Here is a 119,528-nt window from a genome sequence, read left to right on the forward strand (position 1 = left end):
AGGAGATTCTGAATGTATGCATTTTGGATGTTATCAGATTTTTGCTAGGTAGAACTTACCAATATATCAGTAATTAGTTAATATGGCAAAAAAAGCCATCTGAATTATGGAGCATAAATGCATTATTGCAAATTTCATTTACATTTATTAGATTTATATAAAGGAATAATCTTATATTGGACAATTTAATTAATTAAACTTATGCATGTAAAATTTTAGATGTCTTACATTTATTTATAAAACAACTAAAAATTATCAAAAATAATGACTTTAGTGTTATGCAAAGGAAAGAAAGATATAATATATAGGATTATTTTTATTCTTGAAAGAGTTTCCAGGGCAAGTAATATGCCATGCACCGGCAACTCAGAAATATGTTTTTAGTATCACAATTATCATACCAAAATAAAGGGTGAAAATGCATATCATATATTATATATATGTTACATAAAACACAAAATCTCTCAATTTAACATCTATCTAAAATAATTTAAAACATCATAAACTAAACTTATTATTATTCTGGATTTGAAATCCAAAAGATGCCTTTATATATTGTACCATCTTTAAACATAAGTTGTTGGCCCTAAAATATTCAGTCAAAAAGAGGTCTTATGTGCATATGAACATGAACACTCTTGTTCATGCTTGGTCTCATCACAAGATTTTCAGTCATGCATCTCTCATTGTGCCATGTCAGCCTACTTCTGAATTATTATTATTATTATTATTAGGGAAAATTACTGTTTAATCCTCGATAATTTCAAAACTTCCCAAACAGCCCCTGTGAGTTTTGCATACCTTAGACAATCCTTTCTTTATTGTTTCACTTCCTTTTTAGCCCCTGCATTATGAAATTCCATCATTGCCCTTAAACCTTTTTGCATCATTTTTCATTCTTTTTTCATTCTTTTGCATGCTCATTTCTTAAACAGAGCTCATTTTTTAAACAGAGAACTCATTTCTTAAACAGAGAGTTCATTTCTTAAACGTAAAACCCTCATTTTTTTAAACAAAAAAACTCATTTCTTAAACAGAAAACTCATTTCTTAAACAGAAACCTTATTTTTTTAAACATAAAACTCATTTTTAAACAAAAACATTAATATTTAAACAGAAAAACAAATATTTACGTGATAAATTAATCCTGGATATAAAAACCAATTAATCTTGACCACTCGTACATATTTAAATAGAAACAACGATATTTAAGCACTTTTTTAAACGTAAACGCAATATATTAAACAGAAACATCGATAGTTAAACAAAGACAAACAAGCATATAAACAGAGAACTCATTTCTTAAACAGAGAGCTTATTTTTTAAACAAAGACCTCATTTTTTTAAACAGAAACTTCATTGAGTAGGGACATTGAGTATCTCATCGTCGCTGATCTCGCTCGAACGCTTGAGTGTTGAGCTCCAGATCTGGTGAGCGATCTCGAAGGTGGCATGCTCGTGTGGGGTCTTAAAGGAGAAATCTTTATTGGCGTTGGCGATCCGGTTGGCGAGGTTCCTCGGCGGTCGGAGTGGTGAGGTCTTCGGTGGCGACGTTGGATAAGACGAAATCTGAACTCGAACGGAACCATTCTCGATCGCGGAGACCGCAACATGGATAGCAATAGGGTTAGGGTTAGGGATCATTCCGGGTTTGGATCCATGGTGCCTAAGTCGCTGACGGGAACGTAGGGAGGAAGCGGGCTCGATGAGGGTTCGATCTCGCCTGCCTTCGCCTTCATCGCCTTCCCCGTCGTCGACCCTCATCTCTTTCATCTTCTTCGTCGTCGACCTAGGGGAAGACCCATGCTCCTCGTCGTCGAGCGAAGGCATCGAAAGGTTGCACTCGTACATATTTAAATAGAAACAACGATATTTAAGCACTTTTTTAAACGTAAACGCAATATATTAAACGTAAACATCGATAGTTAAACAAAGACAAACAAGCATATAAACAGAGAACTCATTTCTTAAACGGAGAACTCATTTCTTAAACAGAGAGCTTTATTTTTTTAAACAGAGACCCTCATTGAGTAGGGACATTGAGTATCTCATCGTCGCCGATCTCGCGAACACTTGAGTGCCGAGCTCCGGATCCGGCGAGCGATCTCGAGGTGGCCTCGCTCGTGTGGGGTCTTAAAGGGAAATCTTTATCTGGCGTTGGCGATCCGGTTGGCGACGCTCCTCGGCGGTCGGAGTGGTAAGGTCTTCGATGGCGACGTCGGATAAGACGGGCTGAACTCGAACGGAACCATTCTCGATCGCGGAGACCGCAACATGGATAGCAATAGGGTTAGGGTTAGGGATCATTCCGGGTTTCGATCCATGGCGCCTAAGTCGGTGACGAGGAACGGAGGGAGGGAAGCGCGCCGACTGAGGGTTCGATCTCGCCGCCTTCGCCTTCGCCTTCATCGCCTTCCCCTGCCGTCGACCTCATCTCTTTCATCTTCTTCGTCGTCGACCCTAGGGGAAGACCCATGCTCCCTCGTCGTCGAGCGAAGGCATCGAAAGGTTGCACCTTTTTCTCTCGAACTTGAAATCCCATTTTTTTCATGCAACGTGATCGTGATTGTGAGCCGCATGCTTTGTCTCACTCGCCCAAATTTCAACTCGATAAAAGAGATTTTTGGGGGTGATAAATACACCACAAAAACTCATTTCTTAAACAGAGACCCTCATTTTTTTAAACAAAAACCTATTTCTTAAACAGAAAACTCATTTCTTAAACAGAGACCTCATTTTTTTAAACAGAAACCTCATTTCTTAAACAGAAAACTCATTCCTTAAACAGAAAACTCATTTTTTTAAACAAAAAAACTCATTTTTTTAAATAGAAAAACTCATTTTTTTAAACAGGAAACTCATTTTTTTAAATGTAACCTCATACCTCATATTTTAAATAGAGCTTTCATTTTTAAATAGAAACTCATCAGCACCCAAGGGCATTATAGTCAAACCCTATCACACTTGCCACAACTTCCCACGCAAGGGACAATTTCATCCAAAAAATTCCAAATTAACTCTATCAATCACTATTAGATGTTTGGGGGGTTTAAAAAATCATTGTATTCAAAAGGAAGGGGTTTTTGAGGAGTGCAAAACTAACGGGGTGTTTTTGGCAATATTGCAAATTTATAAGGTGTTTTTGGCAATTTCCACTTATTATTATTATTATTATTATTATTTATTTATTTATTTATTTTTTTTGACAATGTGAATATGCAATGAATAAACTCCCCAAATATATGAAAAACTCCAAAATCAACAAGATCTATCAACAAATCACCACCATCAAAGAGCTCACAGCTCAGTAATTCATTTAATCAACTTCAAATCAACATAGTTTTCATTAGAAAATTAACTAGATCTAGCATCAGTGCATTTAAACAACCAAGCAATCAAATAGCAGTAAAGTCTCAGCATGAATGCAAGAAAAATAGAGTTCATATCTCAAGAATTATTTAGGAATTGAAAGTAAAATAACAAGAGAAATCCCCTCTAGACTTTTCGGTCCTCATCCCTCTTTCCGGTAGGGCCTCAATTCTTTACTAACTTCTTCAATGATCTAGAACCACCCCTTTTATATCCTTCTTCCTCTCTGATAGCCAATATCCTTCAAGATGCAAGCTCAACCTCCTCTCCCTTGCTAAGCCTCCCAAGCGATTATCAGCCGTTGATTCCGTAACCACCTTCTCCATCCGGCCGTCCACGTGTCGCCTCACTGTTGTTTTCTCCTTTTCAAAAGCCCTAGCCTTGCCAGTTGGCCCTCTTCAAGATCCTCGTACGTGATTTGAAACTAGCCGTTCTTGTGCCTCCACGCTGCCCTTCCAATTTAAATACTTTTGCTTGGCATTGACTCCCTTCAGTTGTTCTTCATCCTGAGATTTAAATTCAATTACATGAGGAAATATTACATTACCTTCCTTATCAATTGAGATCTTGTCCTCAAGGTTGAGCTCTGGATATTGGTGTTGTAATAAACCCAAATCCTCCCATGAATTCTCTGATTTAGGTAGCCCATTCCATTAAACCAATACCTGTTTAACTGGTTTTTGGTTTCTCAAAATGGTACGACCTTGTAATAGCATTGCTGGTTGAATGAGAGGCCCCAAACTATTAGTCATAACAGGCAATAGACTGCTGTCTTTCGAAAGATTCCCAGTAAATTGTTTGAGTACCAAAATGTGATATACTGGGTGTATCTTTGCCCCCTCTGGCAAAGCTAATTTATAAGCAACCTGTCCCACTTTTTGTAAAACTTGGAATAGCGTAAAATACTTCTTACTTAACTTGTGATTTTTGCGCAAGAAGACGGAGTGTTGCCTATAGGGTTGGAGCTTCACCAACACCCAATCACCCACTTGAAAAGATATCTCCTTGCGTTTTAAATCTGCATATTTCTTCATCTTGTCCTGTGCCTTGGACAAATTGCTGTAGAATCTTATCTCTATTGGAGAACCATTCAGTAATTGGGATTAAATCTAATTTAGTGTAAGCATAAGGTAGTAAATGAGGCGGTTCCAAGCCATAGACTACCTGAAATGGGGTCATCCCTATGCATGTATGAAAAGTAGTATTATAGGAGTATTCTGCCCAAGGTAGCAAGTCCACCCATGACTTTGGATTATCAGCAATAAAACACCTGAGATAATTTTCAATGCCTTTATTTATAACTTTTGTCTGGCCATCAATTTCTGGGTGATAGGTTGATGACATAGATAGAGAAGTCCCCATTTTTCCAAATATAAGTCACCAAAATTTACTAGTGAATGTCCTATCCTGGTTAGAAACAATCGATCTAGGAATTCCATGTAACTTGACCACATGAGCAACATAGGTATCAACCACTGTGTGGCTATTAAAATCAGATCGCAGGGTCATAAAATGTCCATATTTGGACAATCTGTCAATGACGACAAAGATTACTGACAATGCTTTTGAAATTGGTAATCCCACAATAAAATCCATCGATATATCTTGCCATATGTGTTATAAATTGAAAAGGGTTGCAATAAACCAGGTGGGTGTGTGTTTAAGCTCTTGGCTCTCTAACAAATGGAGCAGGCTTTTATAAAACTCTTCATTGGCCTAAGTGTCCCTCTAATTTGGATGCATGGAATTCATGCAAAAGTATCTGTTTAATATCCGGAACATTAGGAATTACAATTTTCTCATATCTCCATAACAAGTTATGTTTCTAGGTATCCTCAGCATAGCCATCATCAGAATTCTGCAGGTGAGTAATAATATCAGCCAGGAATGGATCACTCACTTGAGCTTGTTGAAACTGTTGAAGTAATTGACATTCTTGATTGGAACTGGTCAATTGAAAACAACGGGATAAGGCATCAGCCACTTTATTTTCCACACCAGGTCTGTATTCAATTGTAAAATTAAATCCTAAGAGTTTTGGTAAACACATTTGTTGCTCAGGAGTCTGAATGGTTTGAATGCACAAATGTCGCAATGCCTACTGATCGGTCTTGATGATGAATTTCTACCCAATAAAATAATGATTGAATTTAGCAACTGCTTCGGTGATTGCAAATAATTCCCTTATGTAAGCAGACTGTTTTTGCATGGATGGAGACATTTTTTTTTGGAAAAGAATGCAATCGGGTGCTTATTTTGACTCAAAACAACACCAACTCTAACACCTGATGCATCAATTTCAAGAGTGAAAGACTTGGCAAAATTAGGTAACGCTAACATCGGGGCTGATGTAATTGCCAACTGCAATGCCTTGAAGGAGCCAACAGTTTCCTGGTTCCAATGGAAATTGTCCTTCTTAAACAACTTAGGCAAATGTTTGGCCAATTGTGCATAACTCTTTATGAACCATCGATAATAACCTGTTAAACCCAAGTAACCTCTCAATTGTTTCAAGTTAGCTGGAACTGGCCACTAAAGAATAGCTTGAATTTTGGCACCATCCATTTCCACTCCTTGACCAGATACCACATGGCCGAGTTACTCCACCCATTGGATGCCAAACTGATATTTAGATAATTTTGCATATAACTGATGCTGCATTAAGGCTGCTAGTACTTGCTCTACATGCCATAAATGAGAAATCCAATCCTTACGATAAACCAATATGTCATCAAAAAAGACCAAGACAAATTTTCTTAATGCAACTTGGAAAACTTGGTTCATAAGAGCTTGAAATGTCGTCGGGGCATTAGGTAGTTCAAATGGCATGACCAACCATTGAAAGTGACCATTGTGAGTCCTAAAAGCCAATTTGTATATGTTCCTTCATGCAACAAGATTTGATGATAACTTGATCGAAGATCTAGTTTAGAAAAATAAGAAGCACCCCACAACTCATCGAGCAATTCATCAATTGTAGGAATGGGAAAAGAGTCTTTAATGGTGATAGCATTAAGAGCTCGATAATCCATACAGAATCTCCATGAAACATCTTTCTTTTTAACTAATAAAATTGGGGAAGAGAAGGGATTGTTGCGTAGTTCAATTAGACCTTCAGACAGCATTTATGCAATCATATTTTCAATTTCAGATTTATGAGCATGCGTATACTGATAAGGTCTCACCTTAACTAGATTGGAATTGGGTAATATATGTATGCGATAATCACAATATCTAGATGGTGGTAGCCCATGAGGCATAGAAAAATGTGTAGAAAATTTCTTGAGTAATTGTTGCATATTGTCTAATAAGTTAGGTGGCAACACAAATTCAACCTCAGACATTGGATCTTCTACTGAGAATTTCTGCAAAGAAGTATCCCTTAATTCTGAAGCCTGAGACACAATCAAAGTGTAACAAGAAGCAATAGCATTGGTGGAACACAGTCGATGCAATTGTGGAATATAAACGTTGAAAAGTTTTAGGTGTCTCTTACCCTTTAGTATGATAAAAACTTGGTTGTAGAAAAATTCTAGTGTCATGTGTTGGTAATCAGTGATATGGGGACCCAAGGTTGCTAGCCAATTAGCACCAAGAATGACATCTTCACCCACAATAGGTAGTAGATATATAGAAAATGTGAAATGGTGATGTTGTATTTGTACCTGTAGGTCTTTAATCATGCCTTCTACAAATAAGGCACTGCCATCCCCAACCAAAACTTTCAATTGTTTAGTTGGCAGAATGGGTAGATGTAAAAATTTGGCTAGGCTTGATCCGATGAAACTGTCGTCACTACCCACCATCAAGTTGTATTTGGACCGCATGACCACCAATTACTCTAGTGAACCTCATTGTGCTCGACACCCAACTGCCATCAAGAGCATGAAAAGAAACACTTTGCAATTCTTCAGATAATTGTTCCTCAACTTGAGAATTTTCCCCATTAGCTTCTGAAGACTCTGAAAGGTCCTCGTCCCATTGGAGTAAGAGTAATTGCCGATTAGCACATTTATGCATTGGTGAAAATCTTTCATCATAGTTATAACACAACCCTTGTGTTCTCCTCTACTACATCTCCCTGAATGACATTTTTTGAAAATGTGAAGGTGTTGTAGAAGTGGCTTGTGCTACTGGAATTTTGGCAGCAACCTAAGAAGGACTTGGCAATGCTAATGGCGGTGGACCGATTGGTGGTAATGAAGCCAATTTGGATGATTCCGAATAAGATTTTGTAGGTATTGTTGATTTTCTGGGCAAACTGGAAAGCTATGTAATAATGGGAGACTTGAATTTCTTCATTCTATCAGCAAACATGGGTTTCTCCTCATACAATCGTGCCAAGGTGACTGCCTTAGTAATGGAGGCTTGTTGCCAGGGTATAATGTCACGTTGAATCTCTGGTTTTAACCCATTGAGGAAACAATCCAGAAGAGCATCAGTTGACAAACCCTTCACTCTATTAGCCAGCTCTATGAAAGCATCATAATACTCCATCACTGAACCCTCCTAAAACAATTTAAAAAGAGAAGAATGAGGTTCATCGAAAACCGAAAGACCATATGTCTGTTCAATTGCTTTGGCCAAACTTTTCCATGACACAATAATGCCTAATTTCTGGAGCATCTGGAACCAGGAAACTACTGGTCCATTGAAATGGACTGAAGCGATCTTAAGACGGTAGAAATCAGAAGTTTCATAGAAATCTATGAATTGCTCTGCATGATAAAGCCATTGTAATGCATGTGAACCATGAAAACGAGGCAAATACATCTTAATCGATCGCAATGAAGGATTAATAATAGATCTGGAATTAGAAGTAGAAGTTTCCTGCAATATAGCCGATGATGAAGACATCTAATTCACTCTAGCTTGCTGCTGTAGAGATTCCATACATTTAACCAGAGAAGATACAAATTGTTCGATCATAGAAAGCCGATCATCCTTCAATTTATCTTTCTCCTCTTTATCACCCAACACAGCTAGCACTGTCTCCTTCTTTGCCAAAAGGTCCTTCAATCTAGTATTCTCAGCCATGATAATAGAGAAGAACAACGAAAGCACCAATTCTAATGAATAAACTCCCCAAATATATGAAAACTCAAAAAATCAACAAGATCTATCAACAAATCACCACCATCAAAGAGCTCACAGCTCGTAATTCATTAAATCAACTTCAGATCAACATAATTTTCATTAGAAAATTAACTAGATCTAGCATCAGTGCATCAGAACAACCAAGCAATCAAATAGCAGTAAAGTCTCTCAGCATGAATGCAAGAAAAACAGAGTTCATATCTCAGGAATTATTTAGGAACTGAAAGTAAAATAACCAGAGAGATTCACTCTAGACTTCTCGATTTCTTCATCTCTCCTTTTGGCAGGGCCTCAATTCTCTACTAACTTCTTCGATGATCCAGAACCTCGTCTTCCTTCCCTTTTTATATCCTTCTTCCTCTCTGATAGCCAATATCCTTCAAGACACGAGCTCAACCTTCTCTCCCTTACTTAACCTCCCACCCGATTATCAATCGTTGATTCCGTAACCACATTCTCCATCCGCCTGTCCACGTGTCGCCTCACTATTGCTTTCTCCTTTTCAAAAGCCCTTGCCTTCCCAGCTGGCCCTCTTCGAGATCCTCATATATAATTTGAATCTAGTCGTTCTTGTGCCTCCACGTGACCTTTTCAATTTAAATCATTTTGCTTGGCATTCACTCTCTCTAGTTGTTCTTCGTCCCGAGGTTTAAATTCAATTACATGAGGTGTAGAATATACCCCACACTCACTCATTTTACTTATGTTTTAATTATATATTGAGATAGAGTTAAACTTTTGACTTTCAAATGAGAAAGAAATAACTCAACCACTAAACAATATAGATGATGGCTACATATTAATTGTTAGATTTATTTATTTATTTATATTATCTTAATTCATTCAAAAACTATGAAATGGATTTATAAAACAAATAAAAAAATATGAAAAAAATAAATACATATAAAATATATATATATAAAAAATAAAAAGCTTACAGAAAAACATAGGAAAGGGAGGAACTGGAGGGGGATAAGTGTAAACAAAAAAACGAATATATATATATATATATAAAAGCATATGAAACAAAATAAACAACAATAAAAAAAAAATACTTAACAGAAAAACAAAGGAAAAGGAAGGAACTGGAGGAGGATAAGATGAAACAAGAAAACAAAATAAAATATGAACAGCAAAGGTACACTCACTGTTAATTATTATAAATGACAGCCAAGACTTCAAAACAGTATGTACATAAATGCAAGGATTAAACATATATATATATATATATATATTATTTTCTTTTAAAAAACAGATCTCATCTGCATCTCATCCTCAGCAGTGTCCAATCAATCAAAATATATATATATATATATATATGTACATATTTACACCAACATCTAAACATGATATGATACACTAGAGCTCAAACCTATCAAAGAAAGCTAAGCAAACACCTGTCAATACTTAATATATATCATATCAAATCATAAAATCATAAAATATCAGATTTGTTGATTAATATGCCTATCATTTCAGACATGACTTCCACTTCACCCACTTACCAACTTCTCCATCTTTCTTTCCCCTTCTCTGTTTTTTTCCCCCCTCTTCATCTCATTCTCATCAGTTCTTTCTCCATACCAAAAATGGAAGATGTTTGGAAAGACATGACTAATCTCATTACAAACATAACAACCAACCGTCAAGGTCCACTCCTTCAAGACTTCCTTCCTGGTGGGGTATTTTACAAGGGAAGTCCACTTCCGGACATGATCAACTGTGATTCCTCACAGAACTCAAGTGGTGGTGATGTTAATTGTAACAATGGGAACTTGGAAGTCATGTGTTCATTATCTGGTTCCCAAGTTTGTTTTGATAAGGTTGGTGTTGGTGTTGGTGTTGGTGTTGATGTTGGTGTTTTTGAGAGGAAGAAGATGGATCATGATCAAGATTTGAGCAACACTGGTAGCCGCGCCGCTCGCCGCCGGCGACGCTTGATCAATAACCGTGAATCCGCCGCACGGTCGCGTGCCAGAAAACAGGTTTATCTTGTTTGGGCATCTCTTTACATTAATGTTTCTTGTGTATGTGTATGATAGTAATAATTTTTTTAAATCAGTATTTATGTCAGTATTCACGTTATTTTTTTTAATTTAATTTAATTTATTTTAAAAAAGAATTATGTTTTTAGTTTTGAATTTTTAAAAGGATTAAGATTTGAATTTGTTGGTTTACTGTTTAGTTTAGAGGTTCTAGAGTTTTGAGTTTGAAAAATAATGAGAAAGAATGACTAGATGCTTATGTTGATGTCAATTTGGTAGCCACTTAATTTGATGATTATTGGAAAAAAATTAATTATTATATAAAAATATTAATATTTTTTAATTACATGTTTGATAGGGTGAAATTTATGTTTTGTGTTGTAGGTTTTATTATTAAATTATGTTTGATGTTTTTAGATGTATGATATTAGAATATCATACTTATTGGTGAAATATGATTTGTTGTTTTCATATATATATATATATATATATGGAAGTTTATAATGTGATACATTATTGTTCAGAGTAGAGCTAACGATCTCTTAGTTTATTAGTATCGGGTTTTTTGCGTAAGATGTTCATTTTAGAAAAAATTTGAAATCGAACCTCAAAGTTCACATAAAATAAAAGTGCAGACATGTTAAGATATTAATTTCATATTTGTGTATGTTTCTGATTTTTCTTAAGGGGATATTTACATAGGGTAAATGATCTGAAGTGAAGAAATAGAAGAAAGGAACATTTCTTTGAAGTGGTTGAAAGTTAGTATTATTTTTAAAAATTATGATGTTCATTTTAAAGATAGTGAAATAAATCCTGAAGTAAAGAAAAATGAAGGGGAGTGAGCTTATACAGTTTAATTTTCACTTTTGGTGAAAAAAATATTAAAGTTAACTTAGTTCAAAATTAAAGAAATGCTGAATTGGGGAAGTAATACTTCTCTCATTTCAGGGCAAATCAATAATTGAAGTAGAACAAAGTCAGTCCACTTTGGTAAGTTCTCCTTCACCTACCCAAATTAACGCGGAACGATGAATTCTTAAAAAAAAAAAAGATGCTTGTCGTCTATTTATATAAAAAAAAATTGTTAGAAAATGGAATGACATGTATTAGGAAGTTATTTATTTATACATTTAAATGTAGAGTTAGAACTTTATAATTTATAAATATGAATTTAAATAATATTTTGCCTAAATAAATTAAACGCAGGCTTACACTGAAGAGCTGGAGAAGGCAGTTACCCAACTGTTAGAAGAGAATGAACAACTCAAAAGAGAGCGTGAAGAGGTAATCCAACTAATTTTATCTGTTTATTTTTTTATTTATAATGTTTTATTGGTTTTGTTTTTTTAGATGAGGCTGGAAATGGGCACTCAACTTTCTACCAAGGCCATCAGCCTCCAAAGATCCTCAACCGCTCCATTTTGATTTAGAAAAATATATAAAGTATAGAAGTTAAAAGTTAAAAAGAAGAAGACAGGGATGTTTGAGTTGGCTCTCTATTTTATCTGTTTTTCATTATTTGTAAAAATAATATATGTGTGTGTGTATAATATATGGACATGTCTTTTTCCCGGTAACAGGTATTTTTTTGTTTAATTATATATATATATATAGTGTAATATTTGATGTTTGTTTATTATGGATATGTGCATATCTTAACGGTTGTCATTTTTTGTACCAAATTTTTTTTACATTAATATTTTACATTTTTGGTGCATGCGTGTATCTTATAATTTGCATTGTCCAATGCTCATGTGCCTGTAATTAAGGGCATGTTTGGATTCAAGGATTGATCCCCCTTGTGGCATGTGCATGCCCATGTTTGGGCATGCACCTAGGGATATGGGAAGGGATTGAGGGGGGATTGTATGCCCCTCATCCCCTTCATTTTTGGGGGGGATTGAACATGCCTTGATGATGTAATTACCTTTTTACCCTTTATAATATTATATTTATTTAAATGTTAATGATTTACATTGTATTTATACATTATATTTATATTGTATTTACATCGTATTGGATGAAAATTAAGAAATGACATGTTATACATTGTATTTATTTTTAAAATATTAAAATTATTTATATTTTAGTGATTTAAAAATAATTAAATTTAAACATTTATTTATTTTAAATAAAAATAATTAAATTGTATTCATCAATTAAAATGTATAAATTTAAAAATTTATTTAGAAAATGAATAACTCATTTATTTTTTTATATAAATTGGAGCTATTTAATAATAATTGTTTCTTTTACAAGATATATTATTTAATTAAAATATTAAAGGGTAAAAAAGTAATTTTACTAAAATTTTCTCTTATTCTCTATCCTATTCTTATTCCCATCCCCTCCAACCAAACATTGCCGTTTGGTTCGTGGTAATGACATATTACTACGTAACGAGATTACCATGGTAATATCAGTGGGAATCTTATATGGTTGGGAATATTGTGGTAATTTAATATAACCATGTTTGGTTGGAAACTCTTATTACCGGGAATAATTCATTATCGTGTTTGGTTGTCGTAGTAATCTATTTGTTAAAAATATACAAAGTTATAAGATTACCACGTGAATCCAAGATAGACACAAATTTGAGTGGTAATGGGATTACCACTTTCTTAGTAATATTTATAAATTGGTAATGTGATATTACCATCTAGATTACCACTATGTAATCGCCAAACGTGGTAATATTTTCGGATTACCACGTAACACGTGGTAATCTTTCTACATTACCGCGAACCAAACGACCCCTAAGTTCCCATCCCCAATCCCCTTTTCCTATTTATATTCCCATCCCCATCCCCTTCCCCTTCCCCATCCCCATCCCCATCCCCGTATTTCCATTCCCTCTAACCAAATGGACCCTAAGTTATATACTTATATTTAATTAAAATTTAATTTTCTAATAAGTAGGTCGAGTTAACCTTGTCTATATTTTGATCTATTTAACTCAATCAATGTAACCCATTAACCCATTTAAAACAATTTAACAAGCACAAAATTAATATTTATAAAATATTTGATGAGTTAATCCATCATATTGCTTTTATTTATTTATTTTGATAAAAATGAATTAACCTCATTCATTAAAGAAATTATTACTTTTATCAATAATGCACAATTTTTAAAAAAATTTAGAAAATATTTCACTAAATATTTCATTAATAAAATATTATAATCAAATCAATAATTATATATATATATATATATATATATATATATATATATATATATATATATATATATATGGATCATGTATTTTAGGGACTTGTACATTTTAAATCTATGTCCGTTCATAGGGTTGTTGGATGCAGATGCAATGACCCTTTTGTGCTCCACTTTCTCTTGTTATATTTTTGTTTTGTCTCCCCCGCTCTCACCACTGCCTTCTTGCTTATTGATATTTCTCCTTCCATTGGCTTTCTTTTATTTTTTTATAATAATAATAATAATAATAATAATAATAATTATTATTATTATTATTATTATTAGTTGACAATGTCGACATAGCATTTAACATATTTTTTTATTAATATATTTCAAACTTGTATTATAAAAGAGTCAAATTTTTAATTTTTTATATAAAAATTAAATATTTTATCACTTGACTATCACGGTTGAGTCATTGATCCATTCTGTTATTAAAATTAGGTATAATCGTCGAAAATAGTCACGTATCTTCTCTCTCTTTTTTGGTCCTCTTTCTCGGGATCGCTCATTGATCCTCTACTTTTAATTAAGTGGACGTATTTTTCAAAGTAGAGGGCTAGTCCGAGCATTTCACGATGAGAGAACTCAAAAGTATAGAGAGAAAAAAATAGAAGAACCCGACCCAGTGATTATCTTTAAAAATTAACTAATTATTATAAATATTATCACATTTGAACAAATCAGTAATGCCACGTGGTATTATGAAGATGCGGGTTTCACATGATGGTTACTTGCTTGATTTGATTCAAGTGAAATGCTAAACATGGAAACAAAAGAGATGAGAGTTGATAGCGAAAACAAAGACAATAACACCACCACCAACAACTACTCAGATCCTCTTCAAAACTCAGTAGTTCTTTTGGTGATGATAAGACAAAAGTTGTCATCAAAGGTGTTGTATCTAGGGAAAGACTTGTAGTCCTTTTTTAAGTTTTTAAGGGAGGATATGACAAAAGTTGCTTTACAGGTGTTGAGTCTAGGCTTTTAGGGTATGTAGGGGATGTAAGGATGGGGGATTGCCTTATAGTGGGAATTGATAATGACAACTGTGAGATGCTGAATGTCTCACTCTTTTGATTTATTTTGTTTATGTTTTTTTTTTTTAATTTTATTCAACGAAAAAAAACAGTAGACTTAAAAAAATTAAAAAATATTTGTAAATAAAAAAGATTATAATGTTAAAAAAATTTAAAAAATATATAACATATTGACTTTGTGAAAAATCAAAAATTCAACTTTAATTGAAGTTTAATAATAAAAATATGTATATGAAATGATTTATTTATATTATAATATGTATACTATTGTTTTTGGATCAAGCAATCAAACATGCACATTTTTTAATTAAAAAATTGAAATATATAATAAAAACACTTTTGCTTTTAACGCACTCATGTTTTTATGGGTTGATTGATTTTATTTCAAAATTGTAATTTTTAAATCTTATGATTGTATACATAAAAGTTCTAAAATTTGATTCAAGTGTTCATAAACATATGAACATGTATTTTTTTTTTTTCTAATAACCATTGAATATATATTTTTTTAAAATTTTATTTTTGTTTAAGTATGTAATGGTTTATATACCGACAAAAACATATAATTATTAATTAGTATAATTTATGATTTTTTTCATAACTTCTGTAATAGTAAAAACAAATGATTTTTTGGTTTATTGATAATGAATCTTTTATATAACGTGTTTATATTCTTGCCAATGAAACGAGTTTGAATCTCAGCTCACGCAGGGTGAAGCTACATGTAGATGAAGATCTTAGCTCTGCATTTAAGCACACCCCTAACATGACTTATTCATTTTAATAAATAAATAAATAAATATGCCAAAAAAAAAAAAAAACAACCCTAATACACCATCAACTAATCAAAAAATCAAAATGCAATTAAAATTTAGCTCATATATATAAATAAATAGTAAAATATATTTTAAAAACCATACTTTTCTGGTTTACCTTTAAAAAATATATATATTTGCCTGTTTTACCCTTAAAAAGAGACATAGTGACATATATTAGAACTAATTTTAATAAAGAGAAAACTTAGGTGAAGTGGTATAGGTATAGTTTGTGTAGTTTCACGTTGAATTTTTGACACTTGTCCTGAGATGAGTAATTTAATAAAAAAAATAAAAAAATTATAAAAAAATTATTATATTTAATATATTTTTATTATATATGTTAAAAATTCATTGTGCACTGTACGAACTATACCTAAGCCAATCTCTTTTAATAAAAGCTATTCAATGGTAGATTAGAGTTGATCCTTTTACAATTGTTCTCAAAAGTTATGATGGGGAGCAGTGATATAAGTGGCACACTTTATTATTGTCCTACATTATTCAAAGCTAAAAGAACCACATATTCTCTCACAAGTGAAAACAAAACTTATATGCTGTGAAATGAAATAATTTACAATTTAGTGCAAGGAAAAAATAAGTACTAATTTCGTTGATTTATATAGATAAGAATAAGTATGATGATAAGAATGAGACGTTGCAATCAATAGTACTATCAACTTGGGTATTGTACTTGAAAGGTTGGAGCATCAATAACCGAATATAACATGTTCTTTATATATATATATATATATTTACTATTATTATTATTATTATTATTATTATTATTATTATTATTATTATTTATGTGTTCATAATTGGATTTTTCTAGACTAAAATTGGTTATTTTATAAATTAAATATTATAAATTGATATTTTCATTTATGGATTTGCTTCAAGGATGACGTTAATACTTAATTGCTTAAAATTATTATCATTTTTTTAATTTTCTTTCTCTTTGACATATCATTTTTTTAGGCAAAATACATAGAGCTCTGCATGTGGGCAAACCATCCAAGGCTCTATTACTGAAATCAACCTTAACTAGTTATTACACACATTTTTTTTATTGATGATAATTTTTTTGTTAATTATTTTATTTTTTTTTAAATTAAATTATTTAATTATTCAAATAATTCAAGTTTATATATATATATACATATATAAATTAGTGCCCTTACCAAATAATCCAATCAAAGTAGATGATTACTTAAAAATGAATTATAAAAAAATTGAGTTGCACTAACAATTTTTTTTTTTTTTATTTCTCAAATAAATAAATAAATAAATAAAAATTAATGAAACTCTTAACTTTTGAGTTAAAAAAAATTTAAAAAAAAATATCAATTATTCTATTGCCGACACCGCACTGGCATCCTATTCCATATCATAAGAACCCATTACAAGACGAAGAAATTTGGTATTATTTCCGTCCCATAAAGAGCATGCAAATGTGGTTTCCACTCATCATTTGGAGGGAATCAGAGGACACTTAAAAAGTTAATTTATTTTTGGAATCAATTTGTGTGGAAGTGAATGGTCTTTGACAACCTATTATTTATGTGTTCATCAAATTCATGTCTATGTAATAACCAGCAAGGCAGTTAGTTGATCACTTAAAAGTTTAACTTGGAATATGATGGACAATTAAGTGAAATTCCAAATAATAGATTTAAAATATATACCTTAATAGAAAAATGAAAAAAATTATGATTTAACTTGGTAAGATTGGACAAACCTTTCATCAAAAGTTGTTGCTGAAATGGAGCCTGTGCTTGTGTAATTTGTACAAAAGCTATATATAATCAAATTCCTGCAAACCATTTCAAAGCATTCCATATATATATATATATATATATTTCTTTTTTACCGAATTCCAGAAGAAGGTATTTGGTTTCTTGGCTAGCATCTGTTATCATTTCTTCAACAAAATAACCAAAATTCATTGGAAGAACAAAAGAAGCCAAATGCAGGTATTATATCTGTCAGGATGATAAGAATCCATCAAAGAAAAACAGAATCTCAAATTGCACAACAGTAATATTAGCATGACAAATGTTCAAGAAACAAAGATCATTATGCCATGTAATATTAGTATGATCAAAACAGTTGAAATAAGAACAGACCTACAACTGCCAGCAATGATTTGTTCAAAATCAGTAGGCCTCACTCACTCTTCTATTAAAATTAAAATTATAAATATTTTTCAATTACTGAGTGTTATATAAGTCACTAAACTCGTATTGTAGGCCTCGGTGACACAAAAAATTCCTTAATAACCCAACCTTCTTGACAAGCAAAATGAGCTTTAACATAAATTTTTTTAAAAAATAAAAAATAAATAATTTTGTGATATATCAAATCTCCCTAAGACTATGATGTCAAAGAACCTAGTGACACCTACTAAACAAGATGTTATAAACACCCAATAAATTATCTCATAGCAGTCACTTCACAGCTAAAGTTTGTTTCATCCAAAACAGTAGCGCCAAGCATAACATGACAGGTGATCAATTCCATTTTTAATACACTTTCAATCCAAGCTAGGTGATAATTCCATGTTCTCATAATGAATATTCACATCAAAACCTTCATAACACTAGCTGCACATGAACATGACGTGCAAATAATCATTTGATTGATCTCTCAATCAAAATTACAATCAGAAAATTACATTGCAAATTAAAGAGTTTTGAAAACAAATTGGGTACAAACTTCAAAGAATAATTTATTACCTCAAAGACACTGATAAATGGGCATTTAACAGAGCTGATCATAATGAATAATTAAAAGCACACAGTAGCTCACAAAGACTCAATTATAATAGTCACTATAAAATTAAAATATATTCAGTTTACATAAATGAGGTCTTACTATTAACTTTCACATGTGTGACTGTGTACTGAAGCATAAGACAAGCTATTTATCAATCAGAGTTAATCAGTAATTGTTCGGAAGAATGAGTGTTACCATCATACAAAATTATCAGCCTTCCACCAAGTTAGGAATGTACGAGTGATATGACCCAATGAACCTAGAAATTAAATGTCAAATGTTAGATAAGTTTTGCAACTCTTCACATTGAATAAAAAAACAAAGGATGAACAACAGAAGAGCGTGGCAAGTCCATTTACAATGAACATAATTAACTAAAAGCATGCACTTCACATCAAAACCCAATTTTCGTCTGTTTAGTTATGACTATGGTATTTAGATGTGGAGATGAAGATGATTGCAATTCCTGAAACGGGTCTTTCATCTTTTAGTTTACCAAGAATTCATAGGATTTAAAGCTACAATGACTTGTGACTTCCATGATTCACATTGCAATAAAAGCATCAGTCCATGCAATGACAGTGGATGAACTCTTAATATTTATCTGAAATAAATGTATCAGAAATGTGTGAAAGTGAAACTCACAATGTTATTTTGGGGCTTTCTCCAGTAGAATCCTTGTATCACAATAATAGCTATGTTAGATGCAACAAGAACAAATATACTAAGAGAATGTCGCCCCATCCACTCCAAAATAAATGTGGGAGACCTATACCCGTAAACATCAACCTGGAATAACAAACAAATTAAAATGCAAGCAATCTCAAAATACAAAATTTATTAAAAAATGTATGTAAAAGAAAAGTTTATGGTAAATAACTTACTGAAATAAAAAAATCCAATGCTTCAATAACATTGTTATTGCAGTTTCATGCATGGTCAAGCATAAAAGAATGCACCTTAAATATGCTAGAGCTTCATTTTTAGTTTGTTAGCAGAAATACAACTTTTAAAGCAACATGAGGAGATATTAAAATTCAAAATATAAGATATTGAAGTCTTAAAACAAGAGGTAACTTCAAAATGAAAACTATCTGAGCATTTGATTTTTACGGTAATGGTGGTAAAATAACTTACAATCCCCAATTAATTTATTTGGTTGATATCTTGAAATTGATTTTATTTTTTTTCAAAGACAGTTTAAAAAGTTCCAAGCAAACTTCCTAATCATGGTTATTTATCTTCGATTTTATGATATAGTATTATATGCTTATGAACAACCACAAAATTAGATCATGAAATCCATAAAAACTACAAACAAGGAATTATTTGAATAAATACAGCTAAATATTTGTAAAAATACTTGAATTAAAGTGAATTGACATTTGAAAACTGAGGCGAAAGCAGCTAAATATTTGTAAAAGTACTTGCATTAGAATGAAACGCCATTTGAAGGCTAAGGCCAAAGCTTATAAAATGAAGATAAAATATAAAGTTAAGAACAAAATTTAAACAGATGGAAATTTAAATAATGAAGTTTTATTGAGCCAAATGAAAATGAAATGAAGGATGATCCCACATCATAGAAAAAATATCCCATGGTTTAAGATAATAAAACATTACTGCCATGGTATTGTCACACACAATCATAAGGAGATTTTTTAAGTCTTAATCTTACATGTGGATGCAAGTTAAACATTCTTGAGAAATTGATAATGTGCAACAAAGAAAGAAACTAGTGTTTAATGTAACTTTCTGGCTTTTATGCTGTTGAACATTGATTGAAAATTTTAGATCAAAATTATTGCATGCATATAAATGGTGTGCTGTTCATAATCAATAACTGACCATTCAACATTGGAAGGTTTGGAGCTTACCACCAAATACAACACACAAAATGTAAATCCTGCAGTGGCTGTTGTTAACAACATGTAACTTATGGTGTATAGGGATTTGTTCAGAGGAAAACCTGTAAGTAAGAAAAGGAAATTTCAAAATTAGGTGAGAAGATTCATCAACATTTTTCCATTCATTAATAAACAGAAATTTTAAAATTATTGATGTTGAACATACCTGCAAAAGTAAGACCTAATGCCAACGTAAAAATTGAAAGGGAAAATAATAACCAACGTGAAATGCGATCTTTATGATCCTGACAGAAAACAGGGAACTGATTGACATTTCTAACTTGATTAAAATATATTCTCAATAATGTACATATAATCTAGAGCTTCGGAAATTAATAATCAATGCGTACACTCGATAGAACCATAGAAGCTTAATCATATGATAACTGTCAAACAACAGCAGGCAAAAACATGAGTAGATAATATGCCGATATTGTAGACTTGACTAGTAATGGCTTTGGTTAAAAAATGTAATTGGTAGAGAATGATAACTTGTCACTATCTCTGGCATAACTAAATCAGTGTTTGAAGTAATTGGAGGGAAAGGAGTCTATAAAGATCATCCAGAGTTGAGGAAGCCAAGTTGGTTCTTCATAAGAATTATCAATAGGAAAGCAGTGAATAGTGTCTCAGAACACTGGCCACATACTCTATAGTACTATGTCCTTGCAGTCTTCATAGAATACTTGTTCACCATCACTAGATCTGAATTTATCCTCAACAATCATTCTTATAATATTCAAAGATTCCATATCCTCACAACAAAGTTAATATATAAACAAGACATCTGCTGAAGACTAGGACCTGCTTTTCAAGGTTCAATACATAAAAAGGGGTATTATTGTATTAAAATAACCCTCATACCTCTAGTTGAACCAGAATGTGACCGAAATGGAGACCGATAATGCAAGTGACAGCAGCTGTTAAGGAGCTACAGATAATTTTCATTAGTATATTGTATGCCATTTGAATTCATAAATCAATCATATAGCTGATATCCAATACACGATATAATTGCTACCCTATAGGTCATTCAAACAACTAGCCAAGAGATAAAAGATACACAAATCATGATAAAAAAAAAAATTAAACGAACAAGACTTGTCAAATGAATTTAAAATGCCAAGCAAGATTCCGCTGACATGGTATTCACTCTATCTCAGCAATACAACATGTCTATTGATATCCTAACTGACAAGGAACAACAGAAAAAAGGTAGATTGCCGAAACTAAAACTTGGGATGTTAAGTTGGTGTTGTATATAAAGTGATATTTTACCTGATGCAAACTTTGATCGTGAAAACAACTTAAACAAATGTCTTGTTTGTTTATGTGCAATCACCAAGTCACGGCAGAGATCACTGACATGGCATCCATGTCATTATAGACTTGCCACCATTGTTTTAAAAATTCAGTTTGTCTCAATAACTGACCAAATGGAAACTTTCAGCGCCTTTGATTAACTTCAGCAATTTGGTTCATGATTTCAATTTTGATTGTTTTCAGTAAAAATATTTTACAAATAAAACAACAAATTAAAAAAATTTTAAAAAAAAAGCATGCAACAATGTCTGTTTCTTCTTTTAAGCAAATTTTAGCAAAGGTGACAATCTGTAACAGCCTCAGGTTTGTGCGAGCTGATTTTGTTAGGTTCTGCCAAAACTCGAGGGGCACCACATTTGCCACATAAGTGAAATTTTTTGAGAAGTGAAACAAAAACCGAAACTTTGGACAGCAAGTCAATATTAGTTACAATTTATAAGACTTTAAAGTAATTTTTAGACTATACCTCAAGTTTGATATGTCTAAGATATGTAAAAGTTTAAATAAATTATTCACATTTCAAAACAAAAGAATACAGTATACGTATATCATATGATAGGACAATGAAATGAGAAAATTCATTTACCTTAAAATTCCTTCAGGTTCAGAGGGTGCCAGGCACCACGAAGGTGGCTCATTTGAAGCTTGACTATTCTTGTAACTCTTGCAAACCTATTCCTTGTAAACAATATCTTGATTTAACAATTACACGACTTAAGAAATAAGAAAAATTGTAAATATTCTCCCTCAACATACCTCTAAATTTCTATATACAGGTTTCTTATACAAGTGCTCAATACCAAGGACATATCGATCAATCATTCCAGCAGCATTACATGCAGGCCCAAGATCACCTCTTACACTGCACTTCACCTATATTTGTGGACATGAAGGGTTGTAATTAATCATGTAGTTGTAGCACAAGTTGGGTTGATAATGCAGAAGTGGTCGGGAGGATTACAAACACATTTCTCGGATATGTAGAAAAGGCAATAGTTGATAGTAGCTAAGAAAATCAACCACATGATTATTAAAATAGTATAATAGCAATCAATCATGAAAAAATAACTTGCATTTAATGACCATCCGCACCAGAGCTGGTGTCTTCATAATAGGTAAAATAGAACTCTGCATTAACATATCTCACAAATACAGTTCAGAATTAAGAATTAATACAAATTAAAACTCAAATGTCAACAAAAGTTGAAGATTAGTAACTTGCATTTTAAAGATGTAACACCCAAATAAGATGTTATCTATACAAACATATATATTTAATAAAACTGTAAAATTTATTAAATAAAGGGCAAAGATTACAGGCAAGCAAATGAAGATACAACATGCAAATAAAACTAAAAAAAAGATATGTGGCCTCAAATTCCACCGGTGGTGAAGGCAGGGCAAAACAAAGTAGACCTATGACAGGCAAAGATACTAGTGACACCAAAAAAACAAGTCATATCTTGATCATCTGTCATAGGTGGCACTTGGTGAAATAGGAAATAGTAGCGCCTTAATAGGTTCCAAAATAGGTTGTCGTCGTTATACTCGGATAAATAGCAACTGAACTGTTAGAGTATACATATAGCATATATGTATATATACTTTGTATATATCCTGTTCATACATACATCCCTATACTTGTATCTATTTATTGGGCTTCTGCCCTAATGAACAACACACTTCTCTCATTTTATCTAATATGGTATCAGACGCTAGGCGACCTTGAGAGGCTCAACGCTAAAGTAGTCCCGACCAAGCTTATGAGCAAAGACCACAGTGAATGGAGCAGCCGCGACACGTGATTCCCACTGAACTTCTGTCTAGATTACTGTCTCTTCTTTGTCGTTGGCGGACTGGCCAACACTTCTTCGCCGGTTCAAGCTCTGGCTTTTCTTTGCTTGTTCCGGATTTTGATTTCTAGTTTGCCGATCGCCAGATTTTAATTTCTTTGCTAATCTAGTTTGCCGATCGCCGAATTTTGATTTCTTTGCTTGTTCCAGACTCTTCTTTGCTGTTGCCGAGCTTGCCGGCTCTTCTTTAGTGGTCCAAGCCCCATCTCGTCGGCTTTGGCAGCTTGCCGCCACTGATCGCCCCATCACTGTCGATCTCGAATTATCTTCACGCGACCAGATCTAAACTCCACAGTCAGTGTAGTTCCACTCCACCGCTAGTGTGGTTCCACTTCATCACCAGGTGTAGCTCCACTTCACCGTCAATCGCCACTTCACCGTCAATCGCCACTTCACCGCCGGCTAGATCCAATCAGCCGACCAGAGTAAATAATCACCACTATATTAAATTCTCTCCACCCGACAAGATCACAAAATCCTCACCATATTGGATCATGAGGTTACATTTATCCTTATCATATTCTGTCACAGAGAGATTTTAAAAAAAAACCGACCAACATCCTAGTTCCAAGGCTTGCAAAAACCAACCAACATCCTTGTTCAAGTTAAAAGGCTGGCATTATTCCTTCTTTCCGGCACATGGGAAAAACATTAGCTGTTTGACACTTAATATCTATATATACACACCAATTGTCTTAATTTAAATATTTATATATATATAAACTTTATGGCCGCTTCTACTTCATCTTCCCCAAATTTTCTTGCTCCAGTGGACGTCAAACTCAATGGCTCCAATTACAAAGAATGGTTCACTACCGTTCGTATTATCTTACTTGGCTTGAAGCTGCTTGAACATGTTGACCGTACTTCTTCCCTGTCTTCTGAGCCTGAACCATCATGGACTCTCGCTGATCATCGTACCACGACACTTATTTGTCAGTCTTGTGAGGTCAATGGTCATATGGAGATTGGACATCTTCCACTACTCGAGCGATGTGGGAACGCTTGAGTCATATGTTTGAGCATTCAAGTTCTGCTCACCAGTATGTCATTTTGCAGGACATCACTCACATACAGCAACGTGAGCGCTCTGTCAGGGAGTATGTCACCGAGTTATGTTCTCTATGAAGGCAGATTGATTATTTGGAGACATCTACTTGTTTGACATGCAAGTGTTGCAAGAGTCGCACTCAGTCTCATCAAACACAGCGCACTATTGAGTTCTTGATGCGTCTTCGTCCTGACTTTGAGGCTATTCGCAGCCAATTGCTTAATCGGGACCCTTTTCCTTCATTTGGTGATATTCGCAGTATCATTACAAAGGAGACTTGGCTAAGCGAGCTCTCTCCCAGGCTTATCTCTACTAATACAGTCTTCATTGTGACGTCTCCACACTCTTCTTGGGTAGCTTCTAGCTTTTCTGTGCTACCAGCTTCTACTTCACCATCGTACCATGACACTTATTTGTCAGTCTTGTGAGGTCGATGTTCATATGGAGATTGAACATCTTCCCACTACTCGAGCGATGTGGGAACGCTTGAGTCATATGTTTGAGCATTCAAGTTCTGCTCGCCAGTATGTCATTTTGCAGGACATCACTCACGTATAGCAATGTGAGCGCTCTGTCAAGGAGTATCACACCGAGTTATGTTCTCTATGGAGGCAGATTGATTCTTTGGAGACATCTACTTGTTTGACATGCAAGTGTTGCAAGAGTCGCTCTCAGTCTCGTCAAACACAGTGCACTTTTGAGTTCTTGATGCGTCTTCGTCCTGACTTTAAGGCTATTTGCAGCCAATTGCTTAATCGGGACCCTCTTCCTTCATTTAGTGATGCTCGCAGTATCATTACAAAGGAGACTTGGCTAAGGGCGCTCTTTCCCAAGCTTATCACCTAGACCATCTACATCTTCCCGCTTTCAGTCTTTTGACATTGCTGCCTTTGTATGGTCTCTTGATCATTGGCACAGCCACCTCAGTCACTTGTCTAGTGCTCGCCTGAAACTCTTAACAAGTTCAGGTAGTCCTGGTTTTATTACTTTTACTTCTTTACATCCATGTATAGGTTGTAACCTAGCTAAACCCACCGCTCTTCCCTTTTCTTCATGTGAATCTCTTTCAAAATCTACCTTTGATCTTGTTCACTCCAATGTATATGGCCCTGCCCACTTTCATCTCTTGGCGGTTTCTTCTGCTATATCTGTTTTATTGATGATTTCTCGTGTTTTTCTTGGTTTTAACTAATGCGTTCTAGATTTGAGGTATTTGCCATTTATTCTCAATTTGAACAAATGGTATATACTCAATTCGGTAAACGCATTAAGGTATTTCGTTCTAACGATACACGTAAGTATTTCTCAACATCTTTTCAAACATTACTCTGTTCACGATACTCTCTTATAGCAATCCTATCCTTACACACATGCTCAGAATAGTGATGCTAAGCGCAAGCACTGTCACATCTTGGAAACTGCTCGTGCTCCTCTTTACCTCTTCTATTCCTTAATTTTTCTGGGCTGAGGCTATTCTTACCTCCGTTTATCTCATCAATAGAACTCCCTCCTCCACATTTTCTAGCATCACACCTTATGAGCGTCTTTATTCCCATTCTCTCTTACAGTCATCTACGCACTTTCGATTGTACTTGTTTCGCCCTTTTGCCCACTGTTGAGCGAACCAAGCTTTCTCCTCATTCCACTGTGCATTTTTCTTGGCTATAGTTGTGAAAACAAGGGTTATCGCTGCTATGATCCTTCCTCTCACCGTCTTCGTATTTCCCGTCAGGTTACCTTTCTTGAACACACCTTATTTTTCTCCCCTTTCTCCAAATCTTTCCTTTCTTAAGTCTTCTTCTAGTGTGTTATCTCCTTTTGCTTCAGTAGTTCTTTCGTGTCACCATCACTGACAACATTATGCCTCCTCCTGATGTCTTTTCAGATACCTCATTTGTTCGCCCTTCTATCTCCTCTGAGTGCATAATGGTTTTGGTGATTTGCTTCCTCTCTCTGTCGGCTCGTCCTCTCCTGAAGATGCTCTTGCAGACTCTCGTCGTTACCCAGACCGCACTCGCCGTCCTCCTGCCTGGTATGCATTTTCTGTTTCCTCTACCTGCTCCCCTTATTTACAGGCCTTCCTAGCTACTATTCACTCTCATTCCGAGCCACAATCTTATCGTGAGGCTGTGAGGCATCCCCAGTGGCAGCATGCTAGCTTGTTCCTCTTCCTATAGATGTTACTCCTATCAACTGTCGGTGGATCTATCGGGTTAAGACCTGAGCTAATGGAAGCATTGAGCGTCATAAGGAACGTCATGTTGCTTATGGCTTTACTCAGAACTATGGCATTGACTATAAGGAGCGTCAACTGTGACCAAGTTGACAACTATTCTTCTCTTTGCTATTGCAGCTGCTCGTCATTGGTCACTTCATCAATTAGATTTGACTAATGCTTTCTTACATGGGAATCTTTCTGAGGATGTTTACATGACCCCACTCCTAGTCTTTCTCATCCACCTCGGCATGGCTGTCATCTTCGTCAAGCTATTTATGGGCTCAAACAAGCTATTCGCACCTGGGTTTGAGCGCTTTCGCACTATGATTCTTGCTCTTGATTTTACTGAGAGTTCTCATGATTACGCCTTGTTCACTCGCCAAACTCCTCATTGCTTACTATTCTTCTTCTTTATGTTGACGATATGGTTATTTCTGGTGATGATCCTTTTACAATAGCCTTGTTGACACACAAAAGCAAGGGTAATTTAGTCTTTTGCAAAGAAAAATTACATATTTCAAGAGAAATTATTTTAATCTGTCTCAGCTTGTTCATCAAGGTCCATTTCATTAAACAAATCTACAAGTTGACTGTAGGTTCCAAATCCTTCTGTTGTTCTTCCCGTAATTGGTCCACTGCTTCTATATCTGACTACCACACCATTAGGACTCATACTCTTGTTGTAAGAGTCTATCCTAGAAGTTCCCAATCATTTAATGGCCCTTTGAAATTAACAGAGTGATTAGTATATGTATGTTGTTCATTAAGGTCTTTTAGATCAAAAGGCCCATTGGTATAGCCATGCCAATGTGGTCTGGATCTATTGAGTAGGATATCATGTGTCGCAGGTACTATTGATTTTCCTGAGCATCTTGGTATTTCAGAGATAATGTAAATTTCGCAAGATTCTCCTTTTGTATAAGGTCTAATTAAATTTGTTAATTTTGGTCCAAAGAATTCAGGAATTTCTTCACCTTGTGAGATACTTAGTAGTAACATCCCATGATAAAACAATTCTCCCACAAGTGGCTTTATCTGGAACTGTTCCAAATTAATTTTGGCAAGCAATATTCAGGAAGCATAAGGATTTTGTTTGTCAAGCCCGCAATATTGGACTATGTCCAACCCGAGTGTATCATTCTCATTTAAGTCTCCTATTATTTCTTGAGATACCATCAGATCCAAGTAAATGTCTTCTTTTACCTTGTTAATAATTATAATTTGTATCTCATTTGGTAGATTTGCCAGCCACTGTTGTCTATAAGAGTGTTTTAGATTCATTAGTGTAGCAAACCTTCTGTGTTGGGAGTATCGATCTCTTTCTGGAACTTCTATTCTGGTGACTAGAAAATTTTTGTTATAGGATTGGTGTTGATCCCTTAGGTTTTGAGTATTTCCTATATGCTGTTTCTACAGATTGTTGGATATAAAATCCTCTCCATCCTTGTGGAGTATTTCTTTTTCCCACTACTCTTTGTAAGTTTCCCCAAGTATGGTGGACTCCAGCCTTTTTGCCTTTAAAGATTACAAAGTATTCATAATCTTTTTTCATTTCTTTAGTAAAGTAATGTGGCATAGTGCATTTAATGCAGTAATTTTAGCTGTTGGAGTTGAAGCCTTCCATAAAGCATTTGTGATAATTTTTTGTTGGTCATCTATCTCAAGACCATAAGGATCAAGACCATAAGGAAATCTTGAAGTTTCCTTTAGCTCCTTCTATGTGTAGAAGTAATTCTTTACCTTTCAGCTGTTTGCTTAAAGATACCATTTATCTGTAAGGGCTGGTTGCTATTATCCTTAAAAGCCTATCAGCTCCTAGATTGTCTTTTCCTTTTATATGTTCTATCTCCAATCGAAGACCTGTTCAGGTTAGCTCTTTAATTTTATTTATCATCTTCTAGTCTTGTGGATTAAATTTCCTTTCTCCTTTCAGAGAGCATTTATTGTAGAAAATTCTAGTGTACTTGCTTAGGTTTGAAATATAATTCCTTGCATAATTTAAGATTCCTAGGAATCTTTGTAGACTTTTTATGCCTTCTAGCTGTTTGCTAGGATATTCCAAAATTATCTGTAATGATGTGTTGTTGTATTTTCCAATCTCCAATTTCTAGTCCTTGAAAATCAATTTGAGAAACTCCAATTTTCATCTTTGTTTTTGACAATAATAAGCCTTCAGACTTACATAAGTCAAAAAATTTTAGTAAATGTTGAACATGTTGGTTTATTTCTTCAGAGAATATTAAGATATCATCTATGTAAACACAGATGAAATCAGAATATTTGCCAAAGATGTAGTCCATCTTTCTTTGGAATATTGCAAAGGCATTTTTTAAACCAAAAGGCATAACTAACCATTCAAAATACCCTTGTGGACAAATAAAGGCTGTCCATTCAATGCTACTAGGTTCCATCATGATCTGATGAAATCCTGATTTTAAATCAAATTTACTGTAAACCTTTTTGTCTTTTATCTTAAGTAATAGATAATCAATTCCTGGAAGAAAGTACTGATCTTTGTATGTATTGCCATTTAATCTCTTGTAGTTGTAGACCATTCAACTCTTGCCTCTTATTTGTTCAGAATGCTTGTTAACTATAAATGTTGCAGTTCTATGTTGGCTATTAGATGGCCTTATGACTCCTAAGGTCATTAATTCTGAAATATGTTTTTTATACTCTTCTGTCATTTCTGGAGAAGATATTATTGGTTTATCCTGGATGGATATATCAGGATTTATAATGTCCAACTTACAGAAAATTTTATTTTTCTGCCAATGCTGTAGAGGATTGTTTCGAATGATTTGAGTTTCCTCTAACTTTTTGAATATAGGGATTATTTGTTGTTCAAAATCAGTAAAATTACCAATATTATAAAACAAATAATCTTGTACTTGAAATTCAGTAATTAGACTGATCATCATTTCTTCTTCCATAACCAAAGATTTGTTGACGATTGGTGATGTTTGAAGGATATCAACCTCTCTGTAGAAGGTCACTTAGCCGCCTTCTATTTTAACTCCTCCTTTGAATGAATGCACAAAATTCATTCCTACTACAAGTTGTAGTTCGCCTAATATTACTGGAGTCACATATGTGGAAGAGGATATTTTTCTTTGTTTAAGACAATATTTCCAGGTTTTACTCGTAATTTAGTTTCTTCAGTATTATTGAGGCCGTGTAAACTTGCAGGCCGTGAAAGTGGTTCATAGCAATGAGAGGGTAAGGCAGAATACTTAACACAGCAGCACAAGGCTCCTGTATCTAATATTGTTCTTAATGGATAATTTTTCTCATTAATTTCTACTATTGCTATGAAGTCAAGAAGATTATTCTAGATGGCTGCTAATGACTATATGATCCTCTTCTTCATCTATGGAGGCCATATGGACTGTTTCACTATCTACTCTTAGTTGTAATCTTGACAGTCATTCAGTTATAAGTTTTGCCTCTAAATTCCCTTTTTCTGTTTTAAGGAGACCTAATTCATGTTCCATTTCTATATTATGTTGTGCTTGTTCTAGGATAAGTTTTCTTTAGTCTACTTTTATGACCGGTAAAAGATCAGGTTCTAATGGAACTTCTATTTTAAGTTTCAATTCTGCACAGAATAAATATAGTAAAATCCAGCAATTAAGGCATATAGTTCGAGCACTCTTAGGAGGTTTTAACCTACAAAAGTAACTACTGTTGTTGATATAATCAACATCTAGATAATGGTTCCAAATATGTATGCATTGTTGTTGTCCGGGAAGCACGGATATGGCAAAACCGCCGACGTACCGGTGTCATGCCGGTATCCGACACAGATACGTTGTTGACAAGGTCGGACATCATATCCAACACCCTCTCATACGATTAGACACCTCTCGACATGCCTGGACACGGCCAAACTAGATTTTTGGTGGCTAAGCTTCGTCTAACCTTAGGTTGTAGAGGTTCGGGCCGAGATTTTCGCCGGCATAAGGCTTGTAAGAAGATGCAATTGAGGAGAAGGTCTGCGCGCGGAGGTGATGAGGGTTGGAGAGGTGGTTCGGTGGAGGAGAGGCGCCGGAAGGAAAAGTGACGAGGGTTAGAGAGAAGGAGAGGCGCGTCTGCTGATACAGTTCCAGGCCTTTTAAGATCTAGGGTTTCTCCACAAACATCAGTCCTAACCGTTGATTTATTATTATTATTATTATTATTATTATTATTATTATTATTATTTTAATTTAGTTTACACATTTGCAATTTACTCTTTATAAATATTTATTATAAGATATTATAAACTGAAATATCAAATTTAAATAACAAATTTAATAATATTATAGTTATATTATATTTTATATTATATTATATTATATCATTATTTATTTTAAAATTGAACATTAAGGAGATTTTTTTTATATTAGTGTATTTACTATTGTTATGTAAATGTTGAAGACTTTTTCTTTAGCATAATTGCAATAAATTTAATATAAAAGTTATTTATATTTAAACAATAAATATAATTATTTATATTTATAATGAGTATTTTACATCAAAATATATATATACATTTTTTTTTTTATTGTCGTGTCCCACCGTACCCGTGTTCTTAATTTTCAAAAATTACCATGTCACCATGTCCGTGTCGTGTCGTATCGTGTCCCCGTACCCGTGTCCATGCTTCATAGGTTGTTCTTCTGTGAGCTTTTTATTGGCCCTTTCTAGGTTCCACTCTGAAACCTGCTTAAATCATAAGTAAAGGTTCTGTGGATAATAGTCTTTCCTTTTGGTCTTCTTCATTATATGAGAAAGAACAAATACCAGAATCATTGAGATCTTCTCCGTCATTCAAACTCACAATATCCCATTGTGTATCTAGACCTGATTCTTCATAAATCATCATTCTTTGTCTATTGGCATTTCTATTTTAACATTCTTTTGCAAAATGGCCTAGATCCCCACAGATAAAACATCTGCATTTACTAGGTTTGCCAATCTATTTATCTGTTCTGAATTTTCTAACCTGATTAGTCCTAGCATTTTGTCCTTTATATCTGGCAGATCTTCTTGATGTTTTTCTAGGTTGTGTACTCCTTGAGTATTGTAAAAGAAAAGTCTTTTGCCTGCCCAAGTAATTTATTGGTATTACAAAGTTCTTGTAACACTTTGTAGGTAAAGTCAATTCGTGGAGCTACACCGACTGCCATGTTGGGAAATTTTTGATCCCATAATTCTTGTAATCTTGTGTTGGAAGGAGGTGGTAAATTTCTAAAATATTTGGCACTAATTTCTGGGCTTAAAAAGATCGAGCCTGTTTTTAAGGCTAATGCCAAAAATGTGGTAGAGTATACCTCTATATCTTTCATGTTACTAATTTGTAGTTGTTCTAGATCTAGGAGGGCTTGGTTTTGCATTTCTGTTTGTCCTCGATATTCATCATATCCTAAGATAATTTGTCGAATTTGGGACGTGATGTTTGAGGTATCTTCTACTCCTTCTATTAGGGCTTGGAATTCATTAAGGACTGTTGTTCTCTAATTTTGAAAATATAATTTCACTGTTTCTCCTAATAAATTCTTAATGTAAAATACTTTATCAGTATTATTTGCAAACTGTTTGGTGGCTACATGAGTAATAGTATTACTTTCCCACCTTCGTATTGTTTCTTCCTATTTTGCAACTTCTGGTAATAATAGCATGGATCCAGTATGAACATTTGCAGATGGGAAAGTATGTATTAAATCATACCTGTATGCTCTAGTTGTTGCTCTCGTATTTCCTGCTATCATTAGTATTTGAGCAATAGGCGTTGGCATAAGAACTACTTGTCCAAATGAAGGGATTCCTGAAACTCTTGTTTGTGGTACAGATGTTGCAGGTTGGTTTGAAGATTCTGCTTCATTCATTAAAACGTGCTCCTTCTGGTGGATGATTGGATACTCGAAATTTGGCTCTTAATCATTATTGTTTCGAAGCCGTTCAAGTAGAAGAGTTCCTTCTAAAAATTCTTCATCGTACAAAGGATCAATATATTGGATTTCATTTAGTTGGTTTGAGAATTTTGTTAAAACATTAAGAGGTACCCATATTTCAAACCCAAATTCTTGTTGGACTTCAAATATTTCTTCTTGTGTCCATTCATCATAGTCATCAGTAATAACTAGACATGTTTTTGTATCACTTAATTGTTCAATTTCAGCTTCTCTTCCTGATCTATAAGGGGAAAATTTAAAAGATGCTGTTGATGGATTATTGGATGAGGATGCCCAATAGTCCAATCTTGTTGGTATTTTCTATGAATTTCCCAAAGTTGTTTGCCATTCTTCATTATCATATTCTGTGGAAGAAAATTTCTTTCCTTCAATAGCCTTGATTCCATGTGTTTCAAGATGAACTAAGACATTTTCAATTTTTAGTTTATATGCTGTGGAAGAAGAAAAACCTAATCTTCCTACTAATGCTTTTGTAAAATACTTGCAAAAATCTGAGACAATCATGACCATATCTGGCGCTAAATAATAAATCTCATGATTATTGCTCATATCTATTTCCATAGATACAATCGTTGCCTTTCGGAATATGTTATCATAAGAGTCTACTAAAGTTATCAAAACCTTAGCTCCGTAATTTTTTGTGTAGGCCATGGATGCCTATCAAGACTAATCCAACATCAATAATTGGATATTTCCTTTTTAGAAGTTCATGTTTTGAGTCTTTTGAAAGAAAACTCAAATTTATTTGTTGTTTTGTATCACAACAAGATATAATTTCTTAACTATAATGTTGGTATACTTTGGAAGAATTTTCCCAAAAACCATGCTGATAAAGTGTCTCGGCTGGGATTAATTGTGCTTGTTTAGATCGGCTAAGATCTAATTGTTGCTCAGGATTTATTAATGTTTCCATGATCACCTTTTTGTTTTTAGCAGTTCAAGTTTTAAACCATTGTCTCCTATATGGCCTTATAACATCTTTTTTTGGTAAAGGAATTATTTCTTTACTATTTGTTGCCATGCTTTAGTCTATACTCTTCAATTTCAGCTTCTCTTCCTGATCTATAAGAGGAAAATTTAAAAGATGCTGTTGGTGGATTATTGGATGAGGATGCCCAATAGAAGATATCCAACAATTACTAACAGTAAAACAAAAACTTAAATCTGACACTGTGTTAGTGTTAAAAAATTTGGAAGACAAAGTTCATAGAAACTATTCTGAAAATTTGTAGCAAAACCTGATAAACTTTTTAAAAGATATAAGATGAGTTTGATGATCCTCAAGTCCTTGATCCATTTAATAAAGATGATGATAAGATTGTCTGCAAATTGAAAATAACACATTTTGCCCCAATGCCCTAGAGGTACCTCATGGAAGATGCCAGAGTTAATAGCACGAGTGAACATCGTGTTTAGGGAGCCAGCGGCGAGTATAAAAAAGAAAAAAGAGTGTCTTCTTGCCTTAGCCTACATTGGTAGTGAATGTGTCCACTTAAGATCTTCTTTACCAAAACCTTTGCTTTAGAAGTGTAAAGAATGAATTTGACTTAACCAATCCTATGGGGACCAAAGCTATAAGTATTAAGTCAATTAAGAAATTCCACTTATATCAAAAGCTTTGACAAAGTGGACTTTGATAATATTGCCAGGGATGTTACGATTCTAGAGACTAAATAGAATATGCTTAGAAACAGTAATATTGTCCGAAATGCACATGCCTTTGATGACCGCCAGTTAAGTAGGTTCCACCAAGGAATTCATCACCACACTCAGTTGGGATGTCAAGATCTTGGAGATGGTTTTGAGGGGTGAGTTAATAAAGTTGATTGGCAAAAAATCAAACATGTTGCTATAGGAATCCTTCTTAGGAATAATGGCAATGTTAATCCAATTGATTCGTTCCAAGTTAGTGAGTCCAATATAGAAGTTGGCATAGAGTTTGAAAAGATCATATTCTATAACAGTTCAGTTTTGTTGGAAAAAAAAAATGATTAGGAAGCCATCAGGGTCAAAGCTTTTGTTGCACCCAGCTTTAAAGTCCGTCTCCTAATTTCTTCAAGGGAAGAAGAGTAGTTCAATGGCAGAGAAATTAAGATGGGGTTTATGAAATGGTAGTGTAAACCAAACAATAGGTGTTGTTATGTAAGATGCAAGGGCTATAGTTATGGAAGCAATGGAAGTTGACTACTGAACGAAAAAACTTGGTATTAGAATCGCCTTCACAAAGCCAAGTGAGGCAGGGACATTGTTTTGAGTGAATTTATTCCTAATGTAGAATAAGATCAAAATCCAATCACAAAGTTAAATCTTTAGCCAGTTTGCTTGTCAAGAGGCACCTATTCTCTTAAGCAATGTCTACGTTATCCTAACCTAAGTTTTCTTTCTCAAAATAAAGAGCCAAACTTCTCTTTGGCCCATTTACACAAGGTGCTCCTAAGCTGCAATAATTTTTTTTGAGTCTTTTTTTTTTTTAAACATTGTACTTTAAAAATTATTTACCTAAATACGCAACATAGGCATTAATACCAATATGTGCATGGTCCCACAAAAAGTACTCACGAGTTATTTTTTATTTTAATATTTAGAATGAAAAATACCAATGGGACTCTTTTTGCACATGATAGAAATCATCTTTCTCATAATAGTTACATAGGACCCAATCTACCCATATGACTTGCTAGTTGTTACATGAATAAAAGCCCGGGAAACCTTACTTTTGCTCTCCAAATCTGTTTTATTTCTTTCTCCATCTAGTGATCAATTGAAAACAGCCATGCCTTTTTTCATTGTTCATTGAAGCCCTTTCAGGCATGATCATGACTGGTACCACAAGATCAAAGCTACGTCGAAGAATTATGATGTCCGCCTGCTTTACCCCCATAGCTCCCCGCCATTTTTTTATCTCACTCATTATTCACTTCAACTTTGCCACTCAAATGATCCACTAGTTTAGAAACTACCCCTTATTTTCCTATGTTCTTAAACCACCAATTGAATCAAAGCAATTCAAGTTTGATATTAGGTTATTCAATGAGCCGTTCTCTGCGATGTGGGTCATCACCTCCGTATTGATGAACACCTCAACCAGAGCAACATTGTCTACAGAAAGGCTTTGCTGGTTGGCCTCCCACATCTCTCATTTTATCATGGCATTTATCGGAGATGGTAGACAATGTGTTGCTTTTAATGAGATCCTCATCAACATGGATGTAGTGGATCAAAAAATTAGATACATGAATCTGTAGGATGAGCATTTGAATCAGGTTCTCCAGGAATTGATTGAAGACACAGAGTTGAATGCTTATCCAGCATCCAGGAATTTTTAAAAGTATTGATATTAAAAAATAAAAAAGGTTTTTTTTTTTAGGTGTAGGCACTATACCCAATCGAGTTGGAGCAACCTAGCACTTCCTTATAAGATCCCTAAAGCCCTTAGCCAAGGACCACGATATCTTGTGTTTGAAAAGGCGGGGACAAAAGTTATGTTTGTCAAACTCTAGGCAAATGGAAATATGATTAGATCTAAACCTGAGTAGGCTAGATTGATGAACTCTTGGGGAAAAGGAGTACCAGTCCAAGGTCACAAAGAAGCAATCCAACTTGAATTAGGCTAGGTCAACTTACCTATTAGTCCACATGAAACTACAACCACACTTGAGAATTCATTCAAGCTATAGTCTTGAACTAGCCAATGGGCACAAGTGTTGTCATCCATGTTAAGAGTTTCTTTATTGTCCATTATTAATGCGGATCTTATTTCATAACTTGGCCTTGAGATAGCGAGAGTTTAACCCATATAGGTACACAAACAACGGCGTTGTCCAACATATTATTAAATTCTACAATTAGACAAAAAGATCCAACGTGGACCCGCTGCCTTTTTTGCAATCGTGTTGTTCCAATCTACGGTAACTTCCCCAGAGGAACCCTTAGCTAGGATATGGAGAAAATGATCAAGGTGACGGATTCGATAGTCTTCCATGTGGACTAGTTGAACTCTAAAAGTTTACTCTTAGATACAGCAAATGTCCACATGAAAGTTTGCCAAGTGATTCTTGATTAAGAATCACTTGGTATGCTAGCATAGGCTTCCAACATTCCAAGATAGAATTCTCACAGGTAATAAAAAGGGACGAACTAATAGACCTCTGAAAAGGTCTCTGCATTACCTAGCAAAGGGCCACCCCCTCATATTGAAGCAAGCTAATAGTGTTAAAGCATTTGTTTTAATATTTCTGATGTTTTGTAGATCAATACCACACGATAAGCACTATACTTCAAACTTAATATTAGTTCAAGAAATTATACATTCATCAAGTAATTATACATTTAAAAGATTAGTTAGGGTTTCCTTTCTTCTTAATTAAATGAGACAGTTAGGCAAGAAACTAACATCTTCGTTCCAGTGGATAACAGTTACTTAAGACTATCACTGTGCTAGGGAAACCTAGATGGCACCGGTTGGCGACAACAACCTTGGAATAGTTGTTCGGTCCTTTGATTGGAAAGGCTATAGCAACAATTCGACTTCGAGATCACAACTATGAAGAAGTCCTTAAATAAATTCCTAAGGATTTCTTGGCTTCATCGATATCGAGAACTTGACAAGGGCCCTATTTAGCATATCCTCATTGAAAGATTCAGTCCCTATCTTCCTAACTGCCATCTTCTCCCAAGAGATCATTGTGGGAAGCATCAACATGACAGTTAAAATAGAAATCTAATTTGGTCGAGCTACTCCTTGGTACTAGAGATCAAGCACACATAACCCGTAATTAGGAGGAATACTTGAGGAAAGCGGGCACATAAATGACTATGGGTTCATGTGAATGAAAAATACTTGACTCGAGAGATAAATTGGGCTTCAAATTTTGGTCTAAATTTAGGTCTACCTTAGGCCGAGTAACAAGAATAGATGAGTCCACATTGATCATAGTGTTATGAGGGGGTATTCTATCATAGGGGTTGCCAACCAGTGCAAATCTCAGGTTTGGTTTTTGAGTTGGGGCTAATACCAAGCAACCACCTAGTCCCACCTTATACAAATCTCGCAATAAACTCAGTCAAAAGGAAGTTAGGCAAGGCTTTTTAACCCGTAGATGTGTGTTAAGGATGCATTTGTTAGCAAGGCTCATTCAAAGAAAACAGGTGGCACAGTTAACTGATAGAGCGATTACTAACAACACAACTAATATCTAAGCTCGATTCTACAATATGTGATTGAGTATTTTCAAACCTTCATAATATTATATTTCCTACACAAGTTATGATTTTGTTTTAGAATATTATGCAATTAGTACTCCAAATTAGGGTTAGTGTTCGTTATTTTGAACCCTATTTAAAAACAAACATAATTTTATCACAAATATTAGTGATATGTCTGAAACTCTAGCGAGGATGAGTCTCACCCTAGGTTGCTAACATAAGTTTTTCAGGAAGAAAGAACATGGCTAAAGGAAAAGAAGTAGGCTTCCCCATGTCTCAATCGATAACTAGATTCTATGCTCAGGTTCTTAAAAATGTGCTTTGCATGGGAGTGGGTGATGCGTGTGAACATGGTTGTGGGTGACTTGGTTTAGTTGCTTGAATAAGATTTGTTGATGTGGCAGTAAGCTTAACGAAAAAGTGATCGACAGCAACATTCCAATTCCAGGTAGGCGTTGCCACACCACCTACCTTAGACGTATTGCTAGTCAAAGATCCGGCTTCGGCTGTTGATATTTTGTCTGTTCTGTTCACAATCGAAGATCCAGCCTCGCGCTGTTGATTTCTATTATTAGTAAGGGAGATGTACACGTCTGTTTTCGCGGATTTTTGCATTTCTGAATCTGATTCTTTTTGTATTCTGAGCATTTTCTGTATATTTGTCCGGATTATAATTATTCTGCACTATTTGTATTATTTGTTATTTCTGCGATCCTACTGGGCCCTTGTGGCTCATGCACTCTGTGATTTCCTCTATCGCAGGAGAAATTAAGCCTAGGATCGGGGGTTTACCTTGGAGTCGTCTTCCTGTCTGGTTGTAATCCTTATAGTGGACTTTTCTGGGTGAGTAAGACTTGTATCATGTCTGTATTTTGGTTCATAAACTGTATGTGTGGCACTGTTTTCTGTAGGGCTGCTAAAGCCCATATTTGTATTAACTATGTTACTGTTGTTCTATTTGTAGTTCTGTATTATTGTTTCTTGTTCTGCTTGTTAGGGTTGACTCTGACCAGGTCAAATTTGAGTCCTTGCACCCAGTGGGGCCCAAGCTAGTTGGATGCGTCTGATCTGTTAGCGGGCCCAGCTGTGGGGCTGGGCGTGACAGATTAAAGTGGTATCAGAGCTTGCAGTCAGACGTCACCCTTTTGATTTAAAATTCTTTCAATCTTCGAAAGTTCTTTCTGAGAGTGGGTCTGGGTAGTGTAACTTGTTCTAATATTCTGTCTGTCTCCAGTCTCTGCATAAGTCTTCAAACCTTCTACAAAGCGACGGGACCAGCTGCTTTCAACTGACACTAAGGATGAAGCAAACTACGATAATCTGTCAAACTCTGCCTCGTACTCTTCCACACTCATCGATCCATGCTTTAGACTAAGAAACTGTCTCTCCATCTGGGCTCAACAACTCAAAGGAAAATAATTGGCGTAAAAAGCTTCTTTAAATTGCTTCCAAGTCTGGAAAGAATTTTCACTTTAAGGCATAGTTCGTTATCAAACCACTGAGCTGCATTGTCCCGCAGTATGAACGTGGCCAACATGACCTTGTGTTTATCAGGGCTCTGCATGGCCCAAAAAGTCCTCCAGCTGACTGATCCAGTATCCGGCTAATGTCGGATCGGTGGTCCATGCGAACGGTGGTGGTGCGTGTCATCCGAACTCAGTCAATAAATCTCAACCACCTGCAGAAGTATGCTGATGACGCTGAGCACGCAACATCAACATCATTTCCCTCATGATGTCGGTTAAAGAAGAGGGATCTGGTTGCTCTTCCTGTTGTACTTCCTCAACTGACTGATCAGAAGCCTCCTGCTCCTGTTACATGGGCTCTGGGATGGTCTTGCAGGCCTTCTGCTAGGTCGCCCTCTACCTCTTGGCATGATTTTGCAGTTTAGAAGACAGAGACAATTTTGGAACAAGTTATACTACCTAAACCCACTCTCAGAAAGAACTTTCGAAGATTGAAAGAATTTTAAATCAGAAGGGTGACGTCTGACTGCAGGCTCTGATACCACTTTAATCTGTCACGCCCCATCCCCACAATCGGGCCCGCTGACCGATCGGACACATCCAACGGGGCTGGGCTCCACTGGGTGCAAGGCCTCAAATTTAACCTGGTCAAAGTTATCCCTAACAAGCAGAACAAGAAACAATAATACAGAACTACAAATAGAACAACAGTAACAGAGTTAATACAAATATGGGCTTTAGCAACCCTACAGAAAACAGTGTCACACATACAGTTTACTAACCAAAATACAGACAAGATACACATCTTACTCACACAAGAAAGTCCACTATAAGGACTACAACCAAAGACAAGAAGACTCCAAGGTAAACCCCCGATCCTAGGCATAATCTTCTCCTGCGATAGAGGAAATCACAAAGTGCATGGGCCATAAGGGCCCAGTAGGATAGCAAAATTAACAGTACAGATATTGCAGAATAATTACAATCCAGACAAAAATACAGAAAATGCTCAGAATACAGAAAGAATCAGATTCAGAAATACAAAAATCCGCGAAAACAGACATGTACATCTCCCTGACTAATAACAGAAATCAACAGCGCGAGGTTGGATCTTCGACTGTGAACAAAACAGACAGAATATCAACAGTCGAAACCAGATCTTCGACCGCAGTAGGATGGTAGCACTACTACAGAAAACATGTGCACATGGCTAGGACTTACTCCTCCTAGCTGGGCGAGCCGGGAATGGAGATGTACTAAAAATTGCAGAAATACAGAGTACATACAGAGAAGATACCAAATAAGTAATGCAAAAACAAAATACATAAATAATAAAGTAAATAAATAAATCAATCAAATTACTAAAATAATTCAATAATTAACCACACACCAATAAGTGCAAAATTAAACGGGTGCGAGAGCCTACCTGGCTCCGGACTATAAGATCAGGTTCACCAAATCCCGCGAACTAAGGCTCGCTATAATAATCTAACCCAACAAAATAAACTACACTTACAAAAATTCTTGGGGCGGGTCTAACTTACAACTATAGCTCAAGCTTTACACAACAAGAATTCAGACAACAAACTTTCTAACTACCAAGTGATAGATAATTTCAAGATTTCAAAGCTAAAAAAAAATAATAATCAGAACAACCCTGCACATTTATATATACACATATATAAATAACATTAACATGAATGATTTAAGAAATGCCATGCCCTTTTTTTTTTTTTTTAAATACTTGAACCATCAAGAATCAAACTAGGCTACAAATTTACTATTAGGATACATGCATGATCATAATTATAACAACAAATCAAAGATTTAGACAACTTAAACCAAAAAGGTTACTCACACTTAGTTGCCTATAACCAACAATTCAATATGTTGTACTCAACAAAGCTAACCCAAAACTTCAGAAAATAAGGTATTTAGATAAGACATGCTCACAAACATCAATATAAATAATTTAACTAAACTAAAGCATGTTTGTTGAAGCCATGTTTACACTTAAATAAACAAATATGCTTTGCCGGAAATCATGCTTACAACATCAAACTTTCTGATTTAAGTGTATCATAAACATATGAGTTCAATTAATATAGCGTGCTTACTCAGAACAACCAATAAGAATCTTCAAAAATTCACAGGAACATCTCCAAGAAAAACTCAAGCGAGTAAAGAAGCTATGGATAACATCACAATGCTAACAAGATGCAAACCTATATTTCAATACTTCAAAACAAGAAGACATGCTTTCCAGATCAAGCTTACAAAATAAAAGAAACATACAAGCAAACATCTCCAAGAACTACCCCAGGATTGAAGCTTAAGAGATTATCAAACCAGGATATTAACCTTGAACCTTGATGACGAGCTAATTGATAAGATTTCGTCCTCCCTCGCCGCCGGCGACGCCAAGGTGTTGTGGCCCAAAGACTTTCTTCACAGCTCTCTCTCCAGTCCGCAACTCCAAGGAATATTGTGTTGGTTTGAAGAAGAAGAAGAAGGAGAAGGTGATACTTTGAAGAAGAAATCAATCTTCACTTTGCATCCAGAAGTCTCCACCGAATAACCTTAATAATGCAACTCCAATAATGCACTTACAAGGCCGACCAGATCCACAAATCAAGGGAGAAAGCTGACAAGTGGGAACGACTTGGGATTCCTCAGTCAAACTTGGTCAAAGACTTCAAAGTTTCTCCAGTCAAGCTTGGTCAACGAAGATAGCATCTATTACACTATGGTTAAGATTCATTCTCCGAAATACACATTAAAGGACGTGGACTTCAAACATGTCCCATACGGTGAGATTTGTCAGGCTATATGCCATAACAATTCGTCCTTATCAACATTGAATCCTTTACGTCTATTGACTGGTGAGTCTTACAGGGATAGTGCATTTAGCTTATGTGGACCACTCGGGGATAATGATTTTCATGTGCTAAAGGATATGGAGGCTATTAGGCCATCTATTTCGGAGGTCGGGACAAGTACGTTATGTGAACCACGTACCAGTATAAGTATGGAATTAGCTCAGTTAGGGGTCCTTCATAGGGAAATCTATTTCTGAGGCATTACAGAAGTTACAAGACAATTCGCCAATTACTTTGTCATCTAAACCCATCTAGGATGTATGTAGTGTTGCGCGGCCATATTTAAATAATATATGTAAACAACAGGTGTCCTTGTGGTGTATTCATAAATTATTTTAATGATGTAATTACGAAGTCGATGTTTTTACTTTATGTATATGAGATATTTCTGTATTACATTTGTTTCTTCGCCAGCTATACTTATTTTAATATTTCCATACATTGAAGAATAATTGTGCATACATCGTTACATATATCCCATCCTTGTATTTATTCCGATCTGTACATATGTGGTTCCTGCACCATCCCAGGTACAATACAGGAGTAATGCATTTTTCAATGTGTTTTGAGCATTGTCCAATTTTTGCTTCCATCTCATCTCAGAAAACAGACCATACGGGATACCGTAATGGCATTTTGATATAACATCATAGGTCTTCAATATAGATTGCACCCGGTTCATTGACTATGACCTTCTTCTTACATATTATTGAGTACCTGGACCTAATTGTGGACTTGAGTAACGCGTGGCGCTTTGTAATTATCATTATCCTAGAATGTCTTCAAATTTTGGAAGCGTCGTTCCTTGGGGTCTTCTGTCTTTCACAACAAATACACCTACAACACCCTGAAGTACATATGTTGGCTTCAAATCCACAAGCATCATATCCTGCTCTGGCAATTTCAGCACTTTAACAATACTTGTTATATAAAGGGATTTTAACATAATGACAGACTTCTCCCTCTGATCTTCTTTCGTATCGAGTGACGGTAGACTTAGATGGTTTACTGATTTCTCACCACTTAAATGATATTTGCACCAAATTTAATTTGTTCTGTAACATACTTAATCTTCGAGCGTGGTTATTGTTTTTTCGTGATATACCTTGAATTCATACCTCGTGGGTCTTGAAGCATGTCATAGAAGGACTGTCTGTGTGCGTATCTCTTCCTGTTATACATTGTATTGTACCTGAAACTGGTGTTCGCAAATCTAGTGGTGTCAAACGGGCCGGCACGGCCCGGGCCCACAACGGCCCATGCACTATGCGTGCTCGGGCCGGCACAGCCCGTCTAGAAATCATGCCGGGCCGGCACGGCCCGCCAACCACCAAGGTCGGCCCAGCACGTGGCCCGCCCCAGTTATATTATATTTATATTTTTTATTTTAAACCCCAAGAATATAAAAAAAATACACTAAAATTGCTAAAAAATATAAAAATATATCCTAAAATTCAAAAATATAGAACTAAAAGCCTTATTGACTAAAAAAACAAAAAATATACCAAAAAAAAATTTTTTTTTTAAAAAAAAACTTACATTTAACGTGCCGGGCCATGTTGGCCCGAAGCGGGCCGCAAACCCCTAGCCCAGCACGGCCCGGGGTTTGGGTCGTGCCTGGCCCGAGCACGGTATTGTAGCACCGTGCTTGGGCCAAGCACGGCCCAACTCGTGCCGGGCCCGGGCCGGCACGGCCCGTTTGACACCCCTACGCAAATCTATTCCTGTAATACATGTACATATTAGGGAATGCCATTTTCGCTTCTTATATTGACCGTTGAGTAGCCATTTATATACATATAATTGTTCACTATTTCCTGGTGTGTATTATATGCTTCCGGCTACAGTATTTTTAAAGATGGTTACCTACTCACCTATACTACGTATTTTATGGTGGAACGCCTACTTACACTTATATTTTTTTCTCTCTCCAGTCATTCTACTGTTACCACGTGGGGGATGTACAGCTACAGGCGGCACTATGTCGGCTCTCCAGATATTTCCAAGAGAGGCACATGGTAGGACCCGGCTACTATTGCAACGCGGAATAACCGAAGACGGAAACTTTAATTCAAACGCACCAATCCTGCGGCACCACGTGGCTTTTACTTCAGCGCTCGTTTGGTTGGTTTCATTCAAAGCTAAAATTACTGAAGTCGGCTGACCTGACACCTCAACCTATTTGGTTCGCCTAAGTGGAGCTAGAAGTAGGGAAGTGCGATTTCCAGGAACCCCCAATTCGATCATTTGACTTCGGAAAAACATGGCCGAAATGGGACTTTGGCATCCCACTATACCATGTAGCCACGTGAGTGAGTTACCCACCCACTTGTTTTTAATCTTTTGTTGTTTATAACAAACATTTTTCTTTAAAAAATCTTTTTTTTATTTTAAGAAAAAACAAACAATTTTTATAAAATACGCTAACTTAAAGAAAAATTAACTTGTTAAATAATTATAAACCCAACCCAACAAATGCGAGGTATCCCTCATCATAAAGTGGTTAGTGGAACCTCACTTCCATCTTTTTCTAAATTTTCACTTCCACCAACCAAATAAAGGAAGTGATTAATGATTTGACACTTCCCCTTCAACCAAACACATGGAAGTAAAACTTCCAACTGAGATTTTCGCTTCAACCGAAGTGGCACTTCAAGACTTCCACAACTTTGGTGGACTACTTCTGAACCAAACACAACCTTAATAACTGAGACTTCCGCTTTTTCCATATAAGGTGGTACACCTCGAGGCACAAAAGGCATACACCCCAACTAGCTAGGTTATCAAATATGAATCAACTCGAATTTTTAAAAAACTAATATAGGTTTTAGGGTTTCTTTTGTTTCAAAACATTAAAATTATCAAAGAGAAAAAAAAAACAAAACAAAATATAAGAGTGGTATAAGAGTTGTCACCGACCGGAAAATGAGAAAAGAAAGAAAGGCTCGTCTTACCATGTATTTTTCTTTTTTTAACACCCGTCCTAATCGCTTCTGCACCCATTTTTATCATATTATAAAAGCGCCGATGCATGAAGATGAATCCGAATGGGAAGAGTGACGGTTGTGCTTATGATATATTTGTGGTGGTAACTACAAGGCAATTATTTAGAATGAAATAAGTAGAAATTAAAAACTATAAAAAATTAAGGACAACTAATCTTCTTATGAATTTAATGAGTGTTTAGCGACTTACACTTTTTCTTTTTTTCTTTTAGATATATATATATATATATATATTTTAATTTAAGGCTTATACCTCGGTCCGCCTTGAGGTTATACCTCGCCTCACAAAGGAAAAACACCTTAACTACACCCTTTTGCCTATTTAAACATTGCAGTGCTAACTAGGTTGAGGAAATCGGAAGTTTTCCGAGCACACTAGAAACCTTCTCATTCCAACATTAAGCTCGACATCGAGAAGGTAGACAATTGTCGAAGACACTAATGCGATGATCTCTAAGAATACCTCGCCTTTGTTTTTTAACTGAAACCAATACACCCACCAGCTTGACAACCCTCCCTGCAGTTTGCCTATTCAAACATGAGCTGGGCACCGATGAAGCAGAGGATACCATCCTGCCTAGAGGATGTTAGGGGCTTCTGCGGCGGTGATAAGCCATCCTCTGTTCCTAGTACATTAGGTCTAAGTCCATGGAAGCAGTAGACACTAAGGACCTTACTGCTTTCATGTATAAAGTGGATGGGCAAACAATGCCACTTCAAGGTAGTGCCTAGCTAGTGTCATTTCTTCCAACCGATCCATCATCGAATGCACCACGGAATGCATCATGTAAGGAAGACTTTGCCAACATGCACACGTGCACAATTTGTAGTTTTTTTAATAACAATTTCAAAATCTTTCAAATTGGTGTAAAGTAAACAAAACACAGAAATCATTTCTTCTCTATGGAATTTAATTTTAACCCATTCGACCTTATCCAAAATAATCATATAATAATTATTTGTTTGTGTCTTCATCTCATTTGATTATAAGTTTCTTGACGATAACACTTCTTTATTTCAACATAGTTCCCTCTCATTTTTGCATCCTTCAAATTTTATGTTTCATTCAAACAATTGAGCCAAATGTTTCCTCCTTCACAGTGCCATACACCATTCATAGGAAAGATCACCATATTTAGGTATTGAACCTAGCCCAGGTTGTAGACTCCCCCAAAATTTTACATTTGTAAGCCATTCACTATGACCTATGTATACAACCTTATATCACTTCTTACAAACAACGTGCCCTCCTTCCTACCAAGACTTTCCCATGAGATTGTAACAATTATTTCCATAAACTTGAGTGCAATTTTACAATTTATCTTTGTTAATACGGTATAAAAGGGCCAACCATATATTATATTTAGAGAAAACAAATCCCGCAAAATATCTTGTAGTTTCAGTAGATCACTAGAGCACTTTCAACAAACATGCCACAAATGGTCTATAAGACAAGGAATTAACATTTGTCACATTCGATAATTTATGCCCCCAAAAACATGGCCCGAAGTACATCAATCAATATTTGATATAAAAAGGTGTCTCAGAATACCGAGTCTAAATAAGGGATTATATATATATATACACCCTTGTAAAAAATCCTAGATTAGCCCTACACCCTTGTAAAGTTCCCTTTCATATATCCTCTTACAAAGTTGAGGTTCTTTCGCATATTCCCCTAATGATTATTAATACGTTATTAGATACAATCCTTTAACCAACTTAGTGAAAAGACCTTTATGCCTTTTAATAAGAAACCAAATCCTACACTTTGAATTTTTATTATCTCAAACAACTTAATTCAGGGCAAAAAGCAATATACACAGGTAATTATATTTCAAAAATATAAATTTAATTTAAAACTTAAAATGCCATAAATCATGTATTAAAAATATTACCTATAGAGGTATATGTGGTTTTTTAACAGTCTAAAGGTACACATTACAGAGGCTTAAGGCTTGAAAAGATATTCACCTGATTTCCATCTAATTTAATGCTAAATGAATCATTCACTTGACCCAAGCCTATGTGGGTATAAATATCAACTTTGCATCAGCATATACAAAAGGAGAAACTTTACAAGAGTGTATAAGTAATTTTGGTGTTTTACAAGGTTATGTATGTAAAAAAACATAAATATTTCATAACAGCTGAAGAACATGCAAAATAAATTCCAGAAAGACAAGGAAAATATACACTTCCTGTGCATAGTTAAGTATATCTTACTGTTTGAAAACTGCAATCGTCAGAGTGACAAACCAAAGAAGTCTGCTGCAATTTAAATTGCCAGTCTGGAACATATAAACCATATGACAACCCGACATATATGCCAGATAGAGAAAAGATGACAACCCTGTGACAAAAGAACAAGAAACCAAAATGAGGGGAAAATGGTTTTGCTTCTAATGTTTTTCCACTTAATATTATTAAGATGAGAAAGCATTAAAAAGTTACAGAAAAAGCCCTGGTAGCATATCAAGCACTAGAATAAAAACAATGATATTAACAGATGTGAACTCGAGAAAGAGCAAGATATTTGATATAGAGAAGAATATCCATGAACATAGATTAGATATGCAGCATGATCTGAGCCATTAGATCTAAATATAAATAATTGAACATCCAACAACAAAAACAAATATCGAAGGCTAGTGGTCTGAGTTAGACATTATAGAGTTCCCCCAAACTCAAGCACTTGGAGTGACCATGTTATTGTTTTTTATTCATCAACAAGAATGATGACTAAAAGAATCATGACAAGGAAAACCCTCGCTAGAAGGAGACAAAAAGGATGACTAAGAAAGAGAGAACAATCTAATCTCAATTTCCAAGAACGAAGGCATCAGAGTCATCATCATCTTCTTCATCATTTCATCTAACTTGTTAATCGGGATCTATCTTAATCCTAAGAGATGGACATATTTCTGCATCAACAGTTTGGCATCATCTGTAGGAAACATCACGAAATTTGATCATGGTAAGAAGCAAGCGTAACCGAAATCCATCTTAATCGGAAGAAAATTCATGGAGGTAACAATGCTTCGAATATGAAGAGAACAATCAGAACCAATTATCACTCCCAGCCTCCCACAACATGAAGATCAAGATCAAAGATACCGAGTTGGAAAAGAGATTGAGGTGTTCACTTAAGCTTTTCAAAAAAATGTGAAGCAGCACACGCACATTCCAAATTCCACAATTTTCTAAAAGAGAAAGATGAATTACCAAGAAATAGAATTACCTGAGCTGTTAGATCCAAATATAGATGATTAATCATCTAATGGTGGAAAACAACTGTGCAAGTTAACAGATCTTAATCTATAAGACCCGCAAGCTATAAAAGAGAATTTTCTTCACCAAGGTAACCAGAGATGTCCAATGGGTCATGCCAGGCCAGCAGCAAGCCAAACATGCACAGTTCTAACCGTGCCGAGCTTGCACAGCCCACAAACTCCCAGTGTTGGCCTCGCATGGTCCACAATTAATTTTTATAGTAAACAACCTAAATAGTCTCATCTATTTTCGCGCATTTCTATCACAATCACCTAACTTTAAACAGTTACGATTTGATCCCTTGCTTTTGTTAGGATAAAGTCACTCAAGCTTACAGTATTAATGGTGATCATATGTGGCTTGCCGTATTGTAAGCCACGTAAACCCTTAGAGGTGATTCTATTGTAAGCCATGTATGATTGTTGTTAACATCGTAAGCTCAGATGATCTTATGGAAATAAAAACTAAACATAGGAGACTAAATTGTAAATTTTTTAAGCTGGGTGACCGAAATAGAAAAATGCAAAAAAGGTAGAGGATTATTTAAGTTGTTTACCCTAATTTTTATTTTTTATTTAAATATGAAATCTCAAAATCTCAAAAAATCTAAAAAAAATTTAAAAAAATAAATAAAATTTGGAAGCATTTAGAAACGTTACCTTAAAAAAATCACACATAAAAACAAGAATCCATTAATAAGATATATATATATATATTAAGAAAAAAGGCAAAAGAGGGTTACAGGCCATGCTAGCTCACGAGTCATGATCCTTGGCCCAGCATGGTCCGAGAAATGTGCACCTGTGCCGTGTTTGGCTTGGGCACAGTAGTGCAGCACTATGATTAGGATTGGCACTGCCCATATCATTCTAGTGCTAGGCCTAGGTCAGGCCTAGCACCCAGTTGACATCTCTTAAGGTATCTATCGACCAGCTACTAAAGACCTCTTTTTCAAGTTCTTTCTCCTATTTCAATATCAATGGTCTAACTTATGTATTAAAGAGTTTTCCTTGAGCTCAAGCACTCGGAGTGACTCCATTGTTATTCTTCTTCATTTTTGTTAGAATGAACAATGACTAATAGTTTCATCCACAAGAAAGTCCCAACTGAAAGGAGACGAGAAAGATGACCAAAGAAGAGAGAGATCAATCCAACTTCATTTCCAAGAACAAAGGCATCGCCATCATTACCATCATATTCATTATTTCATCTGACCCATTAATTGGGATCTATCCAGATCCTAAAAGAGGGCAGATATTCTCGTCAACAATATTATTTGCTTAGAGGTGCAAAATAATATTCATTTGCAATTATCCAAACCAGCAATGATGTATAATCATGGCCAGTCAATTAACCTAATCCAAAAGCATTCATAATGTACCTAAGAGGTGTACATATGACAGATATGAAAATAATGTTAGCAAATGCAAGAGCAAATTACCTCCAGTATATGCCATCCCAACTAAAAATGAAGTTCACAATGTGAATTGCTTATAGGCATAGCAATGACTCAACCCCACTATCTTTCAATTTTGACCTACTTACGCACAAGCAACAAAAAAAGGATACCCATTCATTCTATGTTTGAAATTTCCTAACATGGCATTTCAATAACATCATCATGCAAATAACAACTCTAACAAATGTAACCAGCAAATACAAAAACCAGGACCAAAAATAAGAACTACAGATAACATTAAATTCAGCAGGTAAAAGCTAGTCATAAATAACTTTCCAATTTTATTCTACAAAATATACAAATTCCTACGCAACTTTAAGTCATAATATACTTCTTACCAATTAAGGAAATATTTCCAAAAAAAACCATTGCCTACATCCTTCCATATTAAGCTTGATGACCATATCTCACATAAGGCAGCAACAATGTATCCAATAGCAATCCTCTGCTCCTCATGACAAATAGCAGAATAAAAAGATTTATAAGTAATAGAAGAAAAGAATGACAATCAAAACCAAGCATGAGAAAATTCTTCTTAGCAGTTAAAGGACGAGAAAGTAATCATCTAATAATATTTATATTTAGTTCATCCAAAATCATTGAACCAGAGTACACTAGTTTCAGCATAAGGGATGGGGATACTACTTATTTTTAAATATATTAAGAGATCAACTTCTATAAGCATCATGATCCAATTTGGGACACATTATAAGTTTGCCTACTGAGAATATACCCATTTAGAAGCTTTATAGGAAAATTTTAAAACTTTATATTGATTACTTGGCAGTAATATATTTGGAAAAAAAAAACATGCATTAATCTAGAAGCCAATCTAAGCAGTAACCTGCAAGGACAAAATGAAAAGAACGCTCTAGAAAAGGAGAATTAAGAATAAACAATGGACCACAAGAATGAGAATAAGCTTTAGAATTTTGTGTTGCATCTTCAGTGTTAGGATGCTAAGAGACAATACTTTCCAAAACCATACAGTGGGAAGATGAAAGATAAAATAAAATAATAGAATGGTGAGCAATCTTGTTCAGTTTCCCTTACTCCTCCAATGAGCAAACATGTAAGACAATTCAAATGTATGTTTACAAAGAGTTTAAATAATAGTGCTCTATTATAGTTGCAATACCTTAGCAAAGCTCCACAACAAAATGAGATGACAATGATAAATGTTATATATTATTTTGGAACTCTCATGCCCTAAAGGAGAAAAATAAAGCTTAGTGTGTTTTCTTGGCCAACATAGTCCCATAGTCTGAAAGTTTTCAGTTTAGAGTCTCCAAACAAGAAATTAATTATTTTTTAACCTCCTAGATTTTAAAAGTGTTGGAAAGTATATTTAATGTTGAAAAATATTCTATGGAATCAGCATATTAGAAGAATATCTTATAGGCACTTATGTTGGGTTTCACTATCTCTTGTAAAAGGCATATGTACATACAGATGTAATTGTTTTTTTACGAATAGATAACACAAATCATTTCTGACATGGTATTAGAGCTACAGGAAAGCCTAATCAGCCTTCATTGTTGAAACAAGAAAGCGTTTCAGCAGGTCAGCCTTCAATGCCGATCACCACCATAAACTGCCATCGGCCTTCATTGCCGATAGCCACCATCACCTACTGCAGATCTACTCCAGATCTATGTTAGATCCACTCTAGATCTACTACAAATCTACTTTTTCACACTCAATCTGTAGCGGCCACCATCACTCATTCAGATCTATTGCAGATTTACTCCAGATTTGTGTTAGATCCACTCAAAATCTGCTACAGATCTGCTTCTTCACAACTACTACCAGCTGTGTCAACACCACTGCACCACCTCAAGCGACAGCCAAGGGCACTAGATCTGCTGCAGATCTAGTACCAAAATAGAGTAAATCAAGTAACTCCAGCTGTGCTACACCACAATATTCTCAAACTTGTCAAGTGGCCTTAATTGGCTAGAAAATTTCAAATCATGTCTGAAGCTATGTCTGGTGCGAACATGAATATGGCAAATGTACATCTTAATGGATTTTATCCATTTCAGGTTGCCTACCGGTTGAATGGAAAAAATTACCTGAATTGGTCACAACCAATTCGAACTATCTTGAAAGGAAAAGGGAAACTCAGCCACATTCTAGGTACCAAACCACAACCAGGAGATCCAAAATTTGATGCATGGGATGAAGAAAACTCGACGATAATGGCCTGGTTTGGAATTCTATGGCACTAGAAATAAGTAACACTTGCATGTTTTAACATACTGCAAAAGAAATTTGGGATGCAAACAAGGAAACATATTTCAAAGGAGGAGATGCAGCCGAAATTTATGATTTAATTATCAAAACATGGTTTAAGAAACAAGGGAGCCAATCAGTGACAGAATATGCTAGTCTACTGAAAAATTACTGCCAAGACCTAAATCAGTGCAGGTGCCTTATTATGGAGTGCAATGAAGATGCTGCAACACTAAAGAAAGTTCTAGAGAAAGAGAGCATATCAATTTATGACCGGTCTAAATGCAGAATTTGATCAAGTAAGGGTGCAAATTTTGGGTAAAAAAGGCATGTCTTCACTAAACAAAATGATATCTATTATAGTAGCAGAAGAAAGTAGGAGAAGAGTGATGTTAGAGCCTCGACCAAATGATAGCACAGCCATGATATCCAAGGGTTGTAAACCTCATCAATTGACAAGAGAACAATGTCCAAGTAACACAACTATAATACGAAAAGAGAGCAAGGATAATTTGTGGTGCACCTTTTGTAAAAAGCCAAGGCATACCAAAGATAAATGCTGGAAACTTCATGGAAAGCCCACTACTTCAACACAAAAGCCTTACAGGCAAGCCCATGTAATCATCCAACAAGAAGAACAAAAAGCCACTGATATTAGTTCCTTCAAAGCATAAATTGAACACCTAAGGAGCAAACTGAAAGTTCTGGAGAAATCTACAGGTGCAAGTTTGTTAGCCCATTCAGATATGTTTCCTTTCTCACATGATTTTAATGCCTCCGATAGACCATTTGAACAGTCACGGATTATAGACTCAGGAGCGACGACCATATGACCAACTCGTCAAAATTCTCACACATACTCCTTGTTCAAATAGTCAGAAAATCGTTATGGCCAATCGATCACTAAGCACTATAGCCGGAGAAGGTAGCATCGAGATTAATCCTAATTTGATTCTTGAAAGTGTGTAACATGTTCCTAAACTTCGTACTAGTCTTGTCTTAGTCTTCAAATTATCGAACGATTTGAATTACAGAGTAACCTTTTTCTTTCTCATTGTGAATTTTAAAACTAAAACTCGGGGAAGATGATTGAACATGCTAAAGCCATGAATGGATTGTACTACTTGGATGCACCTGGATCATGTCCCTATGCCTTAACCACAAATTTTGTTAATAAACTCTGGTTCTACCACAAACAACTTAATTAACCATCTTTTCCCATTTTGAAGGTTAAGTTTCCGCACTTATTTAAAGACATATAATAGCAACTTACATTGCGATGTTTGCAAATTAGCTAAGCATATAAGTGTAACATTTCCCACTAGCAATGCAAGAAGTATGATTTCTTTTTTATTAATTCCTAATGATGTTTGGGGACCATGTCACATTCCTAATATTTCTGGGGCTCGATGGTTTGTCATTCGTTGATGATTGTACAAGAGTCGCATGACTTTTCTTGCTCAAATCAAAATCTAATGTGAGTCACATAATACCTCAATTTTGCACCATGATAAAAAACCAATTTGGCACTCACAACAAAAAAATTTGCACTAACAATGCTAAAGATTATTTCAATAACCCCTTTTTCATCCTTTTTTTATCAAGAGGGGATTATTCATAAATCTTCATGTGCTCGCACTCCTTAGCAAAATGGAGTGGCTAAACATAAAAATAGTCACGTTCTTACCACCACTTGAGCATTCCTCTTCCAGAACAATGGCCCAAAACAATATTAGGGAGATGTCCTTACAACCACATACATTATTAACCGTATACCCTCAAGTGTTTTGCATTTTAAAAGCCCTATGGAAATCCTTTCCACATTTTACCCGGAAGTCAATGTAACAAACCATTTGGTCCCCAAAATAGTTGGGTGTGCCGCATTCGTTCATGTTCATTCTCATCAACAAAGGAAACTTAATCCGAGAGCCTTAAAATGCATCTTTGTGGGGTATTCTGCTTCTAAAAAAAGGCTATATATGTTATCATCCTCTACATAAACTTTGTATCTACAGATGTTACATTTGCAGAAACAAAACCTTATTTCTCTTTATCTTATCTTCAAAGGGAGCCTATATTGGAATATAAGGATATTGTGCCCTCAATTAACCTCAATTTCCCTTTCTTACCACCCAAATCGCCACAAGGAAATCCTCCATTCCAACTAGAAAAACAACAAAACCAACCTGCTTAGGAAAGCATACATGACCTGAGATTTACTCAAGTGTACTCGAGAGGGAAGAATCTAAATCCTGAGCCAAAGCAGGTTCAGGCATCAAAAACAAGTTTTAAGACTGAGTTAAGACTTGAAAATCATCCTATACAATCTGACATTGATATGCCTATTGCAGTCCGTAAAGGAGTCAAAGAATGTACCAAATACCCTTTTTATCCAATCTCACAATTTGTACCATATGATGGATGTTCACTATCTCACAAAAATTTCCTCAAGTCTAAATAGTGAATCTATCCCTAACACTTTATCTGAGTTTATCCTGTGAGAAATGGAAAAATGCCATGATTGTTGAAATGCAGGCATTGGAGAAATATCAAACATGGGAAGTAGTAGACCTGCCAAAATGGAAGAAGCCTATGCGATGCAAGTGGGTATTCACGATAAAATACCAAGCTGATGGAACAATAGAGAAGTACAAAGCAAGTTGGTAGCTAAGGGCTATACCCAAACCTATGGAATAGATTATCAAGAGATATTCACTATTGTTGCTAGGATGAATACAGTGCGAGTATTGTTATCTCTAGCTGCCCACTTCAATTGGTAACTACAATAATTTGATGTAAAAAATGCATTTCTACATGGAGACTTAAAAGAAGAGATTTATATGAAAATCCCACCGAGGTTCACAACAAGATCAAGTACAAACAAAGAATCCAAACTGAAGAAAGCACTCTACAAACTCAAACAATCACCTAGAGCGTGGTTTGGAAAATTTGTAGCAGTAATACAAGGCATGAATACAAGCAAAGCCAAGGAGACCATACTCGGACTTAAGGGAAATTACAGCCCTCTTAGTATATGTTGATGATATTATCATGACAGGTGATGATGACAAAGAAAAACCGATGTTGCAACAATGTCTACCTAAGGAATTTGAGATCAACAAATTAGGAAGATTGAAGTATCTTCTACGAATTAAAGTTGCCACTCAAAATCTGGAATCTTTATCTCACAACAAAAATATGTTAATGACATGCTAAAGGACACTAGTAAATTGGCATGTAAACCAGCTAGCACTCCAATTGACCCTAATCATAAATTAGGAACAGCATAACAAGATATAAAAGTAAACAAAGAAATGTATCAGAGATTAGTTGGGAGATTGATATACTTGTCACACACGGCCAAATATCGCCTATGCAGTGAGTGTGATAAGCTAGTTCATGCACAAACCTAAAGAGGTGCCCTTACAAGCAGCATATAAGGTGTAACACTACTTAAAAGGGACACCTGGAAAAGAAATCATGTTTAAAAGAAATGAAAAGTTACTTATACAAACTTATACTGATGCAGACAAGCGATAGACAGAAGATCTACAACATGATATTGTACTTTTCTTGGAGGTAATCTTGTCACATGGATAAGTAAAAACATAATGCGGTAGCAAGGCCAAGTGCAAAATCAGAATTCCAAGCCATGGCACAAGGAATATGTGAATTACTGAGGTTGAAAATTATCCTAGAAAATTTAAGGGCCAAATGGGATGGACCTATGCGTCTCTACTGTGATAATAAGTTGGTAATAAATATAGCACACAATCCAATGCAACATGATAAGACAAAACATATTGAAGTTGATAGGCATTTCATTAAAGAGAAGCTAGACAGTGGCTTGATATGTACACTAAATGTGCCTACTAGTTCACAACTCGCCGATGTGCTGACCAAAGGCTTAAATAATCCAGCCTTTAAGACTATCATTGCCAAGCTGGGAATGGATAATATCTATTCACCCACTTAAGGGGCAGTGTTGGAAAGTATATTTAATGTTGGAGAGTATTCTATGGAATCAACATATTAGAAGAATATCTTATAAACACTTATGTTGGGTTTCACTCTCTCTTGTAAAAGACACACACATATATATACATAGATGTAACTGTGTTTTTATACATATAACACAAATCATTTCTGACAAAAAGTACAAACTTTTTTTTTTTCTTTTGACAATGAGAAGAGCCAGAACAAAAGCTCAAATTAAAGAGGCAATGAAGAATTTCACCAGTAGGCTGCTGTATGTGGTCAATTCAAGTTGTGTTTAACAGTAAGGAGCATGTGATGCACAGGTATGTGATACAAGACATTGGCCAGTCTTATACAGGAATCAACATTAATCAGATTTAGATGTACAGTCATGTATTAAAGAAGATCTCCTAAGATATTTCCAAGTTCTTGTAACATGAGTGGTGTCTTGATCTAAAACTCTAAAATGGATTTAAAAGAGGAAAAGATGATTGCATCATTAGAGATATTGGAACTAAAAATAATAGATAAATATAAATAAATAAAAAAAACAAGAATTCATTTTGTACTGTATAATACCTGTAGAATACCAAGCCAGCGTACTTTATCAATGTCAACCCCAAAAGTTAAGGAATTTACTCCATGGAAGTAACCACCTAGAGCCAAGGAAAAAAAACTGAATATATAGACCAGGAAAAATCTTAGTGGATAGGGAAATAAAATACATGTTCGAAACCACACAAGCAAATAAACAAAATTAGCCTTAAATCCAAAAAAGGAAAAAAAAAGGAAACAGACACACAGAAATTTGTTAGTTGGATGACTGTAACAAGGTTCCACTAAAACAGCATGGTCATATAGTTAGACCAATCATGAGACAAAACACAAAAAATTAGTAAGTTGTTAAAGTCAAGCTTATTAGACCAAGGAATAGTCCCACATCGATTAAATTTATACAAGTCTAGGTTTCTCATCTTATAAACTTAAGGTTTAGAATTGGGCCCACATAATGCGTTTGGCTTGGATCTAACAAAGAGCATGGAAATGGCAGAAAAATAATCAATATTTGTCTTATAGCATTCTTATCATACAAATTACTCAAGTAGAAATGCAATATGATTAAGTTAAAAACTTCTGAATAGTTGATGAAGAATATGAGGGTTACTACTAAGGTTCTCATATAAGGCACTGCACAGGTTTCAAGGATCTAGAAGTTACAGTGGCATTCACCATTTAAGTTCTCTTTCCTTATATTTCCCTGAAAAAAAAGAGTTAAAGACAGAAAAAGGAATGGAGCACCTAATCTTTAAGGCTCAAAAGTGGTGTTTGATTGGGGAATAACTTGGATTCTCCCAACTTATTCCAACCTCATCAGCCAAACACCGCAAAGGGAATAACTTAAAAAGAAATAACTCTATTTATAAAATTTGATTATCTAAATAAATATAATCATTGATTAATACTAAATAGATTATTAGCTATTAATAAAATATCAAATCTTAATAAAAAAAACATATTTTAAATTAAAATTTTATTTAAATTAATATTAATTACACAAAGCTTGGGCAACTAGATTAAAAATTTTCCCTACAAAGTCCAAACCAAGTTCAAACTTCAAAACACCCCAAACTCAACTAATTCCAACTTACTTGTTCAACCCCAATCAAATACCATCAGAGTTATGTAATGAATCAAACCATGCAAAAAGCTATGCATAGAGTGAAAACTTGTGCCTTGTTTGACAATTGTATCGCTTGTTCAACAGTGAAAGCTCCTTTCCTAGGTCTAATGTATAAATCACTTAAATTCCTCCAGAAAAATACAAAACAAATCCATATATTTGTATTTTACAGCATTTCAATCCACCATAAATCATCTGATGGTGTCTATAAAGTATCATTTGATAGCTATGCATGCATAGAATGCAATAAACTTTAGATTGACAAGTATGCATATCATGTAATGAAAATGTTGATCCTTTATACATGTTGATAAGGTAATTTATTTATTTATTTATTAGACCAACTTAATGGCCAAACTCAAACAATTATCTTAAATGTTCACCTGGAATATGGAAATAGGCACATACAACCTAAGTTTGCTAAATAACAATAAACTGTGATAACAAAAAAACATAAAAAGGAGAAAATTTCCAGCTTTTGTTATACCTTGTAGAATAATACCAAGAAGAAAGAGCTTTATTGCCCTAAGACTTGCATTCCATGTTGCTTGGCCTTTGTTGGGTGTTATCTATGAGAATAAAAGAAAAGCTTGCTTCAATTACTAAGCTATTACAACTATAAAAAGGCAAAAAACAATTAGATAAAAGTGAAAAGAACGATTGATGGCAATCCTACAATACATAAAAACATGTAACAGATAATTGCTTATATAAATAACCCTGTACTCCATGGAAATATCCACCCAACAATTACAATGGAACAAAAAAAAGGGAAATCCCCACTATTTTTTCCTACGCTTGTAAGAATTGGTACATGAATGTAAGTGATAAAATTTCCACATCTAAAATTAAGTTTTGCATTTACATCCCTAAAAACTCATTGAGGGATTTCCAAATTTGTCAAAGCAAGAAGTGCTTTGATTATATGCTTTAATTATACAGGGGTATACCAAGTGTGATCTAGATTAGGTTACTATGGTGGCCGGTAGGCAAAACACATTAACTCAGGGCATACAATCACACAGGCAAATATGGATTTTTTTTAAAGGGTGGATCATAAGATACACTGATATGACTCCTCCATTACACACCTATTTTAGAAGGAAATCAAGAGAGTCACTAGGGGAGCACATGGAAATTGACCAAGTCAGCTTACATCAGTTTTTTCTCAGAACCATTTAGTCACTTTTTTATTTGTTTCTCTAAGTTTTAGGAGTTGGTTATTATCTTTGAGTTTAAATACTTATTTCTGGCCTTTTTTTTGGGAGGATTGAAGCCATTTGTTTTATTGTACTGGAGTCTTGTCCTCTCCAAACGGACAAAGTTGTTGAGTGTTTAAGATTCTTGCACTCAATTTGCAATAGAATTTCCTTTGCTCTCGATTTCCATCAGTAGCTCCCATCATACACTAAATATAAGAGTAATATATTTCATAATATATATGCGCATGACAGTTTTTCTGATTATATATCATATTAGTAATTCTGCAAACTTTAGATTATTCTTTTACAGTCTACTATTTACTTACAGTGGAACCATGAGGTTATGTGTTAATGATACAATTCCCTAGTTAACCATATGATAAACCCAGAACTTAATGGATTAAAGTCATTCACAAGAATCACAACCCCTAAATGACAACATGTTTGTTTAGGCCATACATCCAACATTGTTGTTTGTTGGTGTTGATGTAGCCATGAAGGAAAAGGTGGCATTAAGACTGTCACATCAATATTAAATTCTATCTTTTTAAAAACAAGAGTGCTGTATATATTTATTTAAAAATAATTAAAAAGTGTGTTGAAATGGGAAAATATACCACACCATTATATTTAAAAAATAATTAAAAGGATGTAGACATGGCAAATTGTGACGTGCCACATCAGCTGCCATGTGACTATATATATTTTTTTAAAATAATCACAAAGTTGCTGATAGGGCATATCATACTTCGCCACATTAGCACTTTCTTATAACAAAATAAAAAGTAGAATCTAATAATGATGTGGCAACTAATGTTGAACACTGCAACCAATGGTTACTGACATTAACTTCCACATTTGACATTAGCACACACAAATGGCAAGGTTAGACAGATGGATCAAAACAAATATTTCTCAAAATTCAGGAGACAATACAAACATTTTCATATTTTAAAGGCTGTTAGTGTCAATGCATCATAATAATCACATGGATTGGGAAGTTTGCCAGGGTACATTCTTACAATAGACTGATGCTTAACAACAAAATTCAGCGCACAACTAAAAAAAATAACTTCAAGAAGTGAGATTAAATACCTTGTAGACAAGCGAAAGAGATATCCCAGCTATAAAAAGAAAAAATGGCATCACAAAATCTGCTAAGTGTACCCCATTCCATGGCGAATGAGCAATGAATGGGAGAATAGAACCGCCATAATCAACAAATATCATGAGCTGTGATAAAGAATGTGAATAAATTGAATTCAGGAATCTAAAACTTCATTCAAAACATGACAGAATTTCAAGGTGTGATCACTTACCTACACATATAAGAGCTTTTTGGCCATGTAGTATGTGTGCCGAACTTGTAGCTTATAATACATATGTGGGTAAATCCGGCACTTGGGTCAGTTAAGTGGCCCACTTACATGCAAGGTATAAGTTTACAACCATGAATGTGGATTTGCACACGAATCTCAATCTAACATTCACACAAGCTTCTATCAACTAATGCAAAATACACTTCATAAATGCTAATTTTAGTACTCTTCAATCAAAAAGTATATGCGGGGTACAAAAGGTTGATTAACTAGTATTATTTGTTCACACAATCATACAGCAAAATAAACACTTTTCATGTAAAAAGATGTGAATCTACCTAAACAAAATTCAATTACATCAAGCCAAATAGGTCCTAAGAGAATCAAGCCTAAGTCTAAGGCAGGAGAAATGGGGACATCAGAATTACTAGAACTTTAAGTTCTATTTCTAGAGAATAAAAATCAGTTTGTTCTACTTAACTCATATTCAACCATTAATTTGTTCTCTAACCTTCCTATCATGCCAATTTAACCCACCAAGTCCCAAATTTTGTCCAATGTGCACCTCATATGGCAATGGGGTGGATTTAGCCGAGGGTGCCATTCCCAACCCCATTTCCAAATCCCATATCTATAACGGGGTGTGGATTCCCTGTCCCCGCTCATCTCCTCAGGGCTGAGGATGTGCTAGGATCCCGTTTCCATTTAACCATGTATTCAAATTTTTAGCATCAAGTACGTATATGCATATATACATATACATATAAATAAATAAATAAAAATAATTTAAAAATAAGCTTTAAATAGAGAATATATGAATTTTATAATTATGAAATTTAATTATAATAACATAAAATAAAATATCAGGACTAATTATAAGGTGGTTATAGGAAACAAGGTGGGGACAGAAATCAGGAAGGGTTTTTCTTCGACACTCCCGATCCTCAGTCCAAGCTAGACTGGGATCCCATCTACCACCCCAGGCCCAAAGAAACCCTAGAAATCGCGGCTGATTTCCATCCCTACATATCAAAACTTGTCTAAATTGGTGGTTAATAATACATTTTTACCAACCATGTGATGTGATGGCTAACAAGTGCAATAATTATCAATGTACAGGCAAAATTATAGGCATCTGATTTGAAACATAATTACTAAAGTCATAATCAGATGAATTTAGACGAGAAAAGGTTCAAAAAACCATTTTTCCAACACTAAAAATTAAATTTCCTGCAAATTAGTAAATCATGCAAGCTTAGGGGTCCACAATGGATCAATTCCCAAACTCAATCGTGTTCCAGCCATACCAAATCACATCTTCATGATAGCCAAAAAGGAAAAGAGCCCACAGGTTCTTGAAAACATCTCATTTCAACCCAGACCCCCCCTGAATCACAAGATGGACATGGAAAAACATGAAAAAAGAGAGACGAAAAGAGAAATTTACAGCGATTGAGAGACCGCGGAAAACATCGAGCGAAGCGAGCCTAGGGCGTCTCTGTTTCGTCTCTCTGGGACCTTGGCTTTCTCGGCTTTCTTGGCTTTCTTGGCTTTCTCCAGGCCCGCCGCTCAGAGGTACGAAATCCGCCATTGCGAGAGAGAGAGAGAGAGAGGATTGATTCTTAGGGCACGAAGGCGGAGAGGTCGGAGCAAGAAGATCGGTGATTTCCACGACTTTGTGCCGTTGTTTCGCCATTTTGATTCCATCGATTTGATTTGCCACGTGTCCGATACGAAGGATTGGGACCCACGACGGAGAACGTGGGCCCAGATATTTCGAATGATGTTGCGTGGCCGGTGGTTATTGGTTGGTATCTAAATTTTTTCAAGTTGGCGGTGAGAGTGATGGGTCTGTTGATTAGCGAATCAAGAGCTGACACCTGGCACAGATAGTAATTTGTTTGAAAAGGACACGAAACTAACTGGTTGTCAAGTGAAATCTCAATTTGTTCCTAAGTATAATCACCAATCCAATACTTCTCTATCTTTTCTTTTGGTCTCTTTACTCATAAATGCTCCCAACTAATTAAAAATATTTGGAATTGAAAAAATAGTTATAAGTTTCACTTCTCTATAGTGATTGAAAGTAAATCACTTTATGTGTTTTTGATATCTATTTTGGAAGTAAAAAAAAATTGATGAAAATGATGATTTTTTCACTTTTAATGTTTATTTCGCTTGATTAAAACCCCTTCGGTCCATAATTGTTTGGTGTGTAAGCAATGTATAGATGACATGACAATTCCAAATAAAAAACATGGGCACCTACCATTTCAAGGACTTTTATTGTTATTGAATTAATACCAGAGCTCTGATTATGTTTTAAGAATTTTTACATATCCAACTAGATCATGAACACTTGTGCGCAACAACAAAAAATTGGGGTTATCACTGCAATATGATGGATTTTTACTTGCCAACCCCTTACTAATACAGAAATCATGAGTCACTCTGATTTTTCCAAAAAGCAGAGGACTCATGAGTTCGGAGTATAATTGGACATGATTATCCAGTACTTTTTGGTTTATTTGTCCCTGACATTTTAATTCTTAAAAAAAAATTACAATTTTACTATTATTTTTTTTCTCTTCTTGTAAAGATAATTTCATCAAAGCTAGACGAGTTTGTCTCTTTTTTTTATGAACCACATACTAAGCACGCAAACCTTGTAAGAATTTTTCATGATAGTAGAGTCCGCAAGGTAAAACAAATGCCTTCAACTAGTGAGGATTTATTTATGGCATAAAGCGCTTGCTTAGTGCTGATAAGTTCATTTTTTCTTTGGAAGTTTGGGAGAAGATGAAAAAAATTAAGATAAATTAAAAAAAATTGATAAAATAATAATTTACAAAAAAAAAAAAAATCAAGGTGAGTAAGATATTATTTTAAAAACTCAAGGACTCATTAGGTAGGGGGAGCTTATAAAACATGAAGGCCTTAGGTAGAGGGAGCTTATAAAACATAAAGTCCTTTTTGAAATTTACAAAGAGGTTCTACATTTTTTTTTTTCTATTTTCCAATATTACTCATCATTTTTCCCTGATTTTCTAGAATATTTTTTTTATCTTTTTTATTTATATAAAGAATGTAATATATATTATTTAATATATAATTTCTAATTTCTAGCAAATAAATAATGTGATTTTTTATAAATAAAATAAATATCTCTGATGATGCTTTTTTTTTCTAAAAACTAAGGATGCATTATGTATATAAATAGTTAATTTAAATTAGAGCATGAAAAAAAATGTTTCAAATCAAATAAAACTAAAGCCTGAAGGAGAGGTAAAATATAATATTTGAAAAGTTGGGACGTGGCCAATAATTTCACTATTATTTAAGGATTGGCAAGCATCAATCTCTAAATTTGTCTTAATCAGGTCACATTCCCCAAATGCTCTTAGTTTTGATTTTTTAGCCAAAAAAAAAAAATCATTCTGATCACTCAGCTACATAAGAAATTTTTTTTATAATTATTTTTTATTAAAATTTTGGAAAAAAATGATTTAACAATGTGGACAACCCACGCATGTACACCTAAAATCCTCAATTATTTTTTTAAAAGAAAGTCGAACATTCGTTGTTGCCATGAGAGTAATTTGATTTTTTTATTATATGTATATATAGAAGATGTTTTCTTGACGTTCCATTGAAAGTTAACCAATCTAGCCAAGGCATACAATATAAAAACTATAAAAAATATAAAAAAAAAAATACAAAACAAAGCTCTCTTGTAAGTTGTTTCAGAATAAGAGATTAGTGACCAAAAAAATACTCACTCAAAAAATTAATTAAAAACAAAACTCAAAAGCCAGCCACATGAAAAGAAGAAAACCAAATGACTAACTCTTCAGTGAGCTCTTCTCTCTTTGAACCCTGCCCATCTACACACACCCTGCAAAGAGGGCAAGTTCTTTGGCACAATGCAAGCCATCTGTTAACACATTCCCGGTGAAACAAATGCCGGCATGGCAACTTCCTTGTCGCCGCTCCTCCGGCCAAGCTTGACAAACAAACACAGCAATCTTCGTCCTCATCGAAGGCTTTGTTCGGCTTTTGGACGACGACTTTCTCTGTAAAAACACTCCCCCTCAATCTCAGGGTCTTCATAACAAATGATATAATGTTGCTCATAAGAACTTCCACTTGTGCATGTATAGAGCTAGCAATGTGTTTTGTGTGTGTATGTGTGTGAATGTTTGATATATTGTATTTAAAAAGAGTGATTTTTTGAGGGAGTTAAGGTGTCTCTGTGGTTGATGCATTTGCTTGATTTATAAGGGTAGGTGAAACTGAATGACATGTTTGGATATTTCAAAGAATGGTGGTTACACCTAAATCAAAAGTTCATTACTTTGAAACTAAGATTTGTGAGAGTTTTGTTTAGTATAATGTTGATTTTGTTTTTTTGTAAAACAAGCTATTGCTAGATAGTAGATTAATATTATCAACTCTTTCTCTACTATTTAAAAATAAAAACAATTAACAAAAACAAAACAATGACTCAAAACAATTCACCAGCAGTGGAATAAGAATACAACCAAATAAGATAAAAAAAAACTATTATGCTTGTCCAAAAAAGGCCTATGTTAGCAAGATAATATTAACTGATATAAAAAGTGGCCTCAAGATCAGATTTGTAATGGGGCTAATTTTCAGGGCTAATAGCTAATAGTCACGGACTATGCTTGATTCTCAGCACCAATTCTTTCGCTTTTGGTTTTCAAAGTAAATTTTTCTTGATTGTCAACTCTATTGTTTAACATGAAGTAGTCATCAATGTTGGAATTCATGGATTATCAATAGATTGTGAATTGTTCAATTTGGATGTGTTTGTGTGCTGGGGAGAAGTAGATGAGTTCAATGCTTCAAGTTTGATAAATAAGCTTCTAAAGCTCATTTTTAAAAACATTTTAAATCTTTCATAACAAATTTAATCAAAAAATAATTAATAAATTTCAACAACCAAAGTTGTGAATTCGATTTCATTTCCACCACTTTCATGGGTACCCTTTTGCAAACAAATTAACATACTACCTCTAGCCCTCTCCATAGGGTCAATTTATATATTTTTTCAACCTTTTATCTTGGCTTATATTTGAAATTCTTCATAAATAATAGTGTAATTTTTTTTCTCAAATATTTCACATTGAATACAATAATGAATTTATTAAAAGTTTTACCATTAATAATTGACTTAAATAGAGGTGATGAACTATAGCTAAATGGTCTTGTTTCTATAGAATAAATATCTTTAACCGGCTTGTTCAAGATGATAAGATCTCGACTTTAGTCAATCTAGCAAAATGAGGTTGTAATAGATTGCTAATAACTACATGTCTACTTTGCCACGTTGCACAGAAAATTACCAACTATCTTTTCCTCAAATACCCATTGACCTTCATTTAAGTCAATTTTTTTTTATCTATCTTGATAGATTAGCACCCCAAGCAAGGTATAGTCCTCTCGGAGGATTAACATCAAGAAACACCTTAAGGATCGGTATTTGGGAACTCTTTTTTTTTTATTATTAAAAAAAGCTAAAAGCTAAAAACAAAACTCAAAACAAAAAAAAAAACAAAACAAAACAAAAACAAAAATAAAAAACAAAACAAAACAAAAAAACAAAAGAACAAATTAAAACGAAATGTTTCTCAAGGAGGATAAGTCTTCAAGCCAGGCAGGCTGGTCTTTCCCTTGTAGGAAGAGGGAAAGTGTTGGATTGGATCTTCCAAAATTTGCAAGAGCATCAGCGATGTCACTATCTTCTCTAGGGATGGTTTCAATGCTAATATGAGAGAAGCCTTCCAGATTCTTTTTCAGCTTTGAAAACTTAGAGTTTGTATGGCAGGCAATACACGAGCTATAATTCTTCATGAGTTGAGTAATCTCTGGACAGTCACAACAAACTCGATCTGGACTCATCCCCTTGAGGCGCAAACTTTAAGGGCTAGATCGATTGCAGTAAGCTCCGCCATAATGGGTGTGTTAAAAGTAGCTCCCTCAGCCCCTACAATCAAAATAGTACTAAAATTAGTAATGATAATGAAATTCAGGCCAAAAGAAGAAGTTTTGGAGCTCCAAGAGGCATCTGTGTAGATAGAAATAAGAGAGGCATTGCGAGTAAGCTTAGGACACTCCCTGCAAGTATTGTTGGAGAATTTGATAAGATCTTTGCACTGCGACCAGGCTCTGTTTACAGTAGTCTTAACATTTACTGGCAGATTTCGGAAGATTAAATCACATCGATGTTTCCAGATTAACCAAGCAACTGTGGCGATCAAAGCTTTGTTCAAGGACTTAGCATCAGGGGGAAGAGATCTCTCAACAAACCAAGCCCCAAAACTAAGATAATTTAAGTCAATGTTGAGTAATCCAACTATACAACAAAGCTCTTGCCAACAGGACTAGATTTTGGGGCACTTCCAAAGTAAATGCTATGCAGTATCCTCAATAAGTCCATAGAAATAACATGAAAAGATTGTGCCAATGTTAAGCTGATAAAGGTAATCGCCAGTGGGAAGCTGGCCATGAGCTAGCTTCTAAATAAAGATCTTAACACGAGGCAAAACAGGAAGCCTCCAAATATCTTGCCAACCTTTCTACACATCAGTAGTAGAAGTTAATTTATTAATATGATTATAAACTGCAGGAGCAATGGAAGCATTACAAGAAGGAGGGCTCTAGATCCAAAACTTTTTTTTCATCAGAAACAAATTTGATTTTAGCAACCCAATCCTAATCCAAGGAGGAGCCCACCAAATTTTCCAGGTTTTCAACACAAAAGCCATTTGAAGAGATGAAATCCAAAAAATGAAGATCTTCAAATAGTATGGACATATTCTAGAAAGTTGGCTTGTGGGAAATCTAGTCTGTAATAAGGCTTCAAAAAATCAGCAGAATTGCATATCGTCTTGTAGAACCAAGAAGAAAGAGCCACTTTGCCTGGGTTCCAAACATGCCAATCATTATTCTTATATTTTAAAATATCAATCCATATTTTGTTTTCAAAATTGAGAATGGAAAAAATATTTTTGGCTATAAGCGAGTGTTTGACCAGTCTTAGATTGCAAAGACCCAGCCCCTTCTCGGGTTTGCTAAGTGTAGCAACTGTCTAACCCACAAAGTGGAAGGCTATATTATTGCTTGTCCTACCCAGAGAAAATTCCAAGCAGTCTTGGAGATTTGGGCCAAAATAGTATTAGGCGGATGCATAACTGAATGGATGTAATTTGGAATGGCAAAGAGGCACTGTTCAGAAGAGTAACCCTGCCAGCAGTAGAAACAGAAGAATGATTCCAAGAGTGAATGACATTGCTAACTCTATGAGGAATATGCTGAAGCTGGCTTATCATAAGTCTTTTGTGAGAGATAGGAATACCCAAATAAGTAAAAGGAAAACTCCCTAAACTTATACCCAAGATCCTAGAAATAGAATTAGAGAGATTTTTGTTACACCATGATGGGATATAGATAGCTGACTTATGAAGGTTAGGGCGCTGAGCAGTAAGGTCCTGAAAGAGATTAAGATAAAGAAGACAATTTCTGGCGGAGACTCTAGAGGCCTCAGTGATTAAGATTAAGTCATCAGCGAACATTAAATGATTGAAGTTTCTAGAAAGATTTTTGCTGAAATCATGAACTAAATTTAAGGAAACAACTTTGTTAAGAATAAAAGAGAGATTTTGGGAAACTAAAAGGTACAAGAGAGGGGAGATAGGGTCACCTTGTCTAATACCTCTAGTACTTTTAATCCAATCAGAATGGCGACCATTGATAATAAAGAAAATGAGGCAGAAGAGAGATATGATTGAATCCAGGTAATCCAGGTATCAAGGAATTTCATTCTTCGAAGGGTAGCAATAATAGCCAACCATTCAACAGAATCAAAGACCTTTTCAATATCAATTTTGTAAATCATCCTAGGGGGACATTATTTTCAGTTTCCAGGCTATGGACAATCTTCTGGGCTGCGATTATATTGTCATAAGAGCTACGCTCGAGGAGAAAACCACTTTGTTCAGGCCCAATGAGATTGTTAATAACAAGACTAAGCCGATTTGAAAGAATTTTGGTAATAACTTTATAGCAAACATTACAAAGAGAAATTAGTCTGAAATCAGTGACAGAGACTAGGTTGGTTTTTTTGGAATTAAGATGATGAAAATTTTGCTCCAAGAAGGGGGAGAATACCATTGTTGAAAAAATTGGCAATAGCTTTAAAAAAATGATCTCCAATTTGATTCTAATAAAAGATATAGAATTCAGAATTAAAACCATCAGGACCAAGAGACTTACCATTAGGCATAGACTTAAGAGTTTTATAGACTCTCCTTTGGAAATAGGTCTAATTAAACTCTCAATGTCTAAGTCATTGAGTATAGGAGGAGATGGAGGACCAAAGATTCTAATAAAAATAAATAAAGCAATTTTCTATGTTAGTTTGATCGGTATAGATGTTACCCGAAATATCCTTGATTTCTCTAATTTTGTTTTTGTGTTGCTGAATTTTAACAAAATTGTGGAAGTATTTGGTGTTTCTGTCCCCCTTTGTCATCCATTGGATCTTGGCTCTTTGCCCCAGTAAATGTTCTGTTGCCTCAAGAAGGCATTGTGGTGGTTGCACAGAGCACGAAACCAAGTAGCATGCCAATCACAAGAGTGGGTAGCATCCTCCTGTTCGACCTTTCTAATCTTTTCCTGAATGTTGTCAAGCTCATTGTCCAAATGGCACAATCCAGACTTCTTCCACCTGCAAAGATTATATTTAGTACAAGAAATGTAATGCATGAAAGAATGCATAGGAGAGGAGGTGGAAGACACATTAGACCAGGCATTAAGGACACTGTTATGGCAACCTTCATAGTCAAGCCAGAAGTTATCAAAATGGAAAATGTTTTTAACAAAGGAGGTAGGGTTATGGACACTTAGCAGCATTGGAGAATGGTCTGAGTTAGTTCAGGAAGATGATGATTTGTGAAGTCTTGGTAGCGGAGGAGCCAGTTGGAGTTTGCGAGAAACCGGTCAAGACTTGCCCATCTACAAGCAAGACCATATTGGTTGTTACACCATGTGAAATGTGCGCCTGAAAAACCAAGATCATGAAGGTTATTGTTAATAATGAAATTAGAGAAATAAAAGGAATAAGAAGCATAATTTCTAAAACTTCCCCCTTAATTTGTGTTCATCAGAATAAAAAAAATGGCATTAAAAATCCCCACTAAGGAGCCAAGGAGAAAAAAGAAAAGAGATTTTTGAGAGAGAATTCCAAAGGCCTTTGTGTTAGGAGAGGGATTGAGAGTTGTAGACCGTAGTGACAATCCACATCTCATCGTTGGAGGAGATCACAAGATGCAGGGCTAATCTAGTCACTGAAATCGGAGTGACTCTTCCAATGCCTCTCTTCCATAACACAGTAATTCCTCCAAAAAACACATTAGAGGGGATGGCCGCCCATTCCCAACACATTTTGATTTTATCACATAAACGATGTACTCTGGGAATAGTTGCTTTCGTTTCAACCAAACAAAGGAAATCTGGCTTCTTGTTTGGGAACTCTTGAGAGGGCTATCTTTTGAAATACCTTGCTAGGAAGAAATAACCACATTTGTAATTAAGGGGGTGTTTGGTTAGATGTAATTCTAAATGCAGTGGATTTTCAATTACAATGTAACTAGAAATACTTGGATTTGAAAATCCAGTAATGTAGAATCTGGTGTTTGGTTGGATGTAATTGAAAACATTGTATTATAGAATTTGGTGTTTGTTTGGATGTAATTGAAAATATGGTATTACAAAATTATATTTTGTTTTTAAACATAATTATTAATAAACTATTTAATAAAAATTGTTATGATATTAATTACAATGTATTAGTATATTTTATTAAATAATTAGGTCAAATTATTATGATATTAAAATAACCAAATTATTAAGATAATAATTAACCAATTCTTAAGAATTTCCCGATTGCAACTCCTTCAAATGCCCTCCGTTCGTCCCTCATTTGCCTCCGCCTCCACCTCCACCGTCATCTCCGCCACCACCATCTCCATCACTCCCACCACCATCACCTCCGCCACCACCCCTACCACCTCCGTCATCTCTATCTCCACCACCACTGCCAACGCCGTCCCTGTCGCAACCATCGTCATCTCAATCCCCCCACCAATGCCGTCCCTTTTGTAGCCTCCCCGGTAATAAACTCGTAGTTCAAAAAATCCTTCGTTTGGTACACCAGCAAGATCCCTGAATGCCCCTTGTCCTCCTTCGTTCTGATCACGAACCGCCACGCCTCGGCCTCCTCGTCGTACCACGCCGTGGTCGGATCCCGAAAATCCTTCAGCCCCACGTCGGGCGGTGGGATGAGGACGGGCTTCGCTTCTAACTTGTATGGACGAGTTGGTAGATCGGCGGAGCATGATATGGTGCAGAGATGGTTGGAATTAATGGAAGGTGAGGGATTCTCAAATAAAGTATTTGGTTTTACGGCCAATTTGGCCGTAAAACCAAATCCTTTATCCGTACAATTAGAAGGTATTTGAAGTTGCATCAGGAAAAGAGAATTCATACAAACAAACAATGGATTTTGGCACTTAATGTATTTAGAGTTACATGTAACTCTAAATACATCAAAACAAACACCCCCTAAACATATTCCCAAGATCCCATATTCCTCTGTTAGAATCAAAATCAATCATATGTTTCTTTTTTATATATCTGCAGCCTCAAATACCCAATAAATAAGTAAAGTTAGAGTTGTTTGTGCTAATAATCAAATGAAGATTCGACTTCATAGGGGTCATTTACCTTAGCATCTAATGAACTGGGCCAACACTAGACTCAATAGTCCTTAAAAACTTTCTTTAGTGCCATATTTGATGGACAACCTATCCCAGCTATTCGTTTATTAAGTCTCACTGATATCTCCTATTAACTTGTTGATTCGCTTCTAATAGGCCCTACCTTACCTCTAAAAGATTAAGTGGCACAATTTTGTACTTTAGTTGTTTTATTTTTTTTTAAAAGCTTATTTTTGTAGTTGTCTTCTATTTTTTTTAATAAAGTTGTGATTCATCCACTCTCATTAATTAATTAATAAATAATAATAATAATAATAATAATTGTAAAATAATGTGAGAAGAAGCAATAATTCTCATTAGGACAACAACCCAATAAATAGATACATGAATATGTAAAAGTATGTATGAATAGGAAGATACAAGGTATATATACACATATGTTATACATATAGGTATGTTACTCTAACACGCCCCCTCAAACTCACAGTGGGTTGTAAACCGAGAGTTTGTCAACTAAAAGCTGAAATTGAGCGACAATATGTGCCTTAGTGAAAAAATTAACAAGCTGTTTTGTAGAGCCAACATACGGAAAAAGAATACTGTCAGTGATAAGTGTCTAAATGTACGTATTTTAGTGTATATATTTGATGTATTTAACATGTATTTCTATAAGAATTGATGCCCGTTTTGTGCTTAATCATGTGTTATTTGCTTTGCAGGGCACAAAAACGCCATGGAGGACATAAAGATACAATTTGGGCAAAAAAGAGAAGAAAACCAGGCCGAAGTACTATAGTGTATCCACTGTAGCAGATTAATGCAGGTGTAGTACTGTAGCAGCGGTACTGTAGCATCGACAGTGTAGCTACCACTGTAGCACCTAGAGAGTTTTTGAGTCAGGATTTGATCTAGGCCATACGGCCTCAATGCTGCCCTGGATTGACCCCGGGATGATCACTATAGCCAGAGAAGAGGATAGTGTGCTTGAAGGCATACTGGCTTAATGAAGTGCTCATTGATCCAGTATGGATACTATTATAAGTGTTAGAGTGCACTTTTGCCTACCCCAAACGGCCTCAATGAGGTCCTAATTAAGCCAGTATACCACTATTATGGAGGTCCTCATTGAGCCAGTATACCGCTAGTATGGAGGCCATTTTGGGGGATTATTGAGTCTATTTTGAGGGCATACGGGCTGCTTTGGAGGGGAGTATACTGGGGGTATATGAGGGCTTTTGGAGGCCATTCTTGGGGGACTTTTGGACTTTTGGGCAGCCAACACTTTGGGGAAAAGAAGAGGAGAAATGAAGACATCATCTTGGTAGAGTTTGGCTTGAGGCTTGGAAGGAATCAAAATCTTGAACTTCAAGGGGAGAGCTTCATCATCAAAGGAGGAGGAGCATTCGGCATTCCTTGGGCTAGAGGAAGCGTCATTTGGCCGGCATTGTTCTTCTTCATCATCATTCGGACTAGGGAGTGTCATTTATGCATTTATTTCTTGTTTTTGTTGAGTTTGTGACACTTGTTTGTATGATGGCACACTAGACGTACCCCCAAGGCCACCGGATGTAGGTGAACCTTGGGGGGTTCATCATGTATTGTGGATGCTAAACCTTCATTTGGAATATATTTTTGGGTTGATTTATATTTTGGCTCATTGTTCTTCATGTCTACAACTATAACATGGAGCGATCCTTAGTTCTTTATTGAGTTGTACATGTAGATGTGACCTACTCACATGTATTAGATCTTTAATGGCTAGAAGGAGTATTCTTGTATCAATATGCCGAGGGATTGGGTGTCGGTAACCTCTCTGAATCTTAAGGATACACTTAGGGTAAGTATGTCCTTATTGCGGGATTTCCCTACACTTAATGTGATCATAGGAATGTAATTAAGGAGAGATCCTTATTGACATTTGTATGGGATTAGGGTTTAATCGCCGAGAAATTGGGGTTGAACTATTCTTGGAATCCTTCGATTTAAATCACCCTTGCTTCACTATTATCATGCATCCATAAACCATGATGACCCCTCATGGGGATCCTCATCCCTAGGCCTATTTATCATAATCATTGCTCTTGTGATTTCTTGCTTGCCTTGGAATTGTTATACTTGTGATTTATTTGAATTATTGCATGTATTACAGTGAAATACCATGTTTAAGTTGTAAGGTTAGAAAGTTAAGTGATGGAGGAGTAATAGGAGCTCCTTAGGCCCGTGGAATACGATCCTTGAGCTTTTGCACAAGGTATTACTTGCGACCCCCGTACACTTGCGGGCACACAACTAGCCAACAAGATAATGATGATGAATAAAATGAAGAGAGACCTCAAGATGCTTCATGCGCTCATCAAACACAGGATTTGTAACAATTTTTATGGCACTCTTGTTATTACAATAGATAGGAGTGGGGGTAGATATGGAGACACCAAAGTTCATCAAAATATGACACAACCAAAGATTCTTCTTAGCAGTGCAGGACATAACACCATGGTTAGCTTCAGTAGTGAAAAGAGCAACAATAGATTATTTCTTGGTTTTCCAAGAAATAAGTGAATCTCTGAAAAAATGAAACCAATAGTAAATCTCTGATCAGTAGCATCACCTACCTAATCATCATCACAGTATAAGCGCAACTCAAGAGAGGGCATGGTAGAAAAAAATAGAGATCAAGTGATGGAGCCACAGAGGTACCGAAGAACCTGTAGAAGTGCAGCATAATGAGTAGATAGGAGAGCATTGACAAACTGGCTAAAGACGTGAACAACATATGTAATGTCAGGCTGAGTGATGGTCAAATAAACAAGAGCACCCACAAGTGCTCATTAATGGGTAGGATCAGTCAACAACTTACCATCAGAAGAGGAGAGATGATGATGCAACTCATTAAGAGTGGAGGCGGTACGAAGATCAGTGATACCAGCTCGTAAAAAAATATCAGAAATGTATTTCTGGTGAGACACCAAGTAAGCTCGATGAGAATAAACAACCTTAAGACCCAGAAAGTAATGAAGAGGTCCAAGGTCTTTCATTTGAAACTCAGTGTGTAACCGTTGTTTCAAAGAAAGAATAGTATCAGCATCATCACCAGAAATGACCATATCATCAGCATAAAGAAGAAGAATAATGAGGTCTCGAGATGTCTGGTAAGTGAAGAGGGCATAATCATGAGAACTCTCGATGAAACCAAGGGTAAGAACTATAATACGATAACGCTCAAACCAGGTGTGAGAAGCCTATTTAAGTCTATAATTAGCTCGACGAAGATGATAGACATCCTAAGGAGGATGAAAGAAATGAGGAGGAGGAGGAGTCATATAAACATACTCAGAAAGATCCCCATACAAAAAGGCATTGGTCACGTCTAACTGATGAAGTGGTCAGTTACGAGCAACTGCAATAGTGAAAAGAAGATGAACAGTAGTCAACTTGGTAATAGGAGTAAATATCTCCTCATAGTCAATGCCATACTTCTGAGTGAAACCACAAGTAACAAAATATGCCTTGTGGCGCTCAATACTACCATCAGCTCGGGTCTTAACCTGATAGACCCACCACCAGCTAATAAGAGTAACACCAGAAGGAAGTGGAACAAGCTCCCATGTATACATGAGCTGAAGGATATCGAGTTGCTCTGTTATAGCCTGCTATCAATGGGGATGATTCACAGCCTCACGATAAGACTGCAGCTCGAAATGAGAGTGAACAACAGCAAGGAAGGCCTGGAACTCTTGGGAGTAGGTAGAGGAAAGAGAAAGTGCATACTAGGCAGGAGGACAGCGAATGTCGCCTAGGTAACGACGGGAGGTATCAAAAACATCTTCAGGAGAGGGTGAGTCAGCGGAAAGAGGAGGCAAATCAAAAGTGTGAAGGTGACCATAAGAATAAGATTGAGAGTAAAGACGCTCATAAGGAATGATACCAGAAAGAGTGGTAGAAAGAGTTCTATTAATGAGATAGACGGAGGTAAGAATAGCCTCAGCCCAAAATGTTTGAGGGACAGTAGAGAAAATGAGAATGGCATGAGCAGTTTCCAAGATATGACGATACTTAAGCTCAGCAACACCATTTTGAGCAGGTGTGCGAGGGCATGATTGCTGAACTAGAGTGCCATAAGTAGAGAGTAATTCTCGAAAGGATGTAGAGAGATACTCACGTACTCCATCAAAACGAAAGACCTTAATACGTTTGCCGAACTGAGTATATTCCATTTATGCAAAATTGAGAATAAATGGCAAAGATCTTAGATCGAGAACACAGTAGGTAAAGCCAGGTATAACAGGAGAAATCATCAATAAAGCTGATATAGTAGGAGAAACCTCAAAGAGATGAAAATGGGGTTTGGCCCCGAACATCAAAGTGAACAAGGTTAAAAGGAGATTTTGAAAGAGATTCACATGATGAGAAGTGAAGAGCTGTGTGCTTAGCTAACTGACAACCCATACATGGATGTAAAGAAGTAGTAGAAATAGAACCAAGACTACCTGAAGTAGTTAAGAGGTTTAGGCGAGCACTAGACATGTGACCGAGATGGCAATGCTAACAATCGTGAGAACACACAAATGTAACAATGGCAGAAGGTTGAGGAACGGGAAGATGAGGATGGTTTAAGTGATTTAGTCTGCTAATCCTACGCTTGGTCCCAATCCTCTAGCCTGCAAGATGATCATGCACAAAATAAGCAGATGAAAAAAAATGTGATTATGAGACCATGATCAGTGAGTTGGCTAACTGAAATAAGGTTGAGAGCTAATCCAGGAACAAAATGGACATCGGGAATGTCAAATAAAGTGGACTGAAGACGATCACACTACATAACAGGGTGATGCTCCCATCAACAGTGCAAATACTGGAAAGTGGGGGGAGTAGAGATAGAAACTAAGCTAGAGACATCTGCAGTCATATGATGAGTGGCACCAGAGTCTAAAATCCATGAGGAGAAATGCATACTAAAGGCAACAAACATATTAGAGGAGGAATAGGATTGCATGGTATGCTGCATGGCATGTAGTTGCTATGTAAGCTGAGCCACCTGAGAAGCAAGGTCCACAAAAGAATCAGGAGCCAAAGTCTCAGAAGAAGAAACACCAGAAGATCGCTGAGGAGGACGATGTTGTGGATGCTACTATTGCCAATGCTGAAGCTTTGGACATTGAATCTTCACATGTCCTTGTCGTTGACAGTAACGACAAAAAGGTGAGGATGTAGAAGCCATGTGGTAAAGATTTTTTTTATTAATATATATATATATATATATATTTAAATTTCAGACATGTGGAATAAATAAGTGGAGAAAAGATGGTCTTGGGACTTAAAATGTGCTAAAACCAAGGCTTGGTCGGGGATTTTGTTAACAATCCAAGGCTGGAATAATGGAGAGTTTTGTCAGATTAGGCAACGCATCACAAGAGCTATGAGGCTTAGGACTACGAACACGCCAACACTGTTGGCGAAGACCAGTAGGGCGAGGGAGGAGCTGACGATGGATAACAGCAGGGAGGATAAATAGGGTTGCGGCACTAAAATCGCAGTGTGAGGATGGCAAGAATTTGGTTGTGAACTAGAGAATTTTTTCTAATATTTCAATAAGAAGAGAGTTGAGAGGAAGATGACGAGCTATTTGATGGAGCGACAGGCTGTGTGGTCAACGAGACAGCAGCCAAAGAGGAGGAAGAGGGGGAGGGCTAAACTTGTCGGCCAGGAGTCATAAAAGCTTCATCTTTTACGAAGAAAAGACAAATCCGACGAGGAAATATAGAACCGGTGAAGAAGGCACAAATCCGGCGAAGGAAAGACAAACCCGGTGAAATATGGGTAGATTTGGCGAAGAAAGAGAAATCCGACAATGTAAGAGATGGCCCGAGTTGTATTGGGAAAAAAAATCGCCAGAAAAAGAACCTCTCTGATATCATGTAAGATAATGTGAGAAGATAACAATAATTCTCATTAAGGCAACAACCTAATAAATAGATACATGAATATGTAAAAGTATGTATGAACAAGAAGATAAAAGGTATATATATATATATGTTACTCTAACGATAATAATAATAATAATAATAATAATAATAATAATAATAATAATAATAATAATAATAATAAATCACTCGTCTTAGGTGTCCCTGTATTTTGTTTGGTTGATTGATCATATGTCAACATCCTATTGGTACATTTCAATTTTGGTTACAAGTTGAGGGTGAGGAAATTTGAATTTGATCAAGACTGAGAGTACCCGCAGTGACATGTTTTTCAGAAGTAGTATATGAGTAATTAAATTGTTTTAATAAATATAGAAATATGTGACATAGTATAAAGTATATTGTTGGTAATTCAAAATTGAATAACATTGTTGTTGTAATTTGAATCTAATCAGAGTTTTAGCTTAAAACTTAGGCTAATTATAATTAGATTTTGAGTTGTACTAGAATTAGCTCTTCTTAGGGGACTCTATGCTCATGATGTCTTTCTCCTTTTTCTTTGTGAAGACTAACTAGAAGTTTTCAGCGAGGTTAGTAAAATTTTATTCTTTTTTTTCCCTTAGGGGCCGTTTGGTTCGCGGTTATGATATATTACCACGTAATGAGATTACCGTGGTAATAAGATTGGGAATGTTATATGCCCAGGAATGTTGTGGTAATTCATGATAACCATGTTTGGTTGGAAACTCATGTTACATAGTAATAAACTTGGTAATATTCTAAATTTCCGAAAATACCCTTGTGTCTACTATTTTATGAAAGTTTAAATTTAAAATAAAATAAAATTTTGGATAAAAATTAAAATTTTGAAGCTAAACATATTCAAAAAATAATGTTATTTAAATTTAATTTTTTTATCCAACAAATAAAGTATGAAAATTATTATATTTAAACTAAGGGCATATTTGTCCAAAAAATATTTCAGATTACCACCCACTTGGTAATCCAACATAGCCACCTATTTTGGTGGTAATGGGATTACCAAGTTTCTTGGTAATCTTCCAAGGTTAGTAATCATAGATTACCATCAATATTACCACCACCAATAATCCAAACATGGTAATGTGAAAAGATTACCACGTAACAGACGGTAATGTTTGCACATTACCGCCAACCAAACGACCCCTTACTATTTTGCGTCTTTCATCCTCGAGAGTGTTGAGTTTTAGTGCTATTTATAATATAGGTAATTTATAATTTAGAAATAGGTTTTTTATTTAAAATTTTAAATTAAAAGCATAATAAATTAGGTTTATTATTTGTTAGGGAAAATTGCTTGCATACCCCTACAAAACCATAAAATTGCTTAAATACCCCCATAAAAATACTATTTGCTTGCATACCCTATAAAACTAACTTTTTTACTTATATATCCATGCTGTTAGTTACCGTTAGCCACCGTTAGGGTTTATGGAATTAATCATAGTTCTCATTTAACTCAACTTAACAAAATTACCCAATTACCCTTATCATCATCCAACCTAAGCCATCTTAGAAAAATTTCAAAACTTCTCAACCACTCAGCCGCCATCTTTTGAGATTCCCTTCTCATCAATCCCTTCAAGCCACGCCATCTCACTCTCCGGTTCTTTCAAATCGGCGTTAGCAGGAGGTTTCAACCGAACACTACTGGACCATCTCAACGCCGACTATGCCCAAAGCCATTGCATCTGTGCATGTGTCGTTACCTTCACTGTCAGAGGTCTCAGCGTGATCAACGCCGTCACCGTCGCTTACTCGGAGAACCTCCCAATCGTGTTTATCGTCGGCGGACCAAACACCAATGACTATTGTACTAATCGGATCCTCCACCATGATTTTTTGATTTTTCTTAGGAGATATGATGTTTTCCGTATGAATTTACTAATAAATTCATGATTTTTAATAATTTTTAAAAATAATTAAAGCATATATAAAAAAAATTTCATTGGTTATCTATAATTTAAATAATTTAAAGTCCATAAAATATAATAAAAAATTTTGATGGGTATATTAACAAACCCATAATGGTCTTTTGTTGAATAAAATGAGTAATGTCTACAAAATAAGAAAAAAAAATTTAGAGGGGTATATAAGCAAACCCATTTTGGTAATTTACCTTTATTCCATCCATTGATTTAACACATTAAGAGTCAACTTAACCATAGGGGCATATAACCAAATATAATTGATTTGTAGGGGTATACAAGCAAATATCATTTTTATGAGGGTATTTAAGCAAATTCATAATTTTACAGGGGTATGCAAGTAAAAATCCCTATTTGTTAATATATATATATATATACACACACACACACACACATAAAATTGTGAACAAATCATGCCTTTGAATAGAAAGGGGAAAGAGGCACCAAATACTTTGTTTAAATGCAAGAACAAAATTTAATTTAGATTACTTCAATTTTAAAAATAGAGTAAATATATTTTTACATATTAGGTTTCTAATTGATGTCCACACCAGATTGGTATCCGCATCAGGACCAATGTCATTTTTCTTTCTCCTAAATTTTTTTTTTAAACTTAGGTTCAAATCCTAAACCATAAACGATAAACTGGAAACCTCGGCTTAAAACTTGTTGTTTATAATTTAGGGTTTAGTGTTTAGCATTTAAGGTTTAGGTTTTTAGAATTTTGGATATAAGGTTTTATAGACTTATAACATTTGAGTTTAAGGTTTTAGAGTTTTCCATTTAAAGATTTATAATATCTTATGTTTCTAAAGTTTATGATTTATATGATTTGAATTTGAAATTTATAGAAGAAACTAGAAAGAATGACATGGATGACAACTTGACATCCGTGTCATTCGGGATATAACATCACTCAAATAATTAAAATTTGATATAATTTTGAAAATATCATATTAAAATAAATAACTATTAAGTAGCGTTTCTCTTAATATATTTATTAAATTAGCTTATTGGGGATGGCAAAGGGTCAAGTCAGGGCAATTTTGCCTATCACACCCCTCCCCTCGCTCCCCCATCGCCCCCCTGATACCCACTAGGTTTTTCAAAACTCGCCTCACACCCGAACCTGACGGAGAGCCGGTCACACATGGGGATCCCCGCCCTGCCCTGTCTTCACCTAAAAATATTTATCACACATGAAATGTTATAAAACCATAACAAGTATAATTTTTTTTTGACAAACCACCCTAATATATAAAGTAAAATTGGAAATGTCAATCCAAAATAATGTAGTATACACTTCTTTTTCCAAGTCACAAATGCAATAGAAATTAAAATTTTCAATCTGAAATAATAGTTTATTTTTATTTTTTATTTTTAAGTGCCCACCACTCATCATCAATCATCTTCTAATTCATGAGCAACTCCACTTACTAATACAATGTTTTATATATGGGCATATATATATATATATATATGACATATGGGTACTTTTTATAATTTGACATTTTGAGTAGGTTTGGTTAGGTTTAGGTCGGGTATCAACATCCCCATATCCGCCCCTCTCCCCCACCCAACAACCTGCCCCCGGGCTTCATTGTTGTCGGGTTTTACCTAAACATGACCCTAAACTCAGTCAAAGTGAGTTTTTCCTTCAAATTCAGATTGGATAGGATTTGGGGATATTTACCATCCTATGTTATACTTCTACAATTCGTTCACTATTATTATTATAGTATAATAACTCATACAATCTTAACTTTCCTAAATTTAGGTTACCAGAGCTTTCATGCTTTTTTTTTTTTTAGTTTTTTAAATAAGAGATTGTAAAATATTTTATCATGTACTTCCTATGTTTATTTTTATTTGTCACAAATCAATGTTTCTTTTTATATGTCATTTTCTACCTCAAGAAAGCATTTGTTATTTTTTTTTCCAAAGTTACCCTTAACACTTTGTCCAACTCTCTTCTTGGAATTAAATATGAGAGAGAAATGTGAAGATATAAATTAGGGGTAATTTTGGAAAGATAACTAATTTCTTATAAAATTTTGTGAACTAAGTTTTTTTGTAAGTGAAACTCGGTTAACCACGATAAATAAAAAGGAACGGAGGGAGGTAGATTAAAATTTTTTTTTGTTATTTTCTTAATAGAAATGAAAATTGAGCGGCCGGCCTAGAAGTATAGTATATTAAGGGATTCATGCCAAAACAATCCTACTGAATTTCAAAAAATTTTAAGGGGTAAATAGTAAAAAAAGGATTAATTTTATATAAACCCTTCTATAAATATTTTTACAACAAAAATAAATGTAATTAAAGTGACAGATAAGTACAGAGATGTACCAATTTTAGTAGCTTAACAACCATAAAAAAGTTTATTATAGGGATGTACTAACATGTCAGGGCAACGACCAATAAATAGTGAATGAATAGTACAATAAAAATTTCTACAGTATTATACAGTTTGCACAATGCTATATAGCATCAAAGCTAAAAGAGGTTTGATTTCTGGTTGCCCATTCACCATTCGAATGAGATATTATTGTGTGACCATGTGGTTTTCACTTTTCATTAAAAAAAAAATATTTATACGCCTAAATTCAATCAAATTTTAATAAATCACCATTATTAAACAACAAGATAATTATTTATTTTTACAGGACATATTTGTAAAATTCTTTAATTATTAAACTTCGGAGCAGGAAAAGCCAATAAAGAGAAACCAAGGAAGTCTCTCTTCAGCTTCATCTCCATCGTTCCGAGATCTCTTCATTGAAACCCTAACCCTAAGATTTCTCCGGCGACCTCCTTCCCATTCCGACATGCAACCCAGCGGCGATTTCACCTCCTACTATCCCTACCCTTATCCTCCTCCTCCTCCTCCTCCTCCTGCTGCTGCTGCTGCTCCAATCTCAAACCCTAACCCAGCACATAGCCCCAATCCAAGCCCCAATCCAATCTCCAATCCAAGTGAATTCCAGCCTTCTAATCCGCCGGTGCACTCCACCTTCGCCTCTGCTCCGCCGTACTCCCACTACCCTGCCGCCGATTACCCATCCTCTGCCGCCCCCAATCTGCCCCCTTCCGCTCCCTCCTATTCCCAGCCTCAATCCCAATCTCAATTTTCTACATATCAATCCTATAATCCATCGTCTTTGATTCCTGATCAGTCCTTAACCTATCCCCACCTCCAGCCACCTGCATATTATCAGCAAGATTCGCCTTCGTTGGCTGGGAGCTATGCACCACCTCCAAACCCTAACCCTAGCGCCAATCCCGTCCCGAACACCAATCAAAACCCTTTCTTTCCTTCGCCCTATCCATCGTTTGAGAATCCTTATGAGAGTTCCACACGTTATGACCCCGGCATGACTGATTTCTATGAGAAGAAGCCTGAGAATGGTTTCCCCAATAATTGGGGTGGAGATGATAGTTTTCTCAATGAAGGTGCTTATCGTTATGATGGGGGGAGGACAGAGCCTTATGGAGCGAGGGGAACTGGAGGATCTGCGAGATCGTCGTCAGTGGCTTTTGATGATTATGGGAGGTCATTGAGCTTTGGTTCTAGTTCGAGGGATGGAGGGAGCGGAGCGAAGATTGTTAGGGCAGTGCCCAAGGCAGATGCACAGCAGGATGTGAAGAGCGGGGTGCAGAAGTTCCGGGTGAAGCTGTTGGCTGAAGGTGCAGGAAGTAACATAGATGTCCTTTGCCAGGTCTGTATGAGATGTACTTGAGTTATTTTGCTTTAAAATCAATAGTTTAACATGCTTGCATAATTTTGATACCTATTTAGTAGAGATGTTCTAGTGATGACAGAAAGAACTTACTTTTTCTTGATATTGCATACTATAGTGGTATCTCGTTCCTTATGGTGAAGAAGATGGATCTTGTTGGGGTTTTGATTTCTTTATATCATCATTCAAGATAGTATATTTATAGGAGTTGCGTTCTTGTTGTAGATTATGGAGAAAATGGAGATCATGTGAAATTGGATGTGGTTGTTTGAAATATTTGCTTAGTAGCATTTGAACTTTTGTTTGTGTATGAGGTTGTTTAAGTAATTTTTCAAGTCATGCTTTTTTCCTTCTGGAAGCAACTGATTACAGGTGAATGCAATCACCCTAATTATAGTTGAGTTATACTTACTCTTTCCGTTTTGTATTAACTTGCACATCTGAGCATTGCAAAGATATTAAGACTATCATTAAAGCTTTTAAAATCTAAAACAAAAAATTATTATGAGACACTTTTACTCTTGTTAGAGCTATTTATCCTCATTAATGCACACACCTCTCTCTAAATGAAAAGAAGGGAAAAATCGAAAAAAAGATAATTAATGCTTATAGAACTTTTAAAGGTGACAAATAACTTGAAAAAAGAAAAAATTTTAAATGTGACAACTAATATGAAACAGATAGCAAGGAGAAGGGTTGTGGGCGTTTGAGTCACCGAGGCATGATTTGATTCTTGACATTGTCTGTTTCACCTGATGTGTTTCTTATATCAGAGGAGCATGATTGCGTTATTCTTTGTGCAAGAGTTGAAAGCTTTTATAGTCATGTTGAACCACCCTCAGCCTCAACTTAGTAACCATAAATATGTAACCATAAAATTGCTAGCGATCACTTTGCTCACTGATGGAAACTTAATCACAGCTTCCACCTGAACAGTACCACCCTCAACATCACTAACGTTTTCACTTACATATATTTTTTCTCACCTTATCTTGACTATGGGCCTTAATTTCTTTGTTTTACTTGTTTATTCTCTAGTATTGTTTTTGTGCTTCTTGTTTTTTTCTCCTTAAGAAGTAGGCTTTAATAACATGCCAATGTGTCACATGTTTAAGGTAGTTTAAGGAAAGCTTTTAGGCTTTATCTCTTTTTTTATCTGATTGATGTTTGCTTATTCAGAATGCTAAAACCTATCTGTGCTGTGTACCAATGCAATCTTTTGGGATATGGTTAGAATTTGTTTCATAGATTAGCTCTTGCTCATATCAAAACACAAAGGTGGTTGAAGTGGTCGGACTGTATTGCCTGTATCTACTTGGTTCCAGGTCCTTGTGAGAAGGTGCTGGGCCTGCCGCCTTGTTGCGATGTAGTATCTGAGCCTGGTCATCAGATCTAGATTTGGTTGGTTGGCCTTTGTAGGGTCCAAACATGGCTACTGGTCCATATCTTGCCCTTCTCATGAGAAACCTTTGCAGATACATGCAAATCTCGCATCTGCCTTGGTACAAGGGGTTTTCCAAGAAAGATAGATAACTAATTCTGTATGCTTTTATTTTTCCCAGTCCATCCTTTATGCATATTTGTTAAGTCGGATCATGGAATACAACTTAAAACAGGAACCTCTTTTCTTGTCATGTGTATTGATGTGTGAATTCTACTGAGTTATCAAACTTATATGTTCTATTTACAGATTGGCTTGGATGGAATTCGCATGCTCGATCCAGGAAACTATAGGACATTGAGGATTTACCCTTTGGAAACAGTGACCAGATGGGAAGTGAGTTGGTTGTGTTGTCTGTTTGTCATATTGGAGTTGTTATCTTTGCTTTTCATTTATAACCTAATTATTCTCTTTGAAGATATCTCATATAACAATTTTTTGTGTTTAGGTGTTGGATTCATCTATATTTGCATTTTGGGCTAAAAGCTCTGTTGACATTGAACCAAGGCGCATAAGACTGAAATCAAACAGCTATACCACCAGTACGATTCTTGACACTGTGACAGCTGCAAGCGTGCAGGTTGGGCTAAAGTTCTTTATTAGTGACAGATATCAAAGTTTTTTTGTTTTAATCACCTTTACTTCCCTCTAGCTGATCTGCTTTGTGCTTTTTTTGAATCCATAATCTGCTTCTCTTGTTATTGGTTATATCATACATTCTGGAGTCCTGGATGCAATTCCCCCTTTAATGAGAGGCATGAAATATTGCTTGTATGTGTAAATGGTTGCTAACAACTCAATGTTTAGCAAAGACAAACAGAAGGGAATATAACTCCTGACAACTTATACAATATCTTGGGAGAGAGACACTTGAGCAATCTTTTTGTAATTTTTGCACAATATGGTTTTTTAAAGTAAGACAAATTCCTTCATTAATAAATCATAATATGAATAAAAGTTGTGTCAAAAGCTTTGACCAACTTTTCACCTTTGTAATTTTGTTAGATATTCAATATGATATATGGTAAAATCTCGTAAAACTGTAAAATATGTAGCAGAGGCAAAGTTGTTTTAATATTTATATTTTCACTTGGACGTAATTGTGTCATGTGTTATGCAAAATTAATCATAGTAGCGGACTAGCAGGCAATATTGTTCTAGGGCAAAAAAAAAAAACATTTTACTGTAATGATTTTTCTCTTCAGTACTCCTCAATCTTAATTCTCTATGGATCTTTCTGTGTTGCTCCTGTTTGTTTCATTTTTTATATTGCTTTTTCCTTAACCTATTTCTGATGCCTGATTTGTATTTCTCTGTTGATTAATTTAACTGCTGTTTCAAATGGCCTCTGCCCATGATTTTGGAAATATAGCTCAAGGAGATGGGTGGAAGACTTGTCCCTAGTCGAAGTGGAGGAGCCACTGATGCTGGAAAGCAATCTGATCAGCAAACTGAAAAAAAGAAAGGTCTAATGGACTGGATGAACATGATAAAGCCTCCAAATGAGGAGAAAGACCATTGGGTATGCTACTGCTTTAAAATTTTATCCATACGTTAGACAAATTATAAAATATTTAAATATTTTATCAGTCTTGACTCTTGTTACATATCCATTCCCTGCTCTGGTCGAACTCAATCATAAGGCAATGGTATATTAACATCCATATCTCCATACTATGATGTGGCATCTATTGCTTTACACTTTTGAGTCCCTGATGTTTGCGTCTGCAATCATTTTTATTAGGTCCCTGATGAGGCAGTTACTAAATGTGCATCATGCGGAGCTGATTTTAATGCTTTTGTGCGCAAGGTGATGATTTTCATTTTATGTTTCTACTGGTTTAAGACATTTCATCCATTGACAGTGCATGTTTAACTTTCAGCATCACTGCCGGAATTGTGGTGACATATTCTGTGACAAGTGCACTCATGGTAGAATTGCTCTAACTGCTGATGAGACCGCACAACCAGTACGAGTTTGTGATAGATGCATGGTATAATTTTCTCACTGACTACTACATTGTATATAATTTTCTTACTGACAAAACAAGTACTTTGAAGCAAGATTGGAATATAATTCATTAGTCTCATTAATTATGTCAGTTACAGAACTAGTTAACCAGTAATTGACAACATTCTAATGTTTTGTCCAATGTGTATTTGGTGAGAGATTATCTTTATGCCCAAAATATGGTATGTGGATTTAGTGCTAGTTTTTGGTTCTCTTTGAGAATCAATGATATTTAGTAATCAAGAATGTTACATTAGGAAATGATATTCTGTCCTGTATTAGTTATTTTTCGTATTGGTAAGTGTACTCAGTAAGATAATAATGCAGCTAGTTAGTATTCTGTAATAGGGGTTTTCAACATAGGCCCGTACAATGTGGTTTGCTCCTTTCCCTGATTTTCTATTCTCTAGGTGTCTTTTGTGGAAGATCTATTGTATTTCCTTATCATTTAAGTTATCTTCGACAACTCCACCCATTGTAGTTTTTCTTGAAAATTCAAATCATTAGTGTATCTCTATGTCCTTCACCTTTTCTCTGATTAATATTGTTCTCACTAAGAGATCTACTCCACTTTTGACCTCCCCTTTGTTTTGTGCTTATCTTTTGACTAAGCTCAATTCAATATTTTGAATGTCCAATTTGCGCTAGCTTAACAAAGTTTCTTCCATTTCAAATAAGGCAATATACAATATTTGTTTTCTTTTAATTTTTTTGGAGTTGTTATGAAAACATTCCATATCGAATCATTGAAAAAATTATGGTTCAAAATAAGTGCCAACTTGCTCCTGAAAATATCAGCTAATTACTCAAAAAATTATTATTGCTTATCTTTATGTTCGAATTTAATGTCTCCATTTGGTTTTTATACTTGCCCTGCCTGCCACTCAGCTATCTATGCATGATTCACATCTTCCACTGTTGTTTCTGTTAGGAAGCATGCAAATTTGACATCATGTCATTGATTTCCTTCTAGTGTAGCATTCATTTTGTTGACATTCTGATCAAAATGTTTCTTATCAAATTTTAGAAAACTTTGTGCTAAGGCTCGTTTTTTCACAATTCATGTTTGACAAGTTGGTGTTGGTAAAACTATGGCAAGCTTTTAAAATGCCGATTTCAGGTGAAGGATATCCAATATGTATGAAGTATATAAGGTTTTTAAGCAAAGTAGTCAAATCGAGATTCGAATTGTGAATCGAAATTCTAAATTTGTGAATCGAGAATTGTGAATCGAATCGAATTGTAAGATTCGGTTCAACATTTCAAAATCATATATATATATATATATAACATGATTATATCAAAAAATAAAAATTCTAAGTCATGCATTAAACATAAACTGTACAGAAGATTCCATCTAGAAATATCTTGTTAATATAAGATGTTCTATAAATGAATAATCCAGGAAAATTATACTGGCCGAGTAATTCGGCAACCTGGAAATTCTCTGCTTTTTCCATAGTTCTGATGGTTATCTGAGTATGTCACTCTACTAAAGTGTGAACATAATCCATTGCCAAGATTGACCTTTTGGTTGTGTCTGCTAGTAATATGCCACACTGTGTTGTGTTTAACAAGTTTTTCTTCTCGTTTTGTTTAGGCTGAAGTGACTCAAAGGTTGAATAATGCAAAGGAAGCTGCCAGCAGACCTGGACTTCAGAGTCATGAGGACCTTGCTAAAAAGCTCCAGGTGCATTTTTGCTGACTCTGTGTTTCTTTCCATATTATGAACAACTTCTTACATCCCTCTAATACTTGCATCCCAGTGAAGGATTTTTTTCAGAAACTGAAGCAACTCTTTTACCATCATTTAAGTAATAATGGGGATAGCATTCAATAGATCTTTTGACTTGATAAAGAAGATTCTTATCTATTTAATTTTGTAATTGTCTTTAGAAATTGAAACAATAAAGGCAATTTTTTTACTCTAGCTTAAATTACCTGTCCTACCAGATAAGCTTTTCACAGAGGAATGACTTGCATGATATTGTTAGAGGCATAACATTAGAGCACTTATACAGTTATACTTGCCTTTTTGTGAAATAGTTTACTCACTCTTAGTGGGTTAGTTGGTTCCTTTTTTTGGTATAACTTTTCTTTGGCAGTAAGATTAATAAAAAAAAATTATGATAATTTATACAGTGGTCTTGAGTTCTTACAGAATAATACAGTTAGACAACTCTTACCCAAAGTGTTGTGATCCTGATGAAAGCCAGATAATTGCAAAAGGTTACTTTGCATAACTTCTTGAAACCCATCTGCCAATTTGATTTATATCTTTTAGTGGCTACAGGATTTCTTGTTTTCTGTCCACTGTTGCTTTTTTTTTTCCCCCTCCATGAAAGAGTGTGGTGTTTCCTAACTAATAGACATCCACTATCCTTTTATAGCCATCTTATAGGATCCCTCCTATTGTTAAATTTCTAACTATGGATGTTAACTTTATTGAATCGTGCCATGTATGACACTGACATCTAAGAAACATCATACCGTAATTTTATTATATTTTGGGGTGTAGCCATGAATTTTGGGAAAGTACTCAATATCAAGTGAAAAAGGCTTGTATTAGTTAGTTAAACAGCCTTTATTCTTCCCATTGTGCTAATTCTGTTTTCTTTGACAGGAGGAAATGGAGAGAAATCGCAAGTCATCTGCTGGTATTTGTGAATGAATGTCTTAATACTGAATCAATTATTATCATCTACCATCACTTCTGAATATTAAATTTTTTGCAGGCTCCAAGTCTGATGGTGGGTCCACTAAACGGATGAGGGAAGTTGCATGCCCTATTTGCACTGTCCATCTTCAGGTTTAAAATTTGTTTGGTTTGCTCTGTTTGGAAGCCTAATTGTCATTTTTTCATGCCATAACTCACAAGTTTTCTATCTTACAGGTACAAGTTCCAGCCACTGGTTCTGAAACCATTGAATGCGGAGTCTGCCAGCACCCTTTCCTCGTCAGCTCCCATTAATCTGTTCTCGCGATGATTATTTCAGCCAAGCATCCAAACTTATATTTTACTGTGGTTGCATATGGTTCTTTCACAATAAAGGTTTGTATAGGTTCTTGAATGTTTCCTAAAGCACATCTGATTCCCTGAAGCAATCGCATACGATCCACTGTATGTCTACCGACACAGGGAAGGTTCCTTGGCCTGCTTGTTAAACCTAAGTCTGAAACATCGAAAGTTATAGACATAGACGACGACTGCTATGTGAATAGTTTGTGTTTCCTGTACTTTTTGAATTCTCTCTCCAGTTCAATTAAATTTTTAAGGCTTGAACAGGCTAATCTAAAATTTGCTTTTGTGTTAATTTATGGGTGGTGGTTTATGTTAGCTTCTCTTTGGTTTGGATAACAGTTTGAAGTTCTATTATTTCTTGTCTCTGGGATCTTATTGAGTTACTATAATTTTTTTTTAATCCTCAGTATAATGATTATTGATGTAAAATATAAGTTTGGAAGCTTGGCTGAAATATTGTGGAAACTTAAAATTTTAGTTTGTGTTTATTTGTGATTATAAATTTTCATCAGACTATTCTGATTGTTATCTCTTGGGTGTAAGTGGAAATCTTGATTTTATATATATATATATATATATTTATTAACACTTGTCTATTTTTTATTCTTACATGGTGGTGAGGTAGTTTCATGTTGTTCTTCTCATTGTGAATTCTGGAAGCTTTGGTAGTTGGCAGGTGGCAGTTGCTCATTTAAAAAAATAAATAAAATAAAGTAAATAGAAAAATATAAAAATGTGAAAAAATTAATTTCTCATGTTCCACAAAAACCATATCAAAGTATGTAAATAAATTCAAGGGTTTAGGCACGTGGTTGTCAAGAGTTTGTTATTTATCCCCCAAAGAATTTTACTTGAATTAATATAAAGCAAAATAAAAATCTGAAGTAAAAAAGAAAAATATTCAATTACAGAACATATCAAAATTATAATGGTGATAAAATTTAAAATATTTTGCCTTGTTAAATACACAGTTCAACAAGGCCCAATCCTATTTATGAGTTAGTACTACAAATTTGACCTCTTTTTATTTTATTTTATTTTATCTTTTTGGATGGTCCCTATCCTGCAGATGGATGGCCTTCAATAATCTTCATAAATATATTTTATGTTTATTTACTCAGTTATTAATTATTATGGTAGATTTTTTTTTTCACTAGCTTTAAAAGTAAAAAAAATAGATATGATTTCAAATTGCAATAAATTCAAAAATTTCAAAGTTTAATTAGCAATAATAAAATTTCAGAAACTTGTATAAACCAAAACTATAATGCTAATTTTGAGGTTTAGAATTTTTAGAAATACAGATGCATTGTTACTATATTACCAAAAATTAAAAAAATAAAATCAAGTAAAAGATATGAATAATAAAGATTTCATTTATTGCTCACCAAACCAAAGTGATGCATCAGCAACTAGAAACTTGGAATATCTAATGCCATTATTGAGCATGATCCAAAGTTTTCTCAAAGTTGTTGAATATAATGAGCATCAATGACTACATTTCCACCTAAATTGGATTGTGGTTGAATGAAAATTTAATTTTCTTAAAACAATGATTGAACTAACATTTCCAACAAAATAAAAAAAAAATAATAAATAGCAAATAAGCTTGAATACTTACTGTGTCTAAAACATGAGATGAAAAGGTTGTCAATGCCTGAAAGCTCAGCCTGTCCCTTGTGTTTCTCTCATGTCTTTTACTTCATCTACTCCTATTTATATGTTTTTTTTTTTCTTTTTTTAATATGTCATTTAGAAAATTTATAAACCATTAAATAATTTTTTTTTCTAAATTCACTTTTTATTTTTAATATATTTTCACATTTTACAATATTTTTTGAAAAACATAAAATACCATTTAAAAAACATAAAAAAAATATAATTAAAATAGAGAAAAATTAATGGAATCTTAATAGATTTTTAAACAATGGTAATTTTGTAAAATTGGTATAATTTTTTTTTTATAAATTTAAAACTATAAACTAACTTTCTTAATTGACATAAATCAGTTAAAATTGACATATAAATAAAAATAGAAGCAGTATTTTTTAAGACTGCCTAATGATCTCTTTTTGGTGCAAATATAACCCTTTTGCTTTTTAACTGTTATTTGTCTTATTTATGTTTAATTAAATATTTACCTTATTTGGATTTTAATTTTCCGAGGTTTTTTTTATAAATTGTGTTGATTTATTCATTTTTTTTAAATAATCGAATTAACTTTAAGCTATTATTTACAATGTCATTTAAAATTTTTATATAGTCCTGTGAAATTATTATTTCTAACATAAATATTTTTATATCATATTGTTTCATCACACTCTAACTTTACGGTTCTCATTTATTGAAGTTTCCAATCATTGCTGAAATGCTTGTAAATTTGTGGTTTTTTTTTTTAGGAAAAACATTATTGCAGGGGTTGTCATACACTTGTAAACAAATATTGAGTTTTTTTTTAAAAAAAAAACACTTAAAAATAGGTTTTTATATATTCAAAATTCAGATTATTTTGACTATAATTTTTTTTAAAGATTTAATTAAATTCGGTATGACATAACAATACTAAGGGGGAGGGTAAAGATTCGAATCTTCCCCTGACAATATTGTTCATCTACTGTTCATGCACTGCACATTCGAGTTCAATATTGTTTATAAATATTATTCACGAGTCAGAATGTGAATCCTCTTTGAAAAAATTATGTTTCATTCCTCTAGAGTTAAAAAGTAAAGGGATTTTTCTATAAGGTTTGTAAGCCACTGTAACTGGTGCACCTTCATACATGTCTGTCTTTTTGATAATCCCTTAAATAAAAAGCGCTTGTCGCTTATTAATATATATATATATATATATATATATTAATATGACTTTGGGTTTACATTGGTTAACTTATTAAAACAATATTATTTTATATCTATAATTAGAGAGTTGGTGGAATATTTTTTCTTTCTTTAAAAAAATATGGAGGACTCAAACTTATTGGCCACAAATTATAAATAGTAAAAATAAATTACTGCATCCTACACATCCCTTTTTGCCATAGTTATATATATATATATATATATATATATATATATATATATGTTGAAGAGAAAGAACACAGAGAGCAGATGCACATTAAGTTTAGGTCCCACTGCAAAGCTGTACCTTTTATTAATTGATAAATGATGAACAACCATTGTCCACATCAATATATATAAATTAGTAAATATTTGAATTTTTAAATCATATGTAACTATTGTCCACGCAAATATTTATAAATCAGTAAATATTTAAATTTTTAAATCATCACAATGGCAGTAGTCTATTGATAAAACACTTGACTCTCATAGGAGAAATTAAGAATTTGAAAACCTCTAATTATATAATTGAACGATAATAATAAAAAATATGTATGTATAAATGATGGCATGTTTATATTATAAATAATAATAATATAATATAGAAGTTAAGTGAAAATTATGAAATTATATTTTTCAAATAAAATAAAATAAAATAAATCACAGTTATTTCATAACATATAAAAGTGCAGAGCATCATAAATCACAAAAGTTGATGCAATTTATTATTGCTTTTGATAGTACTCATTTCTAAATTTGTGTTGAAAATCAAACAATTAATGAAAAATAGTTTTGCATATCTTTAAAAGTAGTTTATAATGATTCAGATGTGATGTTACATGTCATTGAAGTAAATAGATTTAAAGACTCATGCTATAACAAATTTATAATATATTATTATTATTATTTATAAACTTTTTAACTCACCGTTTGAAATTCTAAATAAGTCAACCAATGAAAAACTTATGAAAAAAATAAATGATTTCTAATAGATATTTTTTATATACATAAAAATTTGAACACAAAATCACTTACTTAAATATTTTATATTTTTACTATTTGTATTAACTCATTAATAATTTATATTTAATTAATAATATGTAAATATTTTTAAACATCAAACTACAATGAAATATTTCAAATCAACACCAAATTGTCTATCAATTAAAAAAAAAATAATACTAACAAACAACAAAGAAATTACATCACCACATAATCACCATGTTACTTACTCTTTATTAAAAAAAAAATAAATTGTCAACATCATCAAACCTTTCATCGTCCACTTATATTTTCTCATTTACTCTACCAAAAGAAAAAAAAATTCTCCTACAATTTCAACAACAGTAATAATATTTAAATTTTGCATGGTTCCTGCCAACCACTACACACACTGACACACCCCTTCAATACCAAAATTATTACAGTTTCTGAATTCATTCTGTGTGAACATGCTTCCCATTCCTCTCATTCCATCATCATCATAATAATAATAACTATATATATATATATAAGTTATAACTTGTTTAAGAGAAAGAAAGATAGAAAGGAAGAGAGAAAGAGATCAAAGGATGATGTTGTTCTCTTATTGGAGAAAACTAGTTGTTGTGATAGTTGTTTTTTCCACTGTGATTTTAGTTAGTGATAGTACTGCTGGTGGTGATCATCATCATCATCATCATCATCAAGAGAATGGTAATGGCACTATGCCATCTTCTTTCATTGGGGTGATAATTTTTGGGGACTCAATTATGGACACAGGCAACAACAACTTTCTTCCCACAATATCTAAGTGTAATTTTCCACCCTACGGCAAGGATTTCCCCGGCCACCGTGCCACCGGAAGGTACAGCAACGGCAAAGTCCCCTCCGATCTCATCGGTACCGAATTTTTTTTCATGTTATACTTCTATATCGTTTAATTATAAGTCAAGTAGTTTACCCTTTTTTTTTCGTATTTTTTTCAATAAAACTTAGTTTAAAAGATTAAAACGGACAAATTTTTACTTAGTTCATTGGTAAAATTAAATATGTTCATATTTATAATTTTAATATAAGTATTTTATTCTACTCCTATATTAAAGATCGAGCGTTCTAATTAATCTCTCTCAAATTAGAATTTGAAGATTTATTTCAAAAATAAAAAAAACAATTATTACTATCATTTGTCTATATATATATATATATAATATATTTTAAAATTCACTGTAATAGCTTTTTTATTTTCTTATTTAAGACTTGAAAATTTTTGTCCTCGCATATTAGTAGTATATATACATCAAAAATTGAGTTCAAGAGTTGATTTTATTTTATATTATTTATATAAATTTGAGTATTGTAGTTATTATATTTAATTTTTTGAAATTTTAAAGAATTATTATAAAATGACTCCATACATAATTTTTTCGTTTAAATCTTTTATAATTTTTATTCATCTTTAATAAAAACACAAGTTACTTCATTAATTAATATATTAGTTACTTAGGTAAAATTTGGCATGCATATAATATTAGTTTGGATATTTATGAAACACACATATATTTTCATATATAGTAAGTTTTCCGGACTCAAGTGCCCTACTAACCATGCCTGCCAATTAACTTTGTAAGGTATGCGCTGTCCATCACTGACTGCTAACTACCCAATCATAAGTTTATGATTTATTTATTTATTTTTATATTATTTTAATAACATAATTAAAATAGGCATAACCCATTAACACTATAACAAGTTGATGTTTGGATTGAATTATAATTTTTTTTTTAAAGTAAGAATGCCACTGTAAAAAAGTGTTTATTCAAAATAAGTTAAGTATTTTTTTGTATTTTGTGTTTGGATTAGTTTTTCTGTAGAAGCAAAAGCTGTAAAAAAACTGAAATATAGTTTTTTTTTACAGCTTTTGCTTTTACAGAAAAACCAATACAAATAGTTTTTTTTGAACTCCGAAGTGCTTAACTTATAAAAAAAAAATACTTCTGGGTTTTCTAAAAGCTAATCCAAACAAACCCTAATTAATGAGAACCAAAAGGTGTCTAGCTGATGTATTACATATACAAATTTATTAATTTATTTTTAATGTTGAATTTATAAAGAACTATTTTTGTGTTAATATTAATATTACAGCATCAAGGTTGGGGATCAAAGAGTTTGTGCCAGCATATCTGAGCCCAGAACTTGAAAGTAAAGATCTCATAACTGGTGTTTGCTTTGCATCTGGTGCTTCTGGTTATGATCCTCTAACTTCTCAATTAAATGTAATTTTCTCTTTTCCATAACCATTCTTCAATTTTAAATTCATTTTTTATGTAGGGTTCTTTTTGCATATACTTCCCTGAAATATTTTTATTTTTCTATTATAAAACTTGATTTTTTTTTTCCCCAAAAACTTTCTAATTTGCCTCAATGAAAATTACAAAAATTATTTCTGTGTGTATATATATATATATTCTTAGTGTCTTCTCTGTTCTTATATATATCTACATATACATATATATGTATGATCATTGGCCATCTCCAGTCTGTTCTATCAATGGATCACCAGCTTGAGCTTTTCCAAGACTACAAGTTGAAGTTGCAAGAGAATGTCGGAAAAATTAGAGCAAACACTATTGTTGAAAAAAGCTTATATGTAATTTCATCAGGAAGCAACGATGTCGCCAATACATACTTTACTGGTCTTTTAAGAAGTACTCATTATAGTTTTTCAGACTATGCTGCTTTGTTGGTTCAGTCCGCATCTTCTTTTATTCAGGTAAAAAGCTTAAACTAATAAAATGAGAAATTCAAACTTACATATAAAGAATTGGATGTATTTTACTTATTTTTTATTTATTTTAAACAGGACTTGCATCAATTAGGAGCTAGAAATATCGCTATTTTGAGTCTTCCGCCTTTAGGATGTCTTCCGTCACAAAGAACTCTTGCTGGAGGATTATTAAGAGATTGCGTTCCTTTGTACAATCAAGCGGCACAAGAGTATAATACTTTATTAATCAAAGAGATAAAGTCACTTTCTAATAAGTTTTCAGGATCGAAGATCATTTATGTTGATATATATAACAAGTTACTCGATATAATTGAACGCCCCAAACATTATGGTAATTCTCTTACATATTTTATTATCATGCACATTGGATATGTTAGTATATCATTTTCCATATTGATTGGTTAAACATACACTCATATAAAATTTTAATAAAATATTCTATGATAATTTTTGTATTTATCATGCACAAACTGTCATTACAATTATTTATTTACTAATTATTTATGTTTTGTAATATATTGTGCAAGATAACTTACTAACATGAGGTCATTCACAGGGTTTGAAGTTTCCACAAATGGATGTTGTGGGACAGGGAGATTGGAATTAGGAATACTTTGTAAACTAAGTGGGAAGACTTGCATTGATGATACCAAGTATGTATTTTGGGACACTTTTCATCCCACACAAAGAGCATATGAGATTTTGGTAGACCTTGTTGTTAAAGAAGACATAGCACTCTTATATTGAGTGTCATATTTATACAACTAATACTTGTATAAGTGTCTAATTAACACTCTTGTGATATTTTGTATTCTTATCAAATTGAGATTAATTGTAATATTTACTTATATTTATATGTTGCTATTTTTAATTATCTTCAAGATGTTAGAGTTCATTCTACTCATTTTATGTGATTTGTTGATATTATAATTTCTATAATTTTTCTTAAGGCAAAGTAAAGCTATGCTAGTATTATTTCGCTGGTTAAAAAAACAGAGATCATGACTTATATATTTAATTTAAATTCAATACGTGTTTTGTTTTTAATAAGCAACTAAAATATATATCTTTTTAAATATAATGTAAAATAAATTTAATTTAACTCAAAAACTTAAATTTCTCATGTATAAGAACAACCTCTCTCTCTCTCTCTCTATATATATATATATATATATATAAAGAGAGCAAAAGTATTTTGGTTGTTTTATTGTCCAACATCAACAAGAACTCATAAATTTTGGTCCCATCTCATTGATTTTGGTGGCATTATTATGACTCTTCAAGTTAATATAACTTGATTTTCTTCCATTGGGCTTATTTTTAATGAGTTGATATTGTTTAATATCAATTTTATTCTCATTGGTTATCATTATTATGATTAATTATCCAAGCATAATTAAAATGTTGGTTTAATCAGTGGAGCTCCATATATAGTGTTTGATATCACATTTCATATCTGTAAATATTGAAGTCATGAATATATAAGGTTAGTTTTTTTCTTTGTCCTTTCTATTTTGATTTTCTTCTCATGACTATGATTTGTCAAATTAAAGTTGGCAAATTTTATCCATATCCATTTACGAAAAAAAAAATACTAACTCAGAACATATATATATATATATATATATATATATATATATATATATATATATATATATATATATATATATATATATATATATATATATATATATAAGTAGAAGAATTGATTATTTATAATTAAATGAGTAAAACATATAGGTAACCATTCCAATTTTTTATAGGTAAAATAAGCAAGTACCCGAGGATTTAAAATATATGCCTAAAAATATTTTTTTTTAAAAAAAATTTAACTTTAGTTTAAATTTCTAGTAGGATAATAGTAATTAAGCACTATTTGTTAAATTATTTATATTTAAAATAAAAAATCAAATTATGAAAAAAATCCATATATCACATCATAAAATCTATAAATTATAATTTAAAAAAACGAGCCCACATGAATGCGCTGAAAACAAGAACCCATCTTGTAATTTTAAATTTATGGACATGTGTTTAAAGATTATAATGTATAATAATAATAACAATAATAATAATAATAATTATTATTATTATTTAGTCGGTAATTTGAATAACGGGTAAGCGGATACCCTGCGGGTATACTTGTACTCTGCGAGTAAGGGTAAGGGTATGATTTTTTTTATTCTGAAGGGTACAAGTAAGAATATGGGTATGAGGTAGGGGTTACAAGTATGGGTAAGAGTTTTGGCATACCCTATCCATACCCTGTCCGTTGCCATCCCTATTGGTAAAGGAATTTTATAACCGTAAATAATAATAATAATAATAATAATAATAATAATAATTTGTTCTTTTATCAATATTATTATTTAACCACCTCTTTAATAAATGAATGATATTGCCATTTTGGGTAATGTCGAGGATTGGGAACAGTGGTGGAGACAGAAATTATTGAGTAGAGGGGCAAAATAAAAAAAAAATTCAATTAATAAAATTTTTATATTTTTTTAAATTTATTTATATGTTAATTTATAGTTTAGTTTATAAAAATTAGATGTCAAATAATAATTTTTACAAAAACTCTACTAAAAATATAATTTTTATATATTATACAAACTAATTTAAAAAACACTAAAAACATACTACATAAAATCATTTATAAAATATCAATAAATCAAATAATAATTTTTTTAAAAAATATATATTATGGTTTACTCCATAGGTATTAATTGGTAATAAAAATTAATTTTAAAAAAAATAAAAGAAAGAGAGAGATTTTTAAAAATAACAATAAAAAATCTAAAACAAGAGAGAATCCTAAAGAAGAGAGGTAAAAGATAGAAGTAAAAGGAAGAGCAAAAGGTGATCCACCGGTGACAAGGGGGCCCTTTCCCATGTCCTTTTCTCCCTTTGTCCTGATTAGGGATATGCATGAGGTGACTTGTCCTTATTATCAAATATATATATATATTTATATAATATTATTATTCATGTTCATAGTATTGAATGCCATACATTCAGCTCAATTAATTTAACAAATATTGATAAGCATATATGAGATTGGTCTCATTTCTTTTGGTAATATACCAAAAGACTAGATTTTAACAAATCTATTGGTATGGGATATAATTATTTAAAAAAATATATTTATTAATCAAAATTTAAAAACATTAGTATTAATAAATATTCGTCAATATTATATATACACACACACCATATCTTTTTAACAGACAAATTAACAACAGTATAATTTATTTTACAGGTTTTGCAAAAATCAACAAAGAGGAATCTGTGCAACTGGGAAATTAGAGTTTCTTTTTTGTGCAACCGTTTGTCTCTATTGACATGCATTACATGAATGCTTCATGTTAAGTTTGTAATTTTCGGACAGTGTTGATTATGAGATTCTCACCTAAAGCTTAATTAGCCGGCAGGCATGCTCCTCAATTCGTCTAATCATCATCTTCAAGTGAGTTTGATACATGTATGTACATACACATAATTTAAAGTAGTTTAAGTATTTTTAGTGGTTTTCAAAAAATAATTTACATTATTTTTAAACATATATATTACTAAAAATCATCTACGGATGTTCACAAATGATGAAAAGTAAAAAAAGTGTTTGAGAATAACAGATAGGGTTAGAATTTAAAAAACAAGCACAAGAGGAGCGAAAACACCATTGAATGTTGATATAATATTGCCCCTAGACATCCGTAGATGATGCGAGCTCTCTTCCTCTTTATATATATATATATATATATATAAAGTAATAAATAATTTTAAAAGGGAGATATTATGAAAAAAGTAGTGGAGTAGGAGCCAATAATCATTTGGTTTATTGGCATCAGTTCTCATGTACAGAGTGTTTATTTTTCTAAAAAGATGGTTTGGATTCTTAGCTTATCTAAAGTGGAGGACACGTGTTATAGAGCTCATCGCTTTATGTATGACATTCTTGACATGTGGCTTGTGTATATTTGTCAATATATATAAATAGATATATTATGAAGAGGGTGTGAAGTGGTCTATTTTTTTTTTTTTCAAAGAAATGTTATTTTTAACACCTTTAAATTGTGAAGTCAAAATTTAAAAAAAAATATTTTCTATGTTTATCTTGTTTCACGTATCGGCATTGTGTCATTGGGTTACTATTTTTTTTTATATATTTTTTATGAAGGTGGCAAGCGCAACCCCCCATAAAAAGGTGTCAAATTGACAGACAGGTACAATGGTGCATTAGTTACAGTGGATTAACGGTTCCCTAAGGATTTGCCATGTAAAGCAAGCTAACATACGGGATAATTATGACCTACCATATGCGCCCAAGATGATATCTCAGATTCTCAATAACCACGAATCCACAATGGTAAATCCCCATGTCTTGCAAACCTGGAAGGGTGAAGAGTACGGCTCCTCCCACAGGGGATCATGTGAATAGTGGATGAACAATACTGATATATTATTTCTATAGTATACTTGCATAGTACTTTATAGTATTGCAACATAAGAGTTTTGACATTGCACCACTCACTTATCATTTTTGGTGACACATCCACTGAGCTATCTAGTGGTTGCCTTGAGTTAGTATTTCCTAAAAACTATCTGCAATATTGTGAAACAACTATGCTAAAATTTTATATTTTCTTCTTTAAATTTCTTATAATATTTGTTTTACACAAGATGGCTTGACAACACTATATTGCATGGTAAAAAAAATTGAGTAAAAATTTTATTAATTATCTTAAGAAATAATGATTTGGCATCAAGCCACATCATCATATGTATGTATCTGTTGATTCCACCGATGTGGTTTGTGATTTAAAGAATATTCAAACACTCATAAAAAAATTCACACAAACCAAACAAGAAGGAGACACACAAGATTGGTAACCCAGTTCGGTGTCCACTCGCCTACGTCTGGGGGGCTAAGCCCGGAGATAAACAATCCACTAAAATAGGTGAAAATAGATGAGTACAAATACTTGTCACTCACTCTCCCAACAATAAAGATCGCTACCCTTTGTAGATTGTCTAATGCTCATACACTCTCCTCCACCAGAGACACCCACAATCTCAGAGCAAGGTAGTTTATATAGACGCCTCAACGTCCCAAATAAAACACATACCTCTTTTAGAATCTCCGCGACTACTAATTTAAAAATCTTTCAAAATTAGCTATTGCAATTCCTGTTGTAACATGAAATGCAACATGGCCCTGACTATTGATGGTATGATTTGACACGGTGTAGATATATAAATGAATAATTTTAAAGTAAATGTGATCATTAAAGCAAAATATAGGGATTAAAAATCTCTTTTATCCAATTCTAAATATTAATTAAAATATTATAAAAAAAATTAAAAATGCTCATTTAAATGATTGGTAATAGTCATTGACTTAGAAATGCCGAAAAGAAAAGAAAAAACCACTACTATATTAAGTTTAGTATATCGAAAACGTATACTACATAATTTCTTTTAAAAAAAATACAAAAAAAAATATATGTATAGCTAGGGGCGTGCATACATCCGGAGAATTAATCATCCAGTCCATATGTCTTTAGCCGGTTCATAAGGAGATTATGTTGAAATTTTACACCCATGGCAGGGGTTTTTTGGTACCACTGCATCTACCGTATTTTAAACCCCAATAATAAACATCCTGCAAACTAATTAAGTTTTTTGAGATAGGTCCGTACCAAAAACAAAATGGCTACTAAATAACTATAAAAAAATATCACAATGTAAACCAAAATAATACGTGCATTATTTTTATGAGCACTCGCATCTATGAAAGTCCAAAAAAGTAACCAATAACAAGAACGAGTAAATAATAATAAATTAGAAAATAAAAAATAATTAAGCATTTTAATATTTCTAAATCACAAAAAACAATCAGACATTCACAAACAGATATACAGACCACTTCTTTTATTATAAGATTTTTTTTTAAAAAAAACAAAAATAATTGGTTAAAGTGGCATATGATTGTGTTCCTTGGCATGTGAACTGAAAAATGAATATGGAAAAGGTGATATCTGAAAAAGAAAGATAAAAAGGGACGCAGGCGTAGCCACGGAAAGAAACATCATGTGGAACCAACCCAAAAATAAGGACAAGCTCTTGTTTCAAGTTATTAACTACAAACTGGCCGTGGACGAACTAATGGACCCACATAGACCTCATAACATGAAGCATGCGCCAATTTGGCCGAACTTGTAATTAAGTAAGATAGAGGCGGGTTCAAAACCTTGTACCTGTGATACTGTTTATAGTTCATGCACTACTTTCAGGCCTAGGTATTGTTCATTGTTTAAATAAGTTCGGGTGAGTCTTTAGTGAGAGGAGTCGTATTTATCCCCGCTCTCTAGAGTTTTACGGTAGAAAAGTTTATTAGTTTGGGATGGTTATGTGGGCCCCACATATTTTTTTTTAAATTATTTTATTGATTGTGCATGGATGGCAGTTACGGAATTTTATTTATTTATCTTTTATTTAGGTTTCAAAACCCTAGCGGCTCATTATGGATCTTTGTTTGGATTAAGGAAGAAGGAGAGATCTAGTTTTTTTTTTTCTCTCTTCTCTTTTTCTTTTGATTTGGTGTGTGTGGTGCCGGCGGCGAGGACGGGGATAGGTCTCTCCGTCAAGGGTTTTGTCTCTTACGTTGTGAGGTTCCATCGAAGAAATATCGTAGGATTTTGGGGGTTTTTGAGCGATCGACAAGTAAGTAAACCACCTATAAATATTAATATATGATGTATTTGTGACACTTGTTAAATTGTTTTTGTTAAATTATTTCTTCTATTATTTGGTCACTTGGCTATCTTATTAGTAAATTATTATTATTTTTTTTCTAACATTGATTTCAGACTTATTTTTGTTTAATTCTCAGTATTATTCTATTTTTTTTTTGAATTTGGTTAAAAATGTGAAAGATTCCTGGATTGTTTGATGATTCAGTATTGGGTAAATTTCTATATATTATGTTTCGGTAGGTTATTTCTTTTGAATTCCAAGTTATTTGTATGTATATATGTGTGTGTGTATATATATATATATTAACTTTGGCTATTTATTTATTGTTTTGTTAAGTGTGTTATTGTTGATATAATTGGTTTAATTTTTGTAAGAAAAACGGGATCACCGGTATTTTTGTGTGGACAATGATTTTGGACCCAACATATTTTGTTATAGAAATTCATAGTCCCCAATTAACTATGCAATAACCATGTCACTGGGGGTTAAACATTGACCGTGTCGACACGTACTTCTGACATACAAACTATAGTTTCTCACCGTTCCGTCGGTGAAGAATAACGGCTTTTGATATTCTGGCTCGGGTCACCGAGGGTAAACCTATGACTTCCGAAATTCGGCTCGGGTCACCGAGTTTAAATAAATGAGTTATGATATTTTGTTTTGGCATTAGTTGTTTGGGGGGCATATATGCTTGTTATTTTGGTAAAGTAAATCGGTTATGATTTATTTTCGATTTCTAAATTTCACTTTGTTATTTATTCCGCTTTGTTACGTTTTGTATGTTTTTAGAAATTATTGAACATTTTTGTGATCCCGATATTTTTAGTGGTTGCTTATTGGGCTCCCAAACACATTAAGTTGTTTTCTTTCCCTTTCAGATCAGGAGTAGGGTTGAGTGGTGGAAAACTTAGCAAGGATCGTTGGGTATTTCACCGTATAATTAGCTTGTAATAAGTACCATTTTTTTTTGTGCGGGCCTAAGTTTTGATTGAATTAGTTGTTTTGTTTTTGCAAACTTTCAGTCTGATTCTTTATTCTGTTTGGATCAGGTTTTGAGGCCTTGTATGTCTACTTGGTTTCGGCCTTGTAGGTGTGCGGCCGTTTGTCAGTGCACTGGGCCTGGTGAGCCGGGTTCGGGGCGTGATAGGTTATTACAAATCTTATGGGTATACACATAGCATACTTTTATTGCTCCATATGACACATGACAGAATTAATAAGTTTTTAAAAATTGATAAGCTATTATAACTAATGCACCTCCGTACCTGTATTGTAACTAGAGGTGGGCACGGGCCAGTTAACCGGGCCCGCCGGGTCCGGTTCACTGAAAACCGGACCCGGAACCGGCCCGTGCTACAGGGGGCTTATCACAGAACCCGCCGGGTCCGGGCCAGGCCCGTTTGACCCGGCGGGTTTTTTATAAATAACCAAAAAATTTGTCATAGATAGGGTTTGAACCTAGGACCTCTCACATGAGAAAATAACATTAACCAATTGACCTACAAATTTTTCTTGTTATAGTTTAAAACATAAATAAATATAAAGAAGTTACAAAATATTTTTAAAATTTAATCCCAAACAACAAAAAATTTAAAATAATTTATAATAACTTAAAAAATTTTAAGACATATCAAAATAATTTAAAAAAGGATAAAAAAAGCTACATTTTTTATTTATTTATCTATCAAATTAAATTATTAGCACATCTTTTTAAGTGCAACAAAATGTATATATCAAATAGTATTCTTATTTTAAATTGAAGTTATCATCAACTTATTTATTTATTATAATTAGGGTTGGCTCTAGATTTTACTTTGGTCTTTAACAATAGGGTTATTATTGTGCTTATCATATGGTCATTGAAAAAAAGTTACAAATCAAAATAATATGGTGTGAACCATTATTCAAAGATATTCTTTTTTTTACTAATATATTTTTTTATAAATTGATTTACATAATTTAAAAATAATTTTTTGTAATTGTATTTTTTATTTCATAAATTGAAACAAAATAATCTAATATATATGTGACAAACAAGAGTGTGTTATTTAAGAGAATTTAAAAGTGTGCATATGTAGAGATTTAGTGCTTATGAGCCAAAAAGACAATTAACAAAATAATTAATTTTTAAAAAAATATTTATGAAAATCTATTGTTTGATATTTTACTAATTGATTTGTATAATTTTTTAATTTATTATATGGTTTCTTAATTTTTTATAAATTAAATATGTAAAATATTTTGATCCATATCCTACATCTATCTATATATAATTCTTTCCAATAAATATTAGAAACAAATTGTAGCTCAAGTGGTTGGGTTTTTCTTATCCAGTTCAAGATCATGGGTTCAAATCCCACTGACCAACAAATACTTAGTATTAAAAAAACAAACAAATACTTAGTATTAAAAAAACAAAATAATAACATTAACGGGTTTGACCCGGCCCGCTGAGCCCAACCGGGTTTTGACCAGCGGGTCAACCCGCCGGGCCCAACCGGGTTTTGACCCGGCGGGTCAACCCGCCGGGTCACGGGTTGGGAAAACCCCAACCCGTAACCGGCCCGTCTACGATGCGGGCGATTACGGGATCGATGAACCGACCCGCCGGGTCATTGAACCGGCGGGCCGGTTCCGGGCCGGGCCGGTTTTCCGGACGGCCCGTGCCCACCTCTAATTGTAACTAATAATAATGGTAGAATACTTATATTAGTCCCTATACTCTTTTCACTTTGCCCTTTTAGTCTTTTTATTTCAATTTAAGCCCTTTTAATCAATCTACTCTTTGAATAAGTGCAATCAAGTCTCCCATATACACTTTGAAGTACATACCAATTATTAATTTTTATTGCTCATATATTCTATGAATCATATAAAAAATAAAGAATTTGTATTATTTCCCCGAATTGTGTATATTACAATGATTATTATAGATGAATTGTGTAATATATTAATTATTTTTATGATTAGAACAATCTTAAGGGATTTGATTGCACTCATTTAGTAGAGGGATTGAAAGAGTTTAAATTGAAGTAGGAGGACTAAAAGGGCAAAATGAAATAAGTACAAGGACTAATATGGGTATTCTACCAATAATAATCAATAGACCATTGTAACTAAAGTGAAGTACCACTTTAATTAAAATGAAGTAGCACTTCTCGCCTATTGATAATAAAAAAAATAAATCAAAATGCATTTTTCCTTTTCGTTGTCAACATCTAGTAATATTTTCGTCATTCTTATTCATGAGTCCTAGATGCCTCAAAGAACATAATTATCTTTGATGTGGATAAAGCTACTGAAAATGAGGTGGGATTTGATTATTTTAGTTATTCCTAAAATCGTATGGAATAAATATAAATTGAAATATTTTGAAAATAAACAACATGTTTATTACAACTTTGTCTTGGAAATTAACATTTTTCACATTTTATTGATTCATTGTAGCTAGAACAGAATCTCTTACAAAACAAAGCTTCAGCTCAATTTCTTCAAGGGGAGCTTGATCGAGTTAGGTTGATGATTGACTGAATTGTTCAAGAGGCCTTTGAGTTGCTTAGTGTTTCATTTAAGTTTATAATGAATTTATGTTATCTATTCACTTTTACAAATATATATTTATATCCGTAAAAAAAATTTATTTAAAAAAATCAATGATCTAAAATTAAATAAATTGGACTAGACGAAACGAAAAAAAAACTAAATTAAGGACTCAATCAGTGTAGTGAGGAGAAGCTTGAAGTTCGTTGAGTCCCATATCGATGATCTAGGACAGACAATGTTTTATGAAAAATAGTTTGATGAGTCAGCTTTATCTTACTGGGGACTTATCCACCCACTTTTTCCATCACTCTCCCCTCACATTTATTCACTTATTTGAGTATGTTTTTTTACATTCAATGATCTCTGTTATTGTATTATTTTTTTTTATGTCATTCTAATTTCTCTCGTAACTTTTGATTTACAGTACTAATAAATAAATAGTGATTTATCTTTTTTTTTTTTAAAATAAGTAAATAAATAAACTAATTAAAGAAAACAACACATTCTCTCATTACACTTCCCAATTATCTAATATATAATAATATTTAAAAAAAAGAGAGAGAGAGAATATTGCAGAATCAGAATCCATAAAAAGACTAGTAAATTCAGTGACTTTATTGCCAAGCACAACAGAGCACAAAGCTCAAAAGCACAATGATGCCTTCTGTGCTGATATTTCCAGCCAATTGATTAATCTCCTAGTACACTTGTCGGCGCAAGCCATCCGACATAATCACAACAGCCGCATGCTCTTCTTCAGCCTCCAGCAGGCGTGACAAACATTTCCTTCTATATATATATATATATATATATATCAACTCATGAGCATATGTATAACCAATTCCATGAAACAAAATGGAATCAATGAAGAAGGAGAAGAAGAAGAAGAAGAAGAACAGAGAAGAAGAGATAGTGGAAACAGCATTGGCTGCAGCTGGTGCTGCACTGTTAGTCTCTGGATTAAAGAAGCTTATTTCTGCTTGTTTTCTTTGGCAATGGCCATTGATAACAGTGACTACTGCTGCTGCTCCTTCTCCTTTGCTTATTCTTTTACTTCATCTTACTATAGCTTCAATAGTTTTAGTTTCAGTTATTAATAAAAGTAACAGAAACAAGAGAGGAGAAATTAAAAAGAAGAAAAAGAAGGTGATGATGATGATGATGAAGAAGAAGATGATGACAAGTTCATCAACTTGTAAGCTGTTGCTGAAGGAGGAAAAGGATGGAGGGATTGTTAAAGAGGGAGAGGACTCAGAGGAGGAAGGTGAGGTTAGTGCAGAGGAGTTGAATGCAAGAGTGGAAGCTTTCATTAGTGAATTCAGGAAGCAACTTAGAGTGGATTCATTCTCTTATAGACAAGGTTCTAGGACTCGGAGTGCTGGGGTTGTGCTTTGTTAGTGCTTCCTTTATTTTATTATTATTATTATTATTATTATTATTATTATTTTGTTAAATTGAGGAATTTATGATATTCATATATTGGATGAATGGAGACTTCTGCTTGATTCTCCTTTGGTTTCAGTTTGTATTTTTTTTTTATTCTATTTATTAATAGGTGAAAATTAATTTGTTACCGAGAATATGAGATATCTATTTATCGTCATTCCTAATTGCTAGATGAAGGTATGCGGACTATACATCAATTTCTCTTCAACAAGTAAAGGTATTGATTAGACGATTAATTCTTTATATGTGCGCACATATTTTTTATTAACAATATTTATCGCATTTATTAATGTATATATATATATATATATGGAAGTGTGAAAGCTTAAGGGATTATATATAAAAAAAAAAGCAACACTTTTCAAAAACCTCTTCTTTTTAACTTTTTTATTAAAATTTTAAAATAATTTTTACCACATACAATGATTAAACTCATGTGAAGTGAGGATTACCCACCAAATAATGATGTATATGGCATCTAGACAACAATTTTGTTATATTTAAGTATGATTTGACATTTGTTATGACCAAGCCCATTAAAATTCACTTCATATTGGCCCGTGAACAATGAGACATGAACTATCTTTATTCCCAAAACTAAATAAATAAATAAATAAATAAGAATGTTAATAGAAAAAGAATAATCAACAACTTCCCTTTACACATAAAACTATTTATTCCTTTTTGCTTTTGAAATCTAATGACATGCTTCCAAACTATGTCCTTTTATTTACATTGATTTTACACCATGTCAACAACTTCATTTCAACAGCTACTCAGTTTTAATAGTTTTGAGTAGTTTTTACTCTTTTGTAATGTATGCCTTTAATTTTAATTTTAACTTCTAAATTTGTATTTATACTCTCTTTTTAATACGGTTTGGGTGGGTTTTTTTTTCTTTTAAAAAATATTTTAATGAGAAAATTGTTAAGTAGTAGTTTGACTGTTCTCTTTTGATGAAATTGTCTAAATTTCTCTATTGTATTTTATAAGGATTATATTTGGTGGATTTTATATAGAATTAAAGGGTAACTACTCTTGTATGTAGAGAATAAAAGGATAGTGCAAAAAAAGAAGAAGAGCTGGCTTGATTTCATTAAAATAAAATAAATTCCTTGTTTTTAAGATTAAAAAAAAAGTTTGAAAGCTTGATTATAGTTTTATGCTTGTTCCTTATATTTATGTAATCTCTTAGATACAGTGATACATTGTTTTTTTTTTATAAATTTTTTTAATTTTTATGCAAGTCTTTTTTTTCTTCTTTTTGAATTTTATTAAATTTGGTTCCTCTCTTTGTCTTCGGGTTTGCATATTCTCTTTACAGTATTTTTATATTTGTGCTATTGCTTGGTATTTATAAAAACATGTACCAAATATTCAATTAATTGTTGTACTCATCGCACATTTTTTCACTCGCAATATAAATTAAGTTTGGAATTAGAATTGTTTATAAAATGGACTTAGATTTTATTTTTATTAGATATGATGTCTATAAAATAATGTTGGCAAATAAAAAAAAAAAAAGAAAAAAAGGCTCACTCAATGTTGGGGAATATTCTGTCTATCAAGTTCGTACATTTGGTTTCTTTTTTTTGTTAAATATTTTTCTAGTGGATTGAGTGGATTTTGGGGTTTGCAGTGCTCTCGTGATGAATAACATGATTTGGGATTAATCATTTTATAATATATCTGCTAAAATATTTAACTATTCTTATGCTCCATTCATGGGCTGTTGCATTGGTAATTATTTACAATAATTTGTATTTGAACTTACGCAACTTATTGTGGATTTTAATTTATATTTAATTAAAAAGTGTAAATCTAATTTTAAAAAAAATTATTTATTTAAAAATAAAACGGCGAGAAGAAAAAAATTTAGGAAGAAATTAGTGAAAAATATTGAAAACAAACAGTTATAACTTACAAAGTAAAAAGACAGAATTGAATGTATACTGTCATCCCAAAGTTTGAACAAAAATCTTATTAATTATACAAATAAATATATTTAATAGAAAATTTAAGATATCAAAATTACTAAACAATTATTATTAATTCAAAATTTTAATAGAAAATATTTACTTTCATATGTATATTAATATAGTATAATCCAAATTTTTAACTAGGTGATTAAACTTTGATTCATTTTTACTTTGATCACCGAACTTCAATTTACATCAATTTGATCATTCGACGTTAATTTTATTTCATCGGGCAATAAATCAAGGATTTTAATTCTCAATTGATTATATTACTATCTGAAAATCCAATTCAGTTTTTCCCATGACACATTATTAAGTCTATTGGAGGTGTATATGTCATAGAAAAAGAGCCACATCATTCATTTGGAGCCGAAATCCTTTGATTTACTACTCAGTGAAATTAAATTAAATTAAAATTGAGTGATAAAATTGATGCAAATTGAAGTTTGATGATTAGAGTGAAAATGAGTTAAAGTTTAGTGGCATACTAAAAAAAAAATTATCTATCTATTCTATATAATTTTTTTTTTAATAAAACAAAGTTTCAAGTTTTATTTTCCTTAATCTAACACATACCAAGATATTTTTTCTCCTCTAAAACACGCTTATACCTATGGCTTATATCAAAATGTTACTTATGTGACTTATGTCTTCTTAATTTCCTTTTTTTTTTTTAAAAAAAAATAGATATATCACACAAAAAAAAAGAAAAAAAAATAGTAGATACATAATAAATGAGTCAAACAAAAATGGGGATGTTTAGTAAAGAAAAGAGTATGGAAGGAAGTAAGGGTTTCCACACGATAACATACATCAAGTCTTAATTAGTTGCTTTACTCTTCTGAAGTTTCAGCGGTCTTCTTCTAGTTAGTGGACACATACTAGCATTGAAGCGGTGCATAATTTTTATTTTTTTAAATTAAATTTGAGTAAAAATATCACAAATATGTAAATAAAAAATTATTTTTGAGGGCCTAATTTTACTAATAAAGAGCGCACTTGGTCTCATCTTTAACATGAGTGGGCTAACGAAAGAGACTAAAATTTCACTGCATCAAGGGGTTTTTTCTGGTAAAAAAATATTTAAATGTATATTTAAAGATTTATTATTTAAGTATTTAATAAAATTCAATTCAATTGCAATGCCATGAAAAATTAATAGTATATAATAATAATAATAATACATGTCTTTATAACATTAAAAGGGTGACGTGGTGGAGTGCCAGTTGTCACCGTTTCTCTTCGCGCTGTGATTTAATGGCGCGAGCTAGTACCAGTAGTAGTACCACCCTCTCCCTTCTTCCTCTACTCTTCTCTCCTCTCCTCTCGCAAGCGGTGCGGTGCGGTGCGTTCAACTCACTCCCACAAGCCAATGCCAATGCCAATGCCAATGCCAAAGCCTCTCATTCCTCCTTCCTCACTGAAATAGAGACAAAAACCAGCAGAAATCTCGGTTCTTGATCCTTTTTTTTCTTCAATTCTTCAAGAAATCATTAAAAAATTGGATTTTTCTGGTGAAACAGTTGCTTCTGAATCAAGTGTCTTCTTTGCTTCACTTGTAATGCTTCCAAAGTGTTATCTTTTTTGGGATTTGGATATATAGATCTGGGAAAAGGGAAGGAGAGAGACAGAGAGAGAGAAAGGGGGAGCAATGGCAACGTGGGATCAGCTTGGAGAGCTGGCAACAGTGGCGCAGTTGACGGGGCTGGATGCTGTGAAGCTCATTGGAATGATTGTTAAGGCGGCGGCGACGGCGCGGATGCACCGGAAGAATTGCCGGCAATTTGCGCAGCATCTGAAGCTTATTGGGAATCTATTGGAGCAGCTGAAGGTTTCGGAGCTGAAGAAGTATCCTGAGACTCGTGAGCCTTTGGAGCAGCTTGAGGATGCTTTGCGGCGATCTTATGTTCTTGTGGATAGTTGCCAGAATCGAAGCTATCTTTATCTTCTCGCCATGGGATGGAGTCTTGTGTATCAGTTTAGGAAGGCGCAGAGCGAGATTGATCGGTATTTGAGGATTGTGCCTCTGATTTCTCTGGTGGATAATGCCAGAGTTAGGGTGAGTTTTTCTTTTTCTGCAATCTAATTGATTTCTCTCGTAATAATGTTTGTGTTTGGTTTGCATATCTTTGCCATGTACTTTGGTAATTAACTTGTTGATTGTTCTTTTAGGCTAGGGATTTCAAACTGAGTTTGAAATTGGCGGATTGAATAAGATTAATTCATTTACTTTTTTTAGTTTGTATTGTAGGTGAGGTTGAAGTGAAATGGTTTGTGATTTTTCTTGCAATATTGATGTTTAATTTTCAATTCTTTGGTATGTCTTTGTGTTGATTAGATTGTGTTGTTTTGCGGTTAGGGATTTCCTGCTGAATTTGACTCAAAATTGGGTCTTTTGGAAATTGCTGAAATTGGTGGATTGAATAAGATTAGTTTATTATTGTTGGGATGAGGACAGGGCTGCAATGCTACTTATTCTGTTTGAGCTCTTAAGGTTGGTGAGGTTGGCTTGTGACTTGTTGTTGAGAGAGGGCATTTAGCAACAAATTTGGTTTTTGAGTTGCTATCGTGGGTCCAAGGAAAGGAGAGATGATGGGGTTTGTTGTTGCCTTATGGGGCAATAATTTTAAGCAACTTTGATAAGCATACTAATTCTTCTCATATGTTTCGATGGAATATGAAATGGGAGGTCGCTGTAATATCTGGTGGCCATTTACTAAATTAGAAGTTCTGATCCTTCTTACAAGACTGTTATCTACCATGACAATGACTTGGGGCTTGCAAAATTGGTATTGGCATCCACTTAAATTAGGTTTCATTGAAGGTGAAAAAATTAGGTCTTTTTTTCTTGGGTCATTTGTTTGAAATCTTTATTTTCTTGGGATTTTGTGTGAAGGAAAGAATTGAGGGATATGGCGGGGTAATCTTAAGTTGACTAATGAAATGTGGAAAGAAATGTGTAAAGCCTTTTTTATTTAATTGAGTTATGCAATTCAAAATGGCAAGTGCTGGATGATTTTCTTGTTTGTTCTTAGTTGGAAAGCTCCTGGTTTTGGCATTGAGGATGAGTGAAGTTGCTTCATGCCATTGATTGCTATGTTACAAAACATAGAATTTACACTTGGAGAGAAAGAGCAGGTTCAACTTTTATTTCTCACTGCCTTGTTTGAATCTCGAAGAATGGAAAAATTGGGCATACTGGACGAATGAAAGACAACAATTATGTGTAGAACTATATATTGATTATGGATTTTCCCTCAAACAGCAGGCAAAGTCTATTGACTCTTGAGCAGACTGCGTGGCTATGCATGAGCCTTGTATCCACGCCTAAACCATGAGTGTTGACAACACCCCTATATATTATGCTCATGAATTCATGTTATTCATGAGTCATCTTTTGGGTAATATGCATGTTCAGTTTTTCAAAGTCCCCTTATACTGATTTCCTGCTTATATGAATAATCGAAACCATTTTGGATACTCCTGTTTGAACTTGAGTTTATATTTTTCCACAACTTCATCAGCCATCTACCTTATTCTAAAACTTCTAAATTTAGCTCAGGAAAAATCATTAGTTAATTGATATATGCTATTTCTTTTTCTCTGTGTTGAAGGAAAAGCTTAAGTACTATGTTGAATGGTTGTTTGTATTGTTTTCTTAAGAGGTTTACTAATGTCCCCCTTTTTATACATGGCAGGAAAGGCTGGAGTATATTGAAAGGGATGAATGTGAATATACATTGGATGAAGAGGACAAAAGGGTCCAGGAGGTCATTCTTGATCCTAATCCTTCAAAAAATCATACTATGGTGCTCAAAAAGTCCCTTTCTTGCAATTACCCAAACTTGTCATTGAATAAAGCACTTCAGAAAGAGAATGAGATGCTGCAATTAGAATTGCAAAGGTCACAGGCCAACATGGATGTTAGTCAATGTGAAGTGATTCAACATTTACTTGGAATGACAGAAACTGTGGGCTGTTCATTATCCGAGAAAGATTCAGACCTCAAAAGTTCCAAGAAGATAGAGCCAGAATATTTAGATTCAAATTATGATAAAGTGTACAGTTACAATGGGAATTACAAGAGCAAACACAGTGAACCTTACATGGATTCAAGGTCAGATTCGATTGCTTTTATTGCAAAATGTATCCTAACCAGTCATGTCATCATTATGTAATAGATGTTACGAGTTGCTTTGCTTCTCCAAGGGCATATTTAAGATTGTCACCTCAATTAAAGTTCGTAGGCAAGTTAATAATTGTTTTGGAGTTCCTTTGCTATATATCAAATTAAATATCTTATTCCATGCTTGAGGTTCTTGCAGAAATGCTTCTCCAGTTTCATCACATGGGCATGCAGAATGGCATTCGGATCTGCTTGATTGTTGTTCAGAACCTTCCTTGTGTAAGACCATTTTCTCCAACCTGAAATTTGGTGTTGTTTGTGTATTTCAATTTCCATCCTCAAGTTCAAATCTGCAAATATTTTGATTTCTGTTTTGGTTTTATAGTCCACTCTCTCAGTAGGATTTAATCTAAAAAGTTAATACATTCATTTAATTGGAGATTCTCTTGTCCATTAGATGCTTGTGAAATTGCAATAATGAACCACTGGAATGTAATAATGATGGATGTCCACACCATGCATACCTAGATATTTCAGTGCATGTATTGATGAAATTTTTATTGATTTTCAAACCTTTATGATTGGTTTATATTTTTTTCACAGATCACCGCACATTACCATTAGTTTTGTGAGCAGCATCTGATTAATTGAAATACCTCAAAAGAATAGAAAATTTACTTTTACCGTTGGTTATGATGAAAAGTAATGTTTTTCGATTTGGACGGCCAAGAACACGGAAACCATCTTGGAGGTTTAGGGCTTAATCCCAATGGTCTTGTTGTCTTTATTTTTCCAATATATACATTATTACAAGTAAAATGGCCACAAACTACTGGTGTCTTTAAGCTGGTCTCAAACTTACATCTGACTGATCATGAACAATAGCGTAGTAACTACCAATAACACATGTTAATACATCTCTCCGTGAAGATATTTTTGGCATCTGTCCACTGGGCAAGAACCAACCCTTTGACACTTTACTTTCAGAGGAGCTGCCCTGTGATGCCATTAAGCAATTGTGGAATGATAAGCCACAAAAGAACATAGTAAGCACCATCTTGTGAAATATTAAACTCCTTCATGTGCCAATGTCTTAGAACTTTTCTTAAATGCTTTATCTTTTATTGTTTTTCTTTGCTTCTTTGTGGTTTTTTAAGTGATAAGCCTTTTACTGTTCCCAGTCAATAAAACGACTTTTCTCATCACAAGAACTATCTGATTCTTAGTTAAATTTTTTAAAAATGTGGGTGATCTTTTATGTATTCTCTGTGGTATAATTGCATATTCTCGATAACATGTTGCAGGCTTGAAGACTTTCTTTTACCCATGTGGCACCTTCTCTAAGATTGCTACAACGGCCAACAATAAACACATTTGTATGTAAAATGACGTTATTTTAATTATTTAACGTTTCTATTTTGATCTCTGCTTGTCTAGGCAAAGGAGCCATTCGTGAATTTATCTTATAATCGGTTGCTTACTATCTTTAGTTTGTCTTGTCATTGACAGAGCAATTACTGTCTTTGTACGGTATCTTTTCATCCTTCTAGGGATTTCTTGTCTAATAGTTTCTCCTGGACTTTATTTTGAGGTTAAAATGATTTACATGCTACTCAAGTGCTTCAAACTTTTCCTGCATCAATGTTTGCTTTGGATAGCAAGGTAATTATAATCTTCTACTAGATTAAAATCAATTCCCGATCTAATAAAACTCTCGCTTGGCCAATCATATGTAGGAGCAGATTGGAACATGACAAATTATTGAGAGTGTAGACCTTATAGAGAGTGTGATAATATGAAAATAGAGACAATATAAATAGAGGATTTCCTAAAATATTTATTTATTTTTCAAAGATATATAAAATTTGAAGTGCTGATGGGTGATTTTGCTATCATCAGCTTCAGCAGAAGCCTGTAATGACATAATGGCATATTCATTGATACTCTCATGTTGTTGTTACACCTGCTGTGTCAGAAGGAATCTGCGCAAGAAGTTAAACATCAAGGTAATCATCTACCTGTTCATCTCTTACAAAATTGTGCTCATGATTGGCATCAAACCATGTTTCCCTAGGTCTACAATCTCATTTCTCTTATTTCATACACACACATCTATCTGAACTGAAATCTCCCTAGAGAACATCTATGATTAGTTTTGCTTTGGTTTCATTAATATTCCCTTATGATTCTGATCCCTACTAACTCCAGTCTTTAATGTGAAGGACACCTTCTTTCACAATGGTGGATTATGTGTTCTAGTGATTGTGATATGAGTTGATTGTTTTGATCCATGCATAACCCCCTTGCCCAAAACAAAGATAATAGTTTTATGAGCTGCAAACGTGACAACAGTGCTTGCTCAATGATTTACGTTATGTGATCATTGATTTTTTAATGATGTTGAGAGAAATTAAGCCTAGTGTGGTTAATTACAATGCAAATTTCAATACATGACATTGATCATCTTTATTGCACCTTTACTGACTTCATGCTGCAGAAGATGTTTAACTGATTTCAATGTGACAAACACAAGCATAATGCATGCCACTTCAATGTCCAAGATACATTCAGTAACCAATTTCTGATGAAGTTGCTGATGTTCATGTCAGGGAGGGTCCTGTGATGATTTCCTGTCTCACCTCATGTGTTGTTGCTGCTCACTTGTTCAAGAATGGAGAGAAGTGGAGATTCGTGGTGCCTATGGTATGTTGTCTCTGTATTAATCTCAGCATCTAGCATATGCTGTAAAACAAGTGCATTCAAAACCATTAAGCCCCCCTACAACAACTAGCTTTCTACTATACAGCACCAAAATATCACCACCTTCCCCACAGTTAATACAGTATGGTATCACCCTAGTCCACATCACATAACTGGCCTTTATCTGTTCCCTCATTCTTACATTAGCCAGATCTAATTTCATTTTGAATGTGATTAAATCTCCTGTTTAATTTGACAGTAATGAGTTTCTGTTGAATAATTTTGCTACTTTGAAGAAACTCACAGAATCATATACCTTCTTTTATTCCATTGCTGTACCATATTTTACCTTGTTGAATAACTATCTACCCAACATTTGTCTTTTTTAATTTTCATATACATGTTTGAGACTTATTTGAATCTAGAGTGAAGTTAATTGACTATAAACATATATGAATTACGCTGGGGTATTGTTTAATAGGGTACATTGCCAGTGTCAGAAACTTATTGATCTGCCATTCTTTTATCTGTTTCAAATGAATAACAATCACATTCTCACTCTCATGGTTTCATAAACTGTTGAGAACTTGTCTTGATATCACAATCAGAAACTTTCAACTCACTACTGACTGGAAATGAACTATTAATAAGTCTTCAAAATTTGATTAAAGCTTCAGCATCCATTGATGAGTGTATGTGTTTTTCGATATTTACTTCCAGGCGTGGAGAAGACGAAAACAAGCCCACCTCCATCCCAATATATGGAGTCATAAGCAGCATTGGGCTTTCACTTACAAATCAGAATGGTAATTTGGAACTGCAACGGTTTGATTTTTCTGTCAAAAATCTCATTGATACAGTTGCAGGATAATAAGAATGTCGTATTGTATTGTACCGTATTATGTTGTATATTCATCGATAACGTCTTGTAGTAGGTTCTCTTTGTACATGCTGTGCGATCAAGTTTGTGTATCAATGTATCATAGACCATATCTCAAATTGATGGCCCTGAAAAATTTTACAATTGTGAATTTATCATGGATTTTGTTATGGTCAATGCCAAAGCAAAATGTTCTTAATAGCCTTCAGAGTTGATTTTCTCATGAAAGTCCTGAGAGTATCCCTGCAATTGAACATTAGGAATCAACCCTCCATGGAATGAAATGGGCAAAGTTTGAATTCCACAAAAAGAATTAACTCTGTAGGAATTTGAATTCTTTATAAGTGAATCTATTAGCTTAAAGTAAGCATGTGTGAGGCATTAATAAAAAAATTGAAGGTGTGTGAGGCATTAACAAAGATATCGAATATCTGGATTTATTATGGATATATTATTTTGTTATACTTAGTTTTTACCTCTGGAAAATTCTCAAAATTTTTTTAATATATTATCAAAACGCAGACTTCTCCTATAAATAGCTGTGAAAATATAAATTATTTCAATACTACAATAAGAATCTAGGTCCCATTGTATCAATGGGATGTTATTTATGAGTTGTTGGGAATGTGATGTTGTTCTTAATTTTCTATCTCATGATAGATGTTAAATAATAAAGAGGTGTTATAAGTTTCAATTCATATGATTCGAGTAGCATTTTTATGGATAATAATTAAAATTAATGTTATCACTGTATTATTAATTATTTCTAGTGTTAACAGATTTAATTGTATAAAGGTGCAATTACATAGTTAATTATTGAAGTAAAGTTATTTGACTAACTCCTTACAATAAAGGTTATTCCTCCTTGCTCTTCCATCCCTCTTAGTATATAACATAGGCACCAAGATATACTAGCAAGACTTCAGTGAATATTTCATGTTGTTCTTGGATGGAGTGAAGTGACAATTTTTATTTTCAGAAATTAAATTAATCAAAATCCTTAATTCAACTATTTATAGTTGCATTTAGCGTAGTACCACTTTGTGTTGCCGATTCAAAACACTCGGCCAGTGATCATTACATAAGTTATTGCGTACGGCCGGGATTCTGATGAAAATGGAGGGAAATGAAATGAAAAAGGGAGAAAATGAATGGATAAGAGATGGTAATGAAAAAGGTGTTTGGTTGGAGAGGTAATTAATTGGGAATGGAAAAAGTTAAAAAGTAATTTATTGGGAATTGATAATATGAAAAGATATGACGTGAAAATTACTATCCCCTTAATATAAATAAAGTCAATTTTATTCTTTTATAAAATATTTTTAAATAAATTTTAATTATTATAATTAATTACTTTTAAATTACTATTATTAATTTTATGACTTATATTTGAAATAATTATTTATTTAATAAAAAGTATTATATATGATTATTATAATTAAATATTTAAATGTTAATATATTTATATTAAATATAAATATTATTTAATATATTTTTTATATGACTATTATAACTAACTATTAATTATTTAAATATTTAATACATTTATATTTAAAACTAAATATTTATTATAATTATTAAATGATTATTATAAATTAACTATTAATTTATCTAAATGTTAATATATTAAATATATATATTTACTATAATTATTATGATCTTATTTATTTATAAATATTAATTACTTTAATATTAATATATTTATATAGTAATTGTAAAGGAGTAGAAATGGATATTTTATCACATTACCCTCAATCGATTTTCGTTCCCCAAACGATGGAAATAGATTCTATTATGGTATTGTATCATAGGTATTGATTACTACCTTGAAAATGGAGCTGAAGCCATGAAAATGAGTAGTGGTTTCCCCACAAAGAGGAACAGTACACCATCACTACCTCAGTTACTAGAATGAGTGTACTAAGCTAGCTCAATTTTTACCCGGCATTACTGTACAGTTTACTCGTGAGTCAATGGATAGGATTTGGAATCTAAAGCTGCCTTGAGACTAATTTCTCAGTTTTGCAGATGTTTTCTTGTTCTTTGTTAATAGGTTCAGTACTAATATCAAAATTCATTCTTATCTGGTTTAGATTATGGTTTTTACTTCCTTTTCATACTTGTTCACTTTCAATACTTGCCTGATTTTGTAATTAAAATAATCCGGTAAGTAACTTCTCGACAACACAGTGATTATATTGAGGTACACCTGATCTGTATTTTATAAAGTATGCAAATACAGCCATAAAAGCGACACATAGCAATGCGTAATGGCC

The 119,528-nt window shown here is 33.8% G+C and overlaps 6 protein-coding genes across 7 annotated transcripts; 5 read left to right on the forward strand and 1 right to left on the reverse strand.

Moving 5' to 3' along the window:
- Window positions 1–9,944: 9,944 nt before the first annotated feature.
- Window positions 9,945–12,050, forward strand: LOC120263441 (ABSCISIC ACID-INSENSITIVE 5-like protein 7). Its single transcript, XM_039271347.1, has 3 exons — window positions 9,945–10,451; window positions 11,661–11,738; window positions 11,805–12,050. The coding sequence occupies exons 1-3, from the start codon at window positions 9,948–9,950 to the stop codon at window positions 11,877–11,879; spliced, it is 657 nt and encodes a 218-aa protein (XP_039127281.1). The 5' UTR covers window positions 9,945–9,947; the 3' UTR covers window positions 11,880–12,050.
- Window positions 12,051–18,326: 6,276 nt separating this feature from the next.
- Window positions 18,327–62,140, reverse strand: LOC120259026 (heparan-alpha-glucosaminide N-acetyltransferase-like). 2 transcript variants are annotated; one of them, XM_039266564.1, is made up of 14 exons: window positions 61,756–62,139; window positions 60,309–60,469; window positions 60,085–60,222; window positions 58,275–58,356; window positions 56,686–56,762; window positions 50,232–50,338; window positions 47,388–47,514; window positions 22,284–22,400; window positions 22,114–22,199; window positions 21,069–21,135; window positions 20,371–20,449; window positions 20,175–20,266; window positions 18,943–19,086; window positions 18,327–18,556 (listed from the first exon to the last, which is right to left on the reverse strand). In XM_039266564.1, the coding sequence occupies exons 3-14, from the start codon at window positions 60,217–60,219 to the stop codon at window positions 18,524–18,526; spliced, it is 1,146 nt and encodes a 381-aa protein (XP_039122498.1). In that variant the 5' UTR covers window positions 60,220–60,222; window positions 60,309–60,469; window positions 61,756–62,139; the 3' UTR covers window positions 18,327–18,523. The 2 variants fall into 2 exon arrangements, with proteins under 2 accessions (XP_039122498.1, XP_039122489.1); XM_039266555.1 differs by lacking the exon at window positions 60,309–60,469 and having other exon boundaries at window positions 61,756–62,140.
- A 19,573-nt stretch (window positions 62,141–81,713) lies between these two features.
- On the forward strand, window positions 81,714–89,504 carry LOC120260268 (protein FREE1). Its single transcript, XM_039267709.1, has 10 exons — window positions 81,714–82,717; window positions 84,429–84,515; window positions 84,628–84,759; window positions 85,552–85,701; window positions 85,924–85,989; window positions 86,063–86,173; window positions 87,791–87,880; window positions 88,814–88,847; window positions 88,926–88,999; window positions 89,084–89,504. Exons 1-10 carry the CDS (start codon window positions 81,827–81,829, stop codon window positions 89,159–89,161), a joined length of 1,713 nt encoding a protein of 570 aa, XP_039123643.1. The 5' UTR covers window positions 81,714–81,826; the 3' UTR covers window positions 89,162–89,504.
- Window positions 89,505–93,465: 3,961 nt separating this feature from the next.
- LOC120259083 (GDSL esterase/lipase At5g42170-like) lies at window positions 93,466–96,672 on the forward strand. The gene is made up of 5 exons (XM_039266624.1): window positions 93,466–93,931; window positions 95,174–95,304; window positions 95,568–95,801; window positions 95,892–96,147; window positions 96,373–96,672. The coding sequence occupies exons 1-5, from the start codon at window positions 93,622–93,624 to the stop codon at window positions 96,561–96,563; spliced, it is 1,122 nt and encodes a 373-aa protein (XP_039122558.1). The 5' UTR covers window positions 93,466–93,621; the 3' UTR covers window positions 96,564–96,672.
- Window positions 96,673–106,899: 10,227 nt separating this feature from the next.
- On the forward strand, window positions 106,900–107,610 carry LOC120264861. Its single transcript, XM_039272737.1, has one exon. It carries the CDS (start codon window positions 106,977–106,979, stop codon window positions 107,517–107,519), a length of 543 nt encoding a protein of 180 aa, XP_039128671.1. The 5' UTR covers window positions 106,900–106,976; the 3' UTR covers window positions 107,520–107,610.
- Window positions 107,611–110,814: 3,204 nt separating this feature from the next.
- LOC120263631 (cell number regulator 13-like) lies at window positions 110,815–117,357 on the forward strand. Its single transcript, XM_039271601.1, has 7 exons — window positions 110,815–111,605; window positions 113,245–113,663; window positions 113,872–113,951; window positions 114,977–115,048; window positions 115,572–115,678; window positions 116,282–116,375; window positions 117,093–117,357. The coding sequence occupies exons 1-7, from the start codon at window positions 111,198–111,200 to the stop codon at window positions 117,143–117,145; spliced, it is 1,233 nt and encodes a 410-aa protein (XP_039127535.1). The 5' UTR covers window positions 110,815–111,197; the 3' UTR covers window positions 117,146–117,357.
- Window positions 117,358–119,528: the final 2,171 nt, after the last annotated feature.

The sequence above is a fragment of the Dioscorea cayenensis genome, chromosome 1, assembly GCF_009730915.1.
Source record: "Dioscorea cayenensis subsp. rotundata cultivar TDr96_F1 chromosome 1, TDr96_F1_v2_PseudoChromosome.rev07_lg8_w22 25.fasta, whole genome shotgun sequence".
In the NCBI taxonomy this organism is placed as follows: domain Eukaryota; kingdom Viridiplantae; phylum Streptophyta; class Magnoliopsida; order Dioscoreales; family Dioscoreaceae; genus Dioscorea; species Dioscorea cayenensis.

Bases quoted from the DNA above. Each gene is read 5' to 3' on its own strand.
- LOC120263441 (XM_039271347.1), top strand. From the start codon at position 9,948: ATGACTTCCACTTCACCCACTTACCAACTTCTCCATCTTTCTTTCCCC. The intron at 10,452-11,660 runs GTTTATCTTGTT...AATTAAACGCAG, and splicing joins GGTCGCGTGCCAGAAAACAG to GCTTACACTGAAGAGCTGGA. The intron at 11,739-11,804 runs GTAATCCAACTA...TTGTTTTTTTAG, and splicing joins TCAAAAGAGAGCGTGAAGAG to ATGAGGCTGGAAATGGGCAC.
- LOC120259026 (XM_039266555.1), bottom strand. From the start codon at position 62,004: ATGGCGAAACAACGGCACAAAGTCGTGGAAATCACCGATCTTCTTGCT. The intron at 56,763-58,274 runs GTATAACAAAAG...CCTTGGCTCTAG, and splicing joins TCTTGGTATTATTCTACAAG to GTGGTTACTTCCATGGAGTA. The intron at 19,087-20,174 runs GTAAGCTCCAAA...TTGTTATTCCAG, and splicing joins TTTGTGTGTTGTATTTGGTG to GTTGATGTTTACGGGTATAG.
- LOC120260268 (XM_039267709.1), top strand. From the start codon at position 81,827: ATGCAACCCAGCGGCGATTTCACCTCCTACTATCCCTACCCTTATCCT. The intron at 82,718-84,428 runs GTCTGTATGAGA...TTCTATTTACAG, and splicing joins ACATAGATGTCCTTTGCCAG to ATTGGCTTGGATGGAATTCG. The intron at 87,881-88,813 runs GTGCATTTTTGC...TTTCTTTGACAG, and splicing joins ACCTTGCTAAAAAGCTCCAG to GAGGAAATGGAGAGAAATCG.
- LOC120259083 (XM_039266624.1), top strand. From the start codon at position 93,622: ATGATGTTGTTCTCTTATTGGAGAAAACTAGTTGTTGTGATAGTTGTT. The intron at 95,305-95,567 runs GTAATTTTCTCT...GGCCATCTCCAG, and splicing joins CTCTAACTTCTCAATTAAAT to TCTGTTCTATCAATGGATCA. The intron at 96,148-96,372 runs GTAATTCTCTTA...GGTCATTCACAG, and splicing joins TGAACGCCCCAAACATTATG to GGTTTGAAGTTTCCACAAAT.
- LOC120264861 (XM_039272737.1), top strand. From the start codon at position 106,977: ATGGAATCAATGAAGAAGGAGAAGAAGAAGAAGAAGAAGAACAGAGAA.
- LOC120263631 (XM_039271601.1), top strand. From the start codon at position 111,198: ATGGCAACGTGGGATCAGCTTGGAGAGCTGGCAACAGTGGCGCAGTTG. The intron at 115,679-116,281 runs GTAATCATCTAC...TGTTCATGTCAG, and splicing joins GCAAGAAGTTAAACATCAAG to GGAGGGTCCTGTGATGATTT. The intron at 116,376-117,092 runs GTATGTTGTCTC...ATTTACTTCCAG, and splicing joins GGAGATTCGTGGTGCCTATG to GCGTGGAGAAGACGAAAACA.